Source organism: Panthera onca, chromosome B3, assembly GCF_046562875.1.
Source record: "Panthera onca isolate mPanOnc1 chromosome B3, mPanOnc1 haplotype 2, whole genome shotgun sequence".
NCBI classification, from domain to species: domain Eukaryota; kingdom Metazoa; phylum Chordata; class Mammalia; order Carnivora; family Felidae; genus Panthera; species Panthera onca.
Genome location: NC_138344.1, coordinates 137,846,286 through 137,989,557, shown reverse-complemented (window position 1 = coordinate 137,989,557; position 143,272 = coordinate 137,846,286). Strand labels below are relative to the sequence as shown.

The 143,272-nt window shown below is 51.8% G+C and overlaps 1 protein-coding gene across 1 annotated transcript; it reads right to left on the bottom strand.

Moving 5' to 3' along the window:
- Positions 1–84,792: 84,792 nt before the first annotated feature.
- On the bottom strand, positions 84,793–141,972 carry CB3H14orf132 (chromosome B3 C14orf132 homolog). Its single transcript, XM_060620691.3, has 2 exons — positions 141,707–141,972; positions 84,793–90,864 (listed from the first exon to the last, which is right to left on the bottom strand). The coding sequence occupies exons 1-2, from the start codon at positions 141,731–141,733 to the stop codon at positions 90,640–90,642; spliced, it is 252 nt and encodes an 83-aa protein (XP_060476674.1). The 5' UTR covers positions 141,734–141,972; the 3' UTR covers positions 84,793–90,639.
- Positions 141,973–143,272: the final 1,300 nt, after the last annotated feature.

Genomic DNA, 143,272 nt, shown 5'->3' with positions numbered 1-143,272 from the left:
ATACACAGATACATGCACACACACAGACACACACAGATGCATGCACACACACACAGGTATACACAGATACATGCACACACACAGATACACACAGAGATACATGCACACACTCACATATAGATAAACACACAGATACATGCACACACACACATAGATACATGCATGCACACAGATACACACACAGATACATGCACACACACATACAGCTACATGCACACACATATACAGATATACACAGAGATACATGCACACGCTCACACACAGATATACACAGATACATGCACACACACAGACACACACAGATACACGCACACACTCACACACAGACACACACAGATACATGCACACACTCACACACAGACACACAGAGATACATGCACACACACATACAGATACACACAGATACATGCACACACAGACACACACAGATACATGCACACACATACAGATACACACACAGATACATGCACACACTCACACACACAGACACACATACAGACACACTGACACACCCACATGCACACACACACACACAGATGCACGCACACACGCTCACATGCCTTCTGCACTCAAAGATCTCCGTGTTCTGGCTCTGCCCTGGTCCTCTCAGTGCCCTCACTTCTCACCTGTAAAAACAGATGATCTGGGACGTGAAGCGACTTTCCCCTGTGTGAAGGCTGGGGGTTCTGAGTTGATCTCTAGTGCTGTGACGCCATGCACTTGGAATCCCACTGTGGATAAAACATCATGGCTGAAGAAATTAAACGATATTTGGGATAATTTAGAAACCTTCCAGAAGAGCTGCAAGGCTGTTCTTACTCACTGCCTCCTGCTCCTGGCCTTTAAATCAAGCTTAAGCCATTGTGTGCTTTTTATCTCCAAAGCTATCTTGGAAACTTGGGACAGCTCCTGGTAAGAGGCGGATTTTGAATTTACATCGAACTGCGGCAACTCTTCCGAGAGCATATGCCTGCCATCTTCCCAAGATTCAGCTGCCATTGAGCCAGAACAGACCTTTCAGTCTACAGAGAGGGAAACTGAGGCCCCTGAGGAGGGTCAGGTCTGCAGCAGAGCCAGTGGCGGGACCCAGGACCCAGGACCTTGTGTCAGTGCGTGTAGTACGAGCAAGGTCTTCAAAGTAAAAGACACCCGTCAGGGACTCCAGCTCAGCCCAACTAAAAGTCCCAAGATGAAGGACACGTTATTTAAACTCCGTGAACCTTGGTTTTGCCCTTTGACATGTGGACTAGTTTCCAGTTCATTGGCCAATGTTGGGATTCAGTAAGACGATGATTATAAAGTGCTTAGTCCAGTGCCGAGCACAAGGAAAGGGCTGGAAAAACGTTAGCTCCACGATTATTGCCCCAATGTCTAGATAAGGAAACCGAGGCTCAGAAAACTTGGGCCTCTTGCTGGGCGTGGCTCCAGAGTCTGAGTCCCTAACTATGACATGCAGTGTTTGTGCACAGGGACAAACACGGTGCGCCCCAAATGCCTTTCGGCAGGAGCGTTACGAGTCTCAGAGAAAGATCCCTGGGCCAGCCCACAGGCAATAGAGGCCGAGCCCCCAGGGGCCTGCGTGAGGGCAGAAACCTCCCGCTCCTGGCCAGCAGAAGGCTTCCGATTAGTCTGACGTGTTGAGGGGAGGGAGAAGACAGAGAGAGGAAGGGAAGAGCCTGAACCTGGGCAGAAGGTGATGGACCCACAATGCGACCCTTTACTCTGGCCACCTGTGCCTTAAATTGCCAAAGTCACAAGACGGGACAATGAAAATGGTCTTGGGCTTTAGGAGCAGGATGCTAAGGCCAGGAGCACAGCACTCTGGGATACAGGAGCACAGAGCTGGAGAGAAGAGCTCCAGGAAGCAGGCTGTCGAGAAGCCACAGAGATCATTTTTGGGGGTGGCAGGTTGGGGTGTTGGGGGCCAGGTCCCTCTGGAAGCCCTGAGCCTGTAAATGGAAAGTTTGGGTGAAATTTCTCCAAATCCCCAAGTGCGAGGAGGCCCCACTGACCCCGAGGCGTCATGTATATGAATCAGTTTCGTTGGTTTTCCATGAACCTAGAGAAACAGCCCCGAGGAATTTGCTGTCACCCACACCGATTCAGCTCTCTGAGCTCTCTTTGCGCTCTGCCTTCCAGGACCAACCGAGCCAAGCCTTACGTCCCCATCCCCTCGGCCTCTGGCAGGACCTGGGCCTCCTGGATCCGCCAGGACTGCCCACTTCCTTCCCACAGACGCTCTGCACACCTCCTACTCTGGCCCCATCAGCCATCTGCCTCTCCCTCCCTCAGAAGGCTCCAGAACTCACGGTCAGTCCCGAGTTCTGGTCTTCCCCCCTTGTACTGACCCAAGCCCGGTGTCCGTTGAGGGCTCTGCCCCCCTCCCAGCCTTCTCAAGAGGTTGATTCTTCCTATCACGCGTCACAACCTCAGGACCTGGGAGCAGTGTGTCGACACCCGTGGCTTCTTGCCTCCTCCTCCAGGCTGCCTCCTTCCTGCACAAAGCCCCCGGTTCGTTCCAAGCACACCGCCTGTCTTCCCCACGCTCGCTGCATCCGTGGCTGGCATTTCCCGGTCGCCCCCTTTGCTTACCGATCGTGTCGGTGCCCGATTCACCGACTCTCCCCCACTGTGAATAGTCGTCTGTTCTAGAAGCAGAGCCCGAGACCGGATTCTTGTTCAGAGGGTTGACTGGAGAGTACTCCCAGGACAAGGGGAGCGAGGTAAACAGGACGGGACAGGTGGAAACAGGCCAAGCAATAAAGTGATCTCTGCGGGACACCCGCTTCGGCCTGGTGCGAGGGCAGCCGCACCGAAGGGTTACTCCCAGGCTCCCGGGGGCAGCCTCCGTGCCCACTGTCCCCCTGCCCGTGGCTGAGGTCTGCAGGGGGGTGGGAGTGTGGCCTCCTGCAGTCTAGGCGGCAGTGGCCACACCACCCACCCTCAAGAACCTCCCAGTCGCCGGATCTGAAGGGACGGCCAATGGCCTTCCCTGCGGCCATCCCGGCCCCCCATCGCAAGCTTGGTTTCAAGCCTCCCGCTTTGCGAACACCGGCTCCTCATTTTCCCAGCTCCCCTCCTTCTGAAACTCCTCTGCCTCAGCCATCTGCCCACCCTCTGCCGGCACCGCGACGCTGATTCTATATGGGGCAAATCCTCCAACGGAGTGGCCGTCCTCCTTTCAAAATTGAGCCTCACAGACCCCTGGAGGGCAGGGAACACTTGCATTAAACCCGCGTGCGCTCGCCCAGAAACTTCCCTTTGTACTTCCCTGGCTCCTCTCTCCTTCGTTCTCTGCATCTTCCCGCGGCTTCCTTCCCTCCCTCTTGGCTGACGATCTCAGCTCAGATTTTATAGAGACTGTCGGCATATCTAGATGAGGACGTCCTGTCACCCGGTCCCAGCCCCCAGCACCGGTCTCCACGTGCCCCACAGTGGAGGACACGTCCCGGTTTCTGTCCGCGTGGCTCAGGGCTTCAGCCCCCGCCCGCTCAGGGATGTTGCTCCTGTAACCGCCACCTGTCCTTCTCCCAGCACCCGTTAAAGCCTCTCTGCCCGTTGCCCCAGCGGCAGCCTGCGAAACTCCTGGACCCCATGCCCTCCGCCAGCCATCGTCCACTCTTCTGCTTCCTTCCCAGCACCACAGAGTTGTCCTGGCTCGTCAGCTCCTCTTAACCTCCTCCTCTGGGCTCTTGTCCCCGTGATTCCCCACGCGAAGGTTCTAGGTGACCAGCGCCTTCCATGGCACCAAAACTCGGACTCAGGTCCCTGGGCCTCCCAGCGCCATTTGATGAGACCGGTCCCGCCACCCGAGCCCGACTCGCCCCACGGAGGGCACCTGGCCCCGCGGGACCCCCGACGGGCCTCCCCTCCACACTCCCCTCACAGAGCTGAGTCATCTTCCCGAGGCCAGCCATTATGGAGGCCCACGGATGTCATGTCACATCACGACCTGTCCAGGGCTCTCCCGTGGCCTCCCACTACACGTCCGGTGGAATCCAAACTCCTTGACGTGGCCGGGCCTTCCACCATCTGCCCTGCTCCCCTCCACGCCCTCCCCCTGTGCCCCAGCCACCAGCCACACAGACCCTCTTTCTGCCCCCTCATCCTGTGACGCTCTCCAGGCCTCTCAGGGCCTTTACACCCCTCATCCTTCAGTCTGGAATGTTCTTCCTGGGATCTTGGTGTAGCTGCCTTCTCATCGAGAGCCACTCCCCTCAGAGAGCCACCCAGACTCCCCGGGGTTACCTGGCACTTTCTCCACGAACCTTCTTCACAGAGTTCCTCGGCTTCTGACTTTGCCTTACTTACCTGTGGGCTCACGTGTTTGCCCGGTGCCTCCAGGACAACGTGAGCCCCTTAAGGGCAGAGCACCATTTCATGTGTCCACTGCCGAGGCCCACAGCACATCTCCAGAAGGTTTCTCGCCTGACAGATTTGGGCCTCCAGGTGCCCAGAGGGATGAGTGGAATAAATAATGAGCGGTTCATGGGTTTGCTTTGGAGCCACGAGGCATGGGTCCAGGTCATGCTTGCACGGGAGGGACAGGTGCGCTGGGACAGGCCTCGCGGGGCTCCCTGTGGGGCTGGCACGGGGGAGGGGTGGCCATGGAGGTTAACAAGGCCCAGGGGAAGCTGCTGGAACTCTCTCGGCTCTGCTTTCCTTCAGGGCCGGAGAAGGAGGGCGGCCGCTCAGAGCAGGAAGAAACGCACCCGTAAAACCCTGTCTCCTGCGGCCCCCGGATGCGAAGATGCTTGAGCCGTGCGTGCTAACCCCCTTCACATTTCGACATTCCAGAAACGGAGTATCAGCGATCGGGAGGCACAGGCCAGATAATCTCCCGTTCATCAGACGCGGCAAACTGACTCAAAGAATCCAATGCTTACTGATGCTTACAGTGTGTCTGTGGCTGATTAAAGAACATCACTCGAGTGGTTGGGCCCGAATCCAGCAGCATTGCCTCACGGACGTGGTCTGTTGGTCTGTATCTAGTCAGATCGCAGGCTTCCGGGGTCAGGCCATCGGGCCTGGGACAGGGTTCTTTGAGGACAAGGGCAGGAGGGAAATGAGGACAGGCCCATGGGGATGTCACAGGAGACGCTCCATGCAGGGCCGAGTGGATAGTAGTTGGGAGTGGGGGGTGAGGGAGCCCGAGGATCCACGGACCTGAACTGAATCACCGAGAAGCTTCTGGACTTCTCTGAGCCTCCGTTTTGCCATCTGTCAGGTGGGGTTACTCACCCTTGGCTTGGCACCCGCAGGGCAGGGGTATCCAAACAAGTGAAGGGGAGGGACAGAGAGTTTAATATTTCATATTTTCAAGTTTATTTATCTTGGGGGGGGAGGGGCAGAGAGAGGGAGAGGGAGTCAGAGAGAGAATCCCAAGCAGACTCTGTGCTGTCAGCACAGAGTCAGATGTGAGGCTCGAACTCACGAACCACGAGATCATGACTCGGGCGAAAGTCTGACGCTTAACTGACTGAGCCACCGAGGCGCCCCGAGAGTCTAATATTTCAAATAGAGTGGTGCCCCACAGTCAGCAGCGACAGGACGCGCACGTGCTTATTTTAAGACTACCTTGTAGCACGTGGCTTGACACATAATAGGTTCTCAATAAATGTTCCTGCTTCCCCCCCGCCTGTCCTTCCTTCTCAGAGGTGAAGTGGGAGGAGGCCAGGGAAAGACCAAGCTGAGCCTTCAGCTAGGGCTTCCGTGACATTTTCTGGAGGACAAAAGCCGCATCCTCTGTGTTCTGCATCCCTGGAAATCACGTGTGTGGCCGTGGGCCTGGAGGGGCAGCTATGAAGAGAGTGCTTGCCCTGGGGGACCCCACGCGGACACTAAGTCAACCAGCAGAAAGATCTGCTCCCTGCCAGGTGACTGGGGTCAGCATGCCGGGCTGGAAAACAGGGTGGGGGCAGGGGGATGGGGAGTCCTGGGGTGGGGGGGAAGGGGGCTGGTGCCACTTGAGAGGGAGGGACATTTGAGGACGGCCCCAGAGGAGGAGGGGGAACAAACAGCAGTCCGGGGGTGCAGCTTTGCGGAAGGAAGAACACATATGGAGACCTTAGCGTGGGGAGGGGAGGGGGGCCTGGAATGCTGAGCACACAGCCAGCCGCGGGACCGGATCGGAGTAGCCAGGGAGGCCATGGCCTTCATCTTTTGCTCTCGGTGGGAGGCGAGGCACCCTCTGGAGGGTTCTGAGCTGAGGAGCGGCAGAGCTGACCGTTCCCTCCAAGGATCGCTCCGGCTGCTGTGTTAGGACTAGAGGGCCGGGAGGCAGGTGTGAACGGCGCAGAGCAGCCGCAAGCGTTTTGCGGCAGTTTCGAGGCTGAGATGACCGCGGCTTGCGGTGGAAGGTCACCAGATCTCCGTGGCTCGCTCGCGATCATCCAAGGCGAGGTCCGGGGGGAGTGCGTGGCCCGGCTACGACGGCAGCTGGGGTGACGTGCCGCAGGGGCTGCCGTAGGGGCTTGCCCGCAGGATCTGGCGAGAAGGGCAACTAGCCTTTGCTCCGGGTCTACCAGGCGCCAGGCGCTGCCAGCTTGAACGGAACGAGGCTCAGAACGGAGCTGCTGGCGGGGGGAGGCCCATTTCACGGCTGTTACTGACGGTGGCTTTACTAAGCAGAGGCCAGGGACCAGGGAAAAGCTAGGGACACACGTGCTCAAGCAGTTCAGCGGAACCGGGCAGTGACCCGAGGGGTCCAGGACGAAGCAGAGTAGGAACCCCACAGGTCCCCAGGGCCTTAGGTCACCGGCCCCTCACGGGGATGGTGCTCTGTGCCGGGGAAGGGGAACAAAGCGGAAGAAACTGCAGATCTTGCCCACGGAAGGGTTTCAACCCCGCCGGGAAGACGTGTGGGACGCTCTCTGGGGACACCCTGTGAGCGTAAGTAGCAGAAAACCCATCCCCAACAGAGTCGGGTGGGAAGCGGTTTTAGTCTCACGTACCCGGGGGGGCGTGCGTCTAGGGTCGAGAGACGTTCAGAGGATGGCACCAGAACCCCAGCGCCTTGGGGACCAGTGTGGGGAGGGGCGGGTCCCCAAGAGGCTACCCCCAGAAGCAGACAAATGGGTGCCATTAAAGAAACTGCAACAGCCGCCGGGACTCCCAGCCACCTTGTAAACCGTTATCTGAGAGTGTGCTGGGGGGGGAAAGAGTGATTCTGACTGTGCCATCAGCAAATGGTTACGGAAAGGTAACATTTAGGCTGCGTCTTAAAGGAGCGTTTCCGGCCAGTACAGCAGGCAGGAAGAAAGTCATGCTAGATGGAGGGTGGTGTGGGCGGGTGGGGAGTGGATGGCAGAAGCCAAGGAGCAGAGGCGTGGGGGGGGGGGGCCCGCTGCGTGGGGGGTGGGGAGACAGCGTGTGGCGGCAGCATCGGGCGGTTTCGGAGCTCGGGGAAGAAATCGGCTAGGGCTGGATCGTCACGGACCCCAAGTGTCTGCTTTGACTTCCTCTTAGAAGCGATGGACGGGAGCTGGAGGTTTGAGGGCAAGGGGACAATGCGTTCTGTGCTTTGGAAAGACGGCTGGTGGCAGCACGGGGAGTGGACAGGCGTGGAGGGCAGCCTGGCAGAGAGCACAGTCTAAGCGCCGGCCAGGGGCGGAGAAGCTAGACCCCGCAGGACTCAGGCACTGGCTAAACGTGGGAGCTTGTGACAGGCAGCTGATTCCTTCTCGAATGTCCGTCCTCCGCTTTCTCGCATACGGAAATTTAGTTTTGTTCAGAGGCGCCAACACGCCTGGGGACGACTTCCCTTTGCAAATGCCTTGCGGGGAACGGTGGCCGTGTAACCCCACTGGGCCAATACGGTAGAAACAGACATCTACCCGGCAAAGCGACTGTTTCCCGTGTGGACAGGAACGCACTCAGGTGACCTGCCTCTTTCCCTTTCTTCCTGCTTGGAATGTAGTTGCAACGCTTGGAGGTGGGGCAGCCCTCTTGTGACCCTGAGGATGAGAGCTTCCAGGTAAGGATAGTATAGCAGGGGGCTTCAAGGAATCCGGGTTCTTGACTTCCTCAAACAAATGCACCCGCCCCACCCTGCCTGCCTCCAGGACTTCACGTTACATGACACAAACGGACGCTTCTTCGGTTAAGTCGCTAGAGTTAGATCGTGACACATTACAGGTCAAGCCCATCTGAACGTTAGAAAGGACTCTGGAGGCTTGAAGAAGCAGGTGGAGATTGATGTTGTCAGCTACGATTGGGAACTGGTCTGGAAGAAGCAGTGTGGTAGGAAAAGAGCCAGCCCAACCTGGGGCCAAGCGGGGTCCTGGGAAAATCTCTTATCTGGCTCAGCTGCTGGATCCCCAGCTGTAAGACGGGATTGGAAAGCCGAATTTATCAAGAAGACCAGACATAACAGGTCCGTCACGTAAGGTATCCGATACATGCTTCGGGGCCCCGATGACTTAACGGATTTCTTTTGGGGGTGTCAGGAAAGAGGACGCCAGCCTTGCTAGGGATCGAAAGTCAAGGTTAGAGAGGCAGGCGCAAGAAGGGCGTTGCGGACCGTGGCCTGTGTGTCCCAGCCCAGAGGGGCCTCTCAGCCTCTCACGGGATGAGGAAGACTGAGCCAGTGGTGGGGTCGGTGTGGGTCCCAAAGGATGAGCTGGCCGGGGGCTGGGGGGCTGTTGCCCAGCACAAGTATGTTGAGGGAGGAATGACGCACAGACCAGACACGAAGATGACTAAATATGGTGTGATCGGAGGTTTGTGGGCTCATCCTTGATATTACTTTCGTGCAGCAACATAAACCCTAAGGAGCAAGCACATGATGCTGATCGGTAATGTGTTTATAACAGCTGTTGGGGAGGGAGGTGACTTGGATTCAGGCCTTCCGTGGGTGACTCAGCTCTCACTCACCCCCCCTTCCACTCACAGACTGCTTGCCGGACACGAGGAGGCCGTGGGCAGCCAGAGTCCGGGCCCCCCTACCTCGGAGAACCACAATCTCGGGTGGGGGTGGGGGTGGGGGGAGAAAGGGTCCACGGGCCAGACGGGCACCGGACTCCATCAAGGCCACCGCCCTCTGGAGTCTAGTGCCCGGCCCATTCTCTGCCAAGCTGTTGTTCGAACTGTTCCCCAGCCCCTCCGGAGGTGAGACCTCACTTCCCCAAGGATGCCCATTCATTAGGACCCCGGGAGCGGGTTGCGAGCCTTGTTCGACTCCGACCCTTGGAGTCTGGCACAGTGTCAGACTCCAGAAACGCCCATCCCATCTCTTCTACTCAACGTCAGCCTTTCCCGAGGCCTGAGCCAAGCCAGGGAGTCTGAGAGGAAGAAATCCCAGCCCCGACCGGAGGCTCCCGGAGTCTAGAGAGGGAGGAAGGAGGCGAGCAGGTGGTGACAATCTGGGGCGGCGGGTGCCATGCAGGGGTCGTGCAGTACGATAGCTGAGTGAGCACTCATGCAAGGGGCTCCCCGACCCGGGCTTGTGAGTGGGGGGCGGCACGTGGGAGCGCCTGTCGGCTGGAGGCAGCGGGGGTCTCTCTGGCTCGTGTCGTCTGCATGAGATTGGCTGGAGTCCCCACTTCTCAGCCTGGGGGAAATTCAAAGCTTTTTCCCGGTATTTCTTGGGGATTTAGGTTCCCATGGGTGCCTCTGGCATCCCCAAGCCCTTGATTCTACCGAATTCAACCCGAGGCTTACCTCCCTGCCCCGCATCCCACCTGGGTGTCGAGCCTGATGTGGACCCCGGCTCCCTTGGTTTCGGCAGATGAATCAAAGGAGACAAAGCTCAGGCCACGTGTGCACGTGCATGCGTAGAGGACCCCCCCCCCCCGGAGGTCTCTGGGAAGAGGAACCACCTGTGGTCGCTTCGGCCACCCTCACCGGGGCTCTCCCTGGCTGCTTGGCCCCAAGCCCCAGCTTGCCACTATGCTATGTGCATATGACTCTATCTCGGCCCTTCCATTTCTCCTCACCCCACCTCCCTGCTGGTCCCCACGGGGAGGGGACCTCTTCTGCAGAGCAGCCTGCCTCTCCACATGCTACCCGTGTCTGTCCAAACCCCCTCGTGCTCAGCAGGACAAGGAGACCTTTCCCAGAGCAGGATTTCTCCCCTTCTATGGCAAGACATTTGCACAGACGAGCTCTCCCACCCTGGGATTTACTGTGTTCCCGGATTGAGCTCAAACCAGGCTGCCCTTGGGTTTTGTTCTGTCCCTCGGGCTCCCTGGAGCAAGCACGTCCCCTCCTTCCCTGGGCAGAGGGCTGGGCCAGCATCGTGCCCTCGCTCTGCGCCAGCCTCAAAGGGAAGGCACAGGCCAAGAACAAGACAAGAACACCGGTTTCAAGTGTTGTGGATTCTTCCCACCCCCCCAGGCGGTCCAAGGTGCCAAGAGATTTGTCTGTGCCGCCTCTGTGGTCAGGGGTTTTGAGCCGTTCTGCTGTGGCGAGATTTGGTGTTAAAGGAACGAGATTTTGTGTGGTCAGAAGGCCTTTCTTTCTTTCTTTTTTTATTTTTACTTTATTTATTTCTGAGAGAGACACAGAGACAGACAACCCCAAGCAGGCCCTGTGTTGCCAGCACGGAGGTCACGTGGGGCTCAAACTCATGAACCATGAGGTCATGACCTGAGCCGAAATCAAGAGTCAGACGCTTAATGGATTGACCCACCCAGGCGCCCCTCAGAGGGCATTTCTTGAGAAGGCCTGTGGTTTGGGCTCTCGTTTCCTTCCACCTTCCTTGTGACAGGCGATTGCTTACAAGTCGGGGGTGGGGGCGGGGAGCTTGGACACATGGGAGGTTTCTATGCCCCTGGGAGTCTGCCTTTGGGTTCTGGCAGGCAGAGAAGTGAGTCAGTCTGTCTGCAGCCCTGTCATTCATGGCATGCGGCCCTGACGACCCCGTCAATTGTCCTGGCACCTGGGGCGGTGCTGGGGGGCCGGGAGAAGGTGCTGGTAGGGACAGGAGAGGAAGCAGATGGGTGGCAATCTGTCCTTCCCTTCCTGCTGTCCCTCTTGGGCTTGAGGACATAAGCAGTGTCCTTTCTGCTTTTCCCCAGGAACAAGGCAGGGATTGAAAGAGCTGGAATGGGCAACATGGCAACCGGTCCTCATTTCTATCTAGTTTCCCAAGGGACAAAAGAGCCCACCATTCCCTCCCCCACACTGAAGGAGGAGACACCAGGGGTCTGGAAAGATAGGCTAGGGCTGGGCTTTGTGGCCAGCTCCCCTTTCCGGTCTGAAAACAAGGACATCGGCCCAGAGAGCACTCTGCGTGATTGCGATCAGGGACTCCCTTCGGCTAATTGCCTCCTTCCTTATTCCCATCTCATTGCTAATTGTTCCCCACAAATCCCAGGGCTCGTCAGGGCCAGAAGCTTCATGGGGCTCACCTCCAAGTCTGTAGCGTCCAGCCTGGGGCCGGCCCGCAGCGAAAGTTCCAGGGATCCAGCAGGTGCGGGTGGCGTTCGATGAGCGGGCAACAGCCCCGCGGCCCCTGTGCACCCTGGAGAGTTGGGAGCCTCTCCGAGCCTCACCTGTAACGGGCTGAGAATGAAATCACCCCGAACGTAGCGACTAGAGCAAAACCCGTTTGTGACCTTGACGTCCTGTAGGTCAGCAGTCCAGGAGTGCCAGCTGGCTCTCCACCTCGGTTCTCATAAGACTGGGACTGAGGTGTTGGGGTCAGGCTGGGTTCTTGGCTGGAGGTTCTGGGAAAGAATTTAAGAATTTGCTTGCAGACTCGTTCTCGTTGTCGGCTGAACCAAGTTCCCTGCAGTCGTAGGACCAAGGGCCCCTTTTCCTTGCAGGCTGTGAGCCGGCTCCCACGTTCAGCTTCCAGAGGCCACCATATGCCTTGGCACACGCCCTTTTCGTCTCCAAGGAGCAGTGGTGCATGGAATCTTCCTTGCACACCTAAAGAAACGTCTCTGGAAAGGGCTCCCCTGATGGGGCCAGCCTTCCTCCCTCCCCAGCCCAGATAACCCCTGCAAAGTCCCTTCACAGCGGTACCTAGGTTAGTGTTGATTGAATAACAAGGGGATGCGATGGGAATCTGGGGCCATTTCTAGAACCTTGGTAATGTCAAGTGCCGGGAAAAGTAGCTGGCGCACAGTAGGTGCTCAACCTCATCAGGGAGCCGAAAGCGTGGTCCTGCCGCTCACTGGGCTCATGTCGATCAGAGGTGCCCCGGCAGGTATGGGGATGGCTAGAAGCTGGAAAGCACAAATCCCAAGCATTGCCTGCCTGAATAAGGCAGCCTTTTTGTGACCAGGAGGAAAAGGCCAAGATCCTTACGGAGACAAAGACCCTGACGTCCCCTGGCCACTGAACCCATACGGGCACCACTGGGAAATAACGGCGGGGTGGTGGCAGAGTTTAAGCAGGGGAGTGACCCGCTCTGGTGGAATCTTTGAAACAACCAGCATGGCTAGTCTGCGACAGATGGATTTTAGGGAACAGGAGTGGCGTCTGAGAGACGAGTATGAGGTCACTGTGTTCGTCCTGGTGACTTACACCAGGGTGAGTGACCGAGAAGGCAAGAGAAGTGATGGATTCTAGCTACCCTGCAGGGGAAGGGTGGTGGAATTTGCTGGGAGGCTGGACGTGATTTATAGGAAAGGGAGGAAACTAGCCAGACCTGGGAGAGCATGTGGGAGGGAGGTTGGATGGGGGTGAAGGGTGGAGATGCCGAAGGAAGATAAAAGTGGAGGGCTCCAGCACGCAGACATATGTGCGGTCCGGAGCCCAGGGGACAGCTCAGAGGGACCGTGATTCTCTCGACGAGCCAGCCTTCGCGAGAATCCCAGGAAGAGGGTTTACAATGTGCGTTCTTCAGAGGACCACGGACTTCGTATGTTTAGCCAGTGCCATGAATGACTTCTTCCCCCTCCAGTCGGAAAGCGCAGCCCAATTCAGGTCTCGTCCTTAAGGCCCAGAGAGGTCACGATTTGCTCAGCGTCACAGGCCATTTAAAGGCCACCTGCCACACGGCCCCGCGGTTTACCCATCGTATCTGGCTGCCTCCCCCGGGGGCTTGTCCCCTTATCATTTGTCCTTTAGAAGGGCTACATGTCGCTTTGCTAACGCGTGAAGTTCACCTCCACACTGTGGGAAAGAACAGAGGGGATTTCTAGAGATGGAGATTTCTGGAATTTTGTCCCATGCCTGAGAGATGATGTCCTCGGGGTCACAGGCCTGGCATCGGCAATGCGGGGAAATTCTCATCATGTCAACACGTTCTTTCCCTCCTCAGAATATAGGGCCTGGGAGGGGCGAGGAAAAGTGGGAGTGGTATGGAAGTCCAGAAGGAGAGTTGGCATTCACAGCCGTGCCCAAATGCCTGGCAGAAGAGTCCAGATGAGCCCTCGGTTACGGGACAGTTGCTGTATGTAAAGAACTCAACGCTGGGTGCTACGACAGCCTCAGAGGCTTATAAACATGGTCCCCTTCCTCCAGGCCAGTGTGGAGGGGTGGGGAAGGTCCCAACTGGAGAGGTAGGCAGCCTGGTTCCACCACTTACTAGCTGTGTGACTTCAGGCAAGCTACCCGACCTCTCTGAGCCTTGGTTTGCCAGCCACGAAGCAAAGACAATCATACCTGCCTCACTAAATGGTGAGGGGGTAATTACCAAAGTGCCAGGTCACGGGAGGTGCTCAAAAAAACCCATTTCTTCCTTCCCTCCTTCCCATCGGCTGTACGCGGCTGGGACAACCACGCTTGTGGTCTGACGCTTTCCCCAGGACCCAGGACCCAGCCCCCGCAAAACACCACCTGTGGTTTCCATCTCAGTTTCCGGCTTTGTGCTCGGGCCCACCCCCTGGATGTAAGGATGTTGTTGAACCAGCCCCAGAGCCTCTGTCCTTGAACCCGGGTGTCCCAGAGACGACTCAGCTGTCAAGTGGACCACTGACTCCCATCGTAGTGAGGGAGACTCATACAACCTGGCCCACCCTCATCGGCAACCAGGAAAGAAGCAGGTGCGAGGCCAGCACACGAGGCACGGCCCATGCCTTTCCCCAAATGACCCGGCTTCCTTAAATCTGCTGTATTGCCTCCTGCCTCTGTGGCTTTGCACTGTTCAGACCCTCTCCCAGAGCCCCCTTCCCACCTTTATTTAGCCGGAGAGCTCTTACAAGCCCTTCCGAGGCAGCTGGGTCATCGCCTTCTCCAGAAACACCTCCCTCGGCTGAAGAGTGGGCCAGCGCTTGCCCTCTGGGCTCCCGTGTCTCTGTACCAGCGACCTTCTCACTGCACTGTTTTAAAGTTGTCTCCTTCAGGGCGCCTGGGTGGCTCAGTCCGTTGAGCGTCTGACTTTGGCTCAGGTCACGATCTCATGGTTCGTGAGTTCGAGCCCCACGTCGGGCTCTGGGCGGACAGTTCGGAGCCCGGAGCCTGCTTCGGATTCTGTGTCTCCCTCTCTCTCTGCCCCTCCCCTGCTCGTTCTCTCTCTCTCTCAAAAATAAATACACATTAACAAATTTTTTAAAATAAAGAAAACAATAAAATTGTTTAGTTCACACCAGTTGGACTGCGGCCTCCTCCGCACAAGGGCAGGCTGTTAATTCGGCTCCGTGCTGCGTGCCTGGCCCAGAGTGAGGCACGACGCAGCTGCCCTGGGAATGTTCGCAGACACGAGCCCGGCTGCACTTGGCTCGCTGAAGGAGGCAGACGGGCTCAGTGGAGTCATGGCCCTAGAGATGTAGCAACCTGCCAGGGAAGCGTATTTTTTGTGCCGATGAACTTATACACAATTTGTGACAGTCAGAAAAGTATAAGGAGGAGAAGAATGAGTAACACTTCTCTCCACCCAAAGAGAATTCCTGTTACTATTTGATTCGTTTGCTTCCCGACCTGATTTCGAACGCACTGTTCCGTCTCGGACTGTTTGGCAGGGCCGTAATCACTTCGACGCACAACCCTGCAGACTCTCTTTTCCCGGCTCATCATCCTCATATCGTAAGCATCTCTCTCGAGTTACTTGTAAATATCCTTTTTAGACACTTACGTCACCTTGCACCAGGTAGACTCACCAGTGTTTACCGAACTGCTCCCTGTTATTGGAAGTGAAGGTTTCCCACCACATTGTCAGTGTCATGAATAACGCCGGGATGACTCAACTTTATTCACAGCCAGTTGTACGTTTGGAAATGCAGGGCTGCTCTAGGTAGCTTGGCATCAGCACAAATGTCCACAGACCTATTGTGTTTGACCCGTACAGTAGTGATCTGCTTTTCTTAACATTTTTTTGATGTTTTAGTTATTCATTTATTTTTAAATGTTTGTTTATTTTTGAGAGACAGAGAGAGAGAGAGAGAGAGAGAGAGCAGGGGAGGTGCAGAGAGAGAAGGAGACACAGAATCCGAAGCAGGTTCCAGACTCCGAGCTGTCAACAAAGAGCCTGATTCGGGACTTGAACTCACGAACCGTGAGATCGTGACCTGAGCCGAAGTCGGAAGCTCAACCGACTGAGCCACCCAGGAGCCCTAATGTTTATTTTTATCTTAGAGAAAGAGAGCGAGAGAGAGCTCGAGAATGGGGGAAGGGCAGAGAGAGAGCGAGACAAGATCCGAAGAGGGCTCTGTGCTGAGAGCAGAGAGCCCGATGTGGGGCTTGAACTCAGGAACTGCGAGATCATGACCTGAGCCAGAGTCGGACACTTAATCGACTGAGCCACCCAGGCGCCCTGATGTGTTTTTTTTTTTTTTGAGTGAAGAATTCACATCCAAATTCTGCTTGACAGCTTCCTTTGAAGAGTCAGAAGATTGGGTGACCCTGGGCCCACATTCCTGCGTGAGAACACCTGAAGGAGGGGGAAGGCCATCAGCTGGGTCGGGGGAGGGTGTGAGATCTCTCTCCTTCACCCCACCCCCCCCCCCGCCCCGTCTCTTACTCTCTGTCGCCCCCCAAACACGGAGGCCGTGTGGCCAGCCACTTACCTCTGCACCTTGCTGATGTCTTTCTCGACGAGAAGAGGGAGGTATTTCCCAGACCTATACTTCTTTCAAAAGTGGGCAATGAAGACCACGCTGAAAGGGCTTTGCATCTCGTAAAGCACAGGAGAGATCCTTTCCTTGGTGCGGGTGAAGAGGGTTCCCAACGATGACTATGCAAATCAAGTGTATCTTTGTAGAAAGAAGGCCACCCAAACAGACATTTAATGAAAGCTCATGACCAGCCTGGCAGGTTCCGAGGCCCCGGCCTGCTGCCCGCATTACGGTTCTCTGCTAGGCGCGGGCAGCCCGTCTGGAGGGGATACTGCACCCGCCCGGAGGTTCAGCACCGCAAGTGAAGACATCAGACGCAAGAAGCTGTGGACAGTGAGGACGTGTACGTCTCATGCGACTTGCGGTCCAGAAAGGGGAGGCTTCGGGCACGGCCCAGTCCGTGATTGGTGCTCTTGTCAGGACCCAGGTTCCTTCCCGTCTGTCTGCTCCGCAGATGTCACTCTGAAGCTGGTCCGCAAGATGGTGGCCAGTGACAACTGGGGCATTGTGGCTCCCTCGTCACACTCACCAGACGAGATGGAGAAACCTCTTCCCTGACCCTAGGGATCCTTTCCTCCAGCCTGACCAGGCCAGCTTGGGACACGTGCCTGCCCTCTGCCAGATGGGGTCGCCAAAGGCATGCTGAGCTCTGATTGGTTGCATTGGGGGGGGGGGGGACGGGGATTGGATCTTGGGGGCCAACCTCACGGCCACCACAGACGCCTCCCTTGAGGCCTCCAGACGCTGCTCACCTCCCTTCTGGCTGTGATTTACATTTGCAGGCACTCGGGCTCAGCTCTTCATGAGCAAAGTCTCATATCGAAGTCGGTTCTCCCCAGACCAGGCCGTCGGCGGGTTCCTGTGTCCCCCACACCCCCTTTTAAGAGCAGACAGACCGCTCCGTTCCTGGCACCACTGTTACCTTACTCTTGGGTTTGGGACTCCGACCTTCTGAACAACTCCATATTTCAAAATGTAATTTTTTTTAATGTTTATTTATTTTTGAGAGTGAGGGAGGGGGCGCCGGAGGGGCAGAGAGAGAGGGAGACGGAGCATCCGAGGCAGACTTCATGCTGACAGCAGAGAGCCCCAGGCGGGGTTCAAACTCACGAACTGCAAGATCGTGACCCGAGCTGAAGCCGGACACTTAACAACTGAGCCCCCTCCCCAGGCGCCCTTCAGCGTGTAATTTTTTTCTCATGTGACCCCTAGGACCCTGGGTGATTAAGGCAGCACCAACATGGGTTACAAAACAGCAAACATTTCGATGAATAGGAGTAGCGATAATGTCTCCCATCAGATGCCTGATTCCGGGCAGTGGAATCCGTGCTGATACGAACTGTCCTTGGGTGTGCCTGCACATTCCAGCCAATGTCCACTCGGGAACTCGGTTATGGAGCCCTGCGGGGGCCCAGCTTCCCTGATTTCCAGGTACTGTGCCTTGCACAATTGACTGTTCTGGGTCAGGAGTTTTTCCAACTCACCACGTAGCCTCTCTGCCCATCTGACCCCGCGTCCTGGGCCCATACCAGCTACAACCCAGGAAGCGCCGGCCGTGAAACTGATCAGCCATGTACAAATCGAGGTGTTAACAGCTGCCTTCCTGACGCTAATGCAGTTAGGACTCTGCCACCATTCCCTGGACAGGGACGGGTCCCTGGAGATGTCTCTAAATGCACATTAGGCCCGCAGCCATGGCTGCGTTCCCTTGCAAAGACGCTCTTCCACACTTAGCGGTAGGAGAAATCACAGAATATTGGAAGTGGAGAGGGTAATCTGGGGACCCGTGAGGCCAAGGCTTGTGGTGCCTGCACAGGGTTACCTGGGAGGCTGGTCAAAAAGAATAATCTTCTTGGGCTTCAGGGCCCACCCGCAGATGAGACCCATTCGGTGAACATACGACGTGCCCTTGAAATACAGGCAGATCGGGGCGCCTGGGTGGCTCGGTCGGTTAAGCGTCCGACTTCGGCTCAGGTCACGATCTCGCGGTCCGTGAGTTCGAGCCCCGCGTCGGGCTCTGTGCTGACGGCTCAGAGCCTGGAGCCCGCTTCAGATTCTGTGTCTCCCTCTCTCTCTGCCCCTCCCCTGTTCATGCTCTGTCTCTCTCTGTCTCAAAAATAAACAAACGTTAAAAGAAATTAAAAAATAAAAAGAAATACAGGCAGATTGTACAATTGTTGAGCACAAGGCAGTTGACTGTGTTGTTCAAGAAGCACAGTAAAACCTTGGATTGCGAGTAACCTGTTCTGCGAGTGTTCCGCAAGACGAGCCAACATTGCTAATAAATTACAACTTGATAAACGAGCGAGGTCCTGCACCACGAGTAGTCCGTGACGCTGGATGTCACGTGATCACAACTGAGCCAGTGGTTCTCGGAATTCGCTTTGATAGACAAGTGCTTTGGATTACACGCACGTTTCCGGAACGAATTACGTTCGCAAACCAACGTTTTTCTGGACCTATGGCTTACTCAACTTTGTGTGAAGTTGTTTTAGCAGTTGTCAAGAGAGGGATATTAAGCCTTCTTTAGATGACAGCCAGGCTTCGCTTCCCAAAACATGCTTCCAACCATGGTACCCTGCTTTTCAAAAATGGGCAAGGGAAGGGCGGGTGTCCTGGGTGGCTCAGTCGGTTAAGCGTCCAACTCTTGGTTTTGGCTCAGGTCGTGATCTCACGGTTCATGGGATGGAGCCCCACGTCGGGTTCCGCACTGACAGCAATGAGCCTGCTTGGGGTTTTCTCTGCCTGCTTTCCAGCCTCACCCTTCACCAAGCAGTGTGATCCAAGGGTCCCTGAAGGGTCTCACTGCCAATGAATGAACACCCAGAGCATCGGGAGTGTCACAGAGCAGGACTCCCTCCCTCGAGAAGGACAAGCCGCACCCCGGTTGCATTGGCGCTTGCAAAAAGCCCCATTTGGAACAGCAAGTCAAGAGTGTCACTTAACATGTGGCAGTTTTGGGCAGGCCGAACACAGGCTCCTGCCGTGTCGCCCTTCAGTTCCTGGCTATTTCTCAAATGGAAATAGGCAGAGAGAGGGAAGCAATAAACCCTGCAATATCACGTAGAACACGGGCTACTTTCCAATTTCTCAAGAGGAATTTGAGATTATGTTTGGATAAGTAATGGGAGTTTCAGAAGAAGTGATGGAGGCAAGGAGGCCTCTCGGAAGACAAATAACAAAGTGGCCAACAAGAGTTCACGTTGATTGATTTATACCGGCATTGCCGAACATTTGGGTAACCCTTGTGGGGCCTCCAGGCTCTAGCCCTCGGGCACCTGCCCAGACAGCCTGGTGGGGCGGCGTTTCCCCTCTTCCTCACTTTTAGAAATGAGCTCATCCGCAAAATGCCTCCTCCTCCATAAAGCCTTCCTTGATTTCCTTCTCAGAGTTGCTTCACCACCTTCCCCCTCAGCCGACCCATCACTGCCTCACGTGGGTCTGCTCATATCCTACGTTAGTGTAAAGTGAGAGAAATACACACGGGCTCTGGGGACAGACTCTGGATGGTATCCTGGGTCCGCCGCAGTTGGCTTTAAGATATTGAGCTAATTGTTCAACCTTTCTAAGCCTGGGTTTCCTCACCTATGAAGTGGCCTTAGTAATAGGGACTTCCTCATGAGTTCTTGGGGCGTCAATTAAAGAGGTGATTCACGTCTAACCCAGAAGAGGCGTTCCACTGATGCCCGATCGGTGATGTGGATGTGGCTGACAACAATCCTGATCCCTGGGTTCCGTCCTGAATCAGACTGCTTCGTTTTACCTGTCTCCCCTTCCAAGCCGTTGCCTCTGAGAAGAAAGAAATTTTATCTCATTTCTGTATCCCAATCACCTACCGTGTACCTAGAATGTGGTAAGCACTTGGCAAATGCCTGTTAAAATGCTGAATGAGATGAACCAGCCCCTAAAAACTGGCATGAAAGCACGTTTCTTTCTCAACATTGTAAAGGGCCCACAATTTCTGGAGTGAGCCAGAAGGATCAGAGTATTCAGAATACATATTTTCAGATTTATCTAACGTGTTTGCCTGAGCCGCTGTGTTCCCCGGGGGGGAATGTGAGGTCAGACCTACTTCTTCCTTGCATCTTTGAGTTCTTGTTGGTGCTGTGCCCCTGCTGAGTTCCAGGATGCAGGGTGGGGTGGCTGGTTTCAGAAGCTGGCTCTGCTCCACTTATTCAACATTTCCCCCTGCCCCACACTGGGTCACTGGAGGGACAGAGAGATGGGCCAAGGCCAATCCCACACCACCCATATAATGGATCGGTCCAGAGGGAGCTGGCTGGCCTGTTTCCCCATTCTTGGCACGTTGCCCATAGAAGTGTTTGTTTTGCAATGTCCAGGGTAGCTGCAGGCCTGGAACAATGGTGAATGATTTATTTGGTAAAGTGCCTTTGAGTTCCAAAGTGTTGCTAAGCACATTAAATAGCGGTGTTCCTTCTCACTCCCAGCCAGTGGTTTCCAGAGGCATCCAGGAAGAATTTCACTTGGTTCGCCTGATTTTGCAAGGTGCTGTTTTACCTTTCCCCTCAGTCTCCCTCAGTCTCCTCTGATAATGGTCACTGTGCCTCTCGACCTTCTAGCCGTGGGTGATCAACGTTAGGTAAATGTTAAAAATTAAATTTAAAAAATTCCGTCAATCGACAGGTGCAGACATCCATCACAAATGAGCCCAGTCCATTCTGCATTAGAATCCTAAGGCTATTAAATTAATCATGAACTAAACAAATTCTTCCCTTGGGAATGAGCTTTCAGTAAAAATCCAAACAAAGAGTTAGGAAGCACTTAACTATCAAGAATGACTCAGACACAGGCCAGGAGTTGACAGATACCCCATTAAGCTAAGGAATATATTTTGTACGTGTTTTTAAACAAAACTGTTGGTAATTTATATGCTGTCTTGTAGCTCTTGCCTCGCAATTAGACTATATCATGAGCATTTTATATCATTAAATAGTTGACTCCATAATCATTGTTAGTGGTTGCAGAGCATTTTGTTCAATGACTATTCCATAATTTCGTCATCCAAAATATTATTGTTGGATGTTTGGAAAAATCTTCTCTGGATGCAAATTCATTAATTTATTTGCCAAACGTCCAGTAAACATCAACCACTTGCCAGGCCTTCAAAGGATAAATAAGGTACAGCCCTGGCCCTTCAGAAGCTCCCAGTCTGGGGAGAATGATTTTATGGTCGACTGTCCTGGAGAGCAAGAATTCTCCCCACGCACACGACAGACACAGCACAGACACAGGCTTACTTCTCTAATGGGTGGGGACTGTCCCTAAGCCTGTTGTCCCCTCTCACCCAAAGTGCTCGGACCCTGAGCTGCACCTGTTGGAGGTGGAAGGCTCACATTGGTCCAGGAGCCAACGTCTTCCTCTCCTTCTCTACCTCATTCTAGAACAGTGGTTCTTTTTTAAAATTTTTTTTTTCAACGTTTTTTATTTATTTTTGGGACAGAGAGAGACAGAGCATGAACGGGGGAGGGGCAGAGAGAGAGGGAGACACAGAATCGGAAGCAAGCTCCAGGCTCCGAGCCATCAGCCCAGAGCCCGACGCGGGGCTCGAACTCACGGACCGTGAGATCGTGACCTGGCTGAAGTCGGACGCTTAACCGACTGCGCCACCCAGGCGCCCCTCTAGAACAGTGGTTCTTAACTGCTCTGCATGTTAGTCTCAGCGGGTGGACTAAAAATCCCAATGCCCGTGCTCATCAATGATACACCAGGAATGGGGCTTGAGCACTGGTGTGCTGGTAAATACTGAACAATCAGCTCTCAAAAAATATGCCTACTGATACATGCACATCAGTTTATTATAAACCTTACCGGCATGAAGGATGTGTAGGACGCAACTTACAAAATCACTTAAAATATGCAATACTCTTTCTTGTAAACTCCAACCGGTGATTCTTGTGGGAAGCTTTCGCCAAACCATAGTCAACCTGCGGTTGCAAACAACGAGGAAGATGGGTCTGCCATGCACGATGATTGAATTGGGTCTTGGTGTTTGCATAGCAGAAGAATAGTCTCTCTCTTTTTTGGTACTATTCACAACATAACAGCTAACAACACGACACTCTTTGAAGTATCACCTGCGTTATTAACATTTTCTCCATCAATGTCTTCGGTGTAGATAGTCAACAAAATAACAGACCTAGCTCTGGAGTGAAGTCTCTGCTGATTCCTGTGGCATAAATTGTTCTGGGGCCAATTTCCAGCGACTGGTGTGATGTCACCACGCACAGTCCCGGAGGAGGCTTACTGATGTGACAGACCTAAGTGACCCCAGAAGCCCGGGTCACATGTAGTGAAATAGTTAGAAAATGAGGACTTTTGAGTATTTTCCACCATTATTCTAAATATGATTTACTTAATGTTGACTAACTCGAGAAGAAATAAAAATTAAAAAAAAAATTTTTATGTTTATTCATTTTTGAAAGACAGAGAGAGACAGAGTACAAGCAGGGGTGGGGCGGAGAGAGGGGTGGGGGGACACGGAATCGGAAGCAGGCTCAAGGCTCTGAGCTGTCCGCACAGAGCCCGACGCGGGGCTCGAACTCACGAACCTCAAGATCATGACCTGAGCCGAAGTCGGACGCTCAACCGACTGAGCCACTCAGGCAACCTGAGAAGAAATACAATTTTAAAAACATATAATTTACTATACGTTTTTGTAGTTTGATGTTTGAGAATATCCATGCAAAACTCCTGAAATTGTAATCATTGGCTCACAAGCCAGGAGAAGCCAGCCCTCGCAGAGCATCACGTCCCAGCCCGGGCGCTGGGATCTTTCCAAAGCTTCCTTGGGTTGGGGGTGGGGGTGGGGGATTCTGATGTCCAGCCCAGGGTAGAGGTTCTTTTGTGGTTTGTTTGTTGTTTGTTGTTTGTTGTTGTTGTTTTTCCCTGGTGAACTCTTTAAGGCAATTTAAAAAATAATCCCTTTGTACACACTTAGGTTGACATCTAAAACTCATCTGAAGTTGAGATAGCTGCATAGCCTCTCATTCCAAAATATTGTAAATAGTGAGATTTTAAAAACTGAACCAATTTCACCTCCCTCCTAAAAGTATCCCATGGAACTCGAGTGACCTTGAACTCTCGGTGAAGACGACAGTTCAGGTGCAGTGGGCAGGGTCATAAGGGGTCATCTGTTCTGTTCCCAAATGCCTTTCCAGGGGCTCTGTAGTTTGATTCTTGATTTTACAGCTTCCTTCTTCTCCCTCACTTCCCAGAAAAATTGTAATGAAAAACAACTCAGGGGCACCTGGGTGGCTCAGTTGGTTAAGCCTTTGACTCTTGATTTCAGCTCAGGTCATGATCTCACAGTTTGTGAATTCAAGCCCCACGTCAGGCTCTGTGCTGACGGTGTGCAGCCTGCTTGGGATTCTCTCTCTCCCTCTCTCACTGCCCCTCCCCCGCTCATGCTCGTGCTCTCTCTCTCTCAAAAATAAAAAATAAACATAAAAAAAACCTTCATTCTAAAACTACTACTACTACTAATAATAAAGTATCCTGTGGCATCTAAAGGCCATAGCAATTTGATATTCTGTAAGAGAAGAAAAAAAACACCTTTCTTCTTTATACCTTCTAGGTTCCTGGCGAGGGCTCTGTAACAAAAAGATTAGCGAGAGAAAAACAGAGATTTATTAACAGGTGTATCTCATACACGCACAGCAGAAACTCAGGGATGAATAGCTCAAAGGGCTGGCTAAAACTTGGGCTCATCTGGCATCTTTATTTTTTTTTCTTTCTAATTTTTTTTTTTTTTTTACCGTTTATTTATTTTTGAGACAGAGAGAGACAGAGCATGAACAGGAGAGGGTCAGAGAGAGAGGGAGACACAGCATGTGAAACAGGCTCCAGGCTCTGAGCAGTCAGCACAGAGCCCGACGCGGGGCTCGAACTCACGGACTGTGAGATCGTGACCTGAGCCGAAGCCGGACGCTCAACCGACTGAGCCACCCTGGCGCCCCTCATCTGGCATCTTTAAAAAGAACAGTGCATTTGCAAAGAGATGGCAGGACAATGATTTCAGGCTCAGAGGACGGCAGACTTCAGGAAGGTAAACAAATGGGGGAAATGAATGGAGTAAACGTTGTGCGCGATTTCCTCCGGGCGTTATCTCTGGACTGATGAGTCTAGACCTGTCTCTAGTACAGGAAGATTTACACCCTGCCTTGAGGCAGAGATGAGGGGGCAGAGAGGGCTTTTCCTGCATTGGCTTCATCTTAATTGCCTACCACTCAAAATAATTCTTACATAAAAGAGGCATATTTTGGCATGACGTATTCTGGCTTCCTTCTATATCCAATATCGAACGTTTCTATGAATACATAAATAATTCATTGTCAAAAGCTATACATTTTATATATATTTTTCTCTTTGAACTCGTATGTCTACTCCACTTCTGTCCCCAAAATTGGGTTTCAATGTAATAAAGATAGTCCTTGCCTGCTATGAAAATACAGATATACAGTAAAGCCTTGGGTTTTGAGTATCTTTTTCTGCCAGTGTTCCGCAAGACGAGCAAACATTGCTAATACATTTTAACTTGATAAAAAAGTGATGTCTTACAATATGAGTAGCACGTGACGCTGAACGTCACGTGATCACGACTGAGCCAATGGTTCTTGAATTTTGCTTTGATATACAAGTGTTTGGATTACAAGCATGTCTCTGGAACGAATTATGCTTGCAAACCAACGTTTTACTGTAAATGGAAATGCAGACAATTGTAATTCCCTCTGAACATAGGCACCAAGTGTAAAGAGGTTTCTGAACGGAGTTGTCATGATCACAAGTTCACGATTGATTAATCGAGAGAATATATTACAGGGTATGTTAATTACCGACCAACAAAAAAAACGTAAAACGTTACTGGAAACGCATCTTGTGATGGATGCCTAATGGCTTTCTCCTTCCATTAGTTCATGCATCTGTGGATGTGTATTATTGCAAAATTTCGTGCGGGACCGGCTTCAGTTCTCTGCTATTTTTTGTCTTTAGAGATGTTAAGTTCTGACCAGCCTTTCTTACATAACAAGTAGACGGGATGGAGGGATGGAAGGAGCTTTGCTCTAAAGTCACTCAGTTCTTCAACCGTCTTCTAAGTTATTTTCCCAAAGACACAGTTTTGTCTTGTCAACAATGGTTTTTAATACTCCATCAGCACAATTAGGTCATTCTTCAAGTTAGTTGGAGGAATTAGAAGCCATGTCACTGACGCGAGGGCAGTTAGACGAGGGTCGGCAGGGGGAGGAGACTCCCCATTTGCTGGGGACCTCTCTGCACTCTTCAGAAGAGTCACCCCACACTGGAAAATAAAGCTCAGCCTGTCTTTCCCACGTTCTCCGGGGACCTTGCTTGCTGGGCTCACCCACGGAGAGCGAACCCGTGTCTGATTTTGCCGACGCGCATGGTGTGCGAAGTCACACGCTGGCTTGTGGCTTTTTGTCTGGCAGAAATGCCAAGTTTTTGGACTCAGTAGAAGAGATGAGCCCAAAGAGTACACCTTTGTTGACACTGACCCATTTTGTATCAGCAGGTCCTTCTAACCTTAAAAAATACGTACTGAAAAAATCTAGGTCCTACACGCTCCGGGTCTATCACCTTCCTGGGTCCCTTATTAATAAGCTGAATAAATCTTTCGCTTGTGTTCGCTCTGTGTGTTTTCTTCATTCTATATTTTGATGAGAATCGTATTTTAAACTTTTTGAAAGTTATACCTTGACAGTTCAGGACTGGTTGTACATATCTAATATGATATATGATATGATATAGATAGATATAAACTTGCTTTCGATCTTATTTAATTCTCTTGGTACTCTTGGAAATAGAGCGTCACGTCCCCATTCTACAGATGAAGACGTGGAGGCTCACAGAGTTTGCCCAAGTTGCCCAGTCGGCGAGCAGTCACAAGTGGATGGTGGGGGATAGGAAAACAAGTCTTTGGGGTCTTGGGGCACCTGATTTCCATTTGGCTGAACCAGCTGAACTTTTAAGGCCAGACTCGTGACCCCTCCCACTACCCTGAGCCTGATCAGGTGGCCCCAGGCTGGGCAAACTTACCCTTCTCTGGGCTGCTGCACTTCCGGTTATTTCACCCACGCTCTTGCCAAGTCCGTTGCCTCAAACCACTGATGCGGTGGCCCCTGAGAGCCCCCGAGGGCTTTGTCACTGCTCACAGGCTCCAGAACCTGCCTGACCCCCCGGGTCCGGGGGCTGAGCCTTCAGATGCATCAGATTAGCCAGGGGGAGTGGAGCAAATTGCCCTCGACTTCCCTCTGTGAGGACCACCCCGGATCCAGGGCCCTCCTCCTCCCCCAGCACCACACTGGCCTGGCCCCTGAGGAGCAAGGGCTCTCAGCCCTGAGCAGCCACCGCTAGTGGGACCCATCAGCCTGCGAGGCTACTGGCAACCAGAGCCCCTGGTGGCACCACGTGGCAGAAATGTCCCTTTTCAACCAGGGACCCAGATATGGGTGTGCCCGTGTGCGTGCATGCGTGCGTGTGTGCGTGTGTGTAAATTCAAATGAGATTCTAGGACATTTTAGATCCTGAGACCCGCCCTGTGCCCTCGATTACAAGACATAAACACCATTTCGTATGATCGCGTTTCCTCATCCAGGTATACCGTATGGATGGTTCCACACTTTAACAAATCCCTATCGAAGGGCGTTGATGTTGTTTCCAGTGCTTTGCCATCACACACAACGTTGTGATTTTTAACAAGGCGAAATGTAACGGGGTTAAATACAAACCTATTACATGAGCCCACCCCACCCCCTGCACTCATTAAAATTGCAGATGCCCTTTCTCCAGTGCCCACTGAATGTCGGGGCTGTGCTGGGGGGGGGCGGTGCCATCACCGCCCACCACACCGTCTACAAAGCTGACCTCCGAGGATTTCCAGCAGCTTCCTGCGGTCACACCACACAGCTCGAAAAGACCCAGAGTTTGAACTCCACGGTCCCTCGGATTTTGGAACCCCAGAGCCTTGGACGGAGCCATCTGCTAGGATGAGTGTGTTCGTCATCTTTCTTATTCTCTATATTTTGTGCTGCTTTGACATCTTGGGGCCTTGTGGACCTGGGAAGGATGGTCCAGCCCAGGGCTGACTAATTCCTAAGGATGGCAAACGGCTTGCCGGTGAGTTGAGAGCCCATTACCTCCACCAACCTCCTGTATCAAACTCACACAGCAGGGCAATCTTCCCCCTGCCCTAAATCACCCCAGGGCCCAGTTCTGAGTCACCAGGGACCATCCCTGCAGCCCAGAGCCTGCCAGACACATCGAAACCATCTAATCCTAAACTCACGCAACGGACCTCCCCTGCCTCGCCCATTCTGTTCTGCAAGGACCACAGAGAAGCCTCTGCTCCTGCCTCCTGACCGCCCCTTGCTGCTTCCCCAAGTGGCCCTGGGGGACACAGCATGGCCCGCCCCTCTCTCTGGGGGATCGTAAGTCGTCAACCCTTCTTCCGAGGCAGGGGGTAGACCAGTTGTCTGTGTCTGTCATCTTCCCACACCTGGCCAGAAATTCAGCCCTGGGTACGTTTTCAAATAATGAAGAAGCCACTCGGACTCTGGCTGGGGACATGGACGGCCCACCGCCAGCACGAAGCCCCGTGAGCTTTGTGTGGACTCTGCGTGGCTGTGTGCTCTTGACTGCGCTGATACCGGGGCGTCTGACAATGGGTGCCCCCTCAACTTCCCACGGATGAGGGTTTGGCGCTCCCACTGAGCCTGGGGCAGCTGGCAATATGAGAGGAGTGGGGAGGGGCATAGCGAAGACATCGGCAGTCTTACACGAGCGGGCTTGAGGGATAGATCTGGACCGCCACGTCATTCAGACACAAGCCCTGGGTCAGGGCTGCGGGGATGGACTCGGCTCAGGGGAGGCACATCTGGGACCGGCGCGACCACAGGCTCCAAACTCCATAGACATTCATAGACCCGGAGGCTCTTACAGGAAGAGGCAGAGCAGGAACAACTAGAAAGGCGGAAACATCTTAACAGGTCCAAATGGGATTGGGGGCCATTCTACGTTCTTTCCGGAAGTTTCGGATACTTGGAGAGGGGGTGCTGGTGCTGGCTTCTATGGGCTTCCAAGAGCGTCCGGTCTTCCCAACCCTGCATTTGTGACGTCAGGTTGATAGCTTGAACGTGGCCTTGGTGGGAATATTTACATCATGGCAACCAGCAACTGCTGCAAATCAGGATGCCTTTTTGCCCCCCAGAACTGATCGTTCAGCAGTTATCGGCACGTCTCCAGCAGTAGGTAAGGGTCATGGAAAGGCACTTAGGAGACCTAACAGGCAGCCCCCAAAAGGTGCAGTGGGTTTTGAAAGTTCTGTGCCTGAGCCAACTGAAATCTAAGCACGACCCAGCCATGAAAGGGAGGTCATTGTTTTTTTGAATTCAGCACTGAAAAATGAAGAGTGAAATAGCGTGGGCTCGGGGCGCCTGGGTGGCTCAGTCGGTTAAGCGTCTGACTTCAGCTCAGGTCGTGACCTCGTGGTCCGTGATTCCAAGCCCCGCATCGGCCTTTGTGCTGACAGCTCAGAGTCTGGAGCCTGCTTCAGATTCTGTGTCTCCCTCTCTCTCTCCTCTTCCCCTGCTCTCTCTCTCTCTCAAAAATAAATAAACATTAAAAAAATTAAAAAAAAAAAAGAAAGAAAATGCTGTGTGACCAACAGCATGTGACAGAGTAATGGCATCTCACTTCCCAGATCAGGCTATAGAAGACTGCAACTTGGTCTGGGGCTCTCTGCCCTGAATCATTCACTCTGAGGAGTCAGCCGCCATGTTGGGAGCAGCCCTATGGGGAGGCCCCTGTGGCAAGGCACTGGCAACATGTGAGTGAGCTTATGAATCGATTCTCCAGCCCCAGTCAAGCCTTCAGATGAGTCAGCCCTGGATAATAGCTTGACTGCCGCCTCCAGAGAGCCCCTGAGCCAGAAGCACCCAGCTAAGTCCCTTCCAGATTTGGACCCTCAGAGACTGCACGAGACCATAAATACTTACCAGCTGAAACTGCTGAATTTTGGCAGGGTTCGTTATGCAGAGACAGATAGCTGACGCAGACAAGTCTAAGGATTTGAAACTAGAAAAGCACAACACAATTTTATGAATGAGGAAACAAAGCTGTATAACTTACTCAAGTAGGAGGGCATAGAGCACTAGAGAGGAGGGAAGTCTTAGAAATCTTCGATTCAGCCACATCACCAAAGCAGATAATTAAAAAGGAATATTAAATAGCCTTGTGGCATTAAAAAAAATTGCATCCTAAAGCCACTCCCCCATCGTGTCAACCATATGCATTTCTCCGTGGCCCCTTCCACTCTTCAGCTATAAGCTCAATAGTTATTATTCTAATGTATATGCAGTTTGGGAGCCAATTTCTTAAAGTTTACATTGCTTCATTTACACGGCATCATCTCCCTACACAAATATCGCATTGATCATTTGAAATCGGTAGTATTCCATGAGATCAAAGAATCATGTTTCCCAGGCCTTCGTGTAGAATAACCTTTCTGTTGTGTATATGAACATCATTCTGAGAAACACCTATAAAGGTGACCTTTCCGTTTTTCCCCAGTAATTTCTTTTCAATACGTTCCTAAGAATGGAAGTAATAATGATATCTCTTTTGGCTCTTCGCATATAGAGAAAGGATGCCAGAAAGGATGTCTTAATTTTCTTCATCCTACGTTTCTGACATGTCTGGAGGTCCAGAGGGGTGCTCTCTCTGGGCATCTGGCACGTAATGGTCTGATTGGTCTCTAGGGAAAAAACTCACCATGATAGAAGTCGGGGGTCTGAGCCAAAGAAACAACAACCGTTATTTGACAGCCTACAGTATTTCAGACATGTTGCATTCACAATCTCTCATGGCTATGACTCTACTAGGTATCTGTGTGCGTGATATAGATGTAGGCATATCCCATTTTACAAATGGAGAAAGTAAGGCCACGCTGCTGGTAAGTGGAAAAACCCGAATTCCAAACCCAAACCGGATGGACACCAGTGTTCTCCTCACTACACAGCACTATCTTGAACTCAGCTTTTGTTGTTCAGTGCTGTTCTATTTTGCGACTACGCCGACCCCTGACACCCTTCCGTTGATGTGACCTGGGGACACCAGGTCACAAAGGTGTTGCCCTTTCCAAAACTCATGTCAGTTTCTGCATCCATAGTGATACATGGCTGCATGTATTGAACCGTAAACTTACCTGCCCAGGTTCATGATCATTTCCTTCATTTTCTCTGGTTTAAGGCAAGCCCATCAATTTAAATTTGAAGTGAAGGAGCTCGAAAAGGTCACAGCGAGTTACCGTGCAACTGCAGCTCAGCCCTACCCCAAATATTCTACGTTATGGTTTTTGCCCTTCCATCGCTCTCCCCCATCCAGTCTACCATTTGCATTCCCAAGAGAGGTTGAAAGTAGCCCCTTCTCCACAGTTCTGCAGGAAAACTGGTTGAGAATCAATTTGTCCAAGAGTCCCCTCCTTTGTAAAGTGAACCAGGGTGTGACTAATCCTACACATCCAGGTCCGTCCGGCAAGACAAAGTCAGGGACAGTAACCATTGCGCGTCTTTGCAGGCCACAGGAAACCTGGACGGCAGCCACTGCCAACCTTTGAAGTGTCTGTTTCCTCAAACTCCAGGCTCCAGGACAGGGGTTCCACCTCCCACCTCTGGCGAGTCAGATGCCTTCAAAGGAGAATGTCTCCCTATATGGTGGTTGTTTTTCCACGCTCCAGGCTGGTTCCCAAAATAGGTGCTGGGGAAGTGGCTCTCTTTTACTCACCAAGGGAAGGGCGTCTTCCAGAAAAGACAAAGATAGCTTGGATGGAACTAGGGAAGGGGAAGGCAGAGGGATGATTAGACCTTTGGGGTTGGTCATTAGGGTCATTATCTTGTGCTGTGGACTCTGAGCCCATTAATCAGATGTGAGGAAGGGGATGGGCAGCCCCGAGGGGCCATGAGTAGTTCTAGATGAGTGTCTTCAAGGACTCATAGGGGCTCTGCTCTGTCATGAAGAGATCCTGGAATCATTTCTTCCCCTTTCCTTTTTGTAATTAGGGTGCAATGCACGGTAATATCAAATTAGCCATTTCAAAGTGTACAATTCAGTGACATTCATTACATGCACATGGTTGTGCAACCACCGTCTTTCCCTAGTTCAAAAAGAAAGGAAGGAAACCCTGCCCCCATCCCTGTTCTTCATCCCACCCCAGCCCCTGGCAATCACCAATGTGCTTTCATTTCGTGTCTGTGATTTACTCATTCTGGACATTTCATAGAAATAGAATTACATAACATGGGCCCTTTTCAGTTTTATTTTTTTCACCTACCTTAATGTTTTCAAGGTTCACCCATGTTGTAGCATGTGTTGGTGTCTCACTCTTTTTTAAAAAATTGATGCATAGTTGGGGCGCCCGGGTGGCTCAGTCAGCTAAGCGTCTGACTTCAACTCAGGTCATGATCTCACCATTCATGAGTTTGAGCCCCACGTCGGGCTTGCTGCTATCAGCTCGGAACCTTCTTGGGATTCTCTCTCTCTCTCTCTCTCTCTCTGCCCCTCCCCTGCTCTCTCTCACTCTCTCTCTGTCTCGCAAAACTAAATCAACATTAAAAACTTGATATGTAGTTGACATATAACATTATATTAGTTTCTGGTATACAAAATAAGGGTTCAATATTTCATACATTGTGAAGTGTTCACCACACTATGTCTACTTAACATCCATCACCAGACATAGTTACAAATTATTCTTCTGGTGATGGGAACTTTTTTTAAAGTTTATTTGTTTTGAGAGAGAGCATGAGCCGAAGAGAGGCAGAGAGAGGGAGGGAGAGAATCCCAAGCAGGTTCCACGCTATCAGTGCAGAACCTGAGTTGGGCATGGAACTCACAAATGGTGAGACATGACCTGAGCCGACGTCAGATGTTTAGCCGACTGAGCCACCCAGGTCCCCCAGGGCAGATGATATTTGTCTTTCTCTGTCTGACTTGTTTCATTAAACATAACGTCCTAGTACTTCATTCTTTTTATGGTTGAGTAGTATTTCATTTCGTTTATCCATTCATCCATTGATGGATGTTTGCCTTGTTACCCTGCCTTGGCTATGTATAGTGCTGCTATGAATATGGAATTAGTACAGGTACTTCTTTGGCGTCTGTTTTCAATTCTTTTAGGTATACTCCTGAGGCTAGAATTGCTGGCTCGTGTGGGAATTCTATGATTACCTTTTGGAGGAACCATCAACTTGGTTCCCACAGCAGCTGTACCATTTTACAGCCACATCAGTGACATATGAGGGTTCCAACTTCTTCACATCCTTGCCAACATTTGTTATTTTCAGGTTTGGGATTTTTTTTAATTTTAACGAATTAGTTAATTTATTAATTTATTTGAGAGAGAGAGAGAGAGTGTGTAAGCAGGGGAGAGGGGCAGAGGGGGAGAGACAGAGAATCTCAAGCAGGCTCCACGCTCAGCATGACCCCAGCACACAACCCTGGAATCGTGACCTGAGCTGAAACCCAGAGTTGGACGCTCAACTGACCGAGCCACCCAGGCAACCTTGGGGCTTTTTAAATAGCCATTCTAGTGAGTGTGAAGCATCACCCTGGTTTTGATTTGCATTTATATAATGACTAATGAGGTTGAACATCTTTTCTTATGCTTGTTGGCCATTTGGAGAAATGTCTGTTCATGTCCTTTGCCCATTTTTTAATTGGGTTGGAATAGCTTTTTTTTTTTTAATGTCTATTTATTTTTGAGAGAGACAGAGACAGAGCTTGAGTGGGAGAGGGACAGAGAGAGAGGGAGACACAGAATCGGAAACAGGCTCTAGGCTCTGAGCTGTCAGCACAGAGCCCGACGCGGGGCTGGAACTCACAGACCGTGAGATCGTGAGCTGAGCCGAGGTTGGACGCCCAACCGACTGAGCCACCCAGGCGTGCCGGGTTGGAATAGCTTTTAACCTGAGAGCTGAATAGGGTCTTGGAGATCATCCTTTGCCTGTCCATTCACCTCCTATTTTAGACGTGAGAAAACAGAAGCCCAGATAGGTGCAAGGCTGCCCTCAAGATGACACACATGGTCACTGAGCTGGGACAGGACGTGGACCCTGTGAGGGTCCATGCTCCTCCTAGCCTCCTCTTTGCAGATTTGACCAGGAGGCAGGTCATAATCTGTTGGCTGGCGTTTGGCTGGAAGGAAAGCTCCAGAGCAGTCAATTCAGGGTCCCAATGATCTGACTTGCTGGTCACCCCACTGATGCAAGTAGGGCTTTAAGCGTAAGACAAGGGCCATGGAGAATGAAGCCAGCCTCCTAGATCCTGTCTGTCCCTCCTGCTGTTTTGCTTCACTGAATTTTTATTCCCATGCAAACTACATATATAAAGACATACATGCACACGCACTCATACATATACACAGTGTACACACGTGCACACACATACACATGTGCATCGCGCACACACATATCCATATGCACACACATGCACATATGTATACACACATGCATACCTACACATATGCATGCACACGTGCACACACACATGCACGTGCACACACATATGCACACACATGTACACGAATACACACATATATGCATACACATGGACGCAGACATATACACACATACATACACACACACACACACACACACACGGAGCATTTCTCCTGTCCCACCACCCTCCTGTCTCCTCAGTTGCCCACCACGTTCTATGGAATCCCTGGTCCATGACTTGCTGAGTGGTTTTGTAGCTGCCTGTATGGCATAGACCCTGTCCCTCAGACTGTGGCATTTACAGACGGTCGTGAGAGCGGCCCCGTGGGGGAGGGGGGGAGGTTTTCATTCTTGTCTTCAGTGTCCGTCTTAACACAGGTCTCAGCCTCTCCAGGGCCTCCTGCCTCAGGGGCCCACACCCATCTCCTTAGCAGTTCCTTCCCGGGAGCACCAACAAGGCTCAGCTCTCTCTTGTCTTTGCAAACCTACCCCCTGAACTCACCCCTCACCCACTGTACCTTTTTCTCTTTTGGCCACTACCTGTCCCCCCTGGCTCCCCGTCCTCATCCTCACTCATTATTTGGCCAGTCCTCTGGCTCTTGCCTTCCACTCCCCATTCCACTGAAATGACTCTTACCAAAGTGACCCACGTATCTCTAAATACAAGCAATGCTTTTGAGACTTCGTCTTGCACAACCTCTTGAAAATGCAAATGGTGCTGGGACCAGCGCGGGAAGCCATTGTCCAGCATGGGTGAATTTCCTCCAGCTCAGGACCATTAGGTGACTTCGATATGGGCTCTCTTGGGGACCCTACATTTCGACAGTCCAAACATAGAAAGGACAGGAAAATCCACTCCTGGGAATTCCACCTGCAGAAGGCCTAGCCTCATGGGTATATGACCTGTGCAGGCCCCACACGGCCCTATGCTCAGAAGGGCCTCACCCTGGTTGAATGCTCTTCTGGGGCTGTCTGGAACTTAAAATTTTATCTTTGAACTTGTATTTTGTAAGTGAAATCTGATGGGACCCTGGAGCATGCATGCGAGTAAAGGAAATACACACAGGAGTAGTGTCCCTGTCCCTCACTCCCCATGCATGTGATGTTCAAGACGCCCTATAGCCCTGTGATGTGTAAGAGTCCAACAAGACTCAAAGTGAGTGCAAGGTCAGTGTGTTACATCTACAACCAAATAACACAGGGGCTATGATACTTTCCTTTCTAGCCAGAACTTCCTTCAAAAGCAGAAAGTAGGTAATGGGATTCCCAGAAACAGGAACGACCAAGCAACTCTCCCATATCCTTTCTTATCAGTCTAACCTGTCTGTATCAGCCAGCCACTGACGGGGAAAATGGTGACATAGAAAGAAAAGAAAGACAGGCAGCCGACACTTGCCTTCCCTTTCTCTTCAGTGAGCCCGAAGTAAAGAGTTTTGGTAGAATATGTGCCTATCAAGAAATAAAATGAAGGGGACCTGGGGGGCTCAGTCAGTTGAGCGTCCAACTCATGATTTCGGCTTGGGTCATGATCTCGCGGTTTGTGGGATAGAGGCCCACATTGGTCTTTGTGCTGTCAGCACAGAGCCTGCTTGGGATTCTCTCTCTCCCTCTCTCTCTGCCCCTCCCCCCCTCAAAATAATAAATAAATGAACTTGAAAACAAGAAATAAAATGAAAGCAGTTAATTTTGTGCAGTGTCTCAACCGTTCCGGTAAGAACAAAGCACACAAGCACCAACAGGCTATATGAAGCACAAATTGTGTCATTTCATTGATTCCCCCTGTGAGTTATGTATTCTAATGCTTACATTTAAAACTGGGAACGCACAATATACAGGTGAATAAAATTCATGCCAATAATTTAACATTCAAATTCTTCTTCACTTAGGACATTAAAACCGAGTAAAAATCCTCATGACAAATTGAAAAGAGAGACTGTGGAACAAAGGAAAAAGCTTAGTTTTATATTTTTAATGCCCTCAATGGCATTTTCCCTTTTTTTTTTTAATTTTTTAAAATTCTGATTTATTTTTGAGAGAGAGAGAGAGAGAGAGAGACAGAGTGTGAGTTGGGGAGGGGTAGAGAGAGGGAGACACAGAATCCAGAGCAGGCCCCAGGCCCTGAGCTGTCAGCCCAGAGCCCAACGCGGGGCTTGAACTCATGAACCTCAAGATCATGACCTGAGCTGAAGTCAGACACTTAACCGACTGAGCCACCCGGGTACCCCCCACTTGTTTTTTTGAATTGGGACCCCAAGTTTTCATTTTGTACTGGGCCCCAAAATTATGTATCTGGCCCTGAGAGCTAAACCCAGCTGAAGAAGTCTTGCTAGATTCTCTGGGCTACAGGAATCAGAACAGGGACCACTGTTGGGGGTGGGAGGTGTAAAGGAAATAGATTTGGTACAGACTCCAGAAGTCCTTTGAGGAGAGGAAGTGATCCCTGATGGAATGGAATGACTTTCCAGGACTTACATAGTGAGGTCTCTGGCTCTAGAAAATTCTGTGCAACTGAATAAAGGAAATCTCATTTAAAATAAAGTTGGGGGGCCAAAAAGAGGGAGCTCTCATGCCCCATGGACTCATCAGCAATTGCAGGCCCAACAGGAAGTAAGGAAGATTTACTATGGACATAGGAGCAAGGAAGATTTTCTCCTAGTCCTGCCACAGCCCAGCCAATGAGAAACCGCCAGCCACAGCCTAGCCAATGAGAAACCACCAGCCACAGCCTAGCCAATGAGAAATTGCCACAGCTCAGCCAATGAGAAACCATCTTTCCTCTAATGGACTTTTGTTCAAAGCAATCCCTTCCAACCTCTTCCTTTTTTCCTATAAGGTAATGTTCCTCTCCTTTGTTCTCTGGACTTGCCTACAGTTTGTCATAGGTGTCCTCAACTGTAATTTCTCTGCTATTCGTGAATAAACCAATTTTGCTGGTAAAATACCAGGCTCTTCTCTTTTCTTTTCTTTTCTTTCCTTTTCTTTTTTCTTTTCTTTTTTCTTTTCTCTTCACTTCTCTTCTCTTCTCCTTTCCTTTCCTTTCCTTTCCTTTCTTTTCTTTTTTTTCTTTTCGTTTCTTTTAAATTTTCTTTCTTAATGTTTATTTACCTTTGAGAGACAGAGAGAGACAGAGCACAAGCAGGGGAGGGGCAGAGCGAGAGGGACACACAGAATCTGAAGCAGGCTCCAGGCTCTGAGCTGTCAGCCCAGAGCCCGATGCGGGGCTCGAACTCAACGAACCATGAGATCATGACCTGAGCTGAAGCCAGCCGCTTAACCGACTGAGCCACCCAGGCGCCCCCAGGCTGTTTTATTTTCAACGTCCATAATTCCAAGCAGAAATTAGAAGTTCTCTGCAGAAGAGATCCCTGATATGAAGGCAAATAATCTCAGAGACCTCCTTGAAGGTTAACCATTCCGCAACTTTTAGTTGGGGGAAGGGGAGTGGGAGAGACAGGTTACAGTCCTTTCTCAGAAACCCCTGTGTGACATAATAGGAAATATATATTTGGTCTTTGTCTGTGGTTCCTGACACAGAGATTCTAATACCTTTGGAATTTCCTCAGTGATAAGAGAGTCTTTTGTTATTTATAACAAGTCCCTGTCAGCTTTACCTGAGTTTATGCTAATGAGGTGACTCTTGGATGGGGCTGGTCACCAGAGGCACCAGCCCCGTCATTCTAGAGGTGGATTTTTCAGCCCCACCTGCAGACCTCTGGTAGGTGAGAGGGGCTGGAGATTGAGTTCAATCACCAAAAGCCAATGACTTGATCAATTGTGCCTGTGTCATGGAATTTCCACAGAAACCCCTAAGTGATGTCTGGGGAGTTACCAAGTTGGGGAGCATATCCAGGTTCTGGGAGGGTGGTGCACTCCCAACTCCCTGGAGACAGAAACTCCTGTGCTCAGAGCCCTCCCGGCCCTCACCCTGGGTACCTCTTCATGTGGTTGTTCATTTGTAGCCTTGAAAATAAACTGGTAATGAAGCTGGTAAAGTGTTTTGCGGAGTTTTGTGAGCTGTTCTAGCAAAGTATCAAATACGAAAGGGAGGGGAGGTTGTGGGAACCTCTCAATTTTCCGGATAGGGTGTAGGTTGCCTGAGGACCCAACACTTGTGACTGGTATCTGATGTGGGGGCAGTCTTGTGGGACTGGCTCTTGACCTTGTGGATCTGAGGCTAATTCTGGGTGGTTGGAGTCATGGTTGAGTTGTAAGACACCCACTTAGTATCTAGAGAGTTGGAGAATTGGTTGGTGTGAGGAAAAAAAAAAAAAAAAACGCACACTTTTTGGTGTCAGAAGTTCTGTGTGTCAAAACAGCTCACCCTGGGATCAATTATTCCAGAATTCAGGGCTTTCCACATTTTAGAAAGAAAATACTGTGCATATATCATACATTATGTAACACCCCTAGGGGAGTTTGTGAAACACCCTAAAATGGAACACTAGTATTTCTGGAGCAAACTCTATTGGCAACGCCTTATGCCAGGTTTTTCTTGGAAAGGGCTCAGGTCAGGTCATATTATTCCACCAAAAATTGGAAGCCTTTTGGAGTTCAGAGTGTTTTGGACTTGGGCATTGTGGACAAGGGATTGTGGATCTGCATGGGAACTCTTGGAACATTTCACTGGCTTTGTGGGGGAGGAAAAATAATTTTCCCTCTACCCTTCTAGGTTCTTGGCTGAGATCCCTTGCAATAAAAGGGGGGGGGGGGAAACAAACAGAATTTTAATGGCATGTACATCTCCTGTATGCATGGGAAATACCCAGAAAAACTGAGTAACTCCCCCAAATGGCCTTAGCCACCACTTTAAATGCCATCTCCAGCTAAAGACAAAAGAAGATGTTGGGGTGGGAGAGCAGTTATAGGAGGCAACCAGGAAAATCACAATAAACAAGGTTAAGATTGCTGTGCAGATTTAAGTGGTTGCTTTCCTCATCATAGAACATTCCTCCTGCTACAAAATTTCTAGAGATTTGGTCATCCTCATCTTCCTGGTACAGAGAAGACACCCTGACAAATGGAGATTTCCCTTATAAATACGAATGTCTCTTACAAAAGGGTAACTTGGACTCAGTTTGCAGAGCTTCTCCTGTGTCTGCTGTTTCTTAAAACTAACCGGCCCCAAACAATCCTTATGCCAAAGAGGGATGTTTTGTGGTGGCGAATTCTGCTTCCCTTCAACCTGAAAAAACAAACAAAACAAAAATCCCAAAGGGCGTTTAAACTGAGGTGCCCGAGGCATCTTTAAGTTTCGAGACTGGAAGCAGGGGCCGGTGCAATGGTTTAGGTCTGAACAAAAGTACCAGGGGCTCCTCTGTGTATGCGATGCTCACGACAACCTTGCGAGAGAGGACTCGTGGTCACACTCCTGGAGCAGATGGGGACACCGAGGCTTACACGTGGCCGGCATCTCATTGTTAGTCAATGTTGGCGCAGGCCTCCTGCCTTATCCTGCTGCCCGGGGTCCGTCCCCGGAATCCTCCAGACTCTTCCTGCAGAACAAAAGGCAGTCCTAGAGGCCAGACACTCTGCCCTCTGGCGACCCCGTATTTTGCCTCTTACACCTGTTAGCGGAGCACGAAGGTACTGGTTATCCCAACCCTCAGGATGCCAGAGCACCTGAGCCTGTTGCCTTCTATCAAGAACAGTGCCCCCCGCCCCATACGCATCCCAAATATTTTCTATGTGTCCTACTGAGAAAAAAGTTTAGAAAACCCTGCACGGCTACACGTTAACATATTCCATGCTTGTCTGAGCATCACAATCACCTGGAGCTTTTGTTAAAAACACAGACTCCTGGGCCCCCCCCTTGACCTTCTACACAATCAGAATCTCTGGACGGGGGCCCAGGAAGTTGTACCGGGCGTAAGCTCTCCAGGTGAGTCCCGCGATTGTGCAAGCCCGGGGACCACTGTGCCATTCCATTTATTTTGGTAAGAAGGCTCGACCTTCCAATGTGGGGGTGCAGTAGTGAATACCTGCCCCTCGTTCTCACACGCAAGGAACTCGATAGACAAAAGCTCCTGGCTCTGACTTTTTCCACGTCTCTGCAGTCACTTCCTCCCATTGTCAATGTATATGTGTACATTGCCAGCGCCCGCTTCCCGAGGTCCAGCCTCGCTTCCGGCACCGGCCTGGCTGCTCCTTCTCCAGCTGATGGCTGCAGAACATTCAAAAAGCACGTTCTCCCATTGTTCTCCCTTTGCTCCAACCCATTGTTGGGGGGTCTCGGAAATAGCGGGCTCCCTCCCCTGCTGGCATTTGACCCCAAATGTCCATTTGTCCAGCCCAGTTCCAGACTGGTCTGTTTTGGCAATAACCTGATAATGTTTCTAATCAGGGGGAATTTTCCATGTGTTCTCTTGCCCCAGTCTTGTGATTGCTACACAGGAACTTGTAGCATGGTTACCAAGAGAAGGCTTTTCTCCCTTCCCTTTCCCTGGACACCGACTGTGGCCACTCACAAACATTGTAGCTGCATCCACGGACGTTGCTTTTGTACCCCAAACAGCTCTTGGTAAATAGACTGGTGTCTTTATGCTCCTCTTTTTCTGAAGGACAAGGAAACGTGGGGCTGTTGGGGAGAAAGCCATTTTCTTCCTATCCTAGATTCTTTCGTTGGTCTAAGAAATTAACGTAAAACAGATAATTGGAGAAAAACAAGTTTAATTATATAAGTACAGGGGTCTGATAAGAATAGGAGACCCAAGGACACGCAGGCAATTGAGGCTTATGGGCCATCTTGAGCTAAGGACGGGATAGGGGCTTGAAGCTTCTAAGAGGAGGAGGGTGATTCAAAAGATTCAAAAGGTGGCAAACCGTTAGAGACTCTTAAATACAGAGAACAAACTGGGGGTTGCTGGAGGGGTGGTGGGTGGGGATGGGCTAAATGGATGACGGGCATTAAGGAGGGCATTTGCTGGGATGAGCACTGGGTGTGGTATATAAGTGATGAATCACTGAATTCTATTTCTGAGACCAATACTACACTATAGGTTAACTAACTTGAATTTAAATAAAAAATACAATACAATACAATACAGTAGCACATGTTTGATAATTAGATGTTTGTCCTGCTATACAGGTAGGTCATTCAGATAAAATAGTTCTCTTCCTGGGCCAGACCCCTCCTCTAAATTCTTTTAGGTAGTTTAAGAGAGAGGTAAAAGTTTTTCTTGAGTCCGCTGGGTCTGATAGCCGTCAGCTAAAAACAGTCCACATACCATAGTGGCACATCGTGGGGACACTTGTTCTGAAACCCTTTAGGGACAAGTGGAATATTTTGAGGGGACATTCTTACCCCCTGATGCTACCAGAAGGAAGTGATATTCTTTTCTGTTTAGATCTCAGGAAATAAACTGTTACATTTGAAATCATTACTGCTCATAAACTTCCTGTTGGTTCATTTTCTCATCTGTTTATCCTATATTACGGGGGGAGGGAATAATGGTTTCCACAGCATGAAATATTATAAGTCCCTTAAGATGATGGCCCACACTTTGTTGTGGAAACGGTCTGGAATTGGAGGCCGGCAGCCTTGTCATTTACTGTGTGACCATAGAAAAGTTACTTAGCTTCTCTGAACCTTTTTTTTTTTTTTTTTTTTCACATGCAAAGGAGATAGTAACTGCGGTAGATACAAAAATGGTCACGGTCCTCCACCCCTTCCTAAATTCTCACCCTTTGCAATGGGTTTTGCCCATGAGGAAGTGGTGATTCCCAGATTCCCATCCCTCTGAATCCGGGTGGGCCTTTTCATTTCCTTTGGCCAAAAGAATGATGGGAGCCGGTTCGAAGTCTAGGCTCAAGAAGCCTCGCACACTTCTGCTCTCTCTTGGAACCCTGCCCAGCTGCCGTGTGAGAAAATGTAGGATGGCTTGCTGAAGGGCGAGAGACATGTGGAGCAGAAAGGAGCCACTCCAGGAGAGGTCATTTAGATCTGCCAGCCTCCAGTCCGCTTGCCAGCTGAGTACAGAGGCATAAGTGAACCCAGCGGAGGCTAGAAGACTCTTCCAGCCAAGCCCAGCCCAATCTGTCTACTTGCAGAAAAGTGAGCTGAACAAGAGGTTATTTTTCTCAGCCACTATTTTGGGGGTGGTTTGTTATGTAGTAAGAGCTGATATAATATACTTGTGTTTCAGTACCGCTGTGTACATAACATTAGACACCATACGTAAAACACCTGAATCAACACACGTTGATGGACAGACTTGTTTGCTTGAACTGCTAATCTGGCTGTGGTATAAATTTCATACCTCCCCAGTACAATGTGTCAGCCTCAGTGTCCATAGCCTATATTTGAAAAAAATAAATGTGTTTCCTTGAAAAGATAGGACGACAATATAATGGAATGTTTCAAAAAGAACCCGTAAAGCTTAGCTATCATCCTAATGCCTCTAACACAGGACGGAGTGCAAAGACCTTAGCAGGACTTGCAAAACCCTTCAAGGTCATGGTCTAGGTCCTGCCTGTCTTTCCCTCCCCCCAGCCCCCGTTCCTCCTTGTTATCTTCAGCTGTTCATATAAATAACATCTGAGACATCCATGATGTTAAATGCCTCTATTCGGGTCCTTAAGGAAACAAAACTCACAGGTGAAATCTATTTTTTTTTTTAATTTTTTTTTTTTAACGTTTATTCATTTTTGAGACAGATAGAGACAGAGCATGAACAGGGGAGGAGCAGAGAGAGAGGGAGACACAGAATCTGAAACAGGCTCCAGGCTCTGAGCTGTCAGCACAGAGCCCGACGCGGGGCTCGAACTCACGGACCACGAGATCATGACCTGAGCCGAAGTCAGACGCTTAACCGACCAAGCCACCCAGGCGCCCCAGGTGAAATCTATTTTTAATCGACTTTATTGAGATATGATCTACATACTATATATACAGTTTGATGAGTTTGATAAACGCATACACCACATAACCACCACTTCAATCAAGGTAAAATCATTTCCAACACCCACAAAGTTTCCCTTGCGTGCATTTCCAGTCAATTCCATCCCCACCAATCGTTGCAGGTAACCACTTACATGTGGCCAAGCTACAATTTCTCGTATCCGTTATCGGTTGATGACATTTGGATTGTTTCCTGTTTTGGGCTTTTAGGAAGAAAGCTGCTAGGAACATTTGTGTATAGGTATTTTTGTGTGTGCCTGTGTGTGTACATGTTTTCATTTTTCTTTGGTAAATACCTAGAAGCATAATTGCTAGATTATATGGCAAGTATATATGTAGGAGATGTTTGTTTTCCAAACATTTGTACCATTTTAGGCTGCACCAGTCGAGCGTGACAATTCCAGCTGTTTCCTACCCTTGCTATACTTGATATTATCGAGGATTGGCCGTTTATAGATTTTATCTTGTGGAGTCTCTGGTCTTTTACCATACCCTTTTAAGTATTATTTTTAATGTTTATTTATTTTTGAGAGAGAGAGAGAGGGAGAGACACACGGAGAGAGAGGGGGAGTGAGAGACAGAGGATCGAAAGCAGGCTCCATGCTGACGGCAGAGAGCCCAATGCGGGGTTTGAACTCATGAACAGTGAGATCATGACCTGAGCTGAAGTTGGACACCCTAACGGACTGAACCACCCCGGTGCCCCTCCGATCTCCTTTAAATTGTTTTTTTTTTTTTAATTTTTTATTACTGAGTTTCAGGGATTCTTTGTGTATGCTGAACATAGGGCCTTCGCCAGATATATCTATTGTGTATATTTTATCCTCAAGGTAGCTTGTTTTCTTACTTTTTAACCGGTGTGTTAAACAGAGTTGAAGTTCTAAACCCTTAAGATGTCCAATTTATCAATTTTTATTTTATGGCCGGTGTTTTTTGTGCTTTGAATCTTGGCTTACTACAATGTCATAAATATTTTCTCTTCTGTTTTATAGTTGTAACTTTTAAGTCTGTGCTCCATTTCAAATAAATTTCGTGTATGCTGTGAGGTAGTTTGAAGTTTATGTTTTTCATTTGGATACCTACAGTTGGCCCTTGACCAACACAGATGCCCTTATACATGGGGTTTTTTCAGTAAACACAGTGCAGTACCATAAACGCACTTTCTCTTCTTTATGATTTCCTTAATAAAGAGAATAAATTTTTTCTCTCTCTTACTTTATTGTGGGAATACATTATATTATACATATAGCATATACATATGTATTGGGGCCCCTGGGTGGCTCAGTCAGTCAAGCTTCCGGCTTCAGCTCAGGTCGTGATCTCACAGTTCTTGGGTTCCAGCCCCGCGTCGGGCTCTGTGCTGACAGCTTGGAGCCCGGAGCCTGCTTCGGATTCTGTGTCTCCCTCGCTCTCTGCCCCTCCCCCGCTCACGCTCTGTCTCTGTCTCAAAAATAAGTAAACGTTAAAAAAAATTAAAAAAATAAATAAACATTAAAAAACTGTTTTAACTACCTTATATCCTTAACATTTCCATATAGATTTTGGACCAAGCTTGTCAACGTCTCCAAAACACTCTGTTGGAATTTTCTTGACACTGAGTCAAATCTATTGGTGGACACCAATATATACACATATACACATATATGTGTATATATACACATATTTACCTTTGTTCCTAAGTATTTTGGATGCTATTATAGTAATATTATTTTTGAATTTTATTTTCTAATTGTTTAATGCTAGTACATAGAAAAGCAATGCATCTTTGTATATTGGCTTTCTAGCCTGTAACATTGCTGAATTTACTTACTCTAGTAGACGTTTTGCAGCGTTCTTAGGGGCTGTGACAGAGACAATCAGGTCGTTTGTGACTAGGGACAGTTCTACTTCTTGATTTTCAACGTTTACACCTTTATTTTTATTGCTTGCCTCTTTGCACTGGCTAGTGCGTCCGGTAAAATGGATGTCCTTGCCTTGGTACAATTTTAGGGGGGAAGCCTTCACTCTTTTACCGTTGAATATGAGGCTATCTGTAGACCTTTCATACCCTTCCTTAGGATTAAGGAGTTTGCTTTTCTACTCTTTGGGTTTCTGAGAGGGTTTTGCTGTTGTCGTTTTGCTTTTTTCTACTTTCAACTATGAAAGGATGTTGAAACTTGTCACGTGCTTTTTTCCCTCCACCTATTAAGATAATCACATGGGTTTCCTCCATTCTGTTAATGGAATGAATTACGTTCATGCCTTAAAATAACTTTAAGTTGTAAATGACTTCAAACTTACATAAAGCCCACCCCTTTCAATTACGTGTCTCAGTGACATTTGGTAACGTTACCAACTGGTGCAACCGTCGTGATGAGTTGGCGTTAGACTACCTTCACCCCCCATTAAGATCCTTCCTGCCCATTTCAGTTCATCTCTTCACCACCCCCTGTTCCCAGGCAACCACTAATCTCCTTTATACAGTGGCTTTTTCTGGACCTTTCCTTTATACGTGGAATCATACAGTATGTGGTCTCTTGTGTCTGGTTTCTTTCACTTAGCAGGCTATATTAAGGGTTTTTTCCATGACGTAACACGTGTCAGTAGCTTGTTCCCTTCTATTGCTGAATAGTACGCCATTGTGTGTCCATACTTATTTTGTCTATTCACCAGCAGATGCACACTTAGGTTGTTTTGGGCTCTGTGTGGGTCATGCCACTAGGAGCGGCGATGTGCACGTTCTTGCGTGAGCATGTGCATTTCCCTTGGGTAGATACCCAGGAATGGAATGGCTATGCTGTCTGGCAGTTCTACGTTCAACTTTTTTTTTTTTTAAGTTTATTTAGTTATTTTGAGAGTGAGCGGGAGAGAGCACACAGGAGTGGGGGAGGGGCAGAGAGAGAGAATCCCAAGAGAACCCCAAGCTGTCAGCTCGGAGCCTGATGTGGGGCTCAGTCCCATGGACCGTGAGATCACGACCTGAACCGAAATCAAGAGACGGATGCCCAGCCAACTGAGCCACCCAGGCGCCCCTTTTTAAGGGGCTCAACTTTTTTTTTTTTTAATTTTTTTTTTTTAACGTTTTTATTTATTGTTGAGACAGAGAGAGACACAGCATGAACGGGGGACGGGCAGAGAGAGAGGGAGACACAGAATCGGAAGCAAGCTCCAGGCTCTGAGCCATCAGCCCAGAGCCCGACGCGGGGCTCGAACTCGCGGACCGCGAGATTGTGACCTGAGCTGAAGTCGGACGCTTAACCGACTGAGCCACCCAGGCGCCCAAGGGGCTCAACTTTTTAAGAACGTACTTACAGCGGTTGCCTTGCTGGTTCTCTTTGAGTATTAAACCAAACTTGATTTCCTAGGATAACCCCCACGTGGTCATGATATACTTTGTTCCCCCCTTGTGCATATCATTGATTGGATCTGTTAATTCATTTGAGTATTTTTGCATCTATATTTACAAGGGATATTTGTCCATACTTTTCTTTTCTGGAAGTGTCTTCGTTTTGGAATCCGGGTAAAGCTAGCTTCATAAAACAGATGCAGAAATGTTTCCTCTTCCTCTATTTCTGAACGAGTTTGTGCAATATTGGTATTACTTCTTTTTAGAGTATTTCTCAGAATTCACCACTGAAGCCACCTGGACCTGGGTTTTCTTTGTGAGGGGGCGTTTTTTGTTTTTGTTTTTGTTTTTTTTTTTACAGCGCATTTAACTTCTTCCACAGATATAGGGCTCTTTATAAGATTATTTCTTCATGAATTCGTTTTGGTAAGCCGAGTGTTTTGGGTTATCGAATTTACTGGCATCCCATTTTTCACAATATACCTTCACCGTTCTTTAACGGTTCGTGGGGTCTGGCTGACCTGGAACTCTAATGTCCCCCATGCACGACTCAATCTCGGGGACCTTTATTCTGTTCTCAGCCCCTAGTAGCCACGACCTGGAGGCGTTGGATAATTTCGCCCTGTGCATGTGCAGGCTAATGCTCACCAAAGCACTTGCGAGGACCCCAAACACAGACTTATGCTCACCCCAGCTCCCTCTTTCTGATGCTCTGCCCCCCAGATTCCAACCATTTCAGCTGCTCTGCCTCCTGCCTCTTGGGATCAGAAGAGCTATGTGGTCTGTTTAGACTCCAGCTTGCGGCTTACCAGTCGGGAAACCGTCCTCATGGAGGGGCCCGGGTTATAATGGGGCTCATCCTGTAGATTCCCCTTCCTCCAGGGCTAGCACGCTCACTCTACTTCATGTCCAACACGGAACAAACAGTTGCTTATCTATTTTGTCTATTTTTATGGTTGTTTATGGTGGGAAGATTAGTTGGGTAGAGTTACTCAATCTATCTATTTTGCCAAGCGACATCTATTTTTAAGCGTTAACCTTTTTACCATAAACATTTTCAAATGTTTTCATGCAATCACCGTAATTGCTTTCATGAATCTATACTCTTTCACTTTTGAGGCCCCATGTTTTATTAACCTATGCTTCTCAGAAAGCACGCTCAGACCATTTTCAGGAAGCAGCCATGACAGGTGACAGAGAATATGTTTCTGCCTGAAGGCTTTCGCTTTTGTTTGGTTATGTCTATGGAATGAATCCCTCGAGGTGAAATTATTTGCAGTCAAAAGATCTGAACAACTCTATGGCTTTTTAGACGTATTAGCATGAGAGCGTATATATTCAATATATTAGATAGATGTATTAGATGTCTTAACGTATTAGCATATGTATTGGAGTTGTTTTAATGTTTTCAAGTTTAGTCTATTTTGTACTGATTTCTATGAAAATCAGTGCACCAGGGTGGCTCAGTTGGTTGAGCGTCCAATTTCAGCTCAGGTCATGATCTCACGGTTTGTGGGTTCGAGCCCCACGTCGGGCTCTGTGCTGACAGCCCGGAGCCTGGAGCCTGCTCCGGATTCTGTGTCTCCCTCTCTCTCTGCCTCTCCCCCATGCATGTTCTGTCTCTCACTCAAAAATAAATAAATGTTGAAAAAAAAAATAACCTTTATATGAAAATCAACATTGATTTTCATTGCAAATCAACCTCTTTGCTAGGTTTCTTGAGAAAATATAAGTTTGGCTGCGTGTAGCAGACGCTAAGATTTCATTTTTTTCTCTTACATACGCCTCGTTTAATTTCTGCTTGTTTTTGTTATATTCTCTCTTAGCAAAGGCAATGCTTTCCTTCAACCCTGTGAGTACCCTAGACGTACTTGTTTTATAGGTTGACCACATGCAGTGTTTCCCAAAGCTTTTGCATCCAGAATGAAAGTTCCTTTGTTCAGTGTGTTGACTCTTGCGTGCCATTAACTTTTTCGTTTCCGATATTTTGTTCGTGAACTCAAAGTAAATTTGAGATCTCGGAGGGTTTGCCTCTATTTGCGTTTTTCACTCTCCCTATCTATGTGTATGTTTTTTGTTGCTCGCACATGGCCCTGTGGATCGTCAGAAGAGGACCTTGACCTGTACTTGGGTTTTGGAGCTCTTGTTTCTTGTTGACACGAAGGTAATCATAATCTGGTTATAGAGAGAGTGGGGTGGGAGACCTTGGGCCAGCCACCGAGGTTTTGCCATCTCTACTGCCCTACCTCCTTACCCCAAAGGCTCTGATAAAGCTATACTCCCAGGCGACAGGCCATTTTTTTCCCAGCCCCTTCTGTGAATTGAGCCCTCCCCGCCCCGCCTCCTGCTCCCCATCTCCCTGACCTGAGCCTGTGCCCTGGCTTTTAACCTGTGAGCCTGAATATCTCTCCTAAATTTCACTAAAGCTCTGCATCCCTGATCTCTTTCTAGTTCACAACGATGTATAAACCTCGCTTTCGAGTCCCATGTCGTCTCCTCTGGATGTCTCTTCCTTCTATTTTCTTCTCTCATAGCTACCCGTTTGGGATTGGTGTTCAAGCATGAACTCCCTCCTTCACCGGCGACCCAAGGCCTGACCCGACACAGGGAAAACCCTCGTTTTTCCCCTGTGTTGGTATGCCATACCTCACCCTGACTGGGGCCCAGTCCCAGGCCCCCGCTTGTCCCCCTGGAGCAGTTAGCGTACAAAATGATGCTTGTTTGCACAACCTGCAAAATGCTAACTCACCCCAGTGCCGTTGCCCTTTCGTCCCAAAGTGGAATGACTGGAGTCCATCGAAATCAACAAATGTTTATTGCCGTCTGCTGTGTTTGGTTGGCGGCATTGAAGATTAAAACACAAAACAAAACAAAACAAAACAAACCATTTTAATAGCTCCTCCTAATAAGGACAGGCAACAGTTCTTGATAAATCTTCCCCAAATGGCACTTTGAGAATCTTTGGTGGCCTCCGAAAAACCCACTGCTTCTTAGCACTTGACAATTCCACTGCACTCTTCCCGTCCAAACTTCTTTCCCTCTCCTCCCCGCGCTAGCCCCACCTATGCTCTCCTGCCTTACTCAGGACCTGCCTTTGCATCTTGGCCCAAACCTGGGTATATTTGCTTATAGCTGTAAGGCAGACTGGTGAACATTCCAGTCTTAGGGCAGTAGTGTGTCCTAGGGACATGGACGATCTAAAGCATAGAGATGTAGATCAGTTTGCTAGATCTGCCGTAACAAAATGCCAGACGGGCAGGATGAAACTACAGAAATTGATTTGCTCACAGTCCCAGAGGCTGGAAGTCTAAGATCAGGATGCAGGCAGGGTGGGGTTGGTTTCCTCTCTCCTTGGCTTGCACGTGGCCACCCTGTTGCTTCGTCACATGGTCATCTCTCTGTGTACACATAACTCTACTGTCTCTCTCTCTCTGTCTTCATCTCTCCTTCTTATAAGGGCACCAGCCAGATTGGATGAGGTCCCACACTAATGATCTCACGCTAATGTAATCACTTCTTTAAAGACCCCCTGTGTCTGGGGGTGCCTGGGTGACTCAGTCGGTTAAGGGTTCAGCTTCAGCTCAGGTCACGATCTCACGGTTTGTGAGTTGGAGCCCCGCGTTGGGCTCCGTGCTGACAGCTCGGAGCCTGGAGCCTGCTTCAGATTCTGTGTCTCCCTCTCTGTCTTCCCCTCCCCCGCTTGCGCTCTGTCTCTCTCCGTCTGTCTTCATCTCTCCTTCTTACAAGGGCATCAGTCAGATTGGATGAGGTCCCACACTAATCATCTCATGCTAACCTAATCACCTCTTTAAAGACCCCCATGTTCAAATACAGTCATGTGGGAGGTACTGGGGGTTAGGACTTGTTGAAAAAAGAAAAAGAAAGAAACAATGGGCCCCCCAAAGGAGTTACTTTTGCTAAGCGCCCCCATGATTTAATACCTAACCTAACTGCTGGTTCAGCCTCCCCCAACAACAGAATGTTAAACCGATCAATCTGGAATTTCCCAATCAGCCCTAATGAGGAAGTCTGCATAAGACCGTCTGCCTTTTCCTAAGGGAAGATAACCTTGCCTGAAACAATCCATTCCTTTACCTCCTTTATCCCACTCTCCCTCTGCCTGTAAAAACCTTCCATTTTAGAAAGCTCCATGGAGCTCCTTTCTACTCAGGTAGATGAGATGCTGCCTGATTCATGAATCACTGAATAAAGCCAATTCAATCTTTGAATTTACTCAGTTGAACTTTGTTCCTTAACAGGCATCAACCTGAGTTCTGGGGGTACATGGTTCAGTCCATTACAAGATGGGTGCTGAGATCACGGGAGTGGGTGATCTGACGGGCGGTGGGGGGAGAGGAGAGAGCAGGGGTGAAGTCAGCCACCCAGAGATCAATGAACAAAGGCACTGGTAGTAACTCACTAACATCTCGAGCTGTATTCTTTTAGCACAGATATACTTTATTTGACTATTATGCTTATTTTTTTTTTTTAAAGTGATTTTCACAAATGTGAGGAAGAAGCCCACCACCCCAATCAGAGGAAGGATGCGGAGACTCAGGACACAATCAAGTGAGGTTTTAATCAACGTTCTTGCAAGAGTGGGTGTCTGAGGGACAGGCACACTGGGGGGAGTTACAGCAGGCAATTTATCTCCTAGCATGCAAGTCCCTCCCCTGGCTCCTCATTGGCTGAGCACTACGGAGGTAAGTCCCTCCCTTGGTTCCTCATTGGCTGAGTGCTACAGAGGTCACAGCCTTACCCGGAAGTCACCTATGCCCACATAAGGCAAAAAGCAGTCTGATTAGAACAAATGTACATTCCCTGAGGCGATGCAGAGACTTTCAGTCCCTCCTCCATTTGTTCTTTGGTGCGCGCTCATTGCAAAGCCCTCGAAAATAAGCCTGTGAAACAGAGGGAAAGAAGAACCAGGAAGTGAAGTGTCCGAGGGCTGAGGACTCCATTGTGGGGTAGGAGTGGAAAAGACAACCATATTTCTAGTTGGCTGTAAATCTATTGTTAATTGGACAGCACAACTTTTATTTGGTATTTCTGGAAATGAATCATCTCCCTTTCTTCTCACAACAAACTTTCCCTTTATTACTTTTCTTGAAACCAGCTTCCCCTTCTGTGTATCGTCTGGTTTCCAACTTTTGATGGACGCTTTAGCCCAGAGAACAATCTTTCTATCATAAGGAAAACAACACAGCAAGTGCACGGTAGATGCAACAGATGCTCGATGTCATTCTGGGGACAAAAGAGGGCGTGGCAGGGACACAGAGACCAGGAGCGCACACGGTGTCTAGAGCGTCGGCCACTCATCAGCTCTGACGGCGTGCCACCCTGTGGTCAGGCGGACCCAATGCTGCTGGGTTCCCGACTTTTCAAAGGAAACTGAAAACTTGCACTTTTTAAATGTACAACACTCCCGCTTTAAGACATGGGCTCAACTGCTTAAGAAACACTGTGACAGCAGACAAAATCCATCGGGTTGTTTTTCTAACCTTAGATGAAATGAGAAAGAAGAGGCCCTAGGACAGAGCTCAGAGGGATTCTGACTTAAAGTTCGGCTACAGTTTTGCAATCTCTTGTGGCCCAGTTAAGATGCCAAAGTCATCAGATGAAAGGTTAATATGGGAGTTTATATGGAGGGACCTTACCCTGCTCATTGTGGGGCGACAGACATGATGCATCTATTGGCGTGTGATGCAACAGGAAATACCCAGGACCACCTATGAACTGCCCAGATCCCTCAACTGGAATTTAATCAAGCCTCTAGATCAGATTCCCAGCTTACAGGAAATACAGAGGTCAGAGGGACCCATTAAAGGTCATTACAAGGATGCAGGAAATTCTACTGGACAAATGGCCTCATTTTTTTTTTTTTAGGGGGGGCAAAAAGGAGAGAGGGACTGTTACAGAGATTTGAGAGACAAATCAAATGCATGCCATGCACGGACCGTGTTTAGATCCCAACTAGAAGACCGCTTAAACAGATAACGCTTTGGAGAAATTTGGACCTCGCCTAAGTAGTAATGGATGCGGAAGAATTACTTTTTTTTTTTTTTTTTTAGAATAATGATTTTTTTTTTTTACTCAATGTTTTTTTATTTATTTTGAGAGAGCGTGTGCAAGCATGAGTGGGGGAGGGGCAGATAGAGGGAGAGAGACAATCCCAAGCAGGCCCCGCACAGTGAGTGGCAAGGCTCGAACTCACAAACCACGAGATCGCGCACGACCGGAGTCGAAATGAAGAGTGAAACGCTTAGCAGACTGAGCCACCAGGTGCCCCACGAAGGAATTACTTTTACTTTTATTACACGTGACAATGATTTTGCAGTTATACATTTTTTAAAAGATTTATTTACTTATTTTCTGAGGAAGAGAGAGCACACAAGTGGAGAAGGGACAGGGCGGGGGGCAGAAGATCTGAAGCGGGCTCTGAGTTAACAGCAGCGAGCCTGATGTGGGGCTCGAACTCACCAACCGTGCGTGGGATCATGACCTGAGCCAAAGTCAGAGGCTCAACCAACTGAGCCACCCAGGTGCCCCGTGGTTAAATGTTTTTAAAGGCCTTACCTGTTGGAGATAGAAACTGAAGTATTTATGGGTAGAATAATATGCTATCTGGGATTTGCTTTAAGACACTCTGGGGAAAGAAGGTACATGAAGTAAGATGAATAAAATGTTGATAATTATTGAAGCTGGTGGGGAATATGGGGGTGGGTCATTATATGATTCACCCTACTTTTATGGATATTTAAAAACATTTTTTTTAACTTTTATTTATTTTTGAGGGACAGAGAGAGACAGAGCATGAGCAGGGGAGGGGCAGAGAGAGACCCTCACCCAGAATCGGAAGCAGGCTCCAGGCTCTGAGCTGTCAGCACAGAGCCCGACGCGGGGCTCGAACCCACGAACTGTGAGATCATGACCTGAGCCGAAGCTGGCCGCTTAACTGACTGAGCCACCCAGGTGCCCCTGGATATTTTTTAAATTCTATAATGAACAAGAAAAAAGAAGCCCAGCATAAAGTCTGGGTACGCAGGGGGCCCTTGCAGACGGGTGGGAGAAGGCCCTGGGCTGTGTGTCCCCCCGGCCCCCCGCCTGCTCCCTTATGTGACCACTGTCCTTTGACGTTGTGCCTTGACATGCAACCATCGGCTGCCTGCGTCTTCATTTTCAGTCTATCTTTCAGAAAACATTAGGCAAGCGGCTACTATCGGTAAGCTGGGCAAGAGCCGAGTCCAAAAACAGATGTCACTTTGGCATTCTGCACCCAATTCCAACGTGCGGGGACCTTTTCCACAACACCCAGCAATTCTCCGACACCCGCTGAATGTCTCACAATTGGCTTCAATTCTGACGCTACCTGGAAGTGTCATTAGATCCCACAGGTTAAGGGTGCAGTCCTACAAAATTGTCCCCTCTCCCCACCTCAGTGATCACAAGTCTAGGTGGCCACCTGTGCTTGTGGCCCACCAGCTGTAGATCAGAGGCGCCAATGGCCCCCTCCTTGGGTTTGATTAATCTGCTAGAAAGGCTTACAGAACTCAGAGAGACAATTTACTCAAAAAGGACATCGCTCGGGAGCAGCCAGATGGCAATGTGAAGGGTAAAGTAAGGGGGAAGGGCGTGGAGCTGTCCAAGTGCGCCATTTTCCCACCTGTCCACGTGTTCACCCACCCGGAAGCTCTCCCCAGCTGTCCTTTTTGGGTTTTATGGAGGCTTCGTTACACAGTCATGATTAATGAATCATTGGCCGTTGGCGACTGATCCTGCTTCCAGCCCCTCATCTCTCCCCAGAGGTCAGGGGGGTGGGACTGAAACTTCCGGCCCCTGTCACTAAAGCCACCTCATTCACATGACAAAAGACACCTCTACGGCTCTCTTCACTTAGGAAATTCCAAGGGTTTTGGGAGCTCTGTCCCAGAAATGGGGACGAAGACGAAGTACATATTTTTAATTATAAATCACAATGTCACCCATTTTCACAAAGGAATGTTCTCTTTCCTAATTTTCTTGAAACAAGTGTCCCTTGTTTCCCTGAGCTTCTGGGGCTCCTGGCCTACGCGCTGGACCCTCCCACCTAGATCCTCAGCCACCTGCACAAGACCCGTCTTGTTCTTATCAATGTCGTATTGCTCCCTAACATCGCTGTTCGCGGGGAGCTTCCTGTGGGCCAGGCATGGTGCTACATACATACCTACGTTATTTAAAATTGTGTATTTTGGAGCGCCTGGGTTGGTTGGTTAAATGTTTGACTTCGGCTCAGGTCATGATCTCGCGGTTCGGGAGTTCGAGCCCCGCGTCGGGCTCTGTGCCGACAGCTCGGAGCCTGGAGCCTGCTTCGGATTCTGTGTCTCCCTCTCTCTCTGCTCCTCCCTTGCTCATGCTTTGTGTTTCTCTCCCTCAAAAATAAATAAACATTAAAAAAAATGTTTTTTAACTGACAGCAGGCAGCCCGATGCGGACCTCAAATTCACGAACTGTGAGATCGTGAGCTGAACCAAAGCCTGGTGCTTAACCGACTGAGCCCCCCAGGCGCCCCTCTACTAGTGAATGCTCTGAAAACCTATGGCACCTGCAAACATGATGACAGAGGACAGGACGAAGAGGACTGGCCCTCCTGGTAGAACTCTGGGTGGCCCTGGAGACCTACTATTCTCACCAAATCCTGTTCTCATTGTCTTACTTACATTGCAAATCAGGGGCTAAGAGGATGGGGAAGGAGGGGGGTGGGCAGGAGGTTCTCTTTCTAGAAGTCAAGGCCTTTCTACGGCCCAAATGGGCCACTTCATTGCTGACCTCCTCCAGCTGGCCACTGTTTGTTCCTGCAGATTCCAGGATTCCTCCCCTGTTTCAGGACCTCCTCCCCTCTCCCCTCTCCCCTCCATGTGTCAGGACGTCTGGGCCTCAATTTGGACTGGCAGTTTCTCTGGGTGCAGCAGGAGGCATCACACATCAGCCCCCAAAGTCACTATGGTCATCCCCAGTTGTGTCCTCAGCTCCCGTCAGCAACGTGTCCTCCTGGGGCTTCATGAAAGATGCCTTTGGTGGTGTCATTCCCGGCAGCTGCCTACAGAGTCTGTACGGATTGACGTCTCCCCCATCTTTTCTCTTTTTAGACGTTTCGAACAAAGAATCACTCGTGGTGTTTCAGAGGTGACGCTGCCAACTGTCTATTTCTCACACACAGACCGTACGTCTACCATTTAACTTGTAAGCGGAGGGAACCCCACGTCTGTATGGTTCGAGCTAGAAACAATCCCTGTAGGTTAACGTGGAGGCCAAGTTGGTCTGGGGCTTATTTTTCCGCTGTGAAGACTACTGGGAAGTGACCATGCAATGACACAGAGCGACTTTCTCTCCACACTGATGAAGGGGAACGGGATAGGCCGCCCCAAAGGATGCTGTTTGGGCATATTGATTAATTTGAATTAAAAGTACTTGAGGGGACGCCTGGGTGGCTCAGCTGGTTAAGCGCCTGACTCTTGGTTTCAGCTCAGGTTGTGATCTCACGGTTTGTGAGTTCGAGCCCCCACTCACGCTCTGTGCTGAAAGCTCAGAGTCTGCTTGGCATTCTTTCTCCCTCCCTCTCTCTGTGTGCCTCCCCTGCTCTCTCTCTCTCTCTCTCTTTCTTTTTGTTCAAACAAAAAGTACTTGAGAAACAGCCAGTCAAGAAGAATACCCTGACACCTTCCTTTGTCTCCTCAAAGCAGGAGGTAAATCTCCCCTGTGAGGTAACTTCCCTGTCCCAGGAGGGTAGAGTCACCCTTATCACCAGAGGTAGGGAATTTAGGGCTGAGAAGTGTCTATGAACAAAGTTTTCACTTCACCAATTTACTGCCCCGCAGGCCCGAACCTTTGTCTTGTCAGTTTTTCACAAATGTGTTGGTTTCTCTCTCCAAAACATATACAAGCTTCCTGCTTTGTTCACCTCGTTTGGCCTCAAAATTCTTATGGGGTACCCATATGTACACAATTAAATTTCTTTTTCTTCTCATCTCCGAATCTGCCTTATGTCAATTCAATTATGAGACCAGCCAAAGAACTTAAAAAGGAAGAGGGGAAAATTTTTTCCACCCCTACACTGACATCCCTTCCGGGGAGTTATTCGTCTAAGATGTTCTTGAATTAATAACGGCAGTGGTTCTCCCGAGAGGAAACCAGCTGTTTTCTTACAAGGCAACCTCTGATTTGATTCTCGGGCACCCACGAAAGGAACCGATGTCCGTAATGCCAAACGTGCCCGTTGATTTCTGGTACCAAAGCCTTGGCTCAGTCTGAAATGAAGAGAAAACAAGAAGGAAGGCTTGTGGATTAGTTAAGCTCTTGACATCATGCCTAGCACACAGTAGGCACACACTGTTGTCAACTGGATGGATGAGTCAGCATTTAGGTATCGCCTGTGTGATCCCGTTTCCAGAGATTTTGTGAAAGGTCGATTCTCCTCTCCCAAGCTTCCCATTGACTTCATCGGGAAGCCTAGAATTCCTCCATAATAATTACTTGTGGCTTAAAAGCTTTCTCCTTGTCCTATGTTGCTAACACTTCATGTGAAGGAAGTCTCTGGAGGACATGTGGGAGATAGGAGTAATTATTCTGGGCTTGATGCGGTTCTTGTGGTCTACACTTGGAACTATGAAGTCCTCTGGGGGCAGGGACTGGGCGTTTTACCTTTGTGTCCTCTGGGTCTTGCAGGGAATATGCCACCTCCTGGGCACGTGGGCGGTTCGGTCCGTTGAGCATCCAACTCTTGGTTTCGGCTCAGGTCGTGATCTCATGGTTCATGGGTTCAAGGCCCGCATCGGGCTCTGTACTGAAGGTGTGGAGACTGCTTGGGACTCTCTCCCCCCTTCCCTCTCTGCCCCTCCTTCACTTGTGTGTCCTCTCTCTCTCTCTCTTCCTCTCCAAATAGATAAATAAAAACTTACAAAAAAGAATATGCCACCCCAAAATATGCCTCTTTGCCACAAGGGTTATTTTGAGAAGCAAAGGAGCTCTGAAACAGAGTAGTTAGCTTGTAAGGGACATTGTATTTATAAAGGAAATCTTCATTTGCAAGCGTGTCCCCCTCCCTGTACCAGGAAGAGAAGTGTGGTTCTTAATGAGAAGAGACTTGTCACTAGAGAAGGCTTAGCTTAAATCTGCATAACAACCTTGCCCTGGTTCACCATGCGTTTTCTGGTAATTTTCCATAACTGGCCTCCTCCCAGCACTTCATCATACGTACACTTTTCTTTGTCTTTAGTTGATGATGGTATTTAAGCTGGTGGTTTAGGCCACCTGGGGGGATCTACTCAATTCCTCTGGGTCTCTCCCATGTGTATGAGGTTGACGTGTTAATAAACCAATGTTTATTTTCCTTTTGTTAATCTGTCTTTTTACAGGGGTCTCAGCCAAGAGCTCAGAAGGACAGAAAGAAAATTATTTTAGTGGGCCCTCAGAAAATGTCCTTTGAACACACGACAGAGAGAAGACACTCTTGTCTTGCCAGCGGTCAGCATGGGGATTGGTAGATCGCGGGTGCTCAGTGAAGGATTATTCGGTGGCAGGCCAAACCACTGATTTTTCAGGAAGAGTGGAAAGCGAGAAGGGTTTTGGCCTGGAAAAGTACAGATTCGGGCTGGATAAAGAGGCTTTTAAATATATTCCAATCACACTCGCTGCTGACGAACTTGCTTCCAAAATGTTAATTTCCCCCCTTTGACTCAGTGCCTCTCGGAACAGATTAGGATGTTTACCAGTGAATCTTTGGAAGGATCTTGAAGCCAGCACTCAGGCCCTTGGGAGAGAACCAAGGAGTTGTGAAATGTTTGGCAGGGGGGCAGCTGGAGGCCTGTGACTCTCGGCCTCGCCTCCCACCTTCCGCATCCCCTCGGGAAAAGGACATTAGACTTTGCCAAGCATTCCATAAGGATTATTACCTCCTGGAGTATCAAACTCCAACCACACGACAATCCTAGACAGTAGGTATTACTCCCATTTTACAGATGGAAACTAACCCTTAGGCCCCGATTCATGTGTGCGGGAGGGTGAGCGGCAAAACTGGAGTTCAAACAAGATCCCTAAGCTTGTGCCTTCCCAGAACGCTGCTCTCTGCAAGGCTGCAGGATGTTGGCACGTAATATGGCCAGGGCTGTCTATGTGCATTCTGTGGGCGCAAGAAGATGGGACCTGGTGGTGCCTCCATTTTATGGGGGCCCAAGGCCACCCAGCTGGAGCTCAGGATCCCGGACTTGACCCCAGGGTCCAATCCCTGAGGTCGCACTGGCTTTCTCTCATGCTGGTCTCACTCCAGCCATGATTTCCTTGGCACTGACCACCCGGGAGTTGCCCACCAGGCTTTTCCAAGTCTTGTATGCCTTCAATTTACTGCCCTGCCTCCATCTACCACTGTTGCCTAAGTTGCTCTTCAAGTCCTAGGCCTGACCACACCCGTGCCCGTACCAAGCCCTATAACAGCAGCCACTTCTGGAAGATGCACTGTTTCCTAAGAACAGACACAATCAAGAGAGCCATTCATCTTTGAAATACTTCCCACAAATACCTACTTTTTTTTTAAGTTTATTTGTTTTGAGAGACAGAGAGAGAGAGAGAGAGAGACAGAGCATGTGAACTGGGGAGAGGCAGAGACAGAGAGAGAGAGGGAGGGAATCCCAAGCAGGCTCCATGCTGTCAGCGAAGAGCCCAACTTGAGGCTCAAACCCATGAACCGTGAGATCGTGACCTGAGCTGAAATCAAGAGTCGGATGCCTAACCGACTGAACCACCCAGGCGTCCCACTAACGCCTACTTTTAACTAAAACTATCTGTTTTAAAAAATGCGTTGAGTGCTGTTGAAAAGCAAAATCCAACTGAGTACATTTTAAAGGTCTCATTGGCTTCATTCAATGACTCACGAACCAGACAGCATCCCATCTGGCAGAGAGAAAGTAGCTCCAAAGCGCTGTGCAAATCCGGAAGACTCTCATAGGCAGAAGGGGGAAGGACAAGGAGGTTACCGGAAAGGAGTGGATTGTTTCAGGCAAGGTCTCCTTCCTTTAGAGGAAGGCAGGGAGGGGCCCACCAGGCAGATTACCTCCCTAGACACCGACACCGATAATTCCAGGTTGACAGGTTAAGATCACGTTCCTGGAGGAGGCTGAAACTGCAGTTTGGTGACATGGGCTTAGCACGAGTGACTCCATTTGGGGCCTCTTATCTCTTTTGAACAATTCCCCTCTTTTGAGCAGACTCACGGTTTCACTGGAGGCGGGATAAAATGTAAGGCATTAGCACCCCTCCCAGCTGCCCCTCTGAAGTTCTTGAAGTTTTTGCTGATCCTCCGGTATCCACAGGTTGGGAGATCTTTTTGCCGAATCTCAGTGGACCTCACAGCTCGTGACCTCAGGCTCGCATTTTTCAAGATGGTCATTCTCTTTGTTCTTTTTTTTTTTTTTTGACATTCCAGCCTTGGGGAGATCGTTTGCTTCGTGGTTAGCAGCCTTGAACATGCATTTGGAGCTTTGGAACAAATACAGTGCGCGGGGCGGGGGGGACCACTGTGCTTATTATGAGCAAGATCATTCCCACTATCTGGAGTGTGCTTTGGAGCCACGGTCCCCAATGCCCACACCAATCAAAACCAAACGGTCATAAAAAGATTCCAATGAAGGAGTCATTTCCCTAAGCCCAGTGGGTTGTTCAGAAATATCGCAGAGCTATTTCCCGGAAGAGTTATCCAGGCACCGAGTGGTACTGACCACAACACAGATGCCTCCTTGCTCAGCTCAAAGATAATCAAAGGCTATCTTGTTACCTAGAACATCTGTGGCTTGGGAGACTAAGGAATTATGTTGGGCACCTATGGCTTTAACGGCAGATTCTGTAATATCTTCAGGAGTTAAGGAGAGGTTCCTTATTCCGGCCTCATTTGTACTCACTCTTAGGGAACTGGGGAAAGCCAAAGGAAGCGAATCCTGAATCATGAAAACCTCCTGGTAGGTCCTTCGTAACTCAGCAGTGTAAATTCAGGGGAGCTGACTAATGAGGCGTCTCGGTTTGTGCCAGCCGGGGCACAGATAATTTAGGAGGCTTTGCCTGGGTAAGTGCCAGCTGTCAAGGCATTCCTGGGGCTGAGGAGCAGGATAGCCAGCGCAAAGATCAATCCTGTTGGGGGGCACAAACCACTCCCACTAAGGTGGCACTGTTAATGGACTCATCCCAAGATCGGCGCATCTGCCCATCGAAGCCAGGGGTCAGTTAGGTTTCTAGCACGTTCGGGAAGTAAATCTCCTAGCCCGAAATCAAAAAGTGCTCTCAATTCCTTGCAAAGATGGGTGCAGCTGGGGAGATCTTTTCATGACTGAGGACAGATCTGCTGCAGGTAATCCTAAAAATGTGGGAGTGCAAAATGTGTTACGGTCTGCACAGGTATGTACATCTAGTTGGGTATGGTTAACACTGGAGAGATGTAGAAACGAGACACTGGACGTTCTGGGCATAAAAGACTCTGTAGATGAGAATGCCTTCTGATTCTGCTGCAGTGTCAGTGGTGAGAAGCTCTTGGCAAGGTCCCTTCCAACATAGTTCTAGGGCTGTCTTCCTCTGGCGACATTTCCAGAATCCCCAGCCCCTGGGCTCCAGACTGGGACCAACAGGATTTTTTTGAATAGGCATCTGGGGAGGCTTCTTTAACCTGCTGATGACAGGCTTTAACATAAGACATTAAGGACTCACAGTGGCTCGTCATACTGGTACGAGATAACAGGGGATCAGCAGAAGGTTGTACATCAACAGACACCGGTCTACCTGTGACTATCTCATGTGGAGTGAGCTGAAGTTGCCCAAAGAGGGCACTGAACACGCGAGCTGAAGGACTTTGAGTTTGAGGATCCCATCAGTTCTCTCGACCTTGCCTGCTTGTCGAGAGCAGGAAGGCCAGTGAGAATTCCAAGAAGTTTGCAAGGCTTTCCTTAAGGCTTACGTGATTTGCCCAGTGAAATTGGTACCCCGATCACTGGAGATGGTGGAAGGGATCCCCCGGCTGGGAGGCACCTTTCCTAACAGTTCATTTGCCACTGTGAAGGGATCAACCCTGGGGCAGGGGAGTTTCAACCCATTCAGGAAACACACATCCGGTAACCATAACGTATTGATCACCTGTATGAAGAGGCTATGGAATCAAATCTGGTTGCAGGTGATCAAAGAGTCCAGAGGGAGGAGGTCTGAGATCTCCGGGAACCGATAATGGTTTTTCCGGGATTCTGAACCTGATGGGTCAGATACTGGCGGCCCACTATTTTGGCAGTTTTAGGGAAGTGTCCCCACCATGCTTGTTCATAGTTTGAGCCATCTTAAATGCGCCATGGTGGGTAGAGGAATGCAGAAACCAAAGGATGGAGTTTGCCAGGAAGCCAGCAAGAGGCAAGCAGCCGCCCTGGGCTCCCCACAGCCCTGGCCGTTCATTGATTTGACAGCCATCATTTGCCATAGCAATTTCCCGGATGTGGGAGCGGACTGTTGCCACGTGGCAAGGACATCGGGATGGCAAAAATCTGACGCCACGAGGGGTCATTTTCTGGAAAAGCAGAATGGACTTCATCCACACGCGCCACAGACTTTATAGAATCCGTGGTTTCTGCCTCTGCATGAAAGTCAGCCAGGGTGTTTCCGTGACATTCAGACTCAGTCTTTTTAGTGGGAGCCTCCATTTTGATAACAGCAGTTTCAGAAGGTAAGAGACTAGCGGTGGGAAGCTAGTTTAATTGTCCATTTATGATGGGAGTCCTCATGGACGTAAGAAAATTCCTTAGTGTCCACAGCATCCCCCAAATCATGGACAACTCCAAGGGCAAACGAGCTGTCAGCGTAAATATTAATAATTCGTCCTTCTGTCAAGTGGTTTGTCTCTGCTCAGGCGAGGGCCTGAAGCTCTGCTGGGGGTGGGTTTAGCTCGTGGGAGGTGTTCCCTCTCAAGTGGTTCATACTGGGGGGAAACAGCCTAGCCGGCTTGGAAATTTCCTTTTCTGTCTCCACAACCTGACCCATCAGCGGACAAAATTAGATCGGCATTAGTCAAAGGGATGCCTTGGAAATCAGGATGGCGTGTCACGAAATGAGGTGTTATTCCGTCACCATCACGGGGCTGGCCTTCGTCAGGTGGGTGGTGGCGTAGCGGGGTTAAGAACGTTGCAACGTTCAAGGTGAAGATTAGGTGGGGAAAGCACGAGGATCGTGCAGCAGGTTAGTCTGCTTGCAGAGAGAGGTTGGGTCAATTCAGAACTGAGGAGGCTTTGGGCAGGGGGTTGTAAAACACTCATTTCCTGGGGTTAAATCTGAGGAAGCTTCTACTAACTTTGCAGCTGCGGCCATAGCCAGCTTAGTTGCGCAGGAGCAACTGAACCAAGGTGCATATGCTGCGATAACGGGCGGATGCTTCCTGCCCAGTTCCCGAGGGAGCTTCCCCAGGGCTTGGTTGCCTCTTTCGCGTACAAATTAGGTGGAGGGTTTTAAAGAGTTTAGGTAGCCCCAGGGCAGGTGGTTCTGGTTCTTGCAGCCCTTGTTCTAGTCTTTTCTCTTTTTAATGTTTATTTATTTCTATTTGAGGGGGGCCTGAGGGATATAGAGAGAGAGAATCTCAAGTAGGCTCCGTGCTCTAAGTGTAGAGCCCGATGCAGGGCTCGAACTCAGGAACGATGAGATCATGACCTGAGCTGCAATCAAGAATTGGATGTCTCACTAGCTGAGCCGCCCAGGCGCCCCAATCCTTGTTCTAGTCTTATAAAGACCTGTTCACGTTCATCTTCCCAAGGAAGGGACTCAGGGACTGACATTTGAGTAAGTTCCCCTAGAGTAGGGAAGGCAATAGAGAAAAACTGGGAACTGGAATCTATGTAGGAATCCGAGATGCTGCTGTTTAGTTGAACACCTAGGGAATTCTTGGCTTAGCTTCGTTCTTTCGCTGGATTCTTTCAGCGCCTCGATTGTGACCTCGGGAATGAACAGTATCTAGAAATCACTGTAGTTTTTCCTTAGAGACGTTATGCCCTTTTCCAGCTCAATTGCAGCGAATGAATGGAATCTCTTATGGACACCTCCTTGGTAACAGAGCACCAGGAAGAGATCGTCTGTAATAGGGTCGATTTTCTGAGGGACCAGGGGGTGCTTCAATCTTGGTGGGGCACTCGGGAGAAATAAGAAGGGGCCTCAGGACACCCCTGAGGCATGGCTGTCCAGGTGGATTGTTGGTTGTTCCACGTCAAGGCCGGTGGTACTGGCTGTTGGGCTAAAGGCTGAAGAAGGCTGACCCTATGACCACAAAGTGAACCGCTATGGGATGATTGGACTCCTGATAAAAGGGAGTCAGGGTTTGGGACAGCTGGGAAGCAGGGGAACAACTCTCTTGCTAATAGCCCTCGAGTCCTGGACACGTTGCCATCCAGTAGGTTTCTGGACTGGCCAGTTTGGCATGTTCCGGGGCTGGCTCGGGGCATGATTGGTGTGCACCTTGGGTGGTCTTAGACTTTAAAGGATATTGAGGCCACTTGGGACAAGGTTTAGTTATGTCTCCCTCAGTCTTTCTAGGTCCTGCATTTTTTTATTCTTCCAATGTAGTATTAGAAGTAGCCCACCGATTTTGGGATACCTCGATTAAATTAAGAGGACTTGTGTTGGAATTTGGCCTCTTCTATATCAAGGACAGGTTGTAAAGAACATAAAAGACCAGGTTCATGGTGGTCAGGAAATTCTAAGGTGGGACTTCCATCACTAGCCCTTTTAATTCCAAAAGGAGGTCTCTACCTAATGGACCGGGAGCCTAATCACAGCAAAAAGGAATGTTTTTCAGTGAAACGTACCAGAGTCGGTGTCCTGGTCGAGATAGAAAGTCTCCATGAATTTTATAAGAGACACCCACTATGGAAACATCATTTTTCACTTCAAGGGATTTATTGTCTTAGTGGAGAGTACAGCTGTGGTACCTACCAGAATTTGGAAAGGTTTCCTGTTAATTTAAATTTTAGTTTCCCCTTGACTAGTTAAGGGAATTACTTACTGGTAGCAGTTTACTGGAGGATTCTCAGAGTCCTGTCACCTCTGGCGGGGGCGGCATGTGGGGGGGCCGCCTTTGAGGGCAGATATGGGGACATCTGAGTTGGCATTGAAGGATTTGCATAAACCTTTGAGGACAATCTTTTTTCCAGTGTCCTAGCTGATTACAAATGAGATGTTGATCCCTGGGCCAGCAGTTTTTTAGCTGAAGTATAATTGAGACAAAGCATCCCTTTAGTTTCAGGTGTACATCATAATGATTTGATATATATACATATATATATTTTTTTAAGTTCATCTATTTACTTAGAAGGAGAAAGAGAGAGCAGGGGAGGAGCAGAGAGAGGGAGAAAGAGAGAATCCCAAGCAGATTCCACACCATCAGCTCGGAGCCCGAAGTGGGGCTCAAACCCTCAACCGTGAGATCATGACCTGAGCCGAAATCTAGAGCTGGACACTTAACCAACTGAGCACCAAATCCAGGCACCCCAGCGATTTGATATTTGTATACATTACAAAATGATCCCCGTGGTCAGTCTACTTGCCATCTGTGAAGTTATCACTTAACTATATTCCCTATTCTGTACACGGTGTCCCTGTGCCTTATTTATTCTCTATCTGGAAGTTTGCACCCCCAATCGCGTTTGCCCATTTCCTGCCCCCAACTCTCCCCCCAGCAGCCGGCAGTTTGTTTCCTGAATCTCTGAGTCGGTTTCTGTTTTATCGTTTGTCCATCTGTTTTGTTGTTTAGGTTCCACATATTAGTGAAATCACGCAGTATTGTCTTTCTCTATGACTTATCTCGTTTAGCATGATACTCTCTGGGTCCGTCCATGTTATCGCAAATGGCAAGATCTCATTCTTTTTAGTGGCTGCGTAATATTCCAGTCTGCCTATACCACATGTTCTTTATCCCTTTATCCATCGATGGACACTTAGGTTGCCTCCCCGAGGCCAGCATTTTGATGACGGATCCCTAGGAGGGTGCCGTGCAGGAAGCTCAGGTGTTAGTTTAGTGTTCTGGCCTTGGAGCCACTGTAGCTGTGAGACTAATAGCTTGGTGAACATTTGTTTGCGATCTAGTTCCAAAGTCCTTTCCAAGTGCCCAGTTACGGTCCTGACCTCCGTCAGACTGGTGGCCTCCCCTCCTGTTTTCTTCCTTTTGATCAATCCACTAATCTCAGGAGATAATCCATTTGCAAACAGGGCAGCTAGAACACGTTGGGTGACTTCATTCATCGTATAAAACCCAGAATGCCACAGGAAGAGAGCTTCCCGACCTGCCTCAAAGCCTGCAGTGGATTCGTCTCTCTTGCCATGGGTTTGAATAATAGGCCCATCAGTGTAGGCAGGGAAGTCTCTAGGAATGGCTTTTTAAAAGATCAGTCGCTATGTTGAGAACCTTTTCTGGTCCATGAGGACCAGATCTCGGTCTTGAATATTATGATGCTGAATACTGTCTTCAGGGCTACATGATTTTGCTTCCTGCATCTGTTTTTGGACTTCATGGGGTTCTATCAAGCTTTATAAGCTGATAAAGATCTGGAAGCCCTGGATATAGGCCCCAAGAAAGACTCTAAGTTCTTTGGAAAAACTTTTGGGGATCCTCCTTGACTTTAGGAAATTCTTTAACTATGCCCTTAGTTTAGTCTTTGACCACAGTGTGAAAGAATGCCTAAAGAGGATCTCCTGCAACCTCGGGATAGGTTTTATTATTTTATTTTATTTTATTTTATTTTATTTTATTTTATTATTAAAAAAAATTTTTTTTAACATTTATTTATTTTTGAGACAGAGACAGAGCATGAATGGAGGGAGGGTCAGAGAGAGAGGGAGACACAGAATCTGAAACAGGCTCCAGGCTCTGAGCTGTCAGCACAGAGCCCGACGCGGGGCTCGAACTCATGAACCACGAGATGATAACCTGAGCCGAAGTGGGACGCTTCACCGACTGAGCCCCCGGGCGTGCCTGACGCTGGTTCTAAATGAGAACATGCGGTCAACTGACTCTGGGAGGCTCTCCAGGGTGGAGTCATCTCATCTGCAGTGTCGTAAAGATTCCTAGAATCGGAAACAGTCGGGAATCTGGTGTTGGCCCCCAGCTGTGTCACCTGGGGCAAGGTAGCTTAACTTTTCTTAGCTTCATTATCCGCCCTCCAGTCAAAATGGGCCCCACACTTTCTTCTGTGGTGACGTGGTGACGACGAAGGAGTAGATGTGTGTGTCCCCACACTCCTGGTCTGTTCCCTTGTACAGGAGCGTTCCCTCCAGGGTCCCCTGGGGAGGGGCAGGTGGGCGAGCCCCGAGGCGGGGCTCCGGCTGGGTGGCTCCTGGATGCCCCTTCCCCCCCAGCCCCTCCCTCCAGGGGACACACTGTGGTCACACCTTCCTGTGGCCTCCAGTTTGCCCCAGAAGCTCAACGGGTGTTAACCCATTGAATGCCGACAGCGAGGACGCTCCCTTGTTGCCTCTGTTTTACAGGTGGGGAAATGGAGCCCCGGTGAGGTTGGGCGAGGTGCCGAATGTTACCGGTGAAAAGTGAGACACAGGATGTGGGCCCAGGTGGTCCTGCTGCTGGCATCACTGCCCTGCTCCATCGCGCTCGGTGCTGGTGCTGGAACTCTGTTCCCTCTCGCTCTGTCCTGGGTGTGTTCACGGCAGAGGCTCCCCCACAGCCAAGGTGCCTTCGAACCCATTCCTCTTCCTCTTGAGATGTTCTCTTTCGACTCAGGATGTACCTCTTGGGCCCAGCAGTCATGGCCAAACGTGTGCCCTCCAAGTGGAGAAAAGCGGAGGTTGAGACCGGCTCTCCACAGAAACATGAACTTCACCTTGAAGTCTGGCTCACCACGAAGGAGAGCCACGAAACAAAGGACACGTGCACGCTGAGATTTTAGGGAGGGTCACCATCGGCTCAAGGGGCACCGCATTTTAAAAGGGGACAGAGAGGGGTCCCTGGGTGGCTCAGTCGGTTGGGCGTCCGACTTCGGCTCAGGTCATGATCTCGCGGTTCGTGGGTTCCAGCCCCGCGTCGGGCTCTGTGCTGACGGCTTAGAGCCTGGAGCCTGTTTCAGATTCTGTGTCTCCCTCGCTCTCTGCCCTTCTCCTGCTTTTGCTCTGTGTCTCTGTCTCTCTCAAAAATAAATATTTAAAAAGTTAAAATAAAATACAAAATAAAATAATAAAATAAAATAAAAATGAAATGAAATGAAATAAAATAAAATAAAATAAAATAAAATGGGACAGAGAGATGTCTTAGTCTGTTGGGACTGCAGTAACAAAATAGTAGACCGTGGGGCTTCCAAATTCTGGAATCTCGGAAGCCTGAGACCAACTGAACCGCTGACCAGCTCAGCTCCCGGTGAGGGTCCTCTTCTTGACTCGCAGATGGCCACCTTCTCGATGTGTCCTCCCTCCCGTGGCGGAAAGGGAGTTCTCTGCTGTCTCCTTTTACCGGGACGCTAAGCAGGGCTCCGCCATGGGCTTTACTTAACTCTAAATATTCCCTTATTCTAAACGCAGCCACATGGGGGCTGGAGTTTCACCATATGAATCCCAGGGGGACACAATTCACCCCGTAGCAGGACAGAATCAGAAATGGCATTTCAGGCATCCGCAAGGGAGAGTTGGTACGTGGGTTAGAGTCTTGGAGTCCACTAGAGAGTTTCCCGTCTCTGACCACTCCCCCTCCCCAGGCTGCCTCAGTTTCTTCTTGCGTGAAGTGAGATTACACACCTTTCTCATAGGCTTACTGTGAGAACATAATGAGAAAAATAGAGCTAAAATGCTTCGCACGGGGCCTGGCACATAGGAGCTGTTCGTGTTCTTACTAGAGAGAGTCTCTTTCCTTCCACTTGCACGCGGGCTGGTCTTGGGACTTGCTTTAACCAGTGGAATGTGGTCCAAGTGATAATCCGTGAATTTTAGAGCCTGTGCCTCAAGAGGCATTATGGCTTTCACCAGGAGCCCTGACGCACCCTGTGAATAAGCCTGTCGGAGGAGGAGAGCCAGGCCGAGAAGAAGGTGTCACATTCCAGACACATGAGTTAGATCATTCTAGACTATCCAGTTGCCCGCTGACCATAGGAAAATCCAGCAAAATATCAGCCTGGCTGGCCCAGACCAGAAACATCAGCCAGCTGACTCACAGATTTGTGAACTAAATAAAATGGCGATGGTGTTAAGCCACATTTAGGAGTGTGTGTGTGTGTGTGTGTGTGTGTGTGTGTGCGCGTACTCAATCAAATAAGGGCTAAGTGCCCATCTGAGTGAAGTGTGGGGGGATGTGTATTCTGTAAATGGTAACAGATCTTGGCGCTATTTGGGCTCTTGTCTCTATTGTCAAAGTAGACAAAGATATCTGAGCTGGCGTGGAGGTGTGCACGCTGGGAACTCTTCTATTACCTTGGCTTTTTTCCTTTTCTTTCTTATGTTTAATTGCACGGAGGTGAAAACTATGCAGGTAAGCCATGCGTCATCCTCTGTAGAAACTCGAGTCAATCCTGGGGTCTCCCATGGCGCCCTCTCTGCCTGTCTTCCTTCCCGGGTAACCATGGTTACTGTCCTTCCTTGGTGGATCCCATCCCTATCTACAGCCACGTGGGGACTGAGGTGCAGCGTTTTCTACCCTCTCAGTGGGACTCTATCTCACTGATTTTTCTTCCTCCTTTTATTGTATTTATTAAAAAAAAATTTTTTTTAATGTTTATTTAGTTTGAGAGAGAGAAAGCGAGCAGGGGGGAAGGGCAGAAAGAGAGGGGGAGAGAGGGAGAATCCCAAGCAAGCGCCACGCGATCAGGGCAGAGCCGGATTTGGGGCTCAAGCTCATGAACTGTGAGATCAAGACCTGAGCTGAACTCAAGAGTCGGATGCTCAACTGACTGAGCCACCTGAGTGCTTCTCCTTCTTTTTATTTAAAAAAAAATTTTAAGCATTTTTATTTATTTATTTATTTATTTTGAGAGAGAGAGAGAGAGAGAGAGGGACAGAGTGCGAGAGAGAGGGAGACACAGAATCCAAAGTGGGCTCCAGGCTCTGAGCTGTCAGCACAGAGCCCGACACGGGGCTCAAACTCACAAACTGCGAGATCGTGACCTGAGTGGAAGTCTGATGCCTAACCGACTGAGCCACCCAGGTGACCCTTTCCTTCTTCCTTTTAAATTATTACTCTAGGAGCACCTGGGTGGCTCGGTCGGTTAAGCATCTGACTTCGGCTCAGGTCATGATCTCACAGCTGGGGAGTTTGAACCCCGAGTCGGGCTCTGTGCTGACAGCTGGGAGCCTGGAGCCTGCTTCCGGATCTGTGTGTCTCTCTCTGCCCCTTCCCAGCTGGTGCTCTGTCTCTCTCTCTCTCTCTCTCTCTCTCTCTCTGTGCGGTTATCCTGTGTGGGGCTGCGGGGCTGAACACTGGGGGAGCCGCTGTGGGGTGAGGCCGGCTGAGTCAGCTGATCAGCTGTCCTGGTCTGTGGGACTCTGGGGGGTCCCTTGGCCATGGGGCCTTTGGCACTAGGGAAGTCCCCGACTAACCTGGAGGAACGGGTCACCCCGAGGCAGGGGGACCAGGTAAAGCCCCCCCTCACCCCCAGCAGGGAGGGCTGTCACTGGGCCGGAAGGGGAGGCGGCTGGACAAGCAGAGGGAACGTGTGTAGGGGGTGACTGTGTTCCTGTGTGGTTTATTTGTGTAGGGAATGGTCTGGGCTGCTGGCTGCCGATGACCAATCTGAAAGTAACTTTTGCTTTTCGCCCCCTCGCTCCCCTTAAAACCCATGTCGCAAGCCGGAGCCTGTAAGTGATGACTTCATGGCCATCCTGGCCTCCCGTGGTCGGGCGGCTCTGGAAAGGGCCAGGGCTGTCCTTACTGTAAGCTCTGCCATCTGGCCGTCTTGGCTGCCTGCCCTTCTGCGCACGGTCAGAGGTCACCCCTTATCTTCCTGGGGACCTCCTGGAACAGCAGCCATCTCGGGGCCAGAAGGAGTGGCGGGGAGGGCAAGGTGGAGGCAGGGAAGCCCAGCTATGTCCAGCGGCGGAGCCCGGTAAGGAGCTCGTCGAGGACCGTCCTTAAAGCCACCTTCTGAGATGCGAGCGTGTATGGGGCTCCCATGGCTGCTGTACCCGATGGTCACAAATTTAGTGGCTCAAAGCAGCACAGTTCTGGAACTAGATGTCCAAAAGCAGTCTCCCTGGGCTGAAGGCGAGGTGTGGGTAGGGCTGTTTCCTTCTGGAAGCTCCAGGGGGGAGACTTCCTCACTGACTTCTCCAGACCCCTAGACGTGCCCACGTTCCTTGGCTGGGGACCCCTTCCTGCCATCACCCCAAGCTCCTGCTTCCTTCTTTTCTTCCCTTACTACTCACCCCAGCCCCCCACCCCCCTCTTTCTTAATTAAAAAAAATATATTTATTTATTCTTGAGGGAGAGACAGAGCATGAGCAGGGGAGGGGCAGAGAAAGACCCACAGAATCCCAAGCAGGCTCCAGGCTCTGAGCTGTCAGCACAGAGCCTGACACGGGGCTCGAACCCACAAGCTGTGAGATCATGACCTGAGCCGAAGTCGGACGCTCAACCACCTGAGCCACCCAGGAGCCCCCTTCCACCTCCTTTCTCTAAGGACCCCTGTGATGACCTTGGGTTCACCTGGCTAATCCAGTCTCCTCTCCCCACTCAGGATCTTTAACCTAATCATGGCTGCAAAGTCTTTTTTGCCACACAGGTGACATCTTGACGGGCCCCAGGGCCCCGAATCACACATTTCTGCAGGGCCCCTACTCAAATCCCAGGCTGCCGCCAAGGACCCCCATACTGGCTCGTGCGGGTCGTAGGTACATTTATGACAGCGAGGAGGTGCCGTTTTCTCTGGGAAGATGAAGCCTGTACCAGGCACGGAGTTTGTTCAGTGGCGCAAACCCGAGGCCAGCACCCGGAGGCCCCTAGGCTAGATGCCTGTGGGTAATGACTACACGTGCAGCCACCGAGGGGGCCCCGACGTATGTTCCCTCTTGACCCAAGGGCCGGCGGGTGGGCTATTTATGTGGACCTCCTATTTGGTTAGCCAGGTGGACCCAGCGGCTCCTTTAGGAAGGACGTACTCAGTCTTTTAAGGTGGGGTTGGCAAACTTTCTCTGAAAAGGTCCAGGCAGTGAACGTTCCCGACTTTGCCAGCCCCATGGTATCTGTTGCAACCGCTCAGAGGCTATCGGACCTGCTTGCACAGCTGTGGACGAGACATACACAAAAGGGCCTACTGCGTCCCAATAAAACTTTATTTATAAAAACAGGCAGTGGCCCCTGTTGGCCCCTGTCCCAGGGCATTTTCTCCTTCTCTTGCCTCCCCTCGGACACTAGCCAAGGAGACAGGGGCTCCCTGGTGCCCTTGAAGGCGGAAGGGGCCCTGTCCTCACCCTTCTAATCGAGAGAGAACGGTTTTAAAGAGAGAACGGTTTTAAAGGCAGGCTGGGCTGATCGGTTGGGCAGGGAGCCCCCAGAATGGTTGCAGCCGCTACGAAGTGAGCGCGAACCCCGTGCGGGGCTGCCAAGGTCATCGAGTTCAATCCACAGGGCGCTCCCTTGTCCTGTTGCCCAGAAATGAAACTGCGAACAACCTCCGGGCCTCGGCCCCGATACCTAACACCAGGAGGGGGTGGGCGGGGCTTTCATGGAAGGTCATACGTGGTCGCAGAGCTATAGCCCGTCTGGTACCAAGAAGCACGCTGCTTCCCTCCCCTGCAAATGTGGTTTTTTTTGTCTGTTTGTTTTGTGTTTAAAGCTTCTTTCTTTCTTTCTTTTTGAGAGAGAGAAAAAGCACAAGTGGGGGAGGGGCAGAGAGAATCGCGAGCCGGCCCCGCGTTGTCAGCGCAGAGCCCGACGTGGGGCTCAAACTCACGACCCGTGAGCTCACGACCCGAGCTGAAGTCAGGTGCTTAACTGACTGAGCCACCCAGGCGCTCCCCTAACGGATGGTTTTTAAATCCCGGGCTGCAAATGCAATGCCTACGGGGGGCCCAGGGAATAAGGTAGGGCTGAAGTCGGCCGCTATAAGACAGACAATCTGCAGCCGTGGGCGGGCTGAGCCAGGACTGGGCAACTGTAGGAACAGAACCCACCTACCGTGCGTCCAGATGTGTGAAAGCTATAAATCAGCTAATGAACTGTTGACTAAAATCTATCTTAGTCCTTGTATTCTTCTATCTTAACAACTACACCTGCACGCCAACCTGCAAGGATTTGGGTTTAGGCTTGGGTTTGATACAGACTTCTCGAACTCTATTGTGGTTCATTTTAGGTGTCAGTTTGGCCAGGCTACGGTGGCCCAGGTGTTTGGACAACCAGCAGTCTTGATGTTGCCGTGAAGGTATTGTGTAGATGTGATTAACGCTCAAATCCGTAGACTTTGGATACAGAAGATTGCCCTCTAGAATGCAGGTGGGCCTCATCCGATCAGCTGAAGGCCACGAGGCAAAAAGGCCGAGGTAGACTCTTCCCAGAAAAAGGAAGGGATCCTCCAGACCGCATCTCAGAAACTCTGTCTGAGTGTCCAGCCTGCTGCCCTGAGGAATTTGGAGTTCGGATTACAACATCAGTGCTCTTACCTGAATTTCCAGACGGCCTTCCCTGCGGAGTTTAGACTTGCCAGCCTCCATAACAGCATGAGCCAATTCCTTGAAACAGACCTTTCTTTCTCTATCTTTGTATATCCTACTGGTTCTGTTTCTCTGGAGAACTCTGCCTCAGACAGACGCTGTGGGGTTCTATGCTGGAATATGGTCCCCAGAGAGAGCTGGCCTGACCCCACTTTCTGCCTCCTGCTACCTACCTATCTGAGCCCCATTCAGTGCCGTCTTTCCCATCTTGCAAACAGCTGACCCTTGGTGCTGCCCCAGGGCATAAATGTACAGACACCTATGGCAGTCAGCTTTCAAAACCTACAAATTAGGGGCGCCCGGGTGGCTCAGTCGGTTAAGTGTCCGACTTCGGCTCAGATCATGATCTCGGGGTTTCTGTGTTGGCGCCCGGCATCCAGCTGTGTGCTGATGGCTCGGAGCCTGGAGCCTGCTTCGGGTTCTGTGTCTCCCTCTCTCTCTGCCCCTCCCCTGCTCATTCTCTCCCCCTCTCTCTCTCTTTCAAAAATATATAAACATTAAAAAAAAGAAAAACCCTATAAACTACATAAGCCTTGAGGAGGACACAGAATTCTGGGGTCCTGAGTAGTAAAGTTTGGTCTTGAAGACAGAGGGAAGGGTCCTTATGGACATGCATGTACCCGTGGCTTCTCAGGCTCCCTGCCCTACAGGAAGGGCCACGTAGAGGAGGACAGGGAGGTGCCCTTTAAAAAGTGGGGGCGAGGACAGGGACCCCTCTGCCTGGGCCTGACGTGAGCTAACAAGTCCACACCTCCTTTAGAGCCTGCGGCCAACCTCACCTCCCCCCACCCGTGTGCCAGCAGCCCCATGTGGATATTTGCATTTTGCCCAGGAATCCGGATTTTCTATTGCTGTGGCTCTTGGCAACCAGCAAAAATGAATTTTACAATAAATCCTGTACAGGCTGAAGGGGTTTCTGGATGAGCTGAGAATGTTGGTCCTCTTGACCTGAGTCCCTGGGTTCGTGGGTGTGATGATTCTGTGAAAATTCATCGAACCGCACAGGTACGATCTGTGTGTTTTGCTGCCTGTACGTCAGGAGCTTTATTAACACAAACCAGAGCCAGGCCCAGGTCCATGGGAAGAGGTCTGAGGGCTGGGTTTGGGCCACTGCCCACCGGTTGGGACCCCGGCTTTCAGCTCCTCTAGGGCATTCATTTTGTGGGGCGGGATCTGGCCGCATACAAGGAAGTTTTGATCAATTTCCTCTGCGGTTTAGGGCTCCTCCCTGTTCGGGAACATGACCTCCTGAAAAGTACCATCTCGGCTTCCCCAGGTGCTTCCTGTAGGCGGGGTTTCTAACAGTCCCCGCCCAGTGGGCTGCGCGGGGCCGGTTTATTCCTAACGCCACACTGCCCCCTGCTGGTCGAGGCCTGTCATGGCGCCCCCTGGGGACAATTTTTGGGAATGAATTCCCGCACCAGAGTTTTCTGGGCAAAGCAGGATTTTGAGTGGGTTTCCAGGGAGGTGAAAAGTGAGCGTCGGAAACGATTACTGCACTGTATGTTAACTACAATTTAAATTAAAATAGATAAATGTTAAAAAAAGTAAAAGCCAAATCTCGGTTTAAAAAATAAAAAAAAGAAGAGTGAGTGTCAACATAGGTGCAGACACACACACATACTCCCTTCCCCCTGGGAAGGAGACTCCTGTCCCACAACAAGGGTTATCCCGTGCTCCGTGCCCAAAGCAATGACACTGTTTTTTTGTCTTCGTAGTCCCCAAATACTGCTCCTTCTTCCTCTCTCCTCCCCGCCTGGAAACAAAGTAACCCTCCGTCTTGGGTGGACCCAAGGAAATCTTTGTAAGTGGCTTTGTAACAAGCACATTCCCCCCACCCCTAAGTTAATGGAAACAAGCTTCATTAGGTAGCTTTTAAACACAGAAAATTAAAACTTCTAATGTTCTTTACAGCAAATCTATAATATCAGTGCTTTGGCCTTCTTAAGTTGAATGCCCTTTACCATAAAGTATCTGATTTCAAGCTTTACGTTAATTGAATATTTAATCCCTTTGGTTTCCCTATCTGTGCACAGCAAAAGAGTGTGGTAAGATTAGCAAATCCTAGACTAGCAGACCCTTAAACAACACGGGTTTGAATTGCGTGGTTTGAATCTGAGAGGCAGATTTTATTCGCTAAATACAGTACTGCACGTGTCCTTTCTCTTCCTTAGGATTTTCTTAATAATGTTTTCTCTTCCTTAGCTCACTTTATGGTAAGAATACAGTGTATATAATGCACATGACATACAAAATATGTGTTCATTGATAGGCTCCGTAAACGGTAGGCTCTTAGTAGTTAAGTTTTCGGGGAGTCAGACGTTATATGTGGATTTTTTGGTGGCGCCTGGGGGGCTCAGTCAGTCAGGCGTCCGACTACAGCTCAGGTCATGATCTCACGGTTCGTGAGTTCGAGTCCCACATTAGGCTCTATGCTGACAGCTGAGAGCCCGGAGCCTGCTTCGGATTCTGTGTCTCCCTGTCTCTCTGCCCCCTCCCCGCTCGCACTCTAGCCCTCTCTCAAAAATAAATAAACATTAGAAAAAATTTAAAAATAAAATAAGTTATATGTGGATTTTCATCTGTGTGTGGGGTTGGCGCCCCTAACCCCTGCGTTGTTCCAGGGGCAGCTGTATATTGACGATCTATCATTCTCGCTTGGCGGGTTTTAGAAATAGCACAGGCACCTAATACAGGTCGACTCCCTGGCTTCTGCTTGCAGTGCACAAGGCCACAGAATAGATGCTTGGTGAGCATTTGTTCATACCTACGGGACGGTTCATATCTACAAGCTAAAGATTAGGTTTCAACACTGATGCCTCAAAGGAGCATCTTTATGCCTGGGAAGCAGTTACAGTTGTGCTTGGATCCTGTGACAACCTCTCCGTATCGGCCCTCTTCAACTGCACTAGAATGGACAGGTGACGGCTTCTATCTCGGGATCCATGCTATTGACTCACAAAGCAAGAAAAAGGATGGACACAGTCAAGGGGAGAAGAGGGATGACCCGAGGGGCTGTGGCTGCTGATGGTAGAGTTCCATAATGACTCCGGGCCACAGGGCGCCCCCTGACTAAGGCTCTGGCCGTGAAAATGAGGCTGGAGGTCAGCCAGTGCCTGCAGACCCAAAGCAGCACACGCATGATGCGACGGGAGAGAGCACACTGAAGTCTAGCTTATGAGGACTGACTGCTGGTGACAGCTTTGGGTGTCTAATCAATCAATGGCGGAAGGGGCAGCTTGGGTTGTGGGGTCCAGAAGGACTGGGTTTGAACGGGCTGTGTGACATTGGACAAGTCACCTAACCTCTCTGAATTTCAGCTTTCCCGTCTGTAAAATGGAGATGAACGTATCTAGGTCTCGGGGAGGTTAGGGTGATCGCTTTAGATGTATTCCCCAGGAACAGACCCGAGACCAGGTTCACAGGCAAGTGATTTATCCAGGAAGTGCTTCTGGGGAGAGGTGGAGAGAGAGGGAAGGGCAGAGTGAAGTCAGGGTAGCAGTTTCAGGCAACGCCCTGCAGAGGGCAGCCTCAGCCTGATCCTGCAGGGAGCTGGGACAGGTTAAGTTGCAGCCCTTTAGAGGCAAAGGAGTGGCGCCCGTCAGTCACTGGTTAAAGGCCACCCCAGGGGCCCCTGGGTGGCTCAGTTTGTTAAGCATCTGACTTCGGCTCAGGTCATGATCTCGCGGTTCATGAGTTCCAGCCCCGCGTGGGGCTCTGTGCTGACAGCTCAGAGCCTAGAGCCTGCTTCGGATTCTGTGTCTCCCTCTTTTTCTGTCCTTCCCCTGCTCACACTCTCTGTCTCAAAAATAAATAAACATTAAAAAAAAGGTATGCCAAAAAACTCTGTAGAGTGCTGCGCATGTTAGGTTCCCCAAAGGAACAATAATTACATGGCATTGTATTGGGGCTGCCCCCCTCCACCCCCTGCAACACCCTACTGGTAAGAAAACAAAAGAGGGAGGGCACTGATAGGTTGTTATTATTTGGGGGCCTGGCCCAAAGGGATACCAGGGTCAGGTCCTAGATGCTGGGACTCATTGGTGGGCAGTACCTGGGGTGTTCAGAGGCCAACGGATAAGACCAAGGCCAGGGGCTACATGTCAAGCCAGAAAAGCTGCATCTGTGGTCAGACTCAGAGTGCAAGCCCCCAGGGGTGGGCGGGGGTGGAGGTGCGGTGGGAGCAGAAAGGGATTGAGGTGGCAGCAAGGCAAGAGAGCCCAAGATGGTTGATGTTGAATGGGATGGGGCCCTAGAGCTTATCACCTTATCAGTTGGTGGGCCAACCGTCATGGGGGTTAAAGGTCAGAGTGCATTGAGGGAGTGTCAGTGAAGACCATTTCAAGGGGCGGAAACCCAGTTCAAACTGGTTCAGACATACCGGGAATTTATTAGCTCATGGTAACTGAGAATCCCATGGGTCAGCCTTCAGGTGTGGCTTGATCCAGGAGTCCAGTCAGACCCATCAGGAACCAATCTTTCTTTCCATCTCTGGGCTTTGTGCCCTCTGCTTCATTCCTAAATGGTTCTTCTTGTGGGGGCAAGGTGGCAGTGGGCCAAGGCAGGCTCCCGTCCTCATGATCCCCTATGGAGCAGAGTCTTTTCTTGGTATTCCCATACGAGTCAAGGGATCATTCTGCCCGTCTGCACTTGGTCACCTAACCGTCCCCGACCCAGTGACTGGGGCCAGGAGGATAACATGTCACAGTGGACTGGGCTAGAGCCGCGTGCCCACCCTGCACATACTCACTGTGGTCAGGGAGCCTGAGATGAACCGGGCACACAGATGGAGAGGGTGGCTCCCCAAAAGAAGATGGGGTGCTCAAAGGAGGGCAGTACCGTCAGGGATGGGGTGCTCAAAGGAGGGACAGATGCTGGGCAGTCCAAGATCGGCACACGTTTGCCTCAGAACCCAGCAGTGGAGCCAGGGGGGCCCAGGGACACCTGCGGGAGTCATACAGGGCTGTCCTCTCCTCTTAGAAGGGGCCAGCAAGGTAAGGGGCGTCTCCTGGGCACCCACCAAGGACAGCAGTCCCCTGCCGTGTCTTACGCACATGTGGACCCCTGCTGGTAATAAGGTGCCTTCAGAGGCTCGATCTGGGGGGAGGGCTGGGGCACGTCACACGGTCATGTCTTTGAGTGGGACTTCAAGACTGGACAGTGGGTGCCTTGGGGGCAAGGGCCAGGCCGTATTCCTGTGCGTCCAGCTCAGCTTGGAGGCTCAGTGAGTGCTCGCGGAATGAAGGAGCGGATAAGTGAATGATGCTGTTTTCCAAAGGCACTTCTGGGACAAGACCACACTTTGTAAGGAGCTGAGGACAAAACTCTCTTCGCCACAGGGCTCGGTGGGGTGGCCTGGGCACCTCGGGTCGTCGTTCGAACTGTCATCTTAGGCTGAGCAGCCACCACATGTGTCCCCTGGGAACAGAGGGTTCGAGAACAGCAAATGGTTCTCCCGGCACTTGGTGCCTCCGTCCGAGCCCCAGCACCGAGGGACTTGGGTGGCATCGAGCAGCCCGTGTCCCCGGGAGGCACCAGCCCCCTCTGAGTTCCCGTCTGGGAAAGCTCTAGGCTGTCGAGAGAATTTCCTGTCTTTCCAGCCTACACCTGACACAGGGCCCCCGACCTCCTCTGCTCAAGAGCATTTATGAAAGAAAAGGGGGAGGGGCTTTTTGTTGTTTTTGTTCATCGCGGCATCATTTATTATTGCAAAAATATGTGAACTTAACCTAAATGCTCCCCAGTGGGACAACGGACAAATTGTGCACAAACGACAAACGAATGAGAATACTCTATGTCAGTTACACGAACAAGCTAAAGTCAGATGTATTGAGTTAAATCTCAACCATGTAATACTGAGCGAAAAAGAGCAGACTTGAGTTCACCTTTCTTTTTAGAATTTAATTAGACTGTACTTGGCATACTATATTAGACGAGTTTCAAGTGCACAAGACAGTGATTGGACAAGTCTGACCACCACTCTAGACCCACCAAAATAAGTGTTGATTTTTCACAGTGTTGTTGACTATGCAAAGTTATTACAATCTCGTTGACTCTGTTAGACTCTGAATCCTCCCTCTGTCTCTGAGCAGCCCAAAACTCAGGCAGGCCTTTCGTCAAGGGCCCAAGAGCCATTTGCCTAAAATGTAATCGTGGGGAAGGACAGGGCCTCTGTCTCCCCGTCTCTGCGGGAGGGTAGACTTTATTAATAGACTCGCCAGCTTTCAGACACAGCTGGACGCACCCCATACCCACGGACCCTCCTTCTTACTTGTTCACTCCTGAGTCCCCCTGAGCGCCTCCCCCCCACGCGCTCGCCGCCCCCTTCCCTGCTCCCTCTTGTCACCCCTGCACCAATCTGCTTCTGGCTGCCTGGCTGTCCGTGGTTACCCAATATACTGGGTTCTCACACTTGAACTTACTCTGCTGGGCCTTGTGAATCTCTGCCAGGTTCCTGACCGACAACCTTCCCCCAAACTGTGTGCCCCTTCACTCCAGCCGGACTCGCTTTATTTTCCTCCAAACCTTCATCACCGTTCCATGCTATCGAGGGAAAACTGTTCCTCTGTGCACAACAGTCCCGCCGTCAAATAACACGCCGACCATGTCTCCGACTCTCGGACACCGACGGAGTGGCCTGGGCTTTCATTTCGTTCTGACCCTCACCGCCCGGAGGCCGACGGGCTCAGGCCCACCCACCGGAGGGCCCCCACGTCAGGTGGTCCCCAGGATCCCCACGCTTGCGTCTGACTCGCCGTAAGTGGGGGCTCCCACGGCACCTTCCTCGGGTTTGAGGATTTGCTAGAACAGCTCACGGAAGGCAGGGGAACACTTGGCTAGGTTTCCACGTCCCAGAGGATACGGGTGAGCAGCCACGTAAAGAGGAGCTTAGACCAAGGCTGGGAGGGTCCTGGTGCTCCCATCCCCACGGGGTTTGGGGTGCACCACCCTCTGGCATGTGGGTGTGTTCCTCGAGCCAGACGTTCTCTCCGTCCTGCAGTTTGGGGTTTTGCAGCGGCTGCTTCGAGCAAGATGGCTTATCTATCGCCAGACAACGGGGCTGGGGCTGAAAGTTCCAAGCCTCCGTCCATCATGGGCCTTTTGGTGACCAGCCCCCACCAAAGTCACCTTATTCGAATGAAAGAAGTTCTTATCACCCAGGAAATTCCAAGGGTTGGGGTCCTGCCTTGCTCCCCTAGCGCATCTCAGAGCTCAGCCCAGACACAGGTTGGGAGGGAGCCCCCAGTTGGAGAATCAAAGCCGGCTTGGAAAGAGCTTTGCAGACCCTGAAGACAGCACCCTGGGAGTGCGAGCGAGCGAGTGCGGTTACCATGGTGGTTAATGTTATTTGTGTTGTTTGCAGAAGAGGCACCAGCCCCCCCCCCCCCCCCCGCCCCCGCCACCCCACAGCCTAGCTTGAATAAATTTTAATCATCCTGCCATTTCTGCTGCCCTGGTCAGGCCAGCAGTCTGCAGGGACCTGAGCACTTAGAGGCCTGCCCAGGCCAAAGGAAAAATCAGCAGGGAGGGCAGGCTTCGGAGATGCAAACAGGCCAGGCTCCAGAATTCCTAGGCGGCCCTCCATCATCCCGGGAACCATCCCTCCCCTCCTCCTCTTCCTCTTCTCCCTCCTCCCCTCCAGGCTCAGCCAGCTCCAGGGGTGGTGTTGGCAATGGCCATCCCCCCACCCCCTCCCCGGACACCCAAGGGCAGTGCGTCTTTCCTTGCATCTGCTTTCACACTCGCGTGGAGGGTGAGCCAAAGGTGACAGGCTGGCTTATTATCCAGGAGAAGGGAGGACGCCTGCCCCCCCAACTCAGCAACCGGCCAATTCTTTTGCGGGCCGATATTGCACGTTGACATTCTGAGCCAGGGGACCCATCTCCAACCATCAAAATATCCGGGTTGATTGGCAGCTGGCAAACAGAATGCAAACGTACGTATTTACAAAGCAAATCTGTAAAACCAAGAATGTAGTAGAAACACCAGCAGGGGAGGTGGGGGGCGGGGCACGTTTTCTGTGTGGGTGGCCTGGCAGGGGCCTGTTAAAACACAAATACAGTGGATCTTGAGAAACTTAACAGAAGTCCATGGGGGAGGGGAAGGAAAAAAAAAAAGAGGTTAGAGAGGGAGGGAGCCAAAGCATAAGAGACTCTTAAAAACTGAGAACAAACTGAGGGTTGATGGGGGGACAAGGGAGAGGGGAAAACGGGTGATGGGCATTGAGGAGGGCACCTGTTGGGATGAGCACTGGGTGTTGTATGGAAACCAATTTGACAATAAATTTCATATTTAAAAAAAAATAAAACACAAATACAGGGGTGCCTGGGTGGCTCACTCAGTTGACCATAGGACTCTTGACTTCGGCTCTGGTCGCCATCTCACGGTTCGTGGGTTCGAGCCCTGCGTCCGGCTCTGTGCCAGCAGAGAGGAGCCTGTCTGGGATTCTCTCTCTAACTCTCTCTGCCCTCCCCCTCAAAATAAATAAATAAACTTAAAAAAAACCCATAAATACAGGCCATGCTGTGCTGTGGCTGCCACCGTCTTTCCGTGGAAAACCTTGCTGCTGGCTTTGTTACCACAAAGTCATATGCCTTATCAATCTTGAGAACGTTGTCTGCTGGCCGTGTGAACGCCCCTGCCATCTTTGCGGGCTGTCGGATGGGGGGGAAGACCCAGGGGAAGACCCTGTCCAAGTCGGGGACAGGGTGTGGTCCCAGGAAGACAGCTGGAGGAGGTGGTTTGAGAGGCAGAATCAAGAGTCACTCCCCAGCTTCCTCGCTGCCTTCCTGTTCCAGACGCGGTGTCCCCTCTACTCCAAAGACCAGCCCTGCTTGGTGCAGCTCATAGTGGCCCGCTGTCCACCCTGCCTCCCCACCCAGCCATTCGGGGCCCCTTTGAGCTGGCTTTATCTGCTTATCAGCCTTCTCCCCATTACTGCTTTGAACTCCAGGCTCCAGCCTGGCCTCCCCCCAGCGCCCACGCACCCCTCTGCCGTGCACCGGCTTCTTTAGGTACCATGCCAGGTAGAGTCTTGCCTCCTCCAGGCAGCCCTCGGTGATCTATTTGGCTTTACTTGGTGCCTAGGGAGCCCTGTGCAGTGCTCAATGCTGTGCGATGCCTTCTTTTCCTTGGACGTCTCCCGTCCCTTTTGGTTCACTTCCCTGCGGCTGTCAGCTGGCACAGAGGGATGGCCAGGGCCTGGGCTCTCCTCACCCAGCAGGCTAGCCTTGACTCTGCAGGATTCCAAAGTCACTAAGACAGGAAACTGCACGTTGTCTTGAGGCCTATGCCCAGGACTCGACCAAAGTCAGTCCTGCCAAAGCCTTTTGGTCAACATAGGTCACCAGGTCAGCCCAGAGAGTCAGATGTTGGGGAGAAGACAGGCCCCACCTCTGGATGGAGGAACTGAACAGTCACATTGCAAAAGGAGCTTGCATGCAGGAAAGGGAACGTTTTCTGGTGCTTTCTGCATCTTGCATTGTAGCCAACATTAATCCCTCTAAAAAACATCCTAAGAGATGGGGCGCCTGGGTGGCTTAGTCAGTTAAGCATCCGACTTCGGCTCAGGTCAGGATCTCGCGTGTTTGTGGCTTCGAGCCCCGCGTTGGGCTCTGTGCTAACAGCTCAGAGCCTGGAGCCTGCTTCAAGAGTCTTTGTCTCCCTCTCTCTCTGCCCCTCCCCGACTTGTGCTCACTCTCACTCTCTCTCTCTCTCTCTCTCTCAAAAATAAGTAAAAACATTAAAAAAATAAAATAAAAAGATCCTAGGAGAGAAGGTCGCATGGGGCGGCATGGAGTGTTAATCTACCCCTTACTTTCCTTGGCCACATGGTTCAGAGCAGCGATGGCCAAGAGTCACTTCGTGGGCATGTGACCTGTGCAGCCACCCAGGTCCCCACATTCTGAAGGGCCCTATGCTTGGTTTGATGCCCGTCTTGAAAATCTTCTTATTAAAAAAAATTTTTTTTAATGTTTATTTTTGAGAGAGAGAGAGAGAGATAGAGACAGAGCAGGAGTGGGGGAGGGGCAGAGAGAGAGAGAGGGGGAGACATAGGATCCGAAGCAGTCTCCAGGGCCTGAAGCCACAAACCACGAGATCATGACCTGAGCCAAAGTCAGGTGCTTAACCATCTGAGCCACCCGGGTGCCCCGCCATCTTGAAATTCTCAATAACGTTGGAAAACAAGAGCCCCACATTTTCATTTTACATTGGGTCCCCTGGACGAGGTGGCTGGACCTGAGAGTGGCTGGACCTGAGAGTGGATGATGCACCAGGAACCCCGAAGGTCCAGGGTCTTGCTGCCTGCAGAGGGACCCGAGGAGCTGGACCCGGTCCAAGGCTCTCAAGGCGGGCAGCAGGTGAGGTCTGCAGCCCAAGATTTCTTGGTCATAAAACATTTGACCCTTGACCCATGGATCTGTTGACTGGCTTGCCCCTCCCTGCACTTGTCCCCGAGGTAGACTGCTCCTACCTTTTAGGATGACCAGACTTTAAGTTGGGATCCAAGGCTTTGGGTCCCAGCTATTGCCTAAGCCATTGATCCAATTAGCTCCTTGCACTGTTCCTGCCTCAGTGAGGTCCCGGCCACCACGGTGGACCTCCTTTGGGGCCTGATACGGATCCTTCAGAAGGGACCCTGGTGCAGGACCCAACACTTGGCCCCTTATCATTTCAGCACATAACACCTGGCAGTGACATTATCTGGACCTCTCTCCCCCTCAAACCTGCTCCAGGGCAGAGGCTGCTCATTTGGCCCAGCACCCCTGCTCCTGGCACATGGCCTCCAGAGCAGCTGGTTCTCAACAAACGTCTAGGGGACATTTTACAGCCTTTAGAATATGGACTCTGAGCCCAGCCGGATTCCGGTCCCGGTCCTGCCACTCACCAGCTACATGGCCTTGGGCAAGGAACCTCTCCCTGCCTCAGTTTCCTCATCTGTAGACACATAAACAGCATAACAATAGTACCTAGATGTATGGTTGTTGTGGAGACGAAGCAAGTTAATATGTATGTAACGAGCTCAGAACTGCACAGAACACCTAGTAAGTGCCCTATGTGTGCTGTTATCAGTGAATGAATGAAACTAAGTGCATACCCACTGTCCCGTGTTGTGTTGAAATGTATTTGGGCTGGTCTTTCGGATATCATTCATTCATTCCCTGAATGCCTGCCGGGTGCTCGCCGTGAGCCAGGCACCGTGTGAGGTGCAGGGGATTCAAAAGGTGAGTGAGATCCACCGGCTCTGGGAGGGCTCACGGTGGGAGGGTTACCGATGGGCAAGCGAATGTAGCTTCTGGGATCTGTTACAGGGGTGAGGCTGGGGACACTGGGGAGGGGTGCGGGGAGGAGGGAGTCATCCTGCCTCAGGTGGGGCAGAAGGAGCCCCAGAGTGGAGGTGACACTGTCTGGGATCCTTCAGCTTAACGCCCAGGTTGGAGTCAGACACTTAGAAGTTCAAGTTTTTCCTTTTTCTTTTTTTTAATGATAATAGAAAATGACAAGAGTAACGGTGCTAACAGTCAAAAGCGCACGATCCCACAGCCACATTTTGTACATCCATCAATCACGGTTAGATATTTTTACGCAAAAGAACACACTGAAGGCCTCCGTTAAGAAATCGCCTTTTCACTGTAGTAAAAGTTAGTGACCTCGTCGCGAAACCCAGGGGGGTTGAGTAGCAAAGGATTACAAGAATAGTTAAAATACCTTTCTATTAAGTAAACTACTTACAGGTTGATTATGAAAACGTCAGTAAGACACAGAAACGTTTCCGGTTCTCTCTGCGTGAAGAGTTGGGACCCGGAGAGCGGCCAGTTGCAAGAATAAGGTCTCTGTAAAACTTTAAATAGTAGAAAGTGTTCCTACGCCTTCAACTGGGGGAAACGGGGTGGGGCACGTGGAAAAGGGTCAAAGGCAAGGTAAGACGTGGGTTTGCTCAAAGGCTGTTAGGCAGCCCCTCCGTATCCATCCATCCCTTCTAAGCTTCCCCCCCTCCCTCTCCCCTCCTCAGCAATGCTTCTCAGATGCATCAGTGAGCGGTCAGGTCCTTCAAGGTCCCAGAGACCAAAGTTACGGGGACAAGTTCAGCCCGACCCTACCATCCCACTTTGTAGGGTTTCCTCTATCCAAGCGGAGTCTCCCCGCGAAAACCCGGGACGGCGGGAACCGAGCGTCCATGGCGACACAGAAGACTTGCTTGACTGTGGATCACTGCCCTTGGCCGGGACTGTCTGAACTTGGGGCGGCAGCAGCCACGATCACTGCGGTTGCCCAGAGGAGCTCTGATTTATGCCATGACTCACAGACGGGGAAACGTGGAGCTTTGGAAAACACCCATAGTTTTGGATTCAGAGACAGTATGGCCTAGTGCTGGGTTTCCCCGCCTCAGCACTGTTCGTGTTTTGGGGTCAGATCATTAATTCTTTGTTACTGGGGGTGTGTGTGTGGGGGGGGGTTGTTCAGCAGCACCCCTGGTTCTAGCCACCTGAGGCCAGTAGAACACCACCCCCCACCAAGTTGTGATAAACAAAAATGTCTCCCGACATTTGTCTCCAGGCCAAAGGTCCCCTGGAGGACAGAATTTTCTGAGGTTGAGAACCACTGGCCTAATAATGTTCAGCAACTTTGCTACATAGATGCCCTGGGCTCAAGACCCCGCTCACCTGCCGACCAGCCTGACCCGGCAAACTCTCCCCAACTTCTCCGACACTCGGTTTGGGACAGACACTGGGGTCACTTGGTGGCTGCCTAGCCACATGGAGGGGGCTCGGGGAGGAATAAGGGCTCTGGATTTCCCTAAGTGCCACAACATACAAGTTCCCTGCAAATCTACCTTGTCGGGATTTGCTCCCGAGGCAGGAGGGGTCTCAGACCTCCCTCTGGGGAGGTGGGAAGTCAGCCTGCAAAAGGACCCGGAAGCAGAGAATGAACCTTATTATGCAGCGGAATGGACTGTTCTGGGCACGCACACGTCTGCACCTCGGCCTAAAGATGGGTGCAGGGTTCGTCCCAGGCACCGTGCGGCCCGTCCAGCCCTCCAAGGGCTTCCTCTGCCTTTGTTGCCCATCTTGATAGAACATGATGCCTTTCACAGTGACTCAGAACAAACATCACAGACTTACATCCCAAAATTTATGTAGCCGATGTTACATACCTTCGACCATTTGGTCACACTCCCAACAGCTCCCCTTTTCTCACTGGGGGAATCGCTCCTCTCTCCAGTCACTGTGGTTTGCACTATTTTGTCCCCTGTTGTACCCCTTCCCCGCCCCCCAAAAAAAGGGACAAGAAAATGCCCAAGGTCTAATCTCAGAAGGGACTTTCTGGGAGCATCTGTTTAATTCCGACCACCTAAATTTCTTGGAGAGGCTCCTTTTTCCGATCGGAGATTATGAACTCTGTCCCTCTGGGCTCGCAAGCACTCAGCTCAGCCAGCCTGTCCTGCGTCCCTGTCACTGAATGACTGAGGCCAGGGGCCGGTGGGGCAGGCCAACACAGAACATTCAGGCTCTGACTGCCCCCTCTGGCCCCCTGAGCACAGCTCCTTGGCTGTCCCGGGGTCACGGCAGTCCAGCCCACCTAGGACTTGCTCTGGCGATGGTCAAAGGGCACTCGCCAGGACATGGTGCAGGGGCCCGGTAACAGGTGACAGCATGATGCCTGTCCTGGGGCTGGAGCTCACGTCCAGGGCCACCCCTGCACTCCCCAGTGAATGCTCAGCACGCCGGGAGGCGGTGCCCTGGACCAGGCAGCTGGACACTTGCCAGGTCTCCATTCAGTAACCGTGTGGCGCCAGTTGCCCTTCCAAATATTACAGACCCTGATGGGAGGCTCTCTGATGCCTCGTGACCACTGTGAGCTTCTGAGACTGATGAACACGTGTGCACTCTCCTGCCCCTTTCCAACACCTACACTTGAAAGTCTGCTATCCGGGACCCACACAGCCCCAGCCTCAGAGCCCCCCGTCCTGGGATGGTCCCTTCCAGGGAGCTCCCCATAGAGTACGTGCATGCAAGGAGACACAGGGTTAACTACTCAGCCTGGAGAGCCAACAGGGTTGGATCTGAATCACAGCTCTCTAGATGTGGGTTCTCAGGCACATTAGCCTGGCCTCAGTTTTCTCAGCAGAAGAATGGGACAATGACTAATGTGTACTTCTCTGCACCTCACTTTTGCCCCCAATGTGTGATTTGAGAAGTGAATGAGATACAAACAGAGCACAGCACAAGGAAAAGGTGCACAAGAAGTGACAACAGTAAGGATAATAATTATTAATAGTACCACTACTAATGACGAAAGAAGGTCATGCTGAAGAAGCGTGACATTTGTCTGGAAGGAATCGGGGAGCAGGGCAGACGATGGTGGAGTCTTTCCAGTCTCCAGGGAGGGATTCCCACATATGCTAGTGGTCTGGCCACATCCAAGCTTTCCATTTAGAACAGGCTGGAAAACGGCCTACTGCCTCTCCAACCAAGTGGCCTGCCCTCCTAACTTTCTCCCTTGGATCCCGGGGACCTTAAGGGAGATATAACTGTCTCTCTCTGGGGGGGTGGTTAGGGGAGGTCAGGGGAGTATCGCTTGCCTCTTAACCTTGACCTCATGGGGAAGGGAGGGATGGCAGCGCGATCATCTTGCCCAGGCCCACACGGGAGGTGGGATGCCCTTGGGATGCACCTGCCTGAAGTGCCTTCTGGCCTCTCCTCCAAAGCTCTGGTGACGGTGGCTCAAGACCTCCTAAAGCAGGTGTTACTCTGTTCAGTGAAGTGTCCCACATACAAACAAACACAAGTGTGGGACACCTGTGGCTTGCAGGGGGGAGATGGGGAGACGTGGAAGGCCAAGCATGAAGAACATTCTAGCAAAGGCAGGACCTCTTCCCTGAAGAGCAGTTACTGAAGAGGCAAGCCCCTTCTTTCTCAGCACTGGCTCATCGAGTCAAGGTGGGCTCTGGGGCCAACGTCACCCAGGAGAAGCCAGAACGGGAGCTCTAGCCTGGGGTCAGCGACAGCAGCCTCTGTCCCTCCTCCCCGGGACAGCCCTGGGGCTCAACAGAATGACTGAGCCTGGGCTGGAGCCTCTCCCGCAACACAGACCGTCCCACCTCTCCTCGGCAATCCCGGCGGTCGGCACCTCACTCCTCGTGTGGGCCCTCTGTCGGACTCCAGGTCTTGGCCAGGGTCCTTCTGCATGGTCCCAAGAAAGCTGCTCTCTGGAAATTTCCACGGCCACATAAAAAGACGTGCGCTCAACTTTAGACAGGAGAGCAGGCAACAGGGACTACCATCCCTGAAGCTTGAGCAGAGAGCCGGCAATGGGCAGGGGACGAGCGTGCCCCGTTCTGAGGACGGTCAGACTTCTACCTGTGGAAGAGGCCAGAGCCAGCCCACGCCACGCGATGACATGGGACCCCGGGGAATGGCCTCTGTAGACCCAGAGCCTGGTTTAAATGCGCCCTGCAGGTGCCAGCAGCCGACGGCGGCATGGTGTGGCAGAAAAGAGGCTGGCTTTAAAGCCGGATGGTCCAGACTCAAATCCCAGCTTGTCACCTTCGTGCTGTGTGGCCTTGGGCAAACTCCTCTGAGCTTCTGGTTCCATATCTATGTACTGGAGCCATGAGGCCGTAAGGTAACCGTACGGATTGAATGTGTGCGCATGAGTCTAGCACGGCGCCTGGACACAATGCTCACCCAGTGCCTCCTGCCCGTTACCCCACATCTAAGACAGAACCCAGCTACGTAGGGCAGGAGGGACAGGACAGCACACTCTCTGGCTGGAAATCTGTCCTTCACCCTTCATTGGACATTCACATGCACATCTATCCTCGTTGTTGAAGTGATGGTGGAAAAAACACACGCACAAAGAAAAACACCACAGGCGACTGAGACAGAGTGACCCTGAGCAAATCACTGTCATCACAGAATGCAAAGTTTGGACAAGATGGGCCCTAACGCTCGTGGCCTTGTGTCTGTGGCCCTGATGCTGAACGGAGAGAAATTCTTGAAAGTTGAATTTAACCGGCGTTTACGCCAGAGGGGAAGAAAGCCTTCGTGGGGGGAGATTCCTGTGCCCAGAATTATCCAGAAAACACCCGGCCTGCCAGGGCTCTCCCGGATACCAGGTCTTTCTTAAGAGCTGGGGCCACACGCTCCCTTCCTTCCCCATCACGGGGCCCAGAACCCTCTCTCCCCTGCCCTCGCCACAGGCCCTTTGGGGAACAGGGAGAGGTCGCCTGCCTCTTTTCAGGGCTGCAGGCTCCCCCGAGGACGTGGGGTCAGAGGGTGAGGCATCAGGACGTCTGGGCTGGAGTGACCTCCTAGCATCGCCTTGGACCTCTGGCTCTGGACTTCCTCCTTGGGTTCTTATGAAGACACGGGTCTACAAGAAAGACCTTGCTCATGGGGCGGACATGGGGGCCTGAGACAGGGAGGGGTCTGCTGGAGAGGCAGTGGGGGTGATGGGCACGCGACAGCTCGCCACCCAGCCCGGCCCGGCCCTGTGGAGAGCACAACCCTGTCCGTGACCCCGGAATGAGCCCAGGCAGAAGGTCCCACATCCCTTCTCCTTCTTTGCAAAGGTCATTCCAGCTCTCCGCGCTCATGGCCTCCACTTGAGCCGAAGCATTTACGGACGCGTGCGTGGCTGCGGTGACAGATGTGGCTCGTAAGAGTTGGCAGCCGTCTGGAGGTCGGGCCGGTAATCGCGTTATCACAGCGGCTCAGCGCCAGCCTCCCAGACGAGTGAGTGGCTGCCTCTGGACAGCTGAGATGTCCTTTTGCCTGTTATCAGGAACATTCATTTCTCCTGAGACCACAGGGACACGTCTAGCCCGTTTGCAATGGTCCCCAAACGGTACTACGGCTTCTTACCCAGTCTTTCCAGTTTCTCAGCCATGGAGGACGGGGCGTATGCCATTCATTTTCTTTTGTGTGGCACAGGGAGACAGTCTCGCTTGGCCCGAGGGAGCCCGCAGGGGAGCCTCTCCCACTCTGGTCAGCACAGGGGTACTGCCTGGGAAAGGGAGAACCACGCAGGGGCCTCTCCTAAGGACAGAAGAGCGAGCCCTTCCCCACGCTGCCCCGTCCCCACGGCACGTCCCATCACGTGGGGGTTCCCTTGCTTGCCAGGCCCCCCTCAGCCACTGATCTGGAAGAACCCAAGGGGACTGACCCAGACGGAGTGCAGTCATGCCCTGCGACAGAACGCGGGAGCCACGCCGAGAGTAAACCGCGGGGGTCTGAGCACCCCTCCTGCCTGGCACACAGCTTCCAGAACCTCTGGGTGTTCTCCCCCAGGGCAGCTGAGAAGCAGGAATTTGCTTAAGAGACTGCTTTGTGGGGGGCTGAGAGAACCCTGAGCCCTGAGCCGAGTCAGGAAATGTCCCTCCTGCTCTGACCCCCCCAGGAATCTGCGCTGTGACCTCCGGGCGTGGTCACATCCATCAGAAGATCAGGTGTGTGTGAGCCTGCCATCTAAAATTCCGTGATTTCTCAGAGAGGAAAGCATCTTCGTGCGGGTGTCTGAAGACGCGACTACTCAGCAGATCTAAAGCTTAAAGGCGCTTCTTCTGGTTTTAAAAAAGAAGAGAAAGTCTGTCCAGCAGATACCGGCCCCCCACCCCCACCCCTCCGCCCCAGGAAATCCTACCCGTCCTTGGGTTTCCTGATGCATCTGGGTCTTGAAAGGGGACACATGACTGGTGACAGAGGTGCCCTCTCCAAGTCAAGTGGGAACGTTCTATGGCGCAGGTAACCACAGCCAATATTCCAAAGGGCCGAGTGGGAAACCAAGGCCGTTCCGGGAACGCTCCAGTTCTGAGGGCAGCTCCTTCCTGGCACTGGACACACCAGGTGTGAAAAGTTGGCATAAAAACAAGACACGTGTGGGATTACTTCCCGCCCGCCAGCGATCGACCATGTCCGTATTTCAAACCTGACTGGCTGTTCCTTTGGGTCTCACGTTCCTGGAATGCAGTTTCAAGAATTCCCCAATTTGCTCCTCCAAGGCTCTGCCCCGTCCCGCCCCCAGAGGGGGCTGGAAACTCACACTCCCATGTTTTCTGGATCAGCTGGACCACAGCATAGAACGTGGGCGATCGGGCCGCTTGGGGAAATTCCTGACGCACGGTGGCTGACCCTGGTGCCGCGCCCCTGGTCAGAACTCCCGGCTCCAGAACGTGGGCACAGCCCAAGGCCAACGGCGACAGCGCTCTGAGCAAAGCCTCGCCCTGCTGCGAGCGCCGCGCGGGGTGAGCCGGCCTGGGGCCCGCGGGCACCCCGAAGCTCAGAAGGTGAAGGCATACACCACCCCAACCACCACGATGTTCCCCAGTGTCGCTATGATGGCAATCCAGAGTAAGACCGCGTCGTTGGAGGACCGCGGAGGCTCCTCCGGCTGGCCCTGGCCGTTGGACGCCGCATGGACGTTGGTGGAGGAGTTAAAGAGAGAGTACTCCGTGCTGAAGTCCTCGTTGGGCGAGTCCATGAAGGCGCCTCCCATCATGGGCAGCTGCGGAGAGGGAGAGAGAGAGTTAGCCCGGGCCCACGGGGCTCTCCTTGCGTTCGCTATCATTGGCAGTGCCCATTTTCACCTATAAAAGTTAGTATTGACAGCCATGCCTGGAGGCAGACACCCTCATGCCCATTTCGCGGATGGAAGCGTCAAGGCGCACAGCAGTGGGGGGGCGAGGGGGGGGGGCAGCCCACCACGGCTGCTGGCCATCAGCGGGGCTCACACCAGCCCTCCAGAAACCACGCCCCATCTAAAGGTCACGCCCCATCTAAAGGCCACGCCCCTTCTAAAGGCCACGCCCCCCACACCAGCCTGGATTGTAAATCTTCCTTCCTCTTCTCATTGTGAAGTCATGATGCTCAGCACAGAACATTACGGAAACGGTCGAGAGGATAAAGAAAAAAATGAAGAGTCCGCCTCCCCACTTTAGGACAATCCCTGTCAATGCTGCGATATTTTTCTTTTGAATCTTTTTTCTGTGTGAGTGTGTACGTGTGTGTGAGAGGCAGACAGAACGTGTTTAAACGTGCGGTTTTACGCTCCTGTATAAAAGGTCCATTGAAGTACCATTTTAACCGTTGTATCCTATTCTACCACAAATACAAGCCATAATTTAACCATTCCCCTATGGTTGGCGATTTAGGAATTTCTTTTTTTTTCCTATTATAAAATTTGTTTTATGTTTATTTGTTTTTGAGACCGAGAGGGACAAAGCGCGAGCGGGGGAGGGGCAGAGAGAGGGAGACACAGAATCCGAAGCAGGCTCCAGGCTCTGAGCCATCAGCACAGAGCCCGATGCGGGGCTCGAACCCACGAACCGTGAGATCATGACCTGAGCCAAAGTGGGACACTCAACTGACTGAGCCACCCAGGTGCCCCTTTTCCCCCCTATTATGAATAATGCACTGAGAAACATCCAGTATGTACATCTGGGGATACAAACATGCTTGTTCGTGCATTTTCATTTATTGGGGGTGGCCTCCCAGCTATGGAACTTCTGAGTCAATGTGGACGGATACTTCAGAGCTTCTGGTGCACAGGGACACATTCCCCAGAAGAGCGATTCTTCTTCCCAAAGCCTCGCACATGGGGACACCAGCATGTGAGCACCCCAGAGATCGGAGTAAAGGCTCCAGGCTGCGGGGGGGGAGGTGCCGACCCTCCACACAGCCACGGAGAGACCCCTCCCTGCTTCAGCCCAGGAAACCGAGGTCCAGGCCTTCCAGATCACTCCAAGGGCTGATGTGCCTTAGGTTCCAGGGTTGGCTCAGGCAACTATTAGGCCCATAGTGTTTGTTTGTTTTGGATGGCACCCGAGTGAATGAGCATTGGAGCCTTCCTTCAATACACATTTCATTTAATCACTCAGCTAACCTGTTGGAGGTATCCCTATATCCCCCTTTCACAGGTGGGTAAGCAGAGGTCAAGACTGCAGTGCTATTTCATGGTGGAGTCAGCGCTGAGAGCCAGTCTGGCTATGGAGCCCGGTGCTTCCTGCCCTGCACGCAGCTGCCCCGACTCCGGGGTCTGACTCCACGTTAGGGCTTGGAGACGTAAAGGTCACTGACCCCCGGAAGACTCGGGCCACAGGGGAGCAAATTGGGGGCCATTTCACTTGGCCGCTCACCTGACAAATACATATGAGGGGTGTATTAATTAGGTGCCCCAGTTCCTGACTCTGGATACAGTGGTGAGCAAGACAGAAGAGGCCCCTGCTTTCATGGGCCCACACTCCAGCCGGGGGATGACCCCGGAGGAAGATGGAGAGGGAAGACGAAAGGCAGAACATCTGCTTGGAATACGCCATCAGGATCCCCATGGGGAGGCCACCTTCAGGCAGCTCTGTGCTCGGCCCACCCGGATCCCAGAAGCTTCTATGGGCTCAGAGGAGCTCGGTGTTACATCCGTAACACAGCTCTGTCCTTTATTGGGGTGGGGACCCTCCAGCCGTCAGCCTGGGGATGTAGTAACAGGAGGGGGACTGGGGATCTCAGGACAGGCCAGGGGCCGAGCCTCGGGGGCCAGTGGTTACAGGGGCGTGTTCACGGTGCAGCCCAGAGCTGCATTTACATACGTGTGCGTGTGTTATGGTTTAGCAGGATGTTAAATTAACATACTGAGTTAAATTAACACATTTAGTATATGTTAATGACTATAATGATGAACGCAAAAGAAATCACAGTTGACATACATTCTATGAAAAATACAACTAAGCGTTTCAGTAAGAGAGCTGTGACCTCCCTTGCACCCAAGCAGGTGACAGAGGGGATGGGCTGCAGCCGGCTCAGGCAGAGGCAGCTTAAGGGGGGCTGAGGGGCTGGTGAAGCAGGGCAGCCCTGGGTCCAGGGCCTTCCCATTAAATCCATTCCTGCTTTAGAGCTCAGCCACCGGTCCTCTCCACTGGAGCCCTCCTTCCCACGTGCCCCCAAGACCCCGTCCTGTCCTCGCGGCCACCCGTCCCAAGACCCAGTGGCCTGGAAGCTCCGGGAGGCCAGACCAGATCTGCTTACTCTCATCACGGAGTCTCTGGAGCCTTGCACGGGCCTGGCACACGGTGGTGCCTAATAAATGCCTTTTCACGGACTGACGAATGACAGCCTCTCTCAACTGGGACAAACAGATGTCACTGCCAGGACAATGGCGTGTCTGGCGTCTCCCCCTTCCACCTGCCACCTGCCAGGTATGGAGGGCGGTGGGGTCCTGCTGCCCTCCCTGGGGCGGCTGGCGCCCCAGCCACCCCAGGGGGCCCACCTTCTCTAGTGTCTTCCTCTGACCGCCCACAGCAGAAGCAGGGCTGAGGTGAGGCCACGGACACTCTCTGCTGGTGGCCTCTTAGACAGCGAGGCTGCGGCCAGGGCGGGAAGCTGCACTTTCTGCCTCCCAATGCGCCTCCCCTGGGCCTGCTCTACCCCATAGTTAACCCACATCCCAGCGTCCCCACTGGCCACCTGTCCGTCCCTCTCCCCCACCCAGGGCCCTTCTGGGTTTCCGGGCAGACCCCACCACCAACCGCTCTCCCATCCTGCTGCGGCCTCGGGGGAGGCCTGTGCCCCCCTCGCCTCTCTCAGGGAGCACCAGCTCAATGGGTATTTTCATCAAATCCCTGGAGAAAAGGGGGAAGGTGGTGGGAGCTCCTGTGGGGGGAAGAGAGAGCAGCCCCAGGGGGACCGGCCCTGCCCGCCATCGCCACCCCGCCCGGCGGCCGCTGCCGTCCGCTGGCTCTCGGCCCAGCGCCCCTCCACCCTGCACCCCTTCCTGCGCGCTGGCCCCCTGCACGCATTTACTGTGCCTGTGTCAGCTTCCCACGGCGGCCTTAACGAGTTACCACACGCTCAGTAGCTCGCAGGCCTGGAGGTCGGACGTCTGGGACACGGGTCTCACTGGCCTCGCTCAACGTGTCACCTGTGCTCCTGCTGCACCCAGCTCCCACGTCGGCCCGTGGCCCCTTCCTCTGTCTCCCAAGCCTGCAGCGTGGGGTCCTTCCAAACTCTCTCTGACCCTCTGGCTTCCCTCGTGTGAGGACCCCAGCGATCACACTGGGCTCAGCCGGATAAGCCAGGATCGTCTCTGATCGCAGGGCCCTTGACCTTAAACACACCTGCAGAGTCTCTTTGCCCTGTAAGGGGACGCACCCAGAGGCTCACCTAACTGCAGCTCGGGCTCCCACTACCAGGGAACTCTTCTTGAAGGCAGGCATACGACCTATTCATCTCAAGCTCCCTCAGCCCCCTTCTTAACACAGACAAGGTGACGAGTACGACCAAATGGAATTAGTGAACTGAAGTCAGCAGAAGCCTCCCCCTCCCCCCCCCCCCGCCCCGGCCCCAGGCTGTGCATCATAAACCTGGTCCCAGAGACCCCAGCGGCGGGACAGTGCCTTCTCCACGGGGTGAGCCCCCTCCCGGCCCTGCACCTGCCGTGACAGTCAGCTCAGCACGGCCGGCGTCCGACGGATGCTGCTACCTCAGAGTGTGGGGCCAAGGGTGGGTTCTGGGGCTCGAAAGACTCAGGGGTGAATCCTGCTTCATCAGGTGTAACAGAGCTGGGGGGGAGGGGTAGTCCCTTAACCCACTTGCCTGTAAGTAACGAAGATAATTCCTTATCTTCAGTGGAGGCAGCAGGATTCTTGCAAGGAGGGAATAAAATCAAATACGATAAAACGTGGTGCACGATAGTCACTCAGTAAATCCTCATGCCTCTCCTTTTATCGTTCTTGCAGAAATTCGGAACCAGGAGCATTACACGCATCTCTTCTCCAGCTGCTGAAGCTGAAGGGAGGGGATGGGGAGCCTGGCATCGCCAGTCGTGTGCATTTACGCGATCAATTAATCCGACTCTAATCTGCAGGTGCAGCAGGCAGCCCCCCTGCTCCCCAACTTATGTTTAGGCCGAGAGGCGTTCCAGGTTCGGCCAGCAACGTCATTTACTCCCTCTGTCTCGGGTGTTTGGTTCTTCTTCTGATGTTGTTTTCCTTTGTAAAACAGATTCTCCGTTCTAAGTGCCGGGACAGACACGAAAACAAGTCTCAATGGCAAAATCTCGTGAAGAGAAAACAAACAGACAAACAGAAAGGTCAGCCTCTACTGCATCATTTGGAAGTTGGGAAGAGACATCCGGGAGGACTCATGGTCAGAGTGAGGGGTGGAGGCTGGAGTCACCCCAGAAGCAGGTGGTCAGAGAAGCATCTGGAAGGTCCCCTGGAGATGCTGCCCCCACACCCCCGGGGGCAACGGGGCCCTTCTCACACCAGTGGGCAGGCGTAGTCCCTGGCCCCCTGGGAACGGAACCCTTGGGTGAGGTTTCGAAACGATCATTATTAGATATTTCACCTGTTGCAATTCGACGTGGGTGTTAAGGCTCCTAAGTTCAAACCCTGCAGAAGAGAGAGGCCCACGGAGGCAGAACAAGAACCTGTGTGTCATGTTGCTGAGTCACAATCCCAATCAGGATGACACAGGGCAGGGCAGGGGCTGGAGGAGCAGGGGGCTCGTTTCCCCATCAGAGGAGATGGTCACGTCCGGGTCAGAAAAAAAAAAAAATCTGTTGGCTCGTGGAGGAGGGGACACCAAGACAGGTCCATGTTCAAGGTCAGAGTTCTCAATAAAGGCCGTGCTTCTTGATTGTAACTTCCAGGAAGGCAGGGACCCTCCCTATTTCCCACAGTATCCCCAGTGCCTGGGACAGAGCAGGTGCTCAAAAAATATTTGGTGAACGAACGAATTCCAGAACCATCAGCCAAGACTTCTGAGGGCAGGCTGAGAGTCAGCCTAGAGCCAACATCTCCTGGTTGGGTGTTCCAGGCCCATTTCTTAACCTGTTCGAGGCTCTAGATTCTCACCAAAACACAGGGAGAACACCAAACTGCCCCGTTAAAGGGGGCTGCGAACAGGTGCCATATGCTTTCTGCGGGGGGAAAGACAGGTCACAGGAGAAACTCAGATACCCTCCTTGAAATTAAAAACATGCCTACAGAATACTCTGTATTATGCATGGACCCACACATACGAAGTCAAGGTAGGAACATGAATTGCGAACATACGAGTCAGACTCACCATGGCTGTTGCCTCAGAGAAAAGGGTTGGGGGCAAAGGAGATAGGTTTTGTCTGTCATACTTTATTACAAGAAAAGATGAGCAAACGTACTGAAATATTAAATAGCTTCTTCTGGTCACTGAGCATATGGGTGTCTGTTACTTTTTGGTATTTTTATTTATTTTTTAAAGTTTATTTTATTTATTTTGAGAGAGAGAGAGAGAGAGAGGGAAAGAGCGTGCGTGAGCAGGGGAGGGGCAGAGAGAGTGAGGGAGAGAGAGAATCCCAAGCAGGCTGTCAGCGCAGACTAGGGGCTCAGACTCACGAACTGTGAGATCATGACCTGAGCTGAAACCAAGAGTCGGATGCTCAACTGACTGAGCCACTCAGGCGTCCCACTTTTTGGTATTTTTAAACTTCTAACATTAAGAGCAATGCTTTGAACACTGGAGTAGGCCACAGACGAGGTGGTTATGATCACCACCGCGGACCCAGCGGCTGAGGCCAGGGTCTGAGGCTCTCTGAGCCTCCAGGGTCCCGTCCCTCAGCATTGGAGTCACTATGTGGCACGTGGGAGCCTGGCATGGTGTGGAGGGGTTCCAAGAGGGTGTGGCTGTTGTGGACCTTGGCCGCATAGCAGAGCTGCTCCAAGGAGGGGGTTGGCCCCCAGGTCCCCATCTGTTCCTGCTGAGAAGAGGGAGGTTAGATAAATCTCCCACAAGCTGGGCCTCTCCAGAAGGAAGGAACAGAAAATGCTTTCAAAAGGAAATCTTCAAAGCCTGGTAACCAGAGGTGGTCCTGGCAGATGCTTCCTGAATAATGCCCGGGCTTCAGAGGAGGGGACAAGAGAGACAAAGAGCGTTTGATGCGGGAGGCTCCGTGCAGCGGGCTTGCGGGCCACATGCTGGTTCCACCCGACCCTCCTCCCTTAAAAGGCCATCCTCGGGGCCCCTGGGGCATCCCTGCCCAGACACAAGTAGGATCTGATGCTCCCGGGCTGTGGATTTCAAAGTTAAATTCATACGGGGGTAAGAAGGGTAAAAAACGTTCGTATTGTCCCCGTCCCCAGGGAGTGGTGGCACTCTGGTGCTGCTCACGGCCGGGACACCTGGGTGCTGGTCCTGCTGGGGCCCTGTTGCCCTCTCTGAGCCTCACTTACCAGGGAGAGGCTCGGGTGAGTGTTCGCCAAGGCCAAGCCCAGAGCTCAGGAGCCCTCACCAGACACGGAGAAAGCCAGGGTCAGGTGTCAATGGCCCTCACGTGACAGCCGTGTGGCAAGGGCTGGCAGACAGGCCCTTAGAGAACATCCTCACCCAGTTAAATCTGAATTTCAGACGAACAGCAACAAAACCAGTTTCTAGCGTGAAAAACATCGCATGGGACATACAGCAAAATATCGTACTGAAGAATTAATCTGACGTTCAGGTTTAACTGGGCCTCTTGCATTTTTATTTGCTATATCTGGGCAACTCTGTGTGTGGCCACGCAGACAGCTGCCATTTCTGAGTTTGTGTAAGGGGCCACGCCCTCAGTTTCGTCTCCCCAGAGCTCGCCATCTGCAGCCCGGGCTCTCTGGGTGACCTAGTTCACTGGAAAATTCCAGGGATGCCTCTGGCCAGCCTGCAAACGTTATAAAGGTAATTTCTCTCACTACTAACTTCAGGAATGTCTCTGTGGTCCAGGTCCCAGGGCTGGCTACACTGGGGGTGCCATCCATCCATTCGCTACCCATCCGACAAACACCGAAGGCCTACTCTGAGCCTGCAGGTGTTAGACAGACACTAGGGACGCCTGTGACCTCTGGCCTTGGAGAGCTTCCTTGAAAGGAATACAGACAGGGGCGCCTGGGTGGCCCAGTGGGTTGAGGTCATGATCTCCTGGTCCGTGAGTTCAAGCCCCGCGTCGGGCTCTGTGCTGGAAATGCAGAGCTGTGTGACACACAGGGCAATAAAGTTGACAGAAACAGTGACCCTCACTTGGAGAGTTAGGAAAGAAGGCCTCCGGGAGCCAACGAGTACCCCAGGGGAAGAGGGTGGGGAAGGGATCCCCTAATTCTGTGTAGGAACCTGCACACATTCTGGGCTCGCTCGGTGTTGTGCAGGCACGTGAGGGCCCCACAGAAGTGTAAAGAAGGCTTTGACAATGGAACTGAGACGGAACGCTCTGTCCAAGTCCAGATGCGCCCCTGAGAGGCGGCTCTGCAGCCCTGAGTCCAGCAGCATCGGCAGCGGCTTTCCGGTCAGGCCGATGCTGGGACCACCGCCTGCGGAAGGCGGGGCAAGAACCTTCTGAAAAAAGAAACCTCCACGTGGTCCTACGGATTGACACATTCTACCAAACGTGTAAGGAAGAATCATACCAATCCTACATAACCGCTTCCAAAAAACAGAAGAGGGAAAGGCACTTTCCAACTCTTTTTATGGAACGCTTCCCAAATCAGGTTAATGATGCCAGCCCCACCCTGCTACCAACATCAAAGATATGGCAAGAAAGGAAAACTGAAGGGCAATATCCCAATGGAGCATAGACAAAAAGCAGACAACAGGCATTAGCAACCCGATTCCAGGAACACATAAAAAGAGGATGTATTTTCTGTTGTCTGGGTCGACATTTCAAAAATCAGTTAATGTAATTCATACCCTGACGGAAGTAAAAACAAAACAAAACAACACATAATCATACCAATAATTGCAGAAAAGTCATCTGACAAAATGAAACACCCATTCATGGTAAAAATTCTTCGCGAACTCAAAATAGAAAGGAACTCCCTATATCTGACAAAGACCATCTACAAGAGCAAAAAACCACCACCACCACCAGCACCAACAAAAAACAACTGACAGCTAACATCATACTTAAAATATTTAAAAAATCGGTGCATCGGGGTGGCTCAGTGGGTTATGCATCTGACGTCGGTTGAGAGCATGATCTTGAGGTTTGTGAGTTCAAGCCCCGTGTCGGGCTCTGTGCTGACAGCTCGGAGCCTGGAGCCTGCTTTGGATTCTGTGTCTCCCTCTCTCTCTGCCCTTCCCCTGCTCATGCTCTGTCTCTCTCTCTGTCTCTCAAAAATAAACAAACATTAAAAAAATTTAAATATTAAAAGAATCAATTGTATGTCTATAGTCAAGCAATGAACAATTAGAGTTTTTTAAAAAGTTCCATCTAAAGAGCACCAAAAAATTAAAGCACTACATATAAATCTAACAAAACGTGAACATGATCTGAATGCTAAAACAGCAAAATACTGATGAAATAAATCAAAGCATAGCTAAACAAACAGAGAGAATAGTATGGTCATGAACTGGAAGATTCAATATTGTTAAGATGTGAATTCTCCCCCAACTGATATAGAGATACAATGCAATACCCGTCAGAATTCTAGCAGGCGTGTTTGTAGATACAGACAAGCTGATGCCAACATATGTATTCCAAGGCAAAGGACCAAATATAGCCAAAAAAAAGAGAACAGAGTTGATGAATTCACAGTAGTACTTTATTTCAAGACTTACTATAAAAGCTACAGTTCTCAAAAAAGAGTAGCACTGGCAAAAAAAAAAAAAAAAATACATAGATCAAGAAAGTAGAACACAGGGTCCAGAGAGATAGATTCACATAAATATGATTCATTCAGTTTTTAAAAAATCACAGAGAAATTCAATGAAGAAAGGGCAGTCTTTTCAACAAATGATACTAGAACACTTGGATACCAGTAGGCAAAAAATAAAAATATAAAATGTCCCTGGAACATGATCTCTTATATAAAAATTAGCCGGGGTGCCTGGGTGGCTCGGTTGGTTAAGCGTCTGACGTCGGCTCGGGTCATGATCTCACGGTTTGTGGGTTCGAGCCCCACGTCGGGCTCTGAGCTGAGAGCTCAGAGCTTGGAGCCTGCTTGGGATTTTGTGTCTCCCTCTCTCTCTCCCCCTTCCCTGCTCATGTGCTGTCTCTTTCTGTCTCTCAAAAATAAATGTTTAAAATTTTTTAATGAAAAAAATTACCAAAAATCCCCATCCTTATACCTTATATAAAAATTACCTCAAAGTGGATCATAGACTTAAATGTAAACATAAAAGTATAACAGTCTGAGCCTTGCAGTCCTCTCCGTGCCCTGGGTGACACCAGAGGTCCCGATGCACAGGCTGGAGCTGAGACCCACGTGCAGAGCCAGGCTGGTGAGGCTGGGCCCCAACCGAGGTTGGCCTCTGAAGCCCGAGCTCTTGTCACAGCCCCCAGATTTTCCTGCGTGTGTGGCAAAGGCAGATAGGGAAACTGAGGTACCTGGCCCACTGCAGAAGTCACTGTGACATCTCCACAGGCTGGCTGAGGGCTTAGGACCCGAGGACGTACTAAGTACCGTGACCGTTCTGTCTCCTTGTGGCCACTCACACCCTTCCCTCGCCCAGAAGCTGGTCCTAGACCTACACTTAACCAAAACTCTCCCCGACTTTCCAGGGCCAGCTACTATTCCTGGAGCCTTCCCTCGAGGTTTCAACTTCCTCTGGTTCTCAGAGCATTTTACCTGCGCCTCTCCTACCATCTCCCCGATGCCAGAGCACCACACACAGCATCCATAAGATACGGTATACACACACACACACACAACACACACACACACACACACACACACACACACACACACTGCATGCTGCCTTGGGTTCCTAAGTGCCTTGGAGAGTTTCTTTCTCTGCACCCCATGCAGCGTCCAGGCTTTTCATACAGAGTTCCTTCATACATTTTAACAGGAAGGAAGAAAGAAAGGAAGGATGGAAGGAAAGGGGGGAAGGGAGAGAGGAAGGTAGGGAGGGAAAGAAGGGAGGGAGGGAGGGAAAGAAGGGAGGGAGGGATGAAGGAGGGAGGGAGGAAGAGAGGGAGGGAAGGCCGGGAGGGAGGGAGGGAGGGAGGAAGGGAGGAAGGGAGGAAGGCAGGAAGGCAGGAAGGAAGGAAGGAAGGAAATTCTGATCCAAGGGCTGGCACCCAAATCCTATTGCTTTGGTTAGCACATAACATGGGTAAGAAGAACATTTCTGATCAAGGAAAAGGACAGTCATGTGAAAGTCTTTAGAGTGGGGGCCACTGCCCATCCCTTGCCCCCTGGGGCTGGTCTCCCACTGGATGTCTGGGGCTCTCACTCCCACAGATGGAGTGGTGCCCTCCGCCAGGGCTGGGGCAACAGGCACCCCCAGGCCCCACCAGGCGACAGGACTTGGGCCAGCTGGCCAAAGGCCAGGGGTCCCCACTGGGCAACGAGGGGAGCGTTAACGACTCAAGCAGAGTGATTCAGCAGGTCACTGGGGTTTATGCCGCCGGGTCCAGGGGAAGGTTCAAGGAAACAGGGGTTTGTTCAGGCCACCTCAGAGTATGAGGAAGTCCCTTTATGATGCAGGCATGAAGACCACATGGCCACTGGGTGGGGAAGAAGCAAACCACCTCACAAAACAGAGCGCGCACACCCAACAGATGTGCAAATGTGTGTTCACCACGACACTTGTACACACGTCTGTAGAGCATAATTTGGAATAGCCTCAATTTGGAAACAGCCCAGCTGCCCATCAACACTAGAACAGATACGTAAATCGCCACGTATTCACACAGCGGAATTCTACACTAGGAGAATCGTGAGCCACAATTATGCGCCACGGCATGGAGAAACCTCACAAACACAACGATGACCCAAAAAGCTCACGCAAACAAGCACCTATCAGGGGATTGCCTTCACTTCAGTGGTCCTCGAACTGGGAGTAATTCTGCACCCCCCCGCCCCCTCCGGGGACTTTCGGCGATGTCCGGAGACATTTTTGATGGTCACAACTGAGGGGAAGGACGTGCTATCGGCAGCTAGGGGGCGGAGGCCGGGGATCCTGCCACACGTCCTATAGCACACAGGACAGCCCGTGACAACACGGAATCCTCCGGTCCCAATCCCAAGAGTGTGCCGACTGAGAAATCCTGAGTTTTATCAAGGTCAAAACCGGGCAAAACTAGTATCTCGTGTCAGATTCAGCCTAGTTGCTGTGGGAGGGGTGAAGCCTGGGAAAAGAGCACGCGGAGTTTTGGGGTGGGGGCTGGCTATATTCTGACCGGAGACAGAAACACATCAAGCTGGGCGCTGTCCCGTGCGTCTGTCCTACTTCCAAAGCTGTCCTTTAAGAAGACAGAGGAACAGCCGGGCTTGCACAGGAGTCCTGACTTTGATTCAGATGACTCCTGAGACGGACTTTCTGCTCGGACTGTCCATACCTCTCGGGACATTGCTTCCCCGTCTCTGCGCATCAAGCAAGGCTCAGAGCGAGCTCGCGCGTCTGCGGACGAAGCGTCCCGACGTGGCCATCGTTAACCCACACTTGTCCTAGCTGGCTGCCGAGACCCCGCGGGCCCCAAGAATGGAGACGTAAAGGTGGGGCGTCCTGAGGGCAGAGGCCACAGCACATCATCAGTTTGGATCCTCAGGTCGGCCAGTGGCACGGCTCGGTGGCTTTCATGAATGCCTTCAGCGAAAACGGACGCAGAACCTCCCTCCAGAAAGAGGTAAGGACTTTGGGCCCAGGGTCCGTGTCTCTGCTGGCGAAGGACAGGAACGGGAAGGAGCGTGTGAGCATGCAAGCTTGTAAATATGTGGGTGTGAGAGGCAGGGGCAGAGAGAGCATACGCAGGAGAGAATTCGCGAGCACAGGTGAATGAAACTCTGCCATCCACACACCAGGTCGAACTCGGAACCTGGGTCTGCTGGTGACACGCCTCAAGTGTCTCCTCCTCTCCGAGACCTTGCATTTCTGCAAATAGGGTCTGTGTTTTATCTGCCAAAGGCTTTCCCACAGAGCAAGATAGGAGAGGCTCAGACAGTGCAGAGAGCAGAGTGAGGATGTGACAGGTGACCCGCTCGAGGGAGAAGGTGGGCAGCATCCATTACCAGCGACCCAGGGAAAGGGCAGTGTCATGGGACACTGATGGGGAAATCAGTTATTTTAAGAGTAAGTGACCAGGTGAAGACGGGAGGGTTCTGGGCCCCTAGAGTTAAACACCGAAGGCAATGGACCATCCTCTAAGGACAACCAGAATGCCCTCCAGAGTGGGGGGAACCTTCTCTCATCAAAGAGCCTATGCTCCCTGGGCTCCTGGCCCACCTCCAGCTACTGGTGGCCTTTCGACCAATCCTCCTGGCTCAGTACAGAAGGCAACTCCCATTCCGAGAGCAGGGCTCTTGGGCGTGGAGTCTTAAGTGGAAGCAGGACGCCATCTTGCTGTGAGTTTCCTCCCTGGGACCTGGAATGTGCTGGAAGAAACGGTAACGAGCACAGGTTTGAAGACTTCTCCTTGACGAGAGGTTTGTGCTAAGGACCCCATATAAACTTCCAGGTTGTAAAAACAAAGGTCAGCGTGCCACAGCCTGGGAAGAAGGACCCCCAAATAAAGGGAGCCATTCCCTCTAAAATGGTAACAATTATGTCCTCTAAAAAGTAAGAGAGGCAGCATTTCATGGCATCTAGCTCAACATCCTCAGTGCCCTTCGCCTCCGTCTCATGCCTAATTCATGAAGGCCGTGGTCATTCAGTCTCTGAGCCCTGGCCTCTGAGGACAGTGGAGGAGGCTGAAACCTTCAAAAGCCACCCACGTGTCCGGGCTAGTTGCCCTGGCCCCATGTTGGCCATCACGTGTCCCTCTCATGTCACCTTGCTTCTATTTTTTTAAGTTTATTTATTTATTTTTGAGAAAGAGAGAGAGTGAGCAGGGGAGGAGCAGAGACAGAGGAAGAGAGAGGATCCCAAGCAGACTTCGTGCTGTCGGCACGGAGCCCGATGCAGAGCTCGAACCCACAAACCGTGAGATCGTGACCTGAGCTGAAATCAAGAGCTGGACGCTTAACCAACTGAGCCAACCAGCTGCCCATGTCACCTGGCTTCCTGCCCATCTCATACCTGCCCCGGTTAGAGAGAATGCCTCTCAAGGAGGTGGTATTTCCCCATCTTACAGATGATAAAACCGAGGCTTCAATGGATGAAACCTTCCCAAAATTCCAAAGCCTGAATTCAAATTGCCTGACTCTTATGGGGTTCGTAGCAATATTCCAGAATAATTATTATGGAAATCAACAGTCTGGGTATTATAGGGTTCCTGGCAACATTCCAGGGTGATCATTACAGAAATGAACAGTCTGTGTATTATGGGGTTCGTAGCAATGTTCTAGGATGCTTGTTACAGAAATCAACAGTCTGAGTATTAGGGGATTCGTAGGAATATTACAGGATGATTCTTATAGAAATGAACGGGCTCTACCATGTCCCAGTGCTCAGCGCCTGGAACATATAAGGTGTAAAGGTGATGAGGTGCCAGGGGACAGAAACTTTCTACAGAAGCCTGATGTTGAGGCATCGCTGAGGAACGTGCCTGGGTCCTGCCCCCCGCCCCCCACCAGCTGGGGTTCCCGACAATATCCACACGCTTGTTCTCCTGGAAGCAGAAACGAAGACTCAAACACACCCCGCTCTGGTCTCATTCGGAAACGGGAAATCCTTTTCTCCTCCCCATGGGGGCATCAGCAAGCGGCTTTGCCTCCTTCTACAGACGCGGAAGTTACAGAGCAGACGCAACGCCCCCCAGTCTGTAGGGAGTGTCCCGACCCCCGGCCCCAGGCTTCAGGCCTCCAGCCTACCATCACTCAAAGGAGCATCCGCCCAGACCCCAAGCCCGGAGAGCCCTCCCACGAAGTCACCCAGCCCCAAGCCACTTTGGATGGTGTCCCACAGAGAACTGGCCTCCAGCTTGGCTATGTCGTTGAAAGAGTGCAAGGCAGAAGGCAGTTCTGTCCTCCCGTCAAACTTACAACACACAGCCAGCGGCCCGCCCGTCTGCCTCTTTCTGTATGTAGGCTGGAGGTCAAACAATATCGTTGCCTGATGTCAACCCTTGCCACTCGTGTTGGCTGATGTTGACAGCATTACGTTGTATCTCCTTTAGCATCCTGGGACGGCAATGGGTCAGACCCCATCCCCCATCCCCCACATGGACCACACTGCCCTCCCTGCTCCTCCTGGACAGGATATGCCAGGTGCTTACATGCTGGAGAGTTTGTTTGTTTTTAATTTTTTAAAATGTTTATTTATTATTGAGAGACAGAGAGAGAGCATGACATGGGAGGGACAGAGAGAGGAGACACAGAATCTGAAGGGGGCTCCAGGCTCCAAGCTGTCAGCACAGAGCCCGACGCGGGGCTCGAACTCACAAACCACGAGATCACGACCTGGGCCGAAGTCGGACGCTTCACCGACTGAGCCACCCAGGCGCCCCTGTAGAGTTCTTAACGAAAACCAAAGTGTATGACATAATAATAAAAGCGAATATTTATGGAACGCCTGCCCCACACCAGATACGGGCTGGGCCCTTTATGGGCATGATCACATTTTATCATGAACAGCCTCATGAGGTGGGTACCATCACCACACCTATTGACAGGGCAGGAAACTGAGGCACACAGTGAAAGGAGGGTGGTGAGGCATCACCACACAATCCTCTCTGTAACCCCGGTGAGTGGACACCCCCATGTGCCAGCATGGCCCGGACAGGGAGAGACACCTCTTCTCTCGTTGGGCATCTAAGCTGGCCAGGAAGGCAGAGGACACATCAGTGACGTTTGCAAAAGTGACAGGGCACAATGACATCAGGCCGGTGCTGAACACACGCCGAGAGCTCTTAAAGCAACGTGTGTTTATTTCGGTGCCTCCCTCAGTAGCACTGAGCCACGGCGACACCGATCTCATTTAGCACCCCGGGACAGCAATAGGTCGGACCCCGTCCCTCCACCGCACAGACCACACTGCCCCCCCGCCTCCTCCTGGACCGGATATGCCAGGTGTTTTCACGTGGCCACCTCGAATCTCAGGCCGTTGCCTGTACCCTCCACTGCCTGTGGGTCCTCCCTCTGTGCTCGCGTCCTGTCCCGAGCCTCTCCTGAGCCGGCCAGCGGGAATGAGCGGTAACCCACCCGAGGAAGGGCTTCACAGTGTCGCCTCAGCCTCACACCAGCCTAGCAGGAGGTGGGTGACTAGGGGCTCAGGGAGGTGCGGTCGTTTCTCTGAGCTTGCACAGCTCTAAGTAACTGACAACTCCACATCAGCTGACTCCTAACCCTTGTCACTGCAGGCTACGTCATGGCGTTCTCCACTGGGATGGCGTGTTAATTTGTTCCTACAACTGATAAAACATTTCTTACGTTGCTTTGTGTTGTATTTATTGCACTGCACGGTACTTATTGTATACTTGTATTATATTATGGCACATTGGGTGATATAATGTTATATTATGTTACAGTCAGCTGCCTACTGGTCTGTTAGGTTACATTACATTACGTGACATTATGCTATGTTACATTGTGTTAAAAATAGTTGCAGTGACGTTATGTTATTTTATGTTGCATTAGGTGATGTTACGTTACATCACACTTAGCTGTGTACTAACATCACATGAGAGTACGTTGTGTTATATTAAGTTACATTATGTTACAGTGTGCTGAGTCCTTATCTTTCTTAGGGATTGTGATCTTGAGGACAAGAACGGAGTCTAATGTCTGAGTTCCCAGTGCTTAGCACATCAACTCGCATAGAGTATTTTATTTAAAAATTTTTTTTAATCTTTATTTTTGTGACAGAAAGAGTGCAAGCAGGGGAGGGGACAGAGAGAGAGGGAGACACAGAATCTGAAGCAGGTTCCAGGCTCTGAGCTGTCAGCACAGAGCCCGACGAGGGGCTTGAACTCATGGAACGCGAGTTCGTGACCCGAGCTGAAGTCAGACGCTTAACCCACTGAGCCACCCAGGTGCCCCTGCAGTGTTTTATTTTAAAAAATGTGCTCCATTAGTGGCTGTGCATTGTGCCGTTTGATACGATATCTACGTGGCAGCTGATGTGGTTCTACTTGGGACTGAACATGTCTAGATCCAGGAAACCCTAGGACCCAGGAAAACAAGGGTATTTTTGGAAAGCCTCAGAGCATCACAGAATTACGAGGAAAAAGCAAATTCACCCTTTTGAAGCCGTTGCCATAGAAACTCAGCACCACGCAGCAAGGGAAAACGCTGGCTTGTCAGAGCACACATCATCTTTGATGACCCATAATGGAAGGAACACCTGCCTTGGGGGACAGAAATGTCAGAGACAGGTGGTCTAGGACTCCCAGGACCTTGCCCTTCACAGTGCGTCCGTGGTCCTCAGTGCGAATCAGGGGCCCCCTGCTTGTTCTGAGAACCTCGAGGGGAACCAGGCAAAACCAAGTGGGGATGTTGCTGTCCTCCCTGCTGCACCTGATGGCCTCCTCTCCAAGGTCATGGCTCCCTGGGGTGGAGGGGTCACCACACATCTGTTGGTTCAGCTAGGAGAAACTCCTGTCACCGTCACTGGGTAGAAGCAGTTCAGCAAACACAAAACAATGGGGGATTTTTTTAAGTCTTCCCTTAGGGAACAGCTGGCAAAAGCGGTCACACGTTAGTACCTATTCTGTCCCCAACTTACTCACTACGTCGTCAGAATGATTCAACAGGAACAGTGGGCCCAGTCCCCTGTGTGGGCCCACATCCTCCCGATCATACTAAATTCCCTTTCGCCCAGTGGAATAGAGTTTCAGGGCCTTGGGGTGAAGGGTGGGAAGTTCGTCCAATTGTTCATTCATTCCCTGGCTGAACAAATGTGGATTACATGCCAGGGAGACCGGCTGGAAGCCAGAGCGGCAAAGCGAAAAGCCATGTGATCTCTACTTTGGAGGAAGAGAGCGAAAGAGAGGAAAAGAGAGCAGGAGGAGAGGGAGAAGAGGAGAGGGGAGGGGGGTGGAGAGGAGAACTAACACATGAAATTAATGGGAGCACAGCATCGCTCCGGGTCAGGGAGTGAGTACATCCTGGGGAGAAGGGAGGGGGGCAATGACATACCCAGCATGTTGACTCCCTCAGCAGACCCTTTGGGATCTTGATTCTTTCTTTCTTTCTTTCTTTCTTTCTTTCTTTCTTTCTTTCTTTCTTTTTCTTTCCTTCCTTTCTTTCTTTTTCTTTTTCTTTCTTTCTTTCTTTCTTTCTTTCTCTCTTTCTTTTCTCTTTCTTTCTCTTTCTCTCTCCCTTTCTTTCTCTCCTTTTCTTTTCTTTCTTTCTTCCCTTTCTCTTTCTTTCTTTCTCTTTCTTTTCTCTTTCTTTTCTCTCCTCTTTCTTTCTTTCTGTCTCTTTCTCTCTCCCTTTCTTTCTCTTTTTCTTCTTTCTTTTTCTTTTTTTCTTTCCTTTCCTTTCTTTCTTTCCTTTTTCTTTCTTTCTTTCTTTCTTTCTTTCTTTCTTTCTTTCTTTCTTTCTTTTTTTCCTCTCCTTTCTTTCTTTCTGTCTCTTTCTCTCTCCCTTTCTCTCTCTCATTTTCTCTTCCTTCCTTTTTTTCTTTCCTCTTTCTTTTCTCTCCTCTTTCTTTCTGTCTCTTTCTCTCTTTCTTTCTTTCTTTCTTTCTTTCTTTTCTTTCCCTTCTTTCCTTTCTTTTCTTTCCTTTCTCCCTTCCTTCCTTCCTTTTCTTTCTTTCTTTCTTTTTCTTTCTTTCTTTCTCTTTCTTTCCTTTCTTTTCTTTCCTTTCCTTTCTCCCTCCCTTCCTTCCTTCCTTCCTTCCTTCCTTCCTTCCTTCCTTTTCTTTCTTTCTTTCTTTCTTTCTTTCTTTCTTTCTTTCTTTCTTTCTTTTAGGTAAGGAAAGACCTTAGCTGAAAGTATTTTTGCTGTAAGTGGAGGGGTGACTATTGCAATAAGGAAAACTTTGGATCGTTTTTTAATCTCCCTTCCTCTCTACCACAAAATCATCTTCGGCAGTAACTGTGACAAGAGACGACACCACAAGGCCAGACATCACAGCAGGTGCCCACCGGGATCTCCAGGGGAACGTTTTTAAAATGCCAGAGTCGGGGCGCCTGGGTGGCTTGGTCGGTTAAGCGTCCGGCTTCAGCTCAGGTCATGATCTCATTGTCCGTGAGTTCAAGCCCCGCGTTGGGCTCTGTGCTGACAGCTCAGAGCCTGGAGCCTGTTTCAGATTCTGTGTCTCCCTCTCTCTCTGCCCCTCCCCTGTTCATGCTCTGTCTCTCTCTGTCTCAAAAATAAATAAACGTTAAAAAAAAAATTTAAAACGCCAGAGTCTCCTCCTACAGAGGATGTCCCTGGTGAATCTGCTGCACCCCTCCTCCACAGGGACACCTGTGGCAGCAGGAAGACGAGAGATACGCGCCCCAAGGGAGAGAAATAGTAGTGTCCTAGGAAGCTTCCAGAAGGCTTCCATGAGGGGTGTCCCCTGAGACGGGTCCTGATGCATGGACAGAAAACCCGCCAGGCAGACAAAGGGGGTTGTCTGTTCAGTCCCTGCTGACATTGGGAGCTGGGAGCTGGGGGAGTAGCACTCTCTCCCCATCTTTTGTCGGCGGCTCTGGCTACTGTCCGGGAAAGCCGGCCGTCGTAGACGCAAGCCGCCTGGGACACGTGCAGGTGTGTTCACAGGGGTTTCTGCCACTGCCGGGTCAGAAGCCAGAGGGAGACTCTCCTCCTTCAACTGGGTTCGGGAAGCCACGTCACAGCCCCCTGCCTGTCCGTGGGAGGGAAAGGCCAGTGTGTTGTAAAGAAAACAGGGCCAGAGAAATAAAGGAGGCTGGTGCCCTGGGCATAGTCCGTGCCGGAGAGAAAAAAGCTGGTCCACAGGGCTGGCCTGGAAGAGACCGGCGTGGAAAAAACCAAGGGCTAGGAAAGCAAATAAAGATTGGGATACAACTTTCGTAATTCCCCCAAAGGACCTCACAGTCCTGTTCCTCAGGGTAAGAGGTCTTAAAAAAATGTTTTTTAATGTTAATTTTTGAGAGAGAGAGAGAGAGAGTGTGCAGGGGAGGGCAGAGAGAGGGAGACACAGAATCCCAAGCAGGCTCCAGGCTCTGAGCTGTCAGCGCAGAGCCCGACGCCGGGCTCGAACCCACGGACCTCGAGATCGTTATCTGATCTGAAATCAAAAGCCGGACGCTTAACTGACTGAGCCACCCAGGCTCCCCCAAAGAGTTTTCTTTCTATGTGATAAAAGTCATGGTTTTACCATGTACTGATATTTGTTTTACGATTCAGGGTTAGGGAGATCTGAGCTGTCACTTTCAATTCTGAGAGCACACAGCAGGTACTCAATAAATGCTCCCAGGCTCGTTTGGGCAAAATCAAGTCTGGTTTATGCTCCACAGGAAACCTGCCTGTTGGACAGAAATCATCTCAGAAACAAGGCCATATTCTTCCTAAGAGTATTTAAGGCCAACAAGGTCCAGGGCGCCCCAGCTTGACAGCCCAAGAGCGAAGAAAGTACTTCAATCCTCTGTTGAAAAACCCTGGCCCAGCCTCAGCTGAGAAGTTTGGAAAGGGGTGTGGGGCTGTCCCCTGTGTGGCCTGGCAAGAACGTTGCTCAGAATAGCGGTATTGAGGGTACCTGATCATTACCAGCGGCTGGCAGGGTGCAGGGGAGGAGGGATTTTCTCTAAGAAGAGGTAGAAAATGCCTCCTTCCCAAGCAATGATGACAGTCAAATGATTCATGTGTGGGCTGTAATCTCAATGTCTGCTTTTGCAAGAGGCAGGGAAGAATAAAGAGGGAATAAACCAGAAGGTAATACAAAGATCCTTTGGCTTCCTCCCTCCCTCTGTCCCTCCGTCCCTCCCTTCTTTCCTTCCTCCCTGTCTCCCTCCCTTTCCTCTCTTCCTTCCTTCCTTCCTTCCTTCCTTCCTTCCTTCCTCCCTTCCTTCCTTTCTTTCCTTCTTCCCTCCCTTCCTTCCTCCCTCCCTTCCTTTCTTTCCTTCTCTCCTTCCCTCCCTCCCTTCCTTCCTTTCTTTCCCTCTTCCCTCCCTCCCTCCCTCCCTTCCTTCCTTCCTTCCCTCCCTCCCTCTCTCCCTCCCTCCCTTCCTTTCTTTCTTTCCTTCTTCCCTCCCTTCCTTCCTCCCTCCCTTCCTTTCTTTCCTTCTTCTCTCCTTCCCTCCCTCCCTTCCTTCCTTTCTTTCCTTCTTCCCTCCCTCCCTCCCTTCCTTCCTTTCTTCCCTCCCTCCCTCCCTCTTTCCCTCCCTCCCTTCCTTCCTTTCTTTCCTTCTTCTCTCCTTCCCTCCCTCCTTTCCTTCCTTTTCTTCTTCCCTCCCTCCCTCCCTTCCTTCCTTTCTTCCCTCCCTCCCTCCCTCTCTCCCTTCCTTCCTTTCTTTCCTTCTTCCCTCCCTCCCTCCCTTCCTTCTTTTCTTTCTTCCCTCCCTCCCTTTTTCCCTCCCTCCCTCCCTTCCTTTCTTCCCTCCCTCCCTTCCTTCCTTTCCTTCTTCCCTCCCTCCCTCCCTTCCTTCCTTCCCTGATTGACTGGGAACAATCAGAGGCTCATCACATGGTTCAAGCGGAGAGAGGGCCACAGACATGCCACTTGACCGCGAGCCCACCTTCTTCACCTGACCCATGGGACAGCAGCCCGGCTGCCAGACAGGGGGCAGGTTCAGAGACGGAGGACGCATACAGCAGGGGCTTAATAAGCGTGGTGACTTTCTGAGAAAAGCAGTGGGCAGCTAAGAGAGCTGCCTGCAAGGGCTTCTGACTTCACAACACGCTGAAGGGCCAGGGCAGATGGACAGAGGCTTTCTCTTCGGGAAGTCTGATTAAAATCACTCCTTATTAGGGAGAGATGCGGTGCCCGAGGGAGAAAACCAAGTCTTAGGACGGTCATCCCACTGAGGATCGCGCCGAAGCGTTTCTTTCCTTAAATCTTGCCCACCCAAAGGCATCGTCTCAGATCACCTGCGGCTTATAGGCGGCCAACGAGCTCTGCCAGAAAGAAAACAGTGAATTAAACACACACACGCCCAGCCCATACTTCCTGCTGTGGCCAGAGGTCCACCACGCGCAGCCCCAGCCATCGCACTGGCTGGTGGCCAGTTTGAGACTTGGCGACACCTGAACAAGAGCCAGCGGCCCCCCGAGCGAACCTAACGGTCTGTAACGCGGGGCAACGCTGTGCACGTCCACTGGCAACGCGTCGCACCGAACCCCGATTACTCCAGCGCAGATAAGCGCGAGGACGGGGCGCCGGGCCACCCGAGTGCCAAGTCTGACGCGGCTACCAGGGAGCTGTGTGACCGTGGACTAGTCCCTCACCCTCTCTGTGCCTTACGCTTCTCCTCCGTACGGAGGCCAACGAGAACAGCCTGGCCGGGGAGCCGTAAGGGCTTCACGGGCCGACAGACATAGAGACCTTGAGAGCTCAGTGCGTGGCACGTGTCGTGGTAACTACCAAACGGGTAATTATTTGATAGGCCGCCAGATTCCTTAGCGTCGCTACTAGAGGTAGCTGGGGCATCAGGGAACCTTTGCCCACCCCCTGCCCAGGTGGCATCTCGCATCCTCTGATGTTCGGTGTCATGGTTTGCTCCTCTCCGGACGGATGCGTGTTTGCGGATCTTGCTGGGCTGATCCGTGGGTGTGGGTGGGAGGGAAGAGGCCTCTGGCCGAGGTGAGGCAGGAGGCGCGTGGGAAAGAGAGAGGGAGAAAGGACGCCGCCCTGCGGGTAAACTGAGGCCCGAGTGCCCGGCAGGAAGGCAAGCCATCTGCTCACATACACTCAACGCACCGTTTCTCCACCGGACCAGCAAACGTGCGCGACGCGGGAAAGCGTCCACACCCCACAAAGCACACCACCCCTGGCTCGGCTCGCTCAGCACTTGCTATATAAACAGGGCCACTAACATTCCCACTCTGCCATGGGGGGGACGGAGCCCCGTGGGGCGAGGACTTGCCAGACGTCCCACGGCAAGTGTGGGGCCCAGCGCAGACCTGGGCCTCGCCACCCAGGCCCACCGACCTCCTCCTCCTGTGCAGACCCCACCTCGTGCGGTCCCCTGCTCTGTGCTGGGGACACTGGGAAGCCCGGGCCAGCGGGGCCCCGCCTGACGTCCACAGGGACGACAGCCTAGCAGATGGAAGGGGGAGGAGCTTCGAGAGCAGCACAGAGAAAGAGCCCTGCCTTCATGCGCGGGGTCCAGGGCACCCGGCTGCGTGGGCAAGGGGGTTCTGAACCTGACCCCGAAGGAGGGGAGCGGGGCATTCCAGGGACAAAGCACGTGGAGTCTGGGCCGTGCCGTCGGGGGCCGTGTGTGTGTCTGCCAGGCCGGAGCCGGGACCGGGAAGGTGCATTTGGGGCCCGGGCTGGGGCGGGCACCAGGGTCTGCTCCCAGGACTGAGGGTCAGCCTGGGGACTTGGACTTGATCCCCCCACGGGCAGGACAAGGACAGGATCCTGGGTCAGGAAGGGACTCGAGGCACCCAGCAGGTCAGATGCACCCGCGACGGTCCAGGAGAGGAGGGTTGGCCGGGCCACAGCAGTGCCATGGGGATTTGTGGACGGATGTTTGTGTGTTAAGAAACACCCCACCCCGCTAGGGAATAAATATCCTGCAATTTACGCCGCATCTGACCGCTGGGCTTCTCACGGCAGGTGACAGCAGGGAGGTCCAACCACAGACCTTCACGTCCCTCCTGCCGCTTGCTCGTTGTAGGACTTGGGCAAGCATCCTCAGTTTCCTAATGTGTAGAATGGGGATGATAGGAGCCCCTCCCGGCACCGGGCCGTTGTGAAGATTCGCGCATATACGGCGGGCACCGTATTGGGCACTTAGCACACGTCCAACAAAGGTCGGGCTGCACCAACATCACTGCTGTTACGTGTGCAAAGCTGTGTGCACACGCGAGCACAGCCAGAGTCCCAAGTGAACCAGTGCAGGTGTGACCGAGCCTGTTTTCAGATCTACCGAGGGACTCAGAGTTATGACAGGTGCAGGTACCTAGCGCAACATGGCAGAACTGAGCGGGTTCGGACCCTCGTGGACAACCAGTGGGCCCCCCACCACAGAAGACGAGTGATCTTGCCGCCAGCAGCCCATCGGCTCTATCCCAGAGGCGCCCGCGAGGGCAGGGCCACAACACGGAACTCTGGGATGGCCACTCTTCCTGGCTCCCTGTTGACGTCCAGCCTGTCTAATGGAAAGTGTGTCTGTTTTCTTCTCTCGCTTTCAGATGTCATTTACAAGTAAAAGACATAAAAAGATATCGTTTATATAAAACAGATACAGTTTAACCCAATGTGATCAACAGATCCCATTCTGTGCCAAGTATTTACCCGATTCCTCTACGGCCAGGGAGAGGTGGCCAAGGGACAGAGCAGTACAGCGTGAGCCCCCAGCCCCCCCCCCGCCCCGGCTTCCGACAGGGAAACTTCGGAGTGACCTCACTTTTGCATCAAAAATTAGTGATAAGAGGGGCGTCTGGGTGGCTCTGTCTGTTAAGCATCCGACTTCAGCTCAGGGCACGATCTTGTGCTTCATGACTCTGAGCCCCTCACTGGGCTCCACACGGACAGTGCGGACGGAGCCTGCTTGGGATTCTCTCTCTTTCTCTCTTTGCCCCTCCCCCACTTGCTCTCTTTCTCTCAAAATAAATGCATAAAAAAAGTGATAAAAAGATGAATCCTTTCTATACGCGAAGAAGCGTAAACATGAACTAATCAGGTTATTTCATGCCATAAAAACCACGAAAGCAGCTGGACTTTGCACAGCTCTGTTCGTTTTGGGAGCCTCAGTCACACATCATCAGGAATACACTGGTTTCTTGAGAGTTTGCATGAAAGTGAATTACACCGAAGAAAAGAGTTAAAAATAGTGAATTCTATCAATACAGGAGTCATTGGGATTTCACGATATTGTTGTTTTAAGGTGTTCCATTGTTTTTGAGCCTCTATTTGTCGGTTGTGATTTTCTGTTGCTGTTGCCCCTCGTCAACACGGTCGTGTCATTTCTGTATCTCCTCCAGCTAAAACTAGGAAGAGCCTGTCACTCTGAGAGAGGACCCGGTTGCGGGACCCCATCCCGCCTGAGAGGACAGATTCTGATGCGTTTCCCGTTTCACCTGTAAGTCCCTAGAGCATGTCTGAGCGTCTGACTACGTGGGAAAACCTGAAACGTTAGCGCCCGTTCAGAACTGTCTGAAGGGACACCCGGGTGGCTCAGTCGGTTGAGCACCCAACTCCTGATTTGGGCTCAGGTCACGATCTCACAGTTCCTGAGTTCAGGTCCCAAGTCAGGCTCTGTGTTGCCAGAGCAGAGCCTGCGTGGGATTCTCTCTCTCTCTCCCTCGCTCTCTCTGCCCTTCCCCCGTTCATGCTCTCTCTCTCTCTCCCAAAATACATAAACATTAAAAAAAAAACTGCTCTGAAGGGGCGCCTGGGTGGCTCAGTCAGTTGGGCATCCGACTGAGGTCACGATGCCAGGGTTGTGGGATCGAGCCCCAAGTCGGGCTCTGCAATGAGCATAGAGCCTACTTAAGATTCTCTCTCTCTCTCTCTCTCTCTCTCTCTGTGTCTCCCTTTGCCCCTCTCCCCTGCCCATGCTCTCTCTCTAAAATAAAAGACAAAACAAAACAACAACAGCAACAAAGCTGTTCTAATGAATACTGTTCTGCTTTAAAATGTTCTCAGATGAGGTGAGGGATTAGAGCTTATTAAGAAGTCTCAGCAGGAAAGTTAACTATTGACCACCCCCCACCCCAGGAGCATTTTATTAATGCGCATAATTATAATAAGCCAATATTCACAAGGTTTTTAAAAGTGAGAACGGGGAGTTAAGTGCTGGGGGTCAGGGAAGAGGGTCAGTAGAAATGATGTCAGTAAGGAACGTTCTGGTGGATAAAACATAGCTGGGGCAGGGACAGCTATTTCCAGGAGACAAAAGATCCATTTGTGAGTAAGCTGTCTGTGTGCAAAAGAAGCTGTGTGCAAACAGAGCTGGAGAGGAGTGGCAGGTGAGGGAGATGGGTCCCAAGGTCTGGCAGGGATCAGGGGACAGGGACAGTGATGTCGGTGAGCAAGTCCTTGGGAGGCACCAGCTCTGAGAGGGCATCTTCAGGGGCCCCGGGAATGGTCTGCTTCTTGACCTAGATGGCAGTCATGGGGGCGTCTACATGGGTATGTGTATGTCGAGGACGCTCTGACAAGGCTCGGGCTCAGGTATCACCTACAGCACAGGACACAAAGCAAGGTCAGCAAAGGGAAAGGTGCAGGTAGGTGGAGCCCATAGGCACCTGTTTCGGGAGCGCCTCCTCCTGGAACAGTCACACAGGATGCCCCATGCTCCCCAACAGCGGGTTCGGACGAAATGTCCCCAGTGTAACCACAGGCTGCTCAGCACCAGGTGTTCACCAGGGGCCGGTCACGCAGGCACCTTCTGCCCAGCACCTACCCAAATTCCAGACTCCGGGAAGGAAAGCCGGTGTCCCATGTAAACCGTACCGTTTGCAGCGTGAACGGTCCTTAGCAGTTGGGATGCGGGGGACCCTCCAGCCAAGCGCTAACTTTGTATAAGCAGGGCTTTCACAGGATGGCTGGGACACAGGCCTGATGTGTCAACCACTGTCACACCATCTGTAGATGCTTCAGGCTGCACACTTCAGAGATGGGCTCTGGATGCTAAGTTACGCCTCCCCGGAAGCAAACAGGAAACCAGGATCCATAGACACGTTTGCTTGAGATGTGAGACCTACGAAGCTGTGGGCACGGGCCTTTGGTTGGCCTTCGCTGGGACAGATAAGAAGATAATTACGTATTCATGTAACAGTTACCAGAACGTTTAAGGTAAATCTGATGCTGAGTCTTGTCCTCAGAAGGTCAAGCCTCGCTGTGTTTACCGAGAAGACCTGCCGGTTTTGATGTTGTAACGAATGCTTTGTTTCAACAGCCCTGCAGGCTATTGACTTACAACTCTGACTCTGTGACTATTGTTATCCTTTGTTGGAATATTTGTGGTGGAAAACGATCTGGTCACCCGGGGTTGTGGACTAGGTTTGCTTCGGGAGGATGGTCTCCACCACCCTGGCTGTGAGTTGCCCTCTGACCAAACTGGTGGGAAATCGGTTCAAGGTGCTGATTGCCTCAAAAACGAGGAATACAGCCGAAGGCTTTGGCCTCCTTGCACACGATTATTACTTTGCTATCTTGCAAGTCAGTCATTGACAGATGAGCTTTCGACTGCAACACACTGAATCTCCCCCTGCTGCCTACCAGCAAAGCTGACCCAAAAAAGAGCTAAAAAAAAAAAAAAAAAAAAAAGATGGCAAGAGAACCAACATATTTGAGACAAGGTTCTTCTGGGAGAAGGGACCGGTCTGAGTCAGGAGGCTTCGCCAGCTGGAGTCAGGCTGGTCAGAGGAAGCACAGGGCGGTCAGCAGACCCAAGCGTGGGTGACGGGGGACCCTAATGCTCTTCCCAATCCCCACTCAACCCTTCCAGACAAATGCCACTGGCTCAGTCTTACAGGCCAGGAAAACAGGTCCAGAGCTGCTAAGTGACTGGCTCACTTCGCACAGCAGCCTAGAGGGCGCAGCAGGAATTGGAAGGCAGCTGTGCCTTCCTCCAAAGGCAGCACAGCTCGGGGAAGGGACACGGACAGTGGCACGTTTCCCCCCAAAGTGGAGGCATTTTTGGGTATTAAAAGGACAGGTGAGTCGTTAGGACAGATGAGAAGAGCAGGCGGTCTCTGAGGGCATCTGTTCTAGAGGTCAACTCCGACCACGGATGCAGGCCCTGTCCCAGACTCACCCCGCGCCCTACACTGTCCCACACAGGACTGACGCGGGCTCTGTGTGGAGGGACCCAAGTGCCTTCCGCAGGATGCAGGTCTATGACTGGTGGTCTGAGCCTCGTGCGCTCTCCCTGCCCAAAGGGGGAGCCAACTGTCCCCTGTGGGCAAATGTTCCAGAGCCGACACCCCAGGGACCTGAACAGGTGCACGGGAGGGGTCTCAGGGAGGAGCCTGGGTCTAGTCCGGAATGAACGCAGCGGGCACGAGGCCCCTGGGCTTGAGCATGAGGCGGACAGCGGGCCTTGTGCGTTACAGGTGGGATGAGAAGTGGGGACACATAAAGGGGTCTGAGCCTCATCGGGTGGGGGGGGAGAAGGTGGGAGGGGCACCCAGACTCCACGCGTGCTCTGGCCCTCCTTCCTTCCTGAGGACCCTCGCGCCCCAGTGGCAAACCCTGCACGCCCCCAAACAGACGGAAGCCGGCACCGGCCGGAGCCCAGAGTTTCAGGACTCGAGGACCCGCCAGCCGGCCCCCTCCAGAGCCTGGGGCCACACCACAGCTGCTGCAGCCAGAAGAAAGACCCAAGTGTGCAGAATGAGAGCAGCAGGACAGGAAGTCCATAACAGCAGGGCTGGAGACACCACCTCCTCCAGGAAGCCCTCCCAGAGAGCCTGCCGCTGCAGGCTGTCTGAAGTGCCTTCCTGTGAGGCCAGCCCCAGCCTTCTCTCTGAGCATCATCAGTTCTCTCGGCTCCTCTGCTCTCCCACCAAATGGCTGTCCCCTCGGTAGCAGGGGCTGTCCTGGCCACCTCTTCTCCCAGTACCCGGTGCGGAGCCGGACCCAGGCAAGGGGCCCAGAGCACGGCTGGTGAACGAATTAAGCGGACAGAGGAAGGAAGACTGGGCTTGCTTGGCATGAGGCCCTGAGTGGTAGCATCAGTCTTCCCATTGCGGAGTCCGGCCCCCGGCCCCTCTGCTTTCCAGGCCCAAGGGGCTCATCCCCAGTGGGCACCGAAGCCACGGGACCTGGCATCTGTCGCACTGTTCTGTCCATTGGTGCGGGTCCCCTCCACCTGCCCCTCCTGCGCGCCAAGCACCTTTCAGATGCGACACCGGCTCCCCTCCTCAGGGACCTCCCAGGCCACTCACCGGCTGCTTCCTGAGCCTTCCGTGGTGCTGCCCTTTCTCCGGAGCCCCTTCTTTACCCGCCCCCCGCCCCCCCCCCCGCCATATACCCTGTGGAAGGGCTGGCATGCAGCCTGGCATGGGGAGACCCGCTTTTCCTCTCTGCACCTGGGTTCCTACTTTTGCAGGCAAAGCTGGCGACCCGTGCTCCCGCATCAGAGCAAGCTTGCCCTGCAAACCAGAAGCCCCGTGGAAATGTGAGGGATGCCAGTCACTGCCGTCCTTCCAGCTCCCTGCTCGGGCTGAGCTCAGACCCAGCCACCCGTCCCCCGCACGGCAGAGCAGGGAGTGAGGTGGGAAAAAGCACACGGGCGCCTGGCAGCCAGCTGGAATCCCAGCTCTACCATTTACAGCAGCTCTCCGAGCCTCAGTTGCTTCACCTGAAAAATGAGCAGAATTGTGATTTCTCACTCAAAACGGAGGGCGGAGGCTGATCTGTGTTGATCCCAGGAAAGCGCTCAGCAAAGAGCCTGGCGCCCCGCAAATGGACACGGGTGGCGCCATAGAGCGACCCAAGGGGCCAAGGGCACCCGGAGGTCACCTCCTCCACCACCGTGACATGAGTCAAGACAGAAGGAGCCCTGGTGTCTGCCCATTGCTGACATGATGGATCCGGGGAGAGGAGGCCCGCACGTTCCTCCCCCCAGAGCATCCCCCAGCAGCGCCGAATTTTCCTGACCGAAAGTATAAAAAATGGGCTCCAGGGGCAGCTGGGGGGCTCAGTCGGTGAAGCGTCCGATTTCGGCTCAGGTCATGATCTCGCGGTCTGTGAGTTCGAGCCCCGCGTCGGGCTCTGTGCTGACAGCTCGGAGCCTGGAGCCTGTTTCAGATTCTGTGAACCTCTCTCTCTGACCCTCCCCCATTCATGCTCTGTCTCTCTCTGTCTCAAAAATAAATAAACGTTAAAAAAAATTAAAAAAAAATGGGCTCCACCCAGAGGGATCAGTAGACCTTGTTTGCCAGGAGGAGGCTGAGCTGATCTTCCTTTAGCAGAAGGCATCGTTCTTCCCTGTCCACCCACGGGCCAGTCCACACTGCGTGGCACTGGGGGGCAATGAGTTGGGGGGGGTCCATCAGCCCAAGCTGCTCCCATGGGTGTCCTGGGGACTGACCCCTGGTTTGGGACAGAACGATGGGCAGCTCCAGCCATTGGGACCTGTGCATGGCCCACTTTGAGGATCTGTCACCTTCTTGCTGGCTGCAACCCCACGTAGAGAAGCCATCTCTGCGGCCAACAGCCCTGCAGGGTGACAAGCTCAGAGCCGGGAGGCACCCTGAGCACCGGCCCAGGTCCCGGGCCAGGCATGGTGACCGGTGCATTTGTCACACATGGCGGGAGGAGGTGCGATTAGCTGCTGCCATTGGCGGTGGGCAGAGACAGGTAGTATGGCTTGCCCAGGTCACACGCGACCAGGAAGGGGCTGAAGAGAATTTGGACCAGGGTTTCCCCACCCTGTCTCCGGGGGTCTTCCCATTTCTGTGTGCAGCAAGAGGTCCCGCGGTCCACCTCCCCCCCACCGCCCCGTTTTGCGGACCAGGACACAGGAAATGCAACATCACAACACGTGCCCGCACACATACGGCGTGGTCTGATCCACGAGGCCCGAGAGGTCATCGAGAAATCCTCGCAGACGAGGAAACTGAGGCCTAGGAAGATGCAGGGCACGTTCGAATCTCCCAGCCAGTTTCAAACGCAGGTTTCAAACCCAGTCTGTCTGACTCTTCGTCTCTGGCCCGTAACCGCCGGCTTCGCTGAGACCCTAAGTGGAGCCTCGAGGGGGGACGTCCGTCACCCAGCCCCGAGGTCGCACAGCGCGTGGGCAGCATTGCTGAGACCGGACAGCAGGTGTCTGGGGGCGCGAGCTACCCCCACCGCTCCGGCCCACGGAAGGACACGAGGGGCAGTTCTGTGTTCCCTGCGCAGGAGACGCACAGGGGCCCTGCCACGCGGATGCCTGGTAAATTGCTGCCCGTGTGGCAGCGTGTGGACGGGTCTGCAAGGTTTGCAACACCAGCTCGCTCCACACGGCCCCTTCCTCATCAGTTCTCTCCAGGGAGCAGCTAGAGCAGTTCCCTTTCTCACCAGGTAGGAAACCCACGTCCTGCCCCACACTGTGTCCCAGGAAGCTCAGACTTCTGGAACGGCGTCATAGTGGCCCTGCTCAGCACGGGGAGTGCGGGGGGAGGGGGGGAGGCTCCAAACGTGCCGTGTTTATCCCCTCCTTTCATTTGTCCCCTAACCCCCAAGAGGCAGGTTCCATGACCTGGATGAGGAGGCTGAGACTCAGAAGTAACTCACCCGCTTCCCCTAAGCCTGGGCGGGAGCCGGGCTCCGTGCCCTCCCAACCCCAGCTTGCGGGCGCGCACCGCCGGCCGATGGGCTCTGGGCCGGGATGGAGATTCTGCCCATTGGACAGGAGGGAAGGAGCAGGAGCCCGAGGACCAGGTCAGGGAGGGATCCTGAAGACACACGGGGGAGAATCAAGCGCTGGACGGAGGAGAGGGGCTCCAAACCACCGCGATCGCAGCTCTGTGCCTTCTCCCCGTAGGCTCCTCCGTACCCGCACAGTGAGCACGCTTCCAGAAGAAGCTTCCAGAACCCCTTACAGCACTTCTACTTCAGGCTGTAGAAGCAGGATCAGAGAGGCTAGTACTTTTGCCCAGGGTGACACAGCTCAGGAGTGGCCAAGGGAGATGCAAACCCAGATCTGGGCACTGCAGTTCGAGGGATGAGCATTATCAGGAGACAATTCTCCATCGGTCTCTCACGCGCCTTCCGAGCAAAGGCTTTGACGGCTTTTGTTTCCGACGGTCTTTTAAAGGCGTTTGCACAGCAAACCGCCCCGAAGAAAGACATAGCGGTCCCTCTGCTTCCTGACCACGGTGACGTCTCCCTCTGAGCAAAGGCTGGACAGCTTTGCCAGCAGCTCCCTTTAAATTTTTTTTTTTCAACGTTTATTTATTTTTGGGACAGAGAGAGACAGAGCATGAACGGGGGAGGGTCAGAGAGAGAGGGAGACACAGAATCGGAAACAGGCTCCAGGCTCTGAGCCATCAGCCCAGAGCCCGACGCGGGGCTCGAACTCACGGACCGTGAGATCGTGACCTGGCTGAAGTCGGACGCTTAACTGACTGCGCCACCCAGGCGCCCCAGCTCCCTTTAAAAGAGTGAGGTTTCGGGGCACCTGGGGGGCTCAGTCGGTTGAGAGTCCAACCTTGGCTCAGGTCATGATCTCACGGCTTGTGAGAGAGGGGAGGGAGAGAGAGAGGGAGGGAGAGAGGGAGAGGGAGAGAGAGAGGGAGGGAAGGGGAGAGAAAGCCAGAGCGAGAGCAATGGAGGGGCAGAGAGAGAGGGAGACACAGAATCGGAAGCAGGTTCCAGGCTCTGAGCCGCCAGCATGGAGCCCGATGCGGGGCTCAAACCCACAGACCGAGAGGTCGTGACCTGAGCTGAAGTTGGCCGCTAACCCGACTGAGCCACCCAGGCACCCCAGCATCTTTTAAATTATAGTAGGCAAACATGCGATTTCAGACACCTCACTGTTCTTGACATATCTGTGTTAAGGTTCAAAAAGATCAGGGGTACACATTCTGGAAGGCAGAAGTGGCTAAACAGCGCTCAGAAAAGAGATGTGTCTCCTCAGTAGGAGTCAAGGGTCCAGCATCACAGAAGGCGAGATTTGGCCCTCAATGGCCACATTAATGGGTGTATCAGGGCTAGATTCAAGGAGGTGACGATTCGAACATAGTAATAGTTACTGGCATTTGTGCAATCTTGTGCAGGGTGCACTTTTTCATCCATCATCGCGTATCATTCTCCGGCCCACGCTGGGAGCTAGGTGTTACTGCTCCCATGTAACAGACAGAGACACTGAGGCTCCAAGAAGGTATCTTACTCTAAGTCACAGGTGGAAGGGCCACCCTGGGACTCGGGCCTCCGGCTTCCCCAGCTCAATGCTCTCCCTGGCCCCGTGCAATCACAGCAGAGGCTACCATGTGCAAGCAGGAACAGACTTGTTTCCTGGGACCAAGGGGCAGAATTAAATGGAAGGTCACTTTTGGCTCAAGAGAGGAAGCTGGCAGTGAGCAAGTCCCATTTGCTGACACTTACTAGGGGCCACGTCACCATAGTTAAGCCTCATAATCTCGAGGTGTGTCGTAACTCATCACAACCCCCGCCATCCTGTTGCAAAGTTGAGCGTGCCGGGGCTTGGAGAGAAGTGAGGTCCCCGGCTGCACAGTGGCAGCCTGACAGCAGAAGTCACTGTCTCGCAAGGTGGTAAGTTCCCCGTCGCCGAAGGCACACAGAGGGCCACTCACCCTTTCTAAGGAATGCTGGGAAGGATTCTGGCATTACGTGAGATCTGCTTAGGGATCTGGCCAGGGGCCTAGAACAATGAAAACACAGGAGTCAGAACTCACCCTCAGGCTCCCTGACTTGGGGGCTCACTGCGTCCATCCCGTGGGTTTTTATTAAGCACCTACTGTGGGCCAGGCCCTGGGGCTCCAAAGAGGAACAAGGCACAGCTTATCCCATCAGCCTCGGAGGGTCTCCTGGACAGAGAGGGGAGGCAGATATATGTGTAAAGAGGAATGAGTTGTAAGACGTTGATGTCGGGGGGGGGGTTCAATTTCAGCTTGCCTGGAGTGCTCCCCATGGAGGCTCATGACTTCAGTGGAACTGTCGTCGCCTTCTTCTTCTTTTTTTTTGTTTTGTTTTTGTTTGGCACTTCTTCCCCAGATGGGCTACTGGGAAGCCACAGGGCGAGCCATGCTTCTGGCTAAGTGTGCTCCCACAACAGTGCTCCAGACCCGTGGGGGGCTTCTGGGTGGTGGGTGGCCAGTGGGAGACAGAAGGGACCAAGAGTAGTCAGGCAAACCAACTTCCCTGAGCCTTGGGATTTATTTCCCGGAGGTGGTCCCTGCTCTCCTAACGGGGTCGCCAACCACTGTCAGGCCCAGGCTGGGATTTCAGGGGGTCCCCGGGGACACAGCAGGGCTAGGGCACAGAAGAAAAGTGCACTTCGCCGGCAGCCCAGGGGAGTCAACTCCCCGGGGCCAGGGGTGTGATGGGTCTTGCTCGCCCTCTGCTGCCTCCCCGATGAAGCCACAAGAGTGGGCATTAATTCCTGGGCATCCCTCCTGGTGGCTGCTGAGACACAGAGGTGGGGGAGGGGCAGCAGGGGCTGTGCGGTCTCCTGGCCCTGGGCCACCTTCCCTGGGAGGTGCCGAGGGGTCAGGACTGGGTGCCATCACTGACAACCAGCTGTGTATGTGTTCACCTCTACACTCATTACCTGTCCCCACGCAGAGAGCAGGGACTTTAGCACATATTCCCCTGTGTGCCCAGTGCCCAGAACCGTATCAGACCTATACTGGGTGCATATGAAATTTTTGAGAAATGAATGGCCAGAGGGAAGGTGCTAATTCCATCATCCCCCTTCCTTTTTAAAGAGCAAGAATATTAGTGAAATACACAGTGAGGTGCCCTACACTCTGGAAGGGTACGGCAGTCGTCCCTGAGGGATCCAAAGATCCCTGGGGAACCCCAGGTGACTTGTGAGTAGGGTCCCCAACACCCAGGTTTGCCAGGAAGTCTCTGGGTCTCAGCACTTAAAGCCCCACGTCCCGAGAAACCCCTCGGTCCTGGGCCGACCCGGACAGCTGGTGTGGCCTTACCTCCGAGCCACCACGTTGATACCGAGGCCCAGAAGTCGAGAGGGATCAGCCTTCTATTCAAACCCAAGTACCACCGGCTGCGGGCTGCAGAGGTCTCACCCTCTCCGGTGGTGGAACGACCACCCTCAGTTCCCACCGCTGGGACTGTTCACAGGCTGGCACGCAACGTTTCCCAGAAAGCCCGCGTCCTGGGCCGCATCGTGGCAATCACCCTGCAGGGGGCAGGGGAGGGTGCTGGGGCCTGGGGAGCTCAGGGACAGGGCAGTGGCAGTGGCAGGACTGGGCGTGGCCAGTAACAGGTGGCCCTGCCCTGGGGAAAGAGAGCTACGATCCGGACTCAAGCAGTCAGTGCCCGGCAAGCGGGTGGAAGACGAGGTTTTCTATCCAGCTTTTCTTGTGCTCTTCTTGATTCCTGGCTGTCTCGAGTCTGGCCTTGGGTCGGGGGGTAGCAGCGATCCGGGTATAAACGAGACAGGAGGGCTCGCCCTCAAGGAACGCCAGGATCCTCTACTCTTCTGACGGACACAGAGGGGCTGCGGGGGTGCGGAGGAGGCGGGAGAGGAGGGGTGACCACTTCCGGAGTAAGCTCCCCCTGCTGCGGCCCCGTCCTGGGCTCTTTCAGCCTCGTGTGGGCCCCCCCCCCCCCCGCCCCCGGCCAGCCTCTGGCACCAGCCCATCTGGGCTTCGGGACAACTCACTGCAGCCACAATGACCTCTACGCACACAGGCTCCGGGGAGGAAGACAGGCTAACGGCAGGCTGGGCCGCGGAGGTCTGTGACCCTGAACCACACCTGCCAGGGCTCAGGGCTCCCTGCCCTCCACCTTGAGCGCTGCAGTCCATCAGCTGCTATCCAGCTGGTACCTGGGCCCTGGCTCAGACCCAGCCCGCTCTCACCCCTTCCTACCTGGGTGACTCTGGGCCAGACCCACAGGCTCTCTGAGCCCCGCTATCCCCCTGTGTGAAGGGGCTGTGTGGCCAGGGCAGTCGTGCAGCACAGGGCCTGGTGCTCAAGATGCATCCACGCCGTCAGCCCACCCCCCTTCCACCTGAGGGCAGGCTCCTGCCTCACCTGTCTGCGTGCCTGAGCGTGATGTTCAGAGCACAATGTGCGTTGACACAATGTTGATCAGGGTGACCAAGGTGACAAAGCCTGGTAATAGCTTCGTTCGGGCTCCTCGCCCCCCCCCAACACAGCACGGGGGGGCCTCTCCGTGTCACGCTGCCCGCGTGGCTGACCCTGCCTGATAGATTTGGTTGTTGGGGGGCACAGAGGGGGCCCCGGTGGAATCTCCACGGGGAGGAAGCAGGGCTGCAGGGACCTCAGAGAGGAGGCAGGGGGTACAGGCAAGTGCCACCCGGCTCGGCAGAGAGGTGGGGGCACAGGGGCCTGGGACACCAATTCGTCACCTCCCCCAGGCCCCTCCCCCCCCACTCCTGCCAAAGCTGCTGGAAGCCAAGTTTTACTGCATTGCTAACCGGCCCCCACAGCCCCGTGCTGAGAAGAATGAGGGGCCGTCATGGGGTCTGGAGAGGACACGCGGGGGCCCGGCTGTTGGCGGCCACCCCGGGGAGGCCTGAGGCTGCGGCCGTCTGGTGCCCACCCCCACTGCCCAATTGCATACCCCTGGGGAGCGAGACTCCCCACGGTGCAGGGGCCTGGGTGGAGGCCTGGGGGCACCCACCGGCTTCGGGCTGCCGGCACACAGGCCTGACTCCCGCATCCCAACACTGGCCCTCTGGATGACTCCCGCATGCGGTCACAGGGCACCCAGAAGCAACTCGAGAGGCAATGGCGGTGTGGAAAGGGACTTGCTCTGTAGGTTCACGGCTTGGGTCTCTAACCCTGGCATCAGACTCGGCTGTGAGGTTCAGTGTGTACACTGCCCACCTTTTACGGCATCTAGAAGATTCCAAGACGTGCCAGACCGAGCAAGGTGCTGCAGCCAGGGCCCGGGGGAGTAAGCAGTGGGCCCGATTCGGACTCAACTGTTACATCCCCTTTTCCACAGTGTGGGAAAGGAGGAAGGTACAAACACAGCTGTTAAAAACACAGGCTTGAGGAAATTCTGCTTCCGGCCAAGATGGAGTAGAGGGGACTGGATCTCCGCTTCCAGATGAAGCCACAACGAAAACATACAAAACATACGAAAATCGTTTTCAAGACGTGGGACATCAGGCTGGTGCAGAACGTGGCCCTCGAGAGTTAGGAAACAAACCAGGTGATCCCTGCAAGTGACTCAGTTTCCCGTCTGGGGAGAGGTGCCAGGCTGTGGAGCAGGGAGGAGGAACCCAGACAGCGGCCGGTGGGCGCCTTGATGGGAAGGGCAGGGTTGAGAGTCTGGGGAGACCAATGCAGCTACAGACAACAAGGCACAGCATGGAGGGGAGAGAGGTGTACGGAGAGAGGATCCTGGGGGTCTGCAGGAGGACCCCTTAGATATCAGCAGAGCACTGAAGCGTGCACATGTGCGAGGGACACTCTGGAGGCAGGAATCCCCCAGAAGCATGACAGGAAGTCGTTCCTAGCACCCGTACAGGCCAGAGACAGTCCCTGTTTCCACCAGCCCCTTTGAAAAACCTCCTAATTCCCAGGCCACTGGGTAGAATCCTCAAAACTGCCTGCCTCAGCAGCAGGAAAGACTTTTAGACTAAAGATGGCCCCAGTCCGACCTGAGAAACCTTGAAAGCTCAAGACCCCAAAGGATCAAAGTGTTTCCAGGTAACATAACTGTACCCCAGAATAAAGCTCAAGAATATTTGCAGGAACACGAGAGCACCGGGCGTCCCACAAGGTAAAACTCACAGTGTTTGGCATCCACTCAAAATTTATCAGGCATGCAAGGCAGCAGGACGCTATGACCCATAAGGGGGAGACAGTCAGCAATCAAACCCAGCCAGAACAGAGGTGGATTTAGAACCAGCAGAGGAGGGCAGGGGAGCAGCTGTTGTCACTGTTCCACACACCCAAAAAGCGAGAGGAGGGGGGCGCCTGGGCGGCTCAGTCGGTTACGTGTCTGACTTTGATCTCACGGTTCGTGGGTTCGAGCCCCACGTCGGGCTCTGTGCTGACAGCTCAGAGCCTGGGGCCTGTTTCAGGTTCTGTGTCTCCCTCTCTCTCTGCCCCTCCCCTGCTGGCACTGTCTCTCTCTCAAAATAAATAAATAAACATTAAAAAAAAAATCCAGGGGCGCCTGGGTGGCTCAGTCGGTTGAGCGTCCGACTTCGCTCGGGTCACGATCTCACAGTCCGTGGGTTCGAGCCCCGCATCAGGCTCTGTGCTGACAGCTCAGAGCCTGGAGCCTGCTTCCGATTCTGTGTCTCCCTCTCTCTCTGGCCCTCCCTCCGTTCATGCTCTGTCTCTCTCTGTCTCAAAAATAAATAAAAATGTTAAAAAAAAAAAAAAAATCCAGGGGCACCTGGGTGGCTCAGTCGGTTGGGCGTCTGGCTTCAGCTCAGGTCATGATCTCACGGTCCATGAGTTCGAGCCCTGCATCGGGCTCTGTGCTGACAGCTCAGAGCCTGGAGCCTGTTTCAGGTTCTGTGTCTCCCTCTCTCTCTGCCCCTCCTCCATTCACGTTCTATCTCTCTCTCTCTCTCAAAAAGAAACATTAAAAAAAAATTAAAAAAGGCTAGAGGAGGCACTGAACAGGTTAAGAGAATGGAAAATATAAAAAGAGACACAAATTAAGCTTCCAGGCCTAAAAACTACAATGTCTGACATCAAAAATACACTGCATGGGATTCACAGAGGTGAGATGTTCAAGAAACACACTGGTGAACTTGAGGACACATCAGTAGTAATCAGCCTACATGAAACATACATAGAGAAAGAGACTCAAAACCGTGAATAAATACCAGGGGGCTGGGAGACACGTGCGGGCAGCAGGTATGTGTATGTGCGAATGGAGTCGCCGAAGGAAAGAAGAGGAGGGAACAGAGAAATAGGTAAAGAAATCATGAAAAGCTCATGCAACTCAACAGCAAAAAACCCAAACAATCCAGGTAAAAAAAAAAAGGTGGGGGGAGGCAGAGGACCCAAAAGGCATTTTTCCAAAGAAGATATTCAAATGACCAAACAGGTGCATGAAAAGGTGCTCGATATGACTAATCATCAGTGAAATGCAAATCAAAACCACAATGAAGGGCGCCTGGGTGGCTTAGTCAGTTAGGCATCTGACTTCGGTGCAGGTCACGATCTCGTGGTTCGTGGGTTCGAGCCCCACGTCAGGCTCTGTGCTGACAGCTCGGAGCCTGGAGCCTGCTTCGGATTCTGTGTCTCCCTCTCTCTCTGCCCCTCCCCCGTTTGCGCTCTCTGTCTCTCAAAAATAAATGTTAAAAAAAAAAAACCCCACAATCAGGGGCGTCTAAGCGTCCAAATCTTGATTTCATCTCAGGCGTGATCTCATGATTTGTGAGATCGAGCCCCACATCAGGCTCTGCGCTAACAGCTCAGAGCCTGGAGCCTGCTTGGGATTGTCTCTCCCCCTCTCTCTGCCGCTCCTCTACTCATATTCTTTCTTTCTCTCAAAATAAAAAAGTTTAAAAAAGCACAATGAGATGTCACCTCACGCCTGTCAGAATGGCTATCATCAAGAAGAAAGAAGATGAGAAGTAACAAGAGTTGGCGTGGACCCGGAGAAAAGGGAACCCTCGTGCACTGCGGATGGTGTGAAAACTGGCACCACCACTGTGGGAAAAAGTACGGAGGTTCAAAAATTAAGTTACAAATGAAAAAACAGAACCGCCATATGATCCAGCAACCTCACTTCTGGGTATATAGCCCGAGAAAATGAACTCACTCCCCTGAAGAGATTATCCACACCTCTATGTTCACTGCATCATTATTGCAACAGCCGGCACACGGAGACAACCTAAGTGTCCATCGATGGGTGAACGAAGATGTCACACACATACACACACCTGAATACTATTTAGTCACAATAAAGAATGAGATCTTGCCGTCGGCACCACCATTGGATGGACCTTGAGGGCTTCGCGCTGTATGAACAAAGTCAGAAAGAAAAACGGAATACCGTACGATCTCACTTATACGTGGAATCTAAAAAAAACCAAACTCATAGAAACAGAGACCAAATGGGTGGTTGCCAGAGGGGGTGGAGGAGTTTGGTGAAGATAATCAAAAGGTACAAATTTCCAGTTAGATAAGTTCCGGGGACATAACGTACAGCATGGTGACTACAGGTGACAATACTGTACCATATATTTGACAGTGGCTAAGAGAGTAGATCTTAAAAGTTCGTATCACAACGAAAAAAGAATTGTAATTAGGTGAGGTAAGGATACGGTCATCGTTTTGCAATAGACACACATACCAAGTCACCGTGTTGTAGACCTAAGACGTACACGATGTTATACGTCAACTATATCTTGAAAAAGCTTGGGGGAGAAAAAGAAAGAACAGCAGAAGACTCTCCAAAGGTGAGGAAAGGTATAAGCCCACAACTGTGAAAGATTCCAAACCCCAACCACAAGAAACGTGGGAAAAAATGACACGGAGGCACATTATAAGCAAAATGCTCAACATCAGTACGGAGAAAACTGTAAAACTTTTTTTTGCCGAAGGAAAAAAGGCACATTATGTTCAGAGGAACATGATCCGATGGCAGCAGATCTCTCAGTGGAAACCTTGCAAGCAGGGAGATGGTGGGACAATATCTTTACTGAAAAACAAACTGCCGACCTGGAATTCTATGCCTAGTGAAATTAACTTTCAAAAATGAGAGCCAAAAAAAAAAAAAAAAGGACATGTTCCCCACCCTCCCAGGCATATAAAAGCTGAAAGAATTCAGTGCCAGCCCTTCCGCACTACTAAAAATGTTAAAAGTCCTTCAGGCAAAAAGAAAATGATACCATATTTGTGATCTGCACAAAGGAATAAAAAACACTAGGCATAATAACTATATAGGAAAATATATAAGGCTTTTTTCTTACTATTTAGTTCTCTTTAGAAGATCATCAATCTGGGGGTGCCTGGGTGGCTCAGTCAGTTAAGCATCTGACTCTTGATCTCAGCTCAGGTCATAATCTCACAGTTTGTGAGTTCAAGCCCCAAGGTGGGCTCTGTGCGGCCAGAGCAGAGCCTGCTTGGGATTCTCTCTTTCCCTCTCTCTCTGCGCCTCTCCCTCTCATGCTCTCTGTCTCTCTCTCTCAAAATAAACAAATAAACATTAAAAAAATAAAAGATAATTCTGTTTTCACAAAAACGATAATGTGGTATGATGTTTATAACATGCAGAAGTGAAATGTATGATAATAATATCACACCAGCTGAGAGGGGAGAATAGAAGTGTTTGGTTATAAGGTTATAAGGTTCTTACATGTGAAGTGGGCATAATATTACTTGTAGATAGGCTGTGCTACGTTAATGATATACACTGCAAATCCTAAAGCAACCACCCAAATAACAAAACAGTTAGAACTAATAAGCCAACAAAAGAGATCATATGGAATAATAAAATGTTCTCAATCCAAAAGAAGGCAGAAAAAGAGGTAAAAAGGAACAAAGAACATATGGACCAATAGGCAACTGTAAGAGAGTAGATTTAAATCCAACCATATAAGGAATCACACTAAACACGAACGGCTTAAAAACTCTAATCTGAAGGCAGAGACTGTGAAATTGCATTTAAAAAACAAGCTGACATGGCACAGAGATCTGGGTTTGAATCCCACCTGTGTGCCTAAGCCTCAGTTTCTTCATCTGTAAAATGGACCTTAAAATTGCCTATTCCAGGAGCTGTCATAAAGGATTTAGTGAGATTCTGTGTATTATAGGACACAGGGCCTGCCCAGCACCCTCTAAGCACTTGATAAATGGCAGCTATCATGGGAAGGTACAGGGACATCTTGAGGAGATAGAATGGGGAGAGAGTGAATACAGGCAGGACTCCATCACTTCAGAGTAGAAAGAGTCGGGGTTCAGACCCTCGAAGCAGGGTGAGCAAGGTTGAGCACGTAACAGCTGCTCCTTAAGCACTCAAGTATTTAACTGCAGACTGCAATCCACCTCCAGATGCCCCAGTTCTCTTAGCTCTGTGACTTACAATTATTGCAAGTCAGATGGAATGTCTTGACTCTTAAAACGCTGTCTAGAAATCTGGTCTACAAAAAGTACTACAGATTTTTACTCTTCCTTCACTGCTCATCACACCTCTGCAAAAATGTAGCGCTGTGTTCTCTCTCGCCGAAGCAGATCTAATTAGAATAATAAAATAGTTAAATGTTTTAAATGAGAACTTGAAGTACAACAAGCAGGCCCTTCGGTTAAAAACAGCTGAGATAATAGACAATTTGTATTTTAATCATAATTCTTGCTTTAAGGGAAAGAAGCAGCCAGTGGCTGGGGAAAACATTCTGTAAGCAGCAGATTGCCAGACTCCCTAGAATTTTATTTTCCTGGGAGGTGCTGTGTTCCCCTGGGGAGAGAACATTTCTGCAGGGTGTGTTGCAGACCGTTTGGAACGATCCCACAAGCCCATGAGTGTAGCCACGACCATTTCAAGAGATAACAGCCTCTTCCACACGACCAGAGTTTTTTGCGGATTTTTTCCCCCTCCATGAAAAATGATTAAAATGCAAATTAACGGTGAGCCTCCCAAGGTCCAGGGGGCTGGGGGCTGGCAGCAGATAGGTCAGTATCTCAGCTCTGATTGGACCGCACAGGCTGTCTTCCAGAAAGACCCGTCCACTGTCAACATACTATTCCAGGTGTGACTATGTCTTCCCACCAGCAAGGCCAAGGTTCTAAGAGCCCAGCTGGGGGGAGAATTGTGTGTGTTTCATGGGCGGGGGGGGACCTCCACTCCTCAGACCCCCTCAGCAGGTGCTGATTACCCTCCCCACATCCACTCACTCCACCCCTCCATAACTCAAGAACTTAATGTCTCACCAGGTAGTACTTACTGGGCTTAACTACATGAGACTCTCAGGTCAAAAATGGTCATGTGGGCTCTTTCCATAATTTGGCTATTGACGATAGCATTGCTATAGACACTGGGGTGCATGTGCCTCTTCAAATCAGCGTTTTTGTATCCTCTGGATAAAAACCTAGTAGTGCCATTGCTGGGTTGTAGGGTAGTTCTGTTTTTAATTTGGCAGGGGGAACCTCCATACGTTTTCCAGAGAGGTTGCACCAGCCCAAATGTCCATCCACTGATGAATGGATAAAGATGTGATACACACACACACACACACACACACACACACACACACACTGGAATATTATGGAGCCATCAAAAAGAATGAAATCTTGACATTTGCAACAACGTGGGTAGGACTACAGTGTATTATGCTAAGCGAAATAAGTCAGAGAAAGACAAATATGATTTCACTCATATGTGGAATTTAAGAAACAAAACAGATGAAACGAGGGAAAAGGAAGGGAAAATAAGATAAAAATGGGGGGGGCAAATCTTAAGAAACTCTTAAATACAGAGAACAAACTGGAGGTTGCTAGAGGGTAGGTGGGGGGGCATGGCTAAATGGGTGATGGGCATTAAGGAGGGCGCTTGTTGGGATGAGCACTGGGTGTTGCATTTAAGTGATGGATCACTAAATTCTACTCCTGAAACCAATACCACTTTCTATGTTAACTAACTTGAATTTAAATTTAAAACAATTTTAAAAAATTAAAAAAAATTTTTACATGTGGCACTGAAATATTATGCAGCCACAAAAGAAAGGAATTTTGCCATTTGTGACAATATGCATGGACCTTGAGGGCATTATGCTAAGCGAAATAATTTAGACAGACAAAGATGAACACTTTTTGATCTCACTTATACGAGTAATCTAAAAACCAAAACCAAAACCCAAACCAAAACAACCAACCAACCAAACACACACCTTGAATTAGTGAATAGAGAGTTCACATTGGTGCTGCCATAGGTGGGGGCAGGGAGTGGGCCAGATGAGTGAAGGTGGCCAAAAGAGGCAAACTTCCAGTTATGAAATAAATAAGCCCTGGGGATGTAATATACACATCATGGTGAGTATAGTTAGCAATTCTACATTGTGTATTTGAAAGCTGCTGACAAAGTAAATCTTAAACATTCTCATCGCAAGAAAAAAATGTGACTATGTGTGGTTAAGGATGTAACCAAACTAACTATGGTAATCATTTCACAATAAATACATAAGTTGGATCATTATGGTGCCCCCTACAACTAATAAAATGTTGCATGTCAATGACAGCTCAGTAAAAGTGGTTTTAAATCAAGAAAAGAAGTGGCCGAATGTCAAGCAACTTCATACTGTTCGGCCGAAGTCATGGGTTACCTCCTCAGTAGTAACTTACTTCTCTCTCGGGCAAGGCAGTTCACAAAGTTCTGTCAAGCTCTACACACATCTGACTGGTCTAGAGCGATTACTGGGGCGGCCCCAGGGTGAACCCCGTCCACACACCTGTCCTGTCTGCCCCATGCAGCGGCCAGTCCCCAAAGATATCCATATTCCTTCCGTCCCTCCTGGACGTGCACGCTGTTCCCCACGTTGAGAGGTGGAGGGTACCCTCTCCACTGAAACGCGGGCTGGTCTTAGGGCTTTCTTGGCCAAAGAAATGCAGAGTGGGTGACATTTTGGAACTTCCAAGGCTCATTCATAAGAAGCTTCGTAGCTTCGACCTGGGAACACCTGTTGGGGGTGGGGAGAGGAAGGCAGTGTCCCACAAGACCACCATACTGGGAGGAAAGCCCAGCTGCCTAAAGAAACGTCTACAGGATGAAATGCCAAGTGGAGAGAAGGGTCAAGTTGAATGGAGTTGCCAGACATGTGTGCAGAAGGAATGCTGGAAGTCTGGACCCCAGGCTCAGGTATCCCAGCTGATGTCACCGAGCAGGAAGAAACTGCCAAGCCGAGTCCTTCCCAAACTCTGGTCCCACAAAGTCGTGGGCAAAATAAATGATTGCTGTAAGCCACTAAGTACCTGAAATAATGAGCTATAAGTAACTGACACAGCTCCCATCATGGTTGGCTGGCTTATTAAACATAAATTTTTTTAACATTTACTTTTGAGATACAGAGCGAGACAGAGCATGGGCAGGAGAGAGGCAGAGAGAGAGGGAGACCCAGAATCCGAAGCGGGCTCCAGGCTCCGAGCTGTCAGCACAGCGCCCGATGCGGGGCTTGAACTCACGAACCTCGAGATCATGACCTGAGCCAAAGACAGACGCTTAACCGACGGAGCCACCCAGGGGCCCCAGCTTGTTAAACATTTTTAATCAGTGGCCAACATTTAAAAATCCAGGCTGCACGTTAAAAATCCAAATTTTCAGTGTTTCTGAAAACCCACAAGAGCCCGCAGCCCTGGGCCTGCATGTCTGCATGGCTCGAGGAAGGAGCGGGGGGTGGGGGGTGGGGGGGGAAATCTCAGGCAGCAGCTGTCCACTGTCTGAGTCACCACAGCCCCCCACCCCTCTCTGCTCCACTGCATGAGGTCCGCAGCTGGGCTCTCATCTCCCACTCTCTCCCCATCTGTCCTCGGCCCGACTAAATGCTCTGCCCAACCCCCCGCCCAGCAGGAGACACTATTTTGAGCCCCCATTCCACTCCACCCTGGTGTATGTCATCCCCCCTGCCTGGAATGCCCTCACTCCTTGGTCTACATAACACCCAGGCATCCTTCAGGCAGCTCGGTTCAAACCTCCTTCCCTGACCTCTGGGTTAGGTGCCTCCTCTGGGCTCCCAGGGCACCTGTGTTTACCTGCACCGTGTCACATACCACACGGCAGCCCGGTGGCCCTCTCCTCCCTGCAGCCCCAGGCCTGGCCCACAGGAAACATTTACTGAGTGGCTAAATGAACAGCTCCATGGGGAAGGCGATTTTGCGCCCATTCACAGAACATGAAACTGAGGTTTGGAGAAGTGATCTGTCCGCTGCCCCTCTAAGACCAGTGACCACCCACACAAGAATCCAGATCCTTATTCTTTTTTTTAAATTTTTTTTTTACATTTATTCATTTTTGAGAGACAGAGCACAAGTCGGGGAAGTGCAGAGAGAGAGAGAGGGAGACACAGAATCCGAAGCAGGCTTCAGACCCCGAGCTGTCAGCACAGAGCCCGACGCGGGGCTCGAACCCACAAACTGTGGGATCATGACCTGAGCTGAAGTCTGACGCTTCACCGACTGAGCCACCCAGGTGCCCCCAGATCCTTATTCTTTATGGGTCTTCAGAACTTGTTATGGGTTGAATTGTGTCTCCCCCAAGAATATGCTATTGAAGCTCTAACTCCTGGTACTTGTGAAAGTGACCTTTCAAACTAGTTTATCTGCAGATGTAATCAAGTTAAAATGAGGTCATCAGAGTGGGCCCTAATCCAACATACCGGTGTCCTGATAAGAGGAGAAGAGACACAGACTTGCAAGGCGAGGGCCCGGTGCACAGAGGCAGAGATTGGAGCGACGTGGCTACAGTGGAAGGGCTCCAAGGACTTCAGGCAACACCCTGAGGCTCAGAGAGAGGCGTGGGATGGGGTCTCCCCTGACATCTTCCGAGACACTTGCCCTGCCACCGCCTGGATTTGGGCTTTCTAGCCTCCAGAACTGGGGGAGATTATATTTCTGTTTGAAGCCACTCTGTTTGTGGTTATTTGTTATAGCAGCCCTAGAAATAATACAGTCCTCTTTAAGAACTTGTTCAGGGCTGGCTGGGTAGCTCAGTGGGTTAGGCGTCCAACCTCGGCTCAGGTCGTGATCTCTTGGTCCGTGAGTTCAAGCCCCGCATCGGGCTCTGGGCTGACAGCTCGGAGCCTGGAGCCTGCTTCGGATTCTGTGTCTCCCTCTCTCTCTGCCCCTCCCCAGCTCACGCTCTGTCTCTCTCTCTCTCTCTCAAAAATAAATAAACATTAATTGTTTTAAAAAAGAACTTGTTTAAAAATAGAGAGGCAAGCCAGAAGAGACTCTTAAATACAGAGAACAAACTGAGGGTTGCTGGAGGGGAAGGGGGGGGGGGGCTAAATGGGTGACGGGCATTAAAGATGACACTTGTTGGGATGAGCACTGGGTGTCGCATGCAAGCGATGAATCACTGGCTTCTACTCCTGAAGCCAAGACTACACTGTATGTTAACTAACTTGGATTTAAATAAATAAATTCAAAAATATATGCATAAACCCAACACTCCGTGTACCTCGGGATTGCTGATTCCCTGACGCGGATCCATGATGGGGCCCTAGAGTCCCTCCCGTCCTCCCAGCACTTGGTCTGCTCTGCGAGGTGGTTTGGTCCCATGCAGGGTGGCCCCTGCGGTCGGGGTTCCACTCCTGGCTCCTCTGCTTGCCGGCTGAACCACCCCGGCTCCCCATTTCTTCCCTGTGCATATGGCGGGACTAACAAAGCCACCTACCCTGCGGCAGGTGTGGTCAGGAGGAAAGGAACACCTCAATTTTGGAGCAAGTTCCTGGGTCTCACTATTTTAAGTTGCTGAGTCCCTACTCGGGTGACTTCCTTCCAGTGACTGCATGACTTTTTATGACCTGGAAGGGACCAGAGAGCCACAGATCTGTTCCATCCCCGATGAGAGGGAAGGAGAACGCTCTAAGTGTGGCTTCAGCTTTGAGCCTCAACCCTGGCCACTGGGCTGGAATCAACTGGAGTCAATGGACAGAAGATTCCGATATCTGCTTCCAGCTAAGACTCTTCGAGGGGGTACTGGGGGCAGGACCTGGGTCGCTGGTCTTAAAAGCTCCCAGGGGATTCTAATGGCAGCAGCATTTGGGAACTACTGGGTCTAGACTGGTCGCTCTTGGGACGGCTCAAGGCAAACATAAGACTGAGCTCTTGTGCCACAGGTGGGCTTGTTCAACACGGCCTTACAGCCTAGAATGTGTGATGAGCGCTCCTGGGCCCTCTTGTTCATTTCTGCCCATGCGGCAGCTTCCTGAAATTTCACTCTCTCCTCGCATCCTGGAGGTCTCAGGGTCTCTGCGCTTCTTGCCTGATGGTGGGCTTGCCCCAGAACAAGCATCCTGGGGGTTGTCGGTGGAAGCTACGGTCTTCTTAAAGCTAATCTCGGAGGCTCCAGAAGGCCCTTCACACGGCATTCTCCTGGTCAAGAAAGTCAGCCCAGGTTTAAGGGGAGGGGAATGAGATTCCCCTCCGACAGGGGAAGAAGGGAACATGGCCATCTTTGGAGAAGGGCTACCCCACCAATGACACAGAGATTTGGGGCTCAGTCCTCAAAGTCTGTGTCGTCCCCTGGTCTCCAGCTCCCTGGGGGTCTGGGCAGCCCTGTCCTCTTGGCCACCACTGGCCAGAGAGAAACAGGTGCTCCTGTGCACTGTTCGATGCTCCAGGGGGCTGTGGGGACGCAGGGATTGTGCAGAGTGGGACCGGGGTGCCTCCCAGGGCGAGGAAAGGGCAGCTGAGCACCACCCCAGGGCTCAGGGGTGAGGTGGGGTCCACGGGCTGAGTCTTCACATCTTCAGTGCCCACAGCCTCTCTTAAGCCCTAACACGCAACCCCACGCACTCACACCAGGGAGGGCACCTCCCTCCACCACCAGGGAGGGCGTCAGAGGAGTTGCTGGGTAACCACTGACCACTCTGGCCATCCGTAAAGGGTAGCTTCGTAATGCTTGGCTGTTGAGAGGCAAATCTTTCCGAAACGGCTTATATCCTGCGGGCCTTTTAAAGCCACGAAGAGGGGACGCCTGGGTGGCTCAGTCCGTTGAGCTCCCGACTCTTGATTTTGTCTCCGGTCATGATCCTGGGGTCACGAGGTGGAGCCCTGCAAGCATGGAGCCCACTTAAGAGTCCCCCTCTCTCTCCCTCTGCCCCTCTCCCCGGTTCGCACACCCTTTCTAACGAATAAATCAATAAATCAATAGATAAAGGCACAAACAGGACTCACACTTCACAACCTTGAGGAGGGGGAGGAGTCTTGGAATCACAGGGATGTCCTTTCATCCAGTCAATTAATCAAGCAGGTGGGCGCTTCCAGCTCCGCTCAGGCCTCCAGCCTCTATGCTCCACCAGGGCTGGGATCCTCCCAAAGCACTGCTTCAATTATGAACCACTGCCCGCTCAACAACCTGCAATGGCTCCCACTGCCCGCTGAGTCACGTGAACTTCTCGCTCAACGGTCAGCCCCCCTCTCTCTCAGCGTGTCCTGTGCCCTCACCTCCCTCCTTCCTGAAGGAGTCTGTGAATATATCCTGGGCCTCCCTCCTCCTGCCTCTCTGCCTAGAATCCATCAGAGATCTGTCTGTAGTTCTAATCCATCAAAACTCAAGTCCTCAAAGTCCTTGACAGGTTCACAGGCAGGGCATTCTACACCCTGAATGCGCTGTTCTCCTGTCCTCGTCTTTCCATGCGCATACGTCGTGTCTCGCCCCATCCAATCATCTAACAGAAACTTGCTGAGGGCCTACTATGTGCCAAGTATCTTGGTCCCCCCAGCCCTGATCCATTCCCCTTGCTGAGGATGGCGTGGCTCATCATTTCTCCAGTCCTCTATAAGCACCCAGAAAGAAAATCTACATCCCATTCCACTGTGCCCCCCAGCACCTTGGTCCCAGTGCCGGGCACGGAGCTTGGCACAAGACGGGGACTCAGCTTTTGCTGAACAAGTAGACGGAAACATTAACATTCCTCCGTCAAACTGCCCACTGCTTCTGCGTGGGGGGACAGCAACTTGGTGTCCAACACCTGGTGGTCCCTGCACGGTCCGAGCACGTGTTGAGCGTTCACAGAAGCCGGGCACTAAGTGCTGCAGATAAAAAGAGTCAAAGTTCCCACCCTCGTGGGGATAACAGGTGCACAGCAACACCAGAAGGCAATGCAGCCTGGTGAGACCACTTCCTGGCAGAAGGCAGAAGAGATGACTCCTCTTTAAACATGTGCCCCTGGCCCTTACAGTGTGTCTTCCTCAGGGAGGAGCGGCAAGGAGGAACACCCGGCAGCTGTGCAAATACTCAGACCCGGGTTTAAAACCCAGTTCTCCTCCTTAAAACGGTGTGCCCTGGGTAAATGATTAATCCTGCTGAAGTCTGATATCCTGATCTATAAACGGGGGAATAATAGCACCCACGTCACAGACTTGTAAGGATTTACTGTAACCCCAGCATCTCTGCCCATCTGAGCGCACATCATTGTTTCTGTTCCTTGCAACTGACTCGAGACCGAGCATGCGATCGATGCCCAAGTATCTGTTGGCAGGAACACACCGACCACACATAACGTGAGAGTAAACAAAATAGACACAGAGAAAAAAAAAAAGAACCCAGTCTCTGCGCGGGCTCTGCCTACAGATGGCGAAAAGCCTTATGTTTATTTTGTCAAGTTACCATAGCAACATGTGATGCTCCAGCCAGCCCCTGGGTTAGCAGTGATCGATTTATCTTGTAACCAGGGACACAGGCTGTGTGGTGGGATCCAGAAGGGGAAGGCAGGGACAGCCATGTGTAAGGTCCTCTCTCCCCTAGAAATAAATCTGGTGAAGCTGCCTCAGTTATCATGTAGCTAAAGTCACCACTGTCTAAAATAACACCCACATGACAATATTTATAAACGTGGGTTTAGGAACAGGAGAGAAAATAAGGAAAACAACAACAAAGTGTTGCTGATAGGAGCAACGAGCATTTTGGAAAACTAAACAAGAGGCTGCCAGGAGCTGGGATCTGGAGCCACCCTGGGGATTCTGTGTCCTTCCGTGACTGTGTCGGGGGCTTGTTGTCCACACAGCTTGGATGTTGCTGTTAGTTTTTCAACAGGCTCCCACTGGGGTGAAATTTGGCGGGGGGGGGGGGGGGGGGGGGGGGGGGGGGGAAGGCAGGTGTCCTTTTAAAATCCATTCCCTGGAAAATTAAACAGCAGCAGGTGGGGCCCCTGCCACACACACAGGGGACAGACAGCACGTCAGTGGCCTTCCCACCTCTGGGCTCCCAACGTAACCAACTCATGGAAGGTGCAAGGTCTGAATGTGGTAACCTGGGATTTACTCTCCCGGACCAAATGTGGCCTTCCCTGGAGCCAGACTGTCCTCGGCACTGGGTCCTGGGAAAGGCCACAAGCCGCTCCACAAAGCGGGGATCTGTCTGCCTTTGTTCTAGCTCAAGAGAGCTGAGCACAGAAACGGATCACCCAACGCTCAGAACTCAAGGGGACTCTCCTTCAGCAAGGATCAAGTGATCGAGTGATGACAGGTCATCTGTTTTTTCCTGCCATTGGCAACCTGTTTTGTGTCCAGGGAAGAGTTATGGTCGCGTCGGGCACTGATGACTCTACAGACTCAGCACAAAGAAAAAAAAAAAAAAAAAAAAAGGATAAAATGATCGTTGCGCTCTCGCGCTTGGCTGGTCACCGAGGGGGTCTCGCCGCCTTCCTCGGGCTACAGAGGCTGTGGTCTCCACTCAAAGGGGAGAAAGTGAGTTGAGGCGGGGGGGCGCCCCAAGTCACAGGCAAGTTGCAGATAAATCTGCGCCTCGGGAAGATGTGGAATGGAGAACAGCGAGGTTGCCCACCCACCCAGGTCCGCGCGGATCCGGGCTGCACCGCCTTGGGTGCGTCCTGGGGACTGGAGCGGCGACGGCAGATAGGGGATGGGCAGGGAGGGGTCGACTCGCACCGCCCTGGCCCCTCGCAGTCCGGAACGAGGTCGGCCGGGCGCGCTCCGGGCGCACGGCCAGCCCCACCCCCGGGCGCCGCGCTCCCGCCTCCGACGAGAAAAGCCAGGTGGGGATGCCCGGCTCGGGACAAAGGATCGGGACGTAGATCCCCGGCGGGCGCCACCGCCCGGCTGGAATCCTCCCGGCGCGTCCAGCCCCTGGCCCCGAACCTCCCCAAACTTCGCAGCCCGGGGCGCGCGGGGAAGGCGCCCAGTTACCTGCGCGGCCATAAAGGACAGATCCATGGTGTCGCCGGTGTCGCTGCCGCCGCCCGCGCTGGAGTCCTCGCTGCCGCCGCCGCCGCTGCGGGTCCAGCCGCCTGCACCGCTGGCCGCGAGCGGGCCGAGCAGCGAGCAGGGACCCCGCACCCCGCCGCGCCGCCCACCTCAGCAGCCCCGGCGTCGCGGCCTCGGCAGCCTCCGCGCTCCGCGCTCGGGACCGAGACCCGGCCGAGGCGGGGGGCGGGGCGGGGCGGGGCTCGGGGGCCCGGGAGCCCCTCCACGTGACCGCTCCCAGCCCCACCCCAAGGGCGGGGCCAGACGGAACCCCCGCGCGCCCAAGAGCCTCTCCCGCGTGGGGGCCGCAGGCGGAAGCTGAGGCCGGAGGTCGCCCGGCTGGCGGGAGCGGGACCTCGAGTACGACCCTGTAGGCGCCCCTTGGGGCTGGCGTGTGTTGCTCGGGGGCTTGAGGGTCAGGGTCAGCGTGACCCAGCTTTCTGTGCCAGCTCTGCGCCCCGCGTCGGGTGTGCCTCCGCAAAAGGAGGTTTCCATCCTGGCCGGGGCTGTTCTTTCTTGCCCCTGCCTCGCCTCCCTTTCCTGAGCAGACCTTCTGGGTTCCATAAAAGTCGTGAGAGCGGACAGCCATGGTCATTAACCCCTCGCTGAAAGGGGGGCGGTGATGAAGCTTGGAGACACCTGCAAGGGGTGCACCTCGCGCCCCTGCATCCTCGCGGCTCCGTGAAGACAGTGCTCCCGGGGGGCGGCGTCTGACCTGGAAGGTTCTCTGCAGACCAAGGGTTTGGGCAGTTACCCGCCTGGCGAGCCTGGCCTTGCTCGGGGGGAGGTGGCGGGCGCCCTGACCTCTCCCAGGACTCGGCTCTGAAGAAAAACGGGACAGGAGGTGAGCGGATGTTGGATGGACCACCGTCTCGTGGCGTGTTTTGGTTTTATGTTCTTAAACCCAAACCTCCCACCCCGAGCAGCACCCTGTGGTCAATACCTGTCTGGGGTTGTGGGTCCTTAGATAAGTCTCTCCTCACTGAGTTCCCATCCGTTCTCGCAGTTGCTGGGTCCATTATTAGGTCCTGGCCATGAACTGACCTGTTAAACCACAGTGTCCTCGAAGAGAGAAAACATACTGATGTTACCACACTCAGGGTGACAAGGAAGACCAGAGGACTTAGAAGGTTGTCAACAAAAGCTTGAATGGGGGTATTTAAATCCCTCTACTGATGGATAATTTACATAAATGTCCCTATTTTACACATACAGGTCGATGAGTCTTGATACATATATACACCCTTGTAACCAGAACTATAATCAAGATATAGAACCTTCCACTCACCCCTAACCAAAAGTTCCCTCTTGCTCCTTTGAAGTCACCCACCTTTCTATCACTATGGGTTAGATCTGTCTTTTCTAGATTTCTGGAATCGTACAGATTGTATTCTTTTCTTCGTCTGGCTTCTTCGATTCAGGATGATGTTGTCGAGAATCTTCCATATTGTGGCATGTGTAGGTAGTTATATTTTGGTGCCTGAATACGGTTCCTGCAAATGGATGGAC

Bases quoted from the DNA above. Each gene is read 5' to 3' on its own strand.
- CB3H14orf132 (XM_060620691.3), bottom strand. From the start codon at position 141,733: ATGGATCTGTCCTTTATGGCCGCGCAG. The intron at 90,865-141,706 runs GTAACTGGGCGC...CCCTCTCCGCAG, and splicing joins TGTCCTTTATGGCCGCGCAG to CTGCCCATGATGGGAGGCGC.